This window comes from Pristis pectinata, chromosome 15 (assembly GCF_009764475.1).
Source record: "Pristis pectinata isolate sPriPec2 chromosome 15, sPriPec2.1.pri, whole genome shotgun sequence".
NCBI classification, from domain to species: Eukaryota; Metazoa; Chordata; class Chondrichthyes; order Rhinopristiformes; family Pristidae; genus Pristis; species Pristis pectinata.
In genome coordinates this window covers 17,583,060-17,721,385 of record NC_067419.1, presented here as the reverse complement: position 1 = coordinate 17,721,385, position 138,326 = coordinate 17,583,060, and the positions used below count along the sequence as shown (strand labels likewise).

At 39.1% G+C, this 138,326-nt stretch overlaps 3 protein-coding genes across 5 annotated transcripts; 2 read left to right on the top strand and 1 right to left on the bottom strand.

The window, feature by feature from the left end:
• The first annotated feature begins 2,564 nt into the window (after positions 1-2,564).
• LOC127578615 (protein FAM118A-like) lies at positions 2,565-51,505 on the top strand. 3 transcript variants are annotated; one of them, XM_052030788.1, is made up of 11 exons: positions 2,572-2,895; positions 4,300-4,358; positions 7,721-7,770; positions 19,170-19,422; positions 22,992-23,213; positions 24,055-24,183; positions 26,180-26,465; positions 39,921-39,956; positions 44,998-45,078; positions 48,037-48,101; positions 48,230-51,504. In XM_052030788.1, the coding sequence occupies exons 3-10, from the start codon at positions 7,727-7,729 to the stop codon at positions 48,063-48,065; spliced, it is 1,080 nt and encodes a 359-aa protein (XP_051886748.1). In that variant the 5' UTR covers positions 2,572-2,895; positions 4,300-4,358; positions 7,721-7,726; the 3' UTR covers positions 48,066-48,101; positions 48,230-51,504. The 3 variants fall into 3 exon arrangements, with proteins under 3 accessions (XP_051886746.1, XP_051886748.1, XP_051886747.1); XM_052030786.1 differs by lacking the exon at positions 4,300-4,358 and having other exon boundaries at positions 2,565-2,895; positions 48,230-51,505; XM_052030787.1 differs by lacking the exons at positions 4,300-4,358; positions 48,037-48,101 and having other exon boundaries at positions 48,230-51,503.
• A 5,592-nt stretch (positions 51,506-57,097) lies between these two features.
• LOC127578540 (structural maintenance of chromosomes protein 1B-like) lies at positions 57,098-123,743 on the bottom strand. The gene is made up of 25 exons (XM_052030690.1): positions 123,596-123,743; positions 121,063-121,251; positions 120,510-120,622; positions 116,352-116,555; positions 110,433-110,671; positions 102,613-102,871; positions 101,187-101,327; positions 98,344-98,426; positions 97,447-97,654; positions 95,137-95,322; positions 93,485-93,664; positions 92,967-93,113; positions 92,690-92,827; positions 92,019-92,135; positions 91,055-91,161; positions 90,338-90,479; positions 85,212-85,357; positions 82,474-82,621; positions 78,528-78,626; positions 75,378-75,534; positions 72,569-72,723; positions 63,141-63,292; positions 60,033-60,102; positions 58,995-59,105; positions 57,098-57,199 (listed from the first exon to the last, which is right to left on the bottom strand). The coding sequence occupies exons 1-25, from the start codon at positions 123,702-123,704 to the stop codon at positions 57,098-57,100; spliced, it is 3,702 nt and encodes a 1,233-aa protein (XP_051886650.1). The 5' UTR covers positions 123,705-123,743.
• A 184-nt stretch (positions 123,744-123,927) lies between these two features.
• Positions 123,928-137,948, top strand: LOC127578498 (RIB43A-like with coiled-coils protein 2). The gene is made up of 8 exons (XM_052030619.1): positions 123,928-124,017; positions 124,136-124,287; positions 124,823-124,904; positions 126,029-126,373; positions 128,013-128,131; positions 131,276-131,503; positions 136,089-136,255; positions 137,842-137,948. Exons 2-8 carry the CDS (start codon positions 124,171-124,173, stop codon positions 137,921-137,923), a joined length of 1,140 nt encoding a protein of 379 aa, XP_051886579.1. The 5' UTR covers positions 123,928-124,017; positions 124,136-124,170; the 3' UTR covers positions 137,924-137,948.
• The last annotated feature ends 378 nt before the right edge of the window (positions 137,949-138,326 follow it).

Genomic DNA, 138,326 nt, shown 5'->3' with positions numbered 1-138,326 from the left:
AGCTGCCCTCACATTTTGTTCATCTTAACTAAATATGGAATTATTACATTGGACAGGTTTACTTCATGCAGATTCTGAGATATATTTCAGAAATCAAAATAACAATCTGCACCTATAGAATGTTTCTAACATAGAAAACCTCACATTCAGTCTCAAATGAACTCCTTGACGAAGTAATTTGTTTGCGTATGTGGACTTTCAAAAGAGATTTAATAAAGTACAACATACTAAACCTGTCTATTGGAATTAAATGGACAGTGACAGCAAAGAATATTGGTGAATGATTCTTTTTCAGACCAGAATGATGTATACAGTATATAATTTCAAAGTTTGCATTTTGGTGGCAAACTGGCTCCATAAAGCTAAGAGGATAATAAGGGTTAATTGGCCATGAAAAATAAAGCACTTAGATTCATTCCTAGAGAGATGGAATTGAAAGCATTTCTCTCAAACTTGTATAGAGCCTTCATTAGTTCACACTTGGGATACCGTGAACTGTTCCCATTTCCATTTGATGAAAATGACTTTGAAGTACAGAAGCTGCAAAAAGATGTACCAGAATCCAGAGGTTATACCTATCAAAGATTGAACAGGCCACATCTTTCCTCTTGAAAACAGAAAACGATGAGTGACATGATGGAGGTCTTTAAAATTGTGAGAAGTTTCGGTGGGGTAGACCTAGAGTTCTTTCACCTTGTAGGCAGACAAGAATAGAGCCATAAAGATATCACAGTCATTGATAATTCTAATACAGCTTTTGAGGAAAAAACCCTTGATCCAGAAAGTTATTGTAATGTGGAAATCATTATCACAAGTAGTAGTTGGATGTATTTAAAAGGTACTTAGATAAATAGATGGTGAATAGAAGGATATGTTGTTCATAAAAACATTCAACAGGTTAGGTGGCATCTGTGGTAAGAGAAATAAAGTTCACAGTTTCGGTCAAAGACTCTTTGTCAGAACTATATTGCCTTGTTCTGACAAAGGGTCTTTTGCCAGAAAATGTTCACTGTTTCTCTTTCCACACTTGCCAAGTGTCTCCAATATTTTCTGGTTTTATTTTGCATTTCAATTTCCTTATATTTTCATTTACAGAAGGTCATGTTGATTGGGTTAAATAAAAAGTGGGAGGAGGCTTGTGTGGAACATAAACATGACAGAAACCTGTTGGGTGGAATCTGCTGTCTTTGTTCTGTAACTACTGTAACACTGTGATGTGAAACTGAGAAATGTAACAAACCAAGGCATAAATAATTGTAGACAAAGCAGTGTAAACAGGTGAAATAGGTGTGGTGGAATTTAATACAGACTAGTGGGAGGTAATTGAACTTGGCCACAGGAATAGGAAGAGGCAATATTAACAATTTTCACAGTTTTAAAGGGGGTGTAGGAAGAGCAAGACCTAGAAATGTACACAGATCTTTGAAGGTGCAAGGTCAAGTTATAAAGCCACAAGAGAACCTTGGCTTTATCATTAGAGGAATAAAGTAAGGAGGTTATCCTTTATAAAACATGAATTCTCTGTTCACTTCAGGGCACAAGAATTCAGACAGACCCTCTTTCGAGAGAGTCATGAGGAGATTTTCTAGTTTACCTGGGATGAGGAACTAAAGCTACATGTACTTAGAAAAGGATAAGACACAATGAAATAGAAGTGGTCAAATTCAGTAATGATTTTAATCAATAAAGTAAAATTATTTCAAATAACAAAAGGGTTAGCCAGTGAACACAGAAGTAAGTCCATTGGCAAAAGAACGAAATATCGAGCACACCGTCAATAGACTGATTAGTGTTACTTCTTGCAAAGGTAAACAATAGGAGCAGAGCTTTTAACCTTTATTGAAGTTGGTAGTAAACTCCCAACTCATGGCAGTGTTTAAGAAAGGAGAAATGCTGTATGGCAGCTGTGGACATGTTGATCGAAACCAAGGCGATGTTAACGTCAGATATGAAAACGAATGGATATGGGAACAATGGATTCCAGAGTTCACTGAAGATTTATGTAAAATAATAGAAGACCAATCAGAACTGGTTGGACTTTACAGTTAGTAGTTTCTATGCAATTATAGTTAGCGAAGCGTGGTGTGATTCCAAGACATCGCATTGCTTTCTTTGTAATACCCTGCAAAGGGTTTGGTTTTCGACTATTAAACTTTTCATTTCACCCAAAAATATCCCAACCCGGATAAAAATACTCAAAGCTAATGGTGAATTCAGTCCGATTTTGCACAAGGAACAAAGGAGCTAACTGTGAGTTGACAAAGAGGGTAAGGTGCAGGTTGGAGCGGCTGACAGGAGGCGGGGGCAGGAGGAACCGTGCAAAACGCAGCAGCCTCCCTCCCACGGAGAGGGACACTGGTTATCTCCCCTCTGTCTTTCAGTCCAGATGAAGGGTCTTGATCTGAAAAGTCGACCGTCTATTTCCCTCCACGGATGCTACCCGACCCGCCGGGTTCCTCCAGTGTGTTGCAACCTGTCCCTTGCCGGGTAGGGGCAGCTGTGGGAACCTTTGTTCGCTGCTTCCTTTGCCTTTGCGTCGAGCGAGGGGATTGGCGGCGGACGGTTTTAGGGGGTGCACTGGCTGGGTCTGTGCGGCGATTGATGTGGAAGGAACCGGGAGTGATTTGAAAGGGACCCGCGCGGCCGCTCCGGCGACGCTCGCGCACGGCCGGCGGTAACGGCCGGCGCTCGAGCCGGGCCACAGGGCGCGGGAAGGCGGCGGCGCGGTACCCGGCGCTCCCCATTCACACCGCCGAACAAAACGCACACCTCTCCCCGCCCCCGGGGGTTCCTCTTGTGGAGAGAGGGCAGGGCTTTCGCAGTTGTTTCCTCAACTTCCACCCATCGAGTTCGCAGTGAGAATTCGCTGGGGGATGGTGCGGGAAACAGATGAAGGTGAGAAGTATTTCTTTTTGACAAGTGCCTTGGTTGAATTTCCTGAAACTCCGGTGTCGTTTTATTAACTACTGATTGAGCAAATGTGTGATTCTGGTGTGCAACTTGCAAAGTAATTTTGGATACAGTGCTGATCAAAATTGTCAGTTTAAATGTTGTAGAGTGATTGGCTTAAACAAAGTCCTTTCAGTTGAGTTTCATTTGGTATGAACTTTCATCCCTTCAAGTTGTTATTGCTGTTTTCAGTGGCTGATGCATCTGTCTTTAGAAATTTGCTGTTCCATCCATTTGTACATTTTGACTGGTTTCCTGTATTGGTTAGGGTGCTTGGCTTCCTCTGATATGGTTGTCTGAAACAGTTCAGTCTGGATTGTTTTGTGCCTTTAACTGCTAAATTTCTTTTGGAGTTAACTGAGTTGCTGGTGTCTGCAGTTGAGATGGTAATAGGATTGAAAGAATGTGTGCCATATTACACAGTAAAACTTCATTAATCTGTCATACTTGGGACTTTGCTGGACTATTGGATGTTATTTTTAATGTCCCACTATTTAGATGTTGTATAGTAGACTAATACATTTTCCAGTAAACCTGGTAAGTTTCAGGGGAGCATAGGAAACAGAAAACAAGTTAGTTTCAAAGGAGCAGGGATACTGGGCCCCGGTGAGTGGAAGAGAGTGCAGAAATCTGCACCCTGTGAACAAGATTTGAACCTTTGGTATTTTTGAATAATCAGAGGATTATTGGAGTTTTACTGTATAGCACTAAATGCATAAATTGGGAAGATTAGGATCTAGGAATGTTTGAAATAGATCACTGATCAACAGTATTTTGTTTCCTAAATTCCTTACTCTGCTCAAACCCAAATACTTGATTGTTTCCTAGCATTCACAAGGAAGACACAAACAATATCCCATTCCTAACAAAGATGGACCAAGAAAAAAAACAGAAGTTCTTTGTTGGAAATCTTAAACAGGCTAAACGGATGTAAAGCATGTACCCAAAAATATATAAAACTTTACCCGGAGCCTAAAAGGAATTTGGGTTTCATTGAAAATCCTGTGAAACATTGAATATAAGTTGGAAGGGTTCTGCCTGAATGAGCTAATGCATGTGGCATCTTGAGGCTGAACAGTGCCGTATCACTAGTTTCTAATTAAAGCAAATGAGCTGCATTTGAAAAATTAGTAACAGCTTCAAAGGACACTTATAGGAGTAATTAGGAATTTTTTTAAAATACATCTTAATGTGGATAAACTTCTGTGGAGTGGTGGTGGCAAATATATTGCAATCATTTGTCAAATTGTTGATTACTACACAAGTGAAGTGGGGATCATTTTAGATATTTGAATCAAAGTGGGCCAAATGACCACCTTCATTTTGAATTATCTTGTGAACTTCACACAGGAAGGCAAGAACATTGATCTTGAGACGAGCAGAAAGCAAGTGACGTATACAAAGGCAAAGTGAGTTTTAAATTACGATCAATTTTATTTATTTGTGGGTAGCATGTGAACATGGGCTTGCATAATTTTTCTTCAGTATTTTGCTTTGGAGTTTCAGGATTTTGCTTTATATGTGTATCCTTGGGTTAAACAATATGGAGATTTGAGTACAGTCAGGTATGTTCACTGTAGCTCAGAACATAAGTAGGAGCAGGAGTAGGCCATCTGGCCCATCAAGCCTACTCTGCCTTTCAATAAGATCATGGCTGAGATGGCCGCAGACTCAGCTCCACCCACCTGCCTTTTCCTCCTAACCCTTAATTCCCCTACGATGCAAAAATCTAACTAACTGTGTCTTAAATGTATTTAATGAGGTAGCCTCTACTGCTTCCTTGGGCAGAGAATTCCACAGGTTTGCTACTCTCTGGGAAAAGCAGTTCCTCCTCATCTCTGTCCTAAATCTACTCCCTTGAATCTTGAGGCTATGTCCCCTAGTTCTACTCTCACCTACCAGTGGAAACAACTTTTTTGCCTCTATCTTATTTATCCCTTTCATAATCTTATATGTTTCGATAAGATCCCCTCTCATTCTTCTAAATTCCAGCAAGTCTAGTCCCAGGTGACTCAATCTCTCCTCAAAGGCTAACCCCTTCATCTCCAAAATCAACCTGGTGAACCTCCTCTGCACCACCTCCAAAGCCAGTATATTTTTCCTCTAGTAAGGAGACCAGAACTGCGCACAGTACTCTGTTCAGTTGCAGCATTCCCTGCTCTTAAGTTCAATCCCTGTAGCAATGAGGGCCAACATTCCATTTGCCTTCTTGATAACCTGTTGCACCTGCAAACCAACCTTTTGCGATTCATGCACAAGCACTCCCAAGTCCATCTGCACAACAGCATGCTGCAATCTTTCACCATTTAAATAATAATTTGATCTATTTTTCCTTCCAAAGTGGATGACCTAACATTTTCCAACATTGTGCTCCATCTGCCAGACCCTTGCCCACTCACTTAACCTATCTATATCTCTCTGCAGACTCTCTGCATCCTCTGCACAATTTCTTTTTCCACTCAATTTAGTGTCAACTTGGATATGCTACACTCAGTCCCCTCTTCCAAATCGTTAATGTATATTGTGAACAGTTGCAGGCCCAGCACCAACCCCTGCGGCACCCCACTTTACCACTGATTGCCAACCAGAGAAACACACTTATCTCAACTGTCTTCTTTTGGTGAACCAATCCTCTCTCCATGCCAATACATTACCCCCAACTCCATGCATCCTTATCTTATTGATATGTCCTTTATGTGGCACCTTATCAAATGCTTTCTGGAAATCTAAGTTATACAATATCCACCTGTTCCCCTCTATCCACTGTGCTCATTACATCCTCAAAGAACTCTAGTAAATTTGTCAAACAGGACCTGCTCTTCCTGAATCCATGCTGTGTCTGCCTGATGGAACCATTTCTATCCAGATGTCTCGCTATTTCTTCCTTAATGATAGCTTCAAGCATTTTCCTGACTACAGACGTTAAGCTAACTGGCCCGTAGTTATCTGCCTTTCACCAACATCCATTTTTAAACAATGGCATGATACTCACTGTCTCCCAATCCACCGGGACCTGCCCAAAATCCGGAGTATTATGGTAAATTATCTTAATACCTCTAGTATAACTTCCACCATTTCTTTCAGTACCCTGGGATGCATTCCATCAGGACCAGGGGACTTATCTACTTTTAGTCCCACTAGTTTGCTCAGCACTACCTCTTCAGTAATAGTGATTGTATTGAGGTCCTCACCTCCCATTGCATCCATAAAATCTCTCTTTAGCATGTTAGACATGCCCTCCATCGTGAAGACTGATACAAAATAGTTGTTCAAAGCCTCTGCCATTTCTGCATTACCCAATATTAATTCCCCCTTGTCTTCGAAGGGACTGACATTCACTTTAGCCATCCTTTTTTGCTTAATATAATTATAAAAACTTCTACTCTCCACTGTTATATTTCGTGCTAGTTTACTTTCATAATCTATCTTCCCTTTCTTTATTGCTTGCTTAATGGTTCCATAGAACACTACAGTACAGAAAACAGGCCATTCAGCCCTTCTAGTCTGTGCCAAAACTTTATTCCGCTAGTCCCATTGACCTGCACCCTGTCCATAACCCTCAGACCTCTCCCATCCATGTATCTATCCAATTTATTCTTGTGCATTTACCACATCAGATGGCAGCTCGTTCCACACTCCCACCACTCTCTGAGTGAAGAAGTTCCCTCTAAATCTTTCCCTTTTCACCCCAAAGCCATGTCCTCTTGTACTTATATCTCCTAATCTAGGTTCTTTGTTGCTTTTTGAAGTTTTCCCAATTTTCCAGTTTCCCACTAACTAACTTTTCAGAACTAACTTTTAATTGACTAGATGACTAATCAAGTAAAATTTAAATTGGGAATCCTTGAGTAACAAAATACATATTTCTCCTCCTGGCTTTTTTTAAACATTGTGCGCAATTTCTGATATGGGAGCTATTTCAGAGAAATAGTTTTGATAGCTTCAATTGTGGAAATGTATTGTTACAGAGTATATATCATCTGGAAGAATTATTGCTTAAAAGTAATTTCATCACAGCAGGAATTACAAGAAAATAAATTATATACATCTTAAAGAATCCAAAATCTCTTTTGCCTCTGTGAGGTATATACTGTGTGTGTGTGTAATATATATAAAATATACAAGTTGTTGTTGGATGGAATTTGCTTTTTCCACAGGATGGAATTAAATCATTATGTAATTGGCACTGTTCTCTTCTGATATGAATATACCAAGAAGTACATAGCCAAACCAAGTTTGGGAGAAGTCTGCTCTCAACGTTAGTTTTGTTGTCACATAATATAAGAGTACAGATTAGTTACCATTTGTAGAATTCTTGGAGAAGCTTAACTAATTTCTAACCATGATACAGGTTTCCACTATCTTATTCTGAAAGTTATGAAGAACTTGTGTTGCCTTTCTATTTACATTGTTTTAGGAAAGCAAATGGCTGCAGATGTTGAAGATCTGAAATAAAACTGGAAATACTCAGGTCAGGCAGCATCACAGGAGAGTGAAACAGAGTTAGCATTTCAGGTCAATGACTTGAAGAAAAATCATTAATTTTAAATGTAAACCCTGTTCCTTTTGCCCCTGGTATTACTCTGATCTATTTCCTGCTTCTTTTGTTTTTATTTCACTTTTTTTTACACTTCTGACTATCTGTAATGCTCCTGGTTCTGTTGCCGTTGTGGATCATTATATCTGCACGTTGGTTTTGAAACATTATTTAACTTGGTTGGAAATTGAAATGTTTGAGTATTGAGTAATATTTGATATAATTTTTTTTCAGGTACACATGGATTTAGTTAATCCTTCTCGAAGCATTGAGCAGAAGTCCAGGTAAATAAATATTTATTTTTATTTTTATTTTATTTACAACGTGGTAACAGGCCCTTCTGGCCCAAGAAGTCCGCGCTGCCCATTTTAAACCCAAATTAACCTACCCGTATGTCTTTGCAACGTGGGAGGAAACCGGAGCGCCCGGAGGAAACCCATGCAGACACGGGAGAACGTACAAACTCCTTACAGACAGTGACGGGAATCGAACCCCGATCGCTGGCGCTGTAATAGCGTCACGCTAACCACTACGCTACCATGCCGCCCCTATGCCACACAATGTAAGAATTGGTGTGGCTGGTCCAACAGGTAGTTTGTAAAACAGGTGCTCTTGGATCAAATTCGAGGCCTTCATTTACTGCTGTTTAAAGCAACAAAAGGAAAAGAGTACTTAATGATTAGATGGAGCCAAAACTTAGATTTTCAAAACCTGTAAGAAATGAATTTCCTTGTTTTAGGTCCTGCAAGTAATGAGGTAGATTAGGAAACAGCAAAATGTAAATTTCAATGAGTTTCTGCATTCTATTCTCAAAAAAGGCAGTTTGCAAAGAAAATCACGGCAAGAGTGCAGCATGTAGCACTATATTGACTGAAATTAGTATATTGTTTGACTCTACAATAAAGTTGTAACTGACAGTTGGAGATCTAGGTGTTCAAAACTTGGATGGTATTCAAGTGTCAGACCTAAGTTTTTTTTTGTGGTAATTTTTTTAGCATTGAAAAGTGATAATAAATTTCTTCCAGCATCAGACATGGAGGGATTTGTGAAAGTTATTCATTTTTGCATCATTTGATCATAGTAAGTTTTCCCATGTTTGTTATAAATGGCACACAGTGAAAATTTGAAATTTTGCCTCTTGGTGAATTAAGGTGGATTTGATTTTTTTTTATTCCTGATTTATATACCACAATGTCGCATAGGAGAGCTGGGGGAGGGAGGGGGGAAATAATTGGAATGATAGACAAAGATTACTGAGGGATTTTGGAGACTATTCTGTATTTTATTTGTCTTGAGTACAAGAAAAAGGGAAGACAACTTTTATATGGGTATTGCTCAGATCTCCCCACCACTGTCAATAGCATGTTTTAGGAATGTGGTTATATGGTGGTTAGTTTCTCCCATTATTCATAGAATATAGAAAAACTACAGCACAATTCAGGCCCTTCGGCCCACAAAGCTGTGCCGAACATGTCCCTACCCTAGAAATTACTAGGCTTACCCATAGCCCTCTATTTTACTCAGCTCCATGTACCTATCTAACAGTCTCTTGAAAGACCCTATCGTATCCGCCTCCACCACAGTTTCCGGCAGCCCATTCCACGCACTCACCACTCTCTGAGTAAAAAAAAACTTGCCCCTGACATCTCTATATCTACTCCCCAGCACCTTAAACCTATGTCCTCTTGTGGCCACCAATTCAGCCCTGGGGAAAAGCCTCTGACTATCTACCCTATCGATACCTCTCATCATCTTATACACCTCTATTAGGTCCCCCCTCATCCTCCGTCTCTCCAAGGAGAAAAGGCCGAGTTCCCTCAACCTGCTTTCATAAGGCATGCTCCGCATTCCAGGCAGCATCCTTGTAAATCTCCTCTGCACCCTCTCTATGGCTTCCACATCTTTCCTGTCATGAGGCGACCAGAACTGAGCACAATACTCCAAGTGGGGTCTGACCAGGGACCTATATAGCTGCAACAATACCTCACGGCTCCTAAATTCAATTCCCCGATTGATGAAGGACAATACACCATATGCCTTCTTAACCACAGAGTCAACCTGCGCAGCCGCTTTGAGCGTCCTCTGGACTTGGACCCCAAGATCCCTTTGATCCTCCACACTGCCAAGAGTCCTTTAATACTATATTCCGCCAACATATTTGACCTACCAAAATGAACCACTTCACACTTATCTGGGTTGAACTGCATCTGACACTTCTCAGCCCAACTTTGCATCCTATCTATGTCCCTCTGTAACCTCGGACAGCCCTCCAAACTATCCACAACACCCCCAACCTTCGTGTCATCTGCAAACTTACTAACCCACCCCTCCACTTCCTCATCCAGGTCGTTTATAAAAATCACAAAGAGTAGGGGTCCCAGTACAGATCCCTGAGGTACACCACTGGTCACCGACCTCCACTCAGAATACGACCCTTCAGTTAAATGAGAGAAATTTTCAGAATTGTTGAATTCTGTTTGAGGAGAGCACATTCTTTTTTACCTTTTTGTTTCTCTCATTAGTTTTGGGGATGTTGCCATTAATTCTGTTGTGTGGGTTATAAATCTATTTCTTATTATTTTAAGGTTAACCTGCTAAAATGTACCTCACAAAAATAGTCATTTAGTTTAAGTAACATAACCAACAAAGAAAAGGAGGGCTTATATGAAATTTGATCATTGATTGCTGGGTTTGCTTTTGCATTTTGGTTTATTAACCATGGATGTTTGAGACATCTTATGAAGAGTGCTTAAATTGACAGTGGTCCCGGTATTACCAATTCAGCAGAAAACTGACAATCATATATTTGCATTGGCTGTGGCACATGATTTCTGTATGACATTTTGGAGTTTTAAAAATGTTTAATTATTTATACAACTTAATAGTTTTCAAATGTCTTTGGATGTCTCTTTCAAAACTATGAGAGTTTTGATAGTTGTCAAAGCTGGGAATGTGCTGTGTGTGAAAGGCTTCTAGAGAAGCTTCATGGGTGTGATTTCTTCTGACTGACCCATGCCACTCTGTCATTTGAGGCTTTGCAGCCACTTGGACTAAGGGGATATTGAGAGAACAGGGACCAAGGGTGATTTTAATAGAATCCAAGCCAAAATTTCTTCTGCGAGTAGGATCTTTTCCTTTAACTACTCTTACTATATCTCTGTGGTCCCGCATCTGAAGTATTCAGTTAGCTTGCCCTTCTTCCCTATAGTCCCAGCAATCTTTTCATGTCCATGCAGGCAGAAGCACCTTGCATTGTTCAAGGTCAAAGGCTGAAGCTATGATATCACAGCATCCGAGGTCACATCCTTCTATCCCTGCTCATGGCCTAAATCCAGGCTATACCTTGTGTGGCTGCCTCTTGGATCAAACTAACCAGTAACTCTTCCCCTAATGCAAGATTAGGCCTATACGTAGCTCAAATTTGGCTCAACAATTCTGAGCTAAAGTTCGTTAAGGTGAAGACACTTATTCCAGGCATAGTTGCTGGGGATTTCACTGATGTTGCTGCTACATGTAGAAGTTGGTGGGTAACATGCGACCAGTTCTGGCTCCATTATCACATCTTGTTTTGTATATTCTTTTGGTTGAAGTTCCAATTACCTGAAATTTATGTTGTTTTTTTAAAATAAGTTTATCTACTAAAAGCTAATGGATCATTTACTTTTTTTTGGTCTGTTGTGGAAGAAATACACACTCACTTGCAATTAAAACTAGACAAAATTTAAACATGTCTTGCTTGAAGCTTAATTGAACTCCTGCACCTGTTTGAGATGCAAAGCAATACTTCCATCCCTATGACATTCCTGACTTTAGCACCCTGTTAAAGTTATATTCTGTTCAAGTTCAGTTGAGGTTTATCAATGAGTAATGTAGTTTTGTTCTGAAATGGTACATCTATGTACACAAGTCCTTTCAAAAGAACTGAAAGTAAGACTGGTCCTTTGGCTGTTCTTAAAATTGGTGTTCAATGGCATCAGGTTTTTTTCAATATTAAAAGAGATGTTGGACCAGGATTCAATATAAGTTAGTGAGCACTGGATACAGCTGAGTGGGATGTAATGCGGGATTGTTGAGAGAAAAGAAATTTGGATGAACAGAAATTTATGGGGATAGTTGAGTCCAAAAATGACACAGGCATGAATGAGAAGTTCAGCAGCTGCTGAGCAGTTGTGGGTTATGAGGTAGAACTTTCCGTATTTTTAAGGTTGTGCTAGATAAAAACTTGATAAACAAGGTTATCACTTAGATGGGAAATGTGGAGTTGAGTTTACAATCAAATCAGCCATGTTCTTGTCAAATGATGCTTAAGGGATGGAGTGGCTTACCTCTGCTCCATTTTGTAAGTTTGTATGTTTCTATGACTGTAATGAAAATGTTGTGAGGCAAAGGTTAGTTCAGTGTTCAATTGATGCTGAAGTTGCAAACAGTATTGGTGAAAATTACTTTAGAAAGTGGATAGAATGATTGCAAGGGCAAAGTGAAATGACATTGGATTTCTGATTCATCTGGTGAAAATTGTAGATTTTTTCACAATTCCTCAATGTCCCTGATTAAGACTTCTGATCACTTTGATCTTGAGTTTGGTTCATCCCTCTTGCTATAACTTCCACCCCAACAATATTGCCACAGAATTCTGTGTGCCTGGACCCAGCTAACTGTCTGGTCTTGTGGTCCACCACCCTCGCCTGCCTGGACTACTTTTCCTGGACCTTGAATTGGTAAATGAACTGACCCTATGCTCTCAACAGGGGTCCCACAAGGTGGAATCTTCTGTGAGCAGCGAATGTGCATTGGGTGTTGAGTCTTGAGGCTCCACCCCCTGAACATCCTGATAGTCTTTGACAATTTGCTGGCTGCCAAAACTGTCTTTAAACAACTCTGACAGAGACATTTTAAGGATCATTCATATAGATCTAACTAATTCAAAATATTCTATTAAAACTTTAAATTATTTTTGTATTTTAACTACACTTCTTTAATAAACATTAAAATGAATCAAGCTTATCTGTATTTGATTAGTGATTCCATTCAAATGGGCTATCCTGGCACTCCCTGTTGGATTGAAACAGGATCCTTGGCTGCACATAATTGCTCCACTCCTGGACTCTGGTTGAAAGGCAGAATTTCTGGCTATTAGCTACATAATTTAGCCTGTATATGTCCTACTGTAGCATCCTGTGCATTCCCCCATCCACTTGCTCCACATTGACAGTTCTGCCTTCAATCTTAACGCTGAAATTCCTTTCCTAAACCTCAGTTGTAAAACCTTCTTAAAAACCTATCTCATTGACTGAGGCATCCATTTTAACCTTCCTTACCCACAGAAACAAGAATCTTGAGTTATTTATCAATTTAAATGCAGGATTGGACAGGATACAAAAATGATAGCTGAAGTGGCAGTTCCTCAATCCTGCATGGCAGGAATAATTGAAATTGGCTCTTAACTATTTTGTTACCTCTTCTGACACACACCTTTGTTCAGGTTCTGTTTCTACCTGATTTGTGCCTGTGTAGTGCACCTTGGGACTTTTTTTTAATGTTAAAACTGTGATGTAACTACAGGTGGTTGTACTTTGCAGTTAAGTCCATGGTGCTTCCAGTAAACATGGAGGAAAAAATACACTTGCACAAAAATGAGTATTGATTCAGTGCTAAGACCACAAACTTAGTTCTTTTGTTTTGTATTTCTGTTCCATGACTTGTGTTTCATTAGCCATTTCAGACTGCTTTTTGTAGCCTGTATGAATTTCCTGTCCCACAGTTTCATGTTGAGAATCTGCTAAATTGCTGTGTATTCCCACCATCATGCTCCAACTGATTCCTGCCAACTGTGATATCCTGAGTTAAGAACAAAAGAAATCAGAGCAAAACAAGGCCATAGGGCCACACAGACCTTTTTTAGTCAGTAAGATTATGGCTAATCTTTTATCTCTGTGCCACTTTCCTACCCAAACACTTGATTCTCATAACATGCAAAAACCTATCACTCTTTATTTTGAATATACTCACTGACTGAGGGTAGCCCTCTTGGGTAGAGCATTCACCAGTGGAAGAGAAGACTTAACAGGATGTTGCCTGGATTGGAGGACTTCAGTTACTGGGAAAGATTGAATAGGGTGGGCTTGTTTTCCCTGGAGCAAAGGAGGCTGAGGAGTGACCTGAGAAGTATTATGGGAGATGAGCATGAGATAGTTAGTCAAAATCTTTTTCCTGTGGTAGGGTTAGCAAAAACAAGACAAGATAGATTTACGGTCAGAGAAAGAAAATTTAAAGGGGATCTGAGTGGGGGTAACATTCTTTTACACAGAGTGGTTGATATCTGGAACCTGCTACCAGGGGTGGTGTTGGAATCAGATACAATTACTACACTTAAGAGACATTTAGAAAGATGGTCCTAATGTGGGCCAAAGGGATTGTTGTAGTTGGGCAAAATGGTTGGCATGGATGTAGTAGGCTGAAGGGCCTGTTTCTGTCCAAAGATTTGCTGTCCTCTGGGTGAAGAGCTTTCTTCTGTCTTGAATGGCTGACTGCATTTTTTTTGGGGTTGTGATACTTGGTTCCAGATATCCAAATGAGGAAAATATCAATTCCATATCTACTCTGAAAAGGTGTGGTACATTTCAATGGGATTACTTTTCATTTTTTTTAAAATTCAAGATAATGTAGGCCAGTCTGCTTAATTTCTCCTCATGCAACAAACTTGCCATCCCAGGAATCAATCTAGTGAAACTTCTCTGCACTCCCTCCATTGCAAATATATTCTTATGTAGGGAATCCAAACCCGTACATACATATTCTAAATGCAGTCTTATGGGAGCTCTATGTAATTGAAGCAAGATGTCTCTACCCTTGTATTGAAATCCACTTGCAACATATCATTGGCCTTCATGTACAAGGACACTCAAGTTCCTTTGAACACTAACATCTTTTAATCACTCACCATTTAAAATACATTTACCTTTCTACTTCTATTAGAGTGGGTAACCTTTTTACATAATTCTATCTGCCATGTCTTTGCTCATTGACAACCTCTCTATCGTCTCCTGATGCCCCTCTACATCCTTCTCACAGCCCACACCAAATCTGGATATTGCACTTCAACCAAATCATTGATTATAGATTGTGAAGAGCTTGGATCCCACCCTAGAAGTGATCCATTTATTTATATTCTCTTTTCTGTCCATTAGCCAGTCTTCAATTTCACGCTAGTATATTATCCTCAGTACAGTGCACTCTAATTTTGTTTAATGATTTCTTGTGTGACACATTATTGGATTCCTTCTAAAAGTACAAATTTGCAGCATCAATTAGTTCATCCTTTTCTATTCTGCTAGTTTCAACCTCGCACTATAACAAATTTGTCAAACGTGATTTCCTTTTTGTAAGTTGACATTTACTCTGTCCAGTTTATTATTATTTACTAAGTTTCCCACTACCACTTGTTTAATGATGAGCTCTGGCATTTCCCTGACATGATGTATGCTAATTAGTCTATATTTTTTTTCTTTCACCCTCCCTTTCTTAAATACTGGGATTCAATCTGTGGGATCCATATTAGAATCTGTGGAATTTTGGAAGATGGCAGCCAGTGTATTGACTATCTCCATTGCCACCACCTTTAAAACCCTAGGATGCAGGTTTTCAGATCATAAGGATTTATCATCTTTCAGCCCCATTAAATTCTCCAATACCAAATTTTTTACACATTCACCTCGCACTATTTCTGGGAAGTTATCTGTGTCTTCTGTGAAGATGGAATTAAATATTTGTTTAGATTTCCTGCCATCTCCTGTTTCCCAATATAATTTCTCAGGTTCCTAATCTTAAGCTTTGCTGACTTTTGGCAATGTTACATACATTTTACTTGGATCTAATGTTACCTTTAATTAGTTTTGACAGCCACAGTTGAATCACTTTCCCTGTTGGTACTTCTTTTGTCCTAAAGAGATGCATATTACTTGTAAACTATGTATTAATTCCTTGATGGTTACCCTGCACTTGTTTACTCCCAAACCCTTCTAAAGTAGTCTTCTAATCTATCATACATGCTTCAAGCCTTGTGGTGTAGTAGTTTCCTTTATTTACATTTAAGACCCCAGTTTCAGATCGAAATGTCATTTTCGATATTTATAATTGAATGGTTGCAGCTCCCTAATCATATAATCCATAACTCTTATTACACAATACTAGACCTCTAGTGGTGTGTTCGCTCATTTAGTTCTTCTACACTGATCTAGACTTCTTTACTCTCTATGGATTCATCCTGCTTACCATAACTGTACCTTTTGGTTTACTCAGTATGCATGTAGATTGAAGACTCCCATTATTATTGTATTACCCTTGTTATGCCTTGCATAACCACAGCTTTTTTTTAAATCCCACTCAAATTGGTTCTACCTGATTTTTCTGACCTTGGATCCTTCCACTCTTTTATCTTTATCCCATTCTTGAATATCAGGATTACCCTGCATCCTTTTCCATTTTGATCAAAGTTAACTTTTCTGGAATATTACATTTCCTGGAATATTTAATTTCCATCAATCTCTGTAATAGCTATTGCATTGTAGCCATTGATTTCTATTTGTGCTATTAATTCCTCTATCCTAATGTGTTGTGCATGCATTCAAATAAGGAACTTTTAATTGCTGTTTTTACCATTTTCCCCTTGATTTCACTCTAGTCCAAAATTCTCTTTCTCAAGTCTTGAATTATACTTAATTATTTAATGTTCACAGGTCTCTGGGGTCAAAAAATACCAAGGAATCATGACTGTGAGAGAAGTTGTTCCTTCTCATCAGTCATATGTGATCATTCTCTTCTTCATTGCAAAGCCCACAAGTTAGTGGTAGCTTGCATTGACCATCAGCATGCCACTCTGACTAATTTTTTTATATTCCAATTTGTATGGATGGAACCTGGCTGGTAGCCAAAGGCTGAAGAGTGCCTGGCAATGTGGGCAAATGTGTGGGTGGTCAGAGGGTTAGGTGTGCAGCCAGAAGCCAGGGACTGGAGCATGGCTGGAATTGGTAGATGGGGACTGGAGTGTGGTTGAGAAGGAGGAGAGAGTGTGTGGGCAATTGGGGAGGGTGGGGGAGGGGAAAAAGAAGGGGCCGGTGGGATAAGGAAAAACAAAGCGGGGGACAGAGGGGAGTGGTTACCAGAAATTGGAGAAATCGATGTTCGTGCCTGGATGCAGTCTCTCTTGAGTCGTACATTTTTCAAGATGATGGTAGTAGTAGTAATAGTAATTGTTTCATGGTATCATTAATGGATACAATATATATTCCATTAGTTTAATTATGGGTAGTGTTATTCAATGAAATGAAAGAATTATAGCAAGTGCATAGAGAGCGATATATGGGTAGCTATGGTATGGATATTTCTGACAAATGAAGAAATCCGCTTACAAACGGTTCTTGGGAATGAACCCTTGCATAACTTTGTCTGTATTGGAAAGGTAAAGACAGAAAATGCTGGAGGGTCAGGTAGCTTCTAAGTAAAGGAAAACAGTTAACCTATCAGTTGAAGACATTTTCATCAGAACCAGAATTTATGGTCAATGGTAAACCCTCCGTGCTCATTACTTGCCTATGAGAAAGAATAGATGAACACACACATCAGGACAGGAATAAACCACTTAGCCCCTCAAATCTTCTCTGTCATTTAATATGATCACAGCTGGTCTCATTGTAACCTTAATTCAGCATTTCTGTTGACCCTGGTAGCTTTCAGCTTTTAGTATCTGTCTATCTCTGCCTTAAAACTATTCAGAGATTCGACTTCTACCTGCCCTTTGAGAAAGGGAGTATCACAAAATTAATTTTTGCCTCATCTCGCTCTTAAATGGATGTCCCTTGATTATTAAACAGTGATCCCTCATTCTAGATTTTCTTGCAAGAAAAAATATCCTCTCCACATTCTTCCTCTCAAGACCCTTCAAGATCTTCTGTATTTCAGCTGAGTTCCTTCTCACTTTTCTAAACTCAGAAGTTGAGTCTAGCCTATCCAACCTTTCCTCAAAAGACAATGTGAATTCCAGATATCCTTCTAGTAAACCTCTGAATTGCTTCCAATGTTTTAACATCCTTCCTTAAATAAAGAGGCCAATACTGTACTCAATACCAGAGATGTGGTCTCATCAGGGTCCAATGTAATTGAAGCACAACCTCCCTATTTTTGTAATCAATTCACCTTGCAATAAATGATAATCTTGTTAGCTTTCCCAATTACTTGCTATACTTGGCAGATGAGCCTTTTGGGAATGACATATGAGGGCACTAATATCTTGCAGCTCTTCAATTTCCCAAAATTAGTCAATGTGCATCTTATTTTTCCTACCAAAATGATCAATTTTGTACTTCCCTACATTATATTCTATTTGCCAGATTTTTGCCTACTCATCTAATCTTTCTCTCTCCCTTTGTTGCTTCCTTATGATCTCTTCACATATTACTTTCCCATTGTTATTAGTAAATTCAGCAACTGTACTTTCTATTCCTTCATTCAAGTTATTTATGTAAATTGTAAATTGTTGAGGCCTCAGCACTGATCCTTGAGGCACAGCACTCATTACATATTGCCAACTTGAAAAAGACCCATTTATGCACACCCTGTTTTTTTTGTTGTCCAACCAATCTACAGATCATATCAAAATGTTACCTCCAAGACCATGAACTTTTATTTCCACAATAACCTTTGAAATAGTACACTATCAGATACCTTCTGCAAATCCAAGTGTAGCATATCCGTTGGTTGCCCTTTTATCCAGAGTACATGCTACTTCTTTCAAGGTTTACCAATAAATTTAGCAAATATGATTTCCATTTAACAAAACTGTGTTGACTTTGTCTGATCACCTTTAATTTCCTAAGTGTCCTGTTTCAACATCTTCAGTAAATACTTTAACATTTTCCCTATGATTATTTGTGCAGTTCCCCAAAAGGAAGTTGCTGCAAAGTACCAGCACTAACCAGTGGCAAGGCTCACTGTTCATAAATGCTGTCCTGTGTGACAAGCAGAACCATTTCCACCCAAAAAATTGCAGAAAAAAGCTGACATTCAAAAACATTCTATCAAAAAATAAGCTACCAAAACATTGAAAAATGAATAAATGTATAGCAGTAATAAACACAAGTATATAACTGCAGTTAAAACAACTTAATTAAAAAATCTAAAGATTTTTACACAACACAATCCCTTGCAGAGGTTCTTCTCCATTGAAATTGAGAATCCTTGAGTGGGTTCCCAAGGGTAAGAATAAATGCTAGAGAATTGCCACTTCATTCTCTGGTTCTGGACTGCAGAGGAGGAAATCCAGTGTCTGAATGCAGCTGGGAAATTACTATTTGTCAGCGAGGTTGGGACTTTGGCATTTATCCATGCATGCACAGAAATCCCAAATTTGCTGGCAGTTACTTTGAAAATCTGGGCTTTAATTTTGAGTACTTTTTCCAGTTGCTCTAAAACTCAAGTTATGGGGAGAAGTATAGAGGGAAGAAAGAGAGAAGACGGGTTTCTTTATCTTGCCTACCTATTGAAGCTGAAGTGGTCAGAATGAGGTGGTTATTTTCAGCAGGTAAATAGCTCCAATGTTTTGTGGTGTGTCGCTCTGTATGTTTGAGAATAAGGACAACATTGGTCATTGTTTTAAGTCCAATTTTTTGTTTTAATGTACATTCTGAAGGAAATTCCTGAAGAGTTTGACTCGCAAAGAACCTTCTGAATTGCTGTTGGTGATTGGAACTGGAGTGAGTGCTGCTGTTGCTCCACATATACCTGCACTTTGTTCATGGCGAAGCTGTATTGAAGCAGTAATTAATGCAGCTGAGGATCTGGAAGTGCTCCATCCATATGATATTGTGGAGTTCCGTCACAAAGTAATGGAAGATCGGGACCTACTTGTGCTTGCCCATGATTTAATACGGAAAATGTCACCAGTAAGTTGTAATTGAGCTTTGAAATGTAGAGGAAAATATGAAGATGTTAGAGAAATGCCTGTAAGCTTGGTTACACAGTTTTATTGGTGTAGTTGATGTTTGAACACAATTATAAACCATATAATTCTAATTTCAGATATTGTAAAATAGAGTTAATACTTGTTTCAATAGGGATTTCATTTACAAAAGACTTCTAAGAAAGTAAATAATGTTCTCTTAATTGTTAAACTCATTTAAATTTAGATCCCATCTTTGTTAAAATTTTACTCAAACGTAAGGGTAAGAGGTTAAAATTGTTCAGATAGTTTTGTTACCCAGTACTGTCATGATGTACTTCTCAACCAAAATACTACACTTTCCAAACAACTTATTTAGTTGACCCCTCAATCTTTCTCTCCTCCCTGCAAGGCTATCAAGCCAATGATGCCACTAAAACCCAGGACTTGTATCTCTCAAGTTTCTCTCCTCTCTGTCAAAACCCTTTGAAATCAGCTTATTTATGAGATCCACTATCTGGTCCCTCCTTGGTCCCCAGGTTAGCTGATGCATCACTTATTGACTCTTCCCTTATAATGGCACATTTTAATGTACTTTTAAAACTAAGAGAATGACTCAGTTGAATAAAAATGCTGTACCCAGCCAGGGTGTAGGTGGGAATAAATGTATATAATTTTATGCACACAATTTGTATTCAATTATCCTTCACTCACTGCTTCCTCTGCTCTTCATGCAGTTTCTGGTTTCTAAGTAAGTACATTTTGCTGAATTGTTGTGGGTCATATGCTTTGCCATCCACCCCATTCTAACCCCTGACCTTGGTCTCCTCTGTTCCTGTAAAATATTGCTCTAATTCTGTTGTGGTTGAAGAGCCACTCAGAGTCTGGGTCGATGACTGACTGCATTGGTGCTACTTCCTCTTTCACCCTGCTGCCCTGCACCCCCCCCCGAGACAAACTATCCACCAAAATCTACTTTAAACCAATGGACTCCTACAGCTACCTCAACTACACATCCTCCCACCCCTGTCTTCTTTAAGGACTCCATCCCCTTCTCTAAGTTTCTCTGCCTTCATTGCAACTGCACTCAAGATGAGGCTTTCTATTCCAGGACTTCTGAAATGTCCTCCTCTTTCAGGAAACATGTCCACACTTATTTCCTCCCTTTTTCTGTCAGTCTGCTTTAACCCCTCCCATTCCAACCCCCTTGCAAGACTGACAGAGACTGAGTTCCCCTGGCCCTCACCATTCACCCCACTAGGCTTTGCATCCAGCACATCATCCTTTGCTACTTCTGTCAATTCCAATGGGATCCCACCACTGAGACCACTCTCCGTAGCTTCCTGGTCTTCTCATCCCTTCCCATCCACTCCTCCCTGTCTCCTGGCACTTTCCACTGCAACACCTGTCCCTGCATCACCTCTTTCACCACTTTCCAGGGATCTAAACAGCCCTTCCAGGTGAGGCAGAGATTCACGTGTACCCGCTTCAATCTGGTTTATTGCATTCAGTGTTCGCAATGTGGCCTCCTCTACATGGCGTAAACTAGGCAATCACTTTGCAGAGCATCTGTGCTCTGTCCGCAGTGACTATCTTGAGCTTCAAGTTGCATGTCATTTCAACTCCCCTTCCGGTTGTTACACTGACTTGTCTGTCCTCTGCTTTCTCCACTGCCACAGTGAGGCCAAACGCAAGCTAGAAGAATAGCACCTCCTATGTCTGCTTTTCATCTGTCAACGCCCCCTGCCCCCCCATTGTTAGCTAAACTCATCACCTCCCCGATCTGGTTGCATCTGCCCATCACCCACATACTTATCTACCTTATTTTCTTGATCAAAAAAAAAACGTTGCTATAGGGACTTAGTGGGTCGAACCGCATCTGTGGGGGGGGGGGGGGGGGGGGGGGTGTGGAATTGCTAATGTTTCGGGACCCTGCATCAGGACTGAGAATAGAGAGAGATGAGGTTTGATTTTTGTTTGTTGCTCCAAATTCCAGCAACTGCAGTCTCTTGTGTCTACCTGGGTTTCTTCTCACTTGTTTCACCTTTCCTATCCCCTCCTCACCTGATTTTCATCTGCCCATCATCCTTCCCTTATTGGGTTACACTTAATCACAACGCAGAACAGGATCCTTTTAGTCCATTGTATCTGTGTCAGCTCATTATTCTGCTGCCACCTTGGGCATTTCTTGGCTTCAAACATTTAGCCAATCTGCCGTGGGTAGGAATTGATTTCTGTTTCAGCCATTCCTTGTGACAGAGCTGTCAAAACATCTCATAACAGGATTCCAAACTTTTATCATTGAGCAGGCAAAACCATTCATTATACTCTAACTGACCTTAACAATGTTATGCTATACAAGCACTGTAAGGAAATTGTTAATTTTTACCTTTGTCTCTTTTTGTATTGACATCCTTTATAATTGTTTCATGGAGGGGATGAGAATAAGCAAAGGTAAATGCCAGAGGCAAAGTGCATGAGGGACAGGGTGTGCTTGCTTGCTTGCTTGCCCCCCACTTTCTATACCTTAATCCCTTGCATATCTGCTGTTCAGCCTCCACCACTCTGAATTTAGACTTGGGCACAGAAAACAAAATCTAGACATTTGCGAAAGACACAAAGGAAAAACTCAATTTCAAAAGACCTAAGGTAATATTTTAACAAGGGTAGATGTGGGGCAATACATTTTGGAAAGAATAGAATGGGTAAAGATATTCAATGGTATGGTAGATTGGATAAATATTTGAAATTGTGGGAGTCCTGAGGAGAAGGTGAGATTAAATTTTGATTGTTTCAGTGAAGAGTTGATGCAGCTACAATATACTAAATGAACTTATTCTCTGTTGTGAACTTGAATATTTCAATGGGTGATGACAACATAAAAACAATCTCCTGCATAGAGAAATACAAGAACTAATTGTTCTGTTTTGATTCTGACATCATGTTTTGGCATCATTCTTATTTGCTCATTGGAGATCAGAATAGCTCACTACCCAAACAGAAAGGAACAGCAGTGGGCTGCAGCTTGACAAATGTGGTGCAGGCTGATAGACTTTGAACAGAGTCCTAAAATCCCATGAAGCAGCAAGTCTAGAGATCATGAAGAGGTGGTGTGAGTTGTGTGCATATTTCTTGTTATTTTGTCTTGTGACCTGCCAAAGGAGCCAACATAATGAATTAATAGTAAAAAGGAAAATAAATATGTTCTTGACCCACAGAGGAGGAGAGATACCAATTGGTGAAATGATTTTTGAAGGTTTTGATAGGACCCAAATGTGGGAACAATCCAAGAAGGTTAACTTTTTTTAATATACTCAATGTACGTGTATTTCACATTGAGAGATGAATGCTTTTCAAATGTTTACATTTTTGTTCACTGACTTGCTGTGTCTATTGATTCATATTTGCACAATTGTGTAATATTACATATTAATAGATGGCCATGTTCCAGTATCTTTAAATCCCGTAAATAATTGAATAAGTTTCATGCTCTTCTTCCAACAGTTACTCTTAATTTGCAAGAATTTAAACATGACTGCATATTCTGCAATTTTTTTTTTATTTTATTTGCAGAGAACTGGAGATACAAAGCCAAATTTCTTCCAAGATTGTTTGATGGAGGTGTTTGATAACCTTCACTGTCAAATTCAAAATCCCATGCTCTTGGATTCTATTCTCCAACTTATGGATCGGGGAACGATGGTTCTCACCACAAACTATGATAACCTGCTTGAGATTTTTGGTCAACAGCAAGGCAAACCAATGGAATCTGTAGATCTTAAGTGCAAAGAAAAGGTTTGTATATAGATATATATTTTAAAAAGATGAGAACCCTGCAAGTCACAGAATCATCTCTTCATATCTTGCAGAGGAAGCTGCAGGAGTGACTTAAAATGTGAGCCAAGAATGAAAGGATTTTTGAAGATAAGAATGAATGTAACAATATGGAATCAGAATCAGGTTTTATTATCACTGACATATGTCGTGAAATTTGTTTTTTTTTTGCAGCAGTACAGTGCAAGTCAAAAAGATGTAAAAAATTACTAAGTTACAAAAATAATTAAATAGTGCAAAAGAGGAATAACAAGGTAGTATTCATGGGTTCAAGGACCATTCAGAAATCTGATGGCGAAGGGGAAGAAGCTGTTTGTGAAATGTTGAGTGTGGGTTTTCAGGCTCCTGTACTACATCCCCGATAGTAATAACATGGAGAGGGTATGTCCTGGGTGGTGAGGGTCCTTAGTGATGGATGCTACCTTGAGGCACTGCCTCTTGAAGATGTCCTCAATCGTGGGGAGGGTTGCGCCCATGATGGAGCTGTCTGCATCTACAACCCTCTGCAGCCTTTTTCGATCCTGCACATTGGAGCCTCCATACCAGGCTGTGATGCAATCAGTCAGAGTGCTCTCCACCATACATCTGTAGATATTTGCAAGAGTCTTTCGAGACATATCAAATCTCCTCAAATTCCTAATGAAGTAGAGCTGCAGGTGTGCCTTCTTTGTGATTGTGTTGGGCCCAAGATAGATCCTCTGAGATTTTAGGAAAATGATTTTCAGGACAACCCTGAAAATTTAGTCTTTATCTTGCATTGTCTGTTCATTGATTTAATTTTTATATTCTTTGTGTATTATAGGTAGTTCAATGGGCAAGAGGTCTACAAAAATACAGTGTTCTTCATATACATGGACTTTTTACAGATCCCTGTGGTCTGGTGTTAGACCCATCAGGATATAAGGATGTAATGCATGATCAAGACTTAATGGTAGGCATTGATTTATCCTATTTTTAAAACCAATATTTAACTTACAAATTTCTCAGAGGAATATAAGATTAAGAAATGAAAGAATAATTCAATGAAAAGGTGTTAATGGTGCTAACTATGATGAGGCTTAAACTGAAGTGTTGATATAGTGAGACTTGGCTTCAGCAATGAGGAAGAAATATGGAGATATCTTGGCAGATTACTTCTGCACATTACCATAATAGCTGAAAAGCATATGAACACAATGTTCCTCATGCGGAAGCTACTTAAAATATTATACATTAGATTTTACTGCCAATTTTTTTAACTGATAATTTTAATACCACCATACGAATGGAAGCCAGTACCATTTTAAAATAAAACCTTTTCATGTTTGGATTAGCAAACTGCAAAGCCAATAACTGGTCCCAATAGTAATTATATATTATTTGTCAGAATATGTAGGAGACTAGATTATTAGAAGTATTTAAGGTGGGGGTCGATACATTTTTGAAAGATCAGGGAATTGAGGGTTATGGGAAATTGACATAGAAAAAGAGTTGAGGCCAGCAGAGATCAGCCATGATCATGTTGAATGGTGGCCAACCTTGACTGCTCAGGTGGTCTACTCCTGTGTTCTTGGATATCCAATATATTTCTCACCTGTCTGGATAAAGGATAATTTTGGATCATCTGCAGCTAAATATTTGTTCCAGATTTATTTGCAAATAGAATGGTGCATGTAAATAAAACAAGTGGATAAAATACATAAGCCATTCTTGTGAATTTTTTTAAACGCATACGTCCTTTTCATAGGGATAAATTTAGACTACTCTTGCTTGGTGCCTAACCTACAATTAACACTGCACTTTCCTTGGTGTATAGACTACATTATTATAAGATATTTATTGCATATGTAAACTTCCAGTATTGACCCTCAATGCAAGGTGTATCCTTGCATTGCTCCTGCAGAGGATGAAATCTCCAAGTAACATTTAAATAAGGGAATCTGGCAGCTTCCATGTTTTTTTGGAAATGATCGATACAAATGAGTGATGTGCTTTTATGGTCTTGGCTCAGATTGAATTTAGTTTAACTGATAGTTATTGAAGCTTTTCAGGGTATTGATGGATATTTGGTAGGCAGCCTTCTCCTCACAAAATACTCTGAAATCTTAATTGGCTTATGTAGTGGCTAGTTCCTGAGCCAATATATTTTTTAGTTTCTGCATGGAAATTCGGCTGCCCTTATGGGAGCACCTATTGATTTCTTAGCCAATTTGGTCTATATCTTAAAATTGACCTGATTCTCTCTCTTGCTTCTGTGTATCTTTTAATGCTATTTATACTTTTAATCACACGGTTTTATCGATACAATTTTGTTTACATGGCATGAATTGCGATTTTAGCTTCTGATAGTATTGCTTGAATTTGTTCATAAGGGATTAAATGTTAACCATTGTCAGGGAGACATAGCAACGTGCCCTTTGATACAATAGAAATATCACAGTTACTTGCACAGATTGCTATCACTGTGAACAGTGAATGATTGCAGAAATCAGTTAAACTTAAATGGCTGCATTGTTTGGTTAAAATCTTAAATCATTGATAAAGTTTCCTCCATTGTATATTGGTGAAATAGCCAATTTTGTATTCATAAGATTGTCTATACATTTCTAAGGTCAGTCATGTATATTTCTCTTTCTTTCATTCCTTCACTCACTGACTCGCTGTTCTCTCCATCTGGTCCCCAACCAGTCATGGCAGTGGCTTATGAATTCACCAGGAAGTTGTTCTTGAAAATTTTGATCCATCAGAATTAATGCTACCCTTTATTGAACTTTACAGCAATGTATTTGATAAAAATTACATAATGCAGATCTGAATGATCAAGTCTCCTGTTGCCATCCACTGTTATGTTTTCATGGTTGTATATCTTTTGCACACTTGAGATGAACTTCCTATGAAGGAATCCCTGATGCAATGATTAATTTCTTTTGGATTTTTTTTTCTGGCAGGAAGAATTTCAAGAACTGTATCGTACCAAGTCCTTTGTATTTTTGGGCTGTGGAGAAACTCTGCGGGATCAGATCTTCCAAGCATTGTTTCTGTATTCTGTCCAGGACAAAGTAGATTTGGAACACTTCATGCTGGTTCGAAAGGATAGCCATGATCATTTCTTTAAATTGCAAGCAGAGATGCTGTTGCATGGCATTAAAATAGTGTCTTATGGTGACCGATTTGAATATATGCCTCAGTATTTTCGTGATTTGGTTGCACAGATATGCAGGCACAGAAGCCCAGGTATGTCACCAAAACTATGGTCGAATGATAATTATTTTATTTGATGAATAACGCTTTAATGAAACTACTGAGACTATTGATGCATTTTTTTTAGTGTTTATAAAATGTTTACAAATTGATCTGGGGATATCGAAGACAGCAAGGCAGGCAGACATCATGTGATGGAACTCCTTATCATTTCGTTTGTATCTTAGACAATGATACAACAAGAAATTGTGAGAACACAAATTCAATGGCACTTCTTGTCCCATTGGCAATCTGCTTCCAAATTGATCCTTTGGTAATACATTGGCAACGGGACCAGGGGGATGATGATTTGTCTTGTTGGTTTAAAAAATTGGGTGTTGATGATTTAGTATTACTGATTTTAATGTACGAGTTCTACTTTTTTCTCAATCTCATTCATAATAAATATCTCTAAATAAGCTGTAGTGGCACCAAAAGCCCTAGGTTTAATTTTGAAAGCTCTTTGAGAAATTTGAGTGGGGGAAGGGAGAATGCCAACTGAAGATTAAAACATAATTGTTTCTGAGGAGTTCTCCGAGAGTTGTCACTTTCACGCTCCAGTGACACCTGTGGAGAAGAGCTGCATTTGTGGACTGAAAACTAACTCACCGTGCTTTGTCATGATTTTGTTTGGAGAATGAGGTATTTTGCAGAAAAATTGTTTGTCTTTGGGGGTGGGAGGGAGGGAGAGGGAAGGAGCCTTATCATCTTAGTTGTACCTAAATCAACCCTAGCTTAATTTGTGAAATCTATCTAAATATAGTGCAATCTGCAACAATCAATGGTTGACTATTTTGCACTGCTTCATGTACCAGTGTGTGATCTTTTACTCATTTCAGGAAATAGGCGTACCTAGAGTCATGGAGCTGTAGAACATAGAAACAGGCTCTCTGGCCCAATTCGTCCTTGTGGACGATGATGCCTCTCCACACTAATATCATTTGCCTGCATTAGACCTATATCCCCCCCACTTCTTTCTTTTATCCAAGCACCTGTCCAAATACCTTTTTAAATATTGTAATTGGATCAGCCTCATCCGCTTCCTCTGGTAGCTCATTCCATATAACCACCACCCTCTGTGTGTGTGTGTGTGTGTGTGTGTGTGTGTGTGTGTGTGTGTGGCAGGGGGCGGGGAGACTTGCCCCTCAGATCCCTTTTAAATTTCTTCCCTCTCATCTTAAACCTATGCCCTCTGGTCTTAGACTTCACTACCCTCAGTAAAAGACTATCTACCCTGTCTATGCCTCCCATAGTTTTATAAATCTCTAAGGTCATTCCTTAGCCTCCTACATTCCAGTGAGACTAAACCCAGCCTTTCTAATCTCCTTTTGTAATTAAAGCCTCCATTCCAGGCAACATCCTGGTGAATCACTTCTGCACTTTCTTTCATGCTACCACATCCTTCCTGTAGTGTGGTGACCAGAACTGTACACAATACTTCAGGTGTAGCCTGAGCAATGTTTTGTACAGCTGCAACATGGCATCTCAACTCTTTATACTCAGTGCCTCAACTATGAAGGCCAGCATGCTGAATGCCATTCTTCACTACTGTATCCACCCATTTTACCATTTTTGGGGAACCATAAACTTGCAGCCCAAGGTCCCTCTGTACATCAACTCCCATGAGGTCTCTGCCGTTTACTGTATATATCCTGTATAGCATTTGATGTCCCAAAATGCATTACCTCACACTTGTCTGGATTAAATTTCATCTGCTACCACTCCGTCCAACTGATGTACATCCCTTTGTATCCTTTCTTAACCTTCAATACCTATCACTCCACCAATTTTTGTGTCGCCAGCAAACCAATCAATCAGTCCACCAACATTCTCATCCAAGTCATTTATACAAACAACTATGGTCCCAGCACCGATCCCTATGGTACACCACTGGTTATAGACTTCCAATCAGAAAATCACCCCTCAACCACCAGCCTCTGCTTCTTACCACCAAACTAATTTTGGATCCAGTTTGCCAATACACTTGAGAAACCATATGTTCTAACTTTCTGGACCAGCCTACTGTCTGCGACTTTGTCAAAAGCCTTGCTGAAGTCCATGTTAACCATGTCTGGTGCACTGTCTTCATTAATTTTCTTAGTTTCCCTCTTCAAAAAAACTATCAGTTTTGTGAGACAAGATTTCACGTGCACAAAACCATGTTGACCTCTCCTAAGTAGCCCCTGCCTTGTTGGTAAGTAGCTGAGCAGAAACAGAAGTTTTGCATCTCAAAGTGTTTTTCTGTCCCAATTTTTGATGTCATCTGTACATGGAACAATAGATTTACATTTATCCAATGAGTTAAAAGATTTTAACTTTCAGGGCTTTTATACATATTCATAAATTAACATTCATGTTTACCATTAATATTTGGCTTTCTGAAAGTCTCTTGGGGTAAACCAGATGAAGTAATCTTTTTCCATAAGTTGTCAACTGCCCAAGTAAGTTTGGTTAACAAATGTATCAAAATGACATGAATAACCTTAACTAAAATGTCTGTCATGTTCAATGGCTAAAATGTGGGCATACAGAGCGTATACCTTTATAAAAGACTTCAAATATATTATCAAATTTTCCAAGGTATTGCTCCTAGAGTTGGAAGACATGCTGTGTAACATTAGATATTATTCCCACAGAAGTACAGGTTTACGATGCTGTATAAGTTAAATTCTGATTTCATTACTTGATATTCAGTATTATTTTGTTTTAACTAATGCTTTTTGGGATCAAATTCCACTATTCATCTCATTATAGTGTGAAAACCACAAGCTTGTGGCTTTTATATAAACTCCTTTACCTTTTTGCTTTCAATTTTTACTCCTTACTGTTTTAAAGCTGAGGATCTGCAACAAGATGGTATGCAAGATACACCAGTTGGTGGTAGGTATCTGATATTTAGCACTCTTGAGTGGACTTCACTTGCACGGTGAATATCCTGGGATTTAGGAGAACAGAATTTTTTTTTATCTTATGATGTTGACTGGTTCTCATGATGTTGGATCACTGATATTTATATCAGCGTTTATTGCTGATTTCTGGTTGCTTGGAGAAGGTGGTGTTAAGCTGACTTCCATTTGATAGTATTCCTAAAATTATTGTAGAATTTAATTTTGACTTGGATGATATTCCTTGCATTGCATTGCTTTTGATTAACTTCACAATGTTATGACAGCAGCCATGGTGGTTGGTGACTCCTTTGTACAGGGGAAGGAGGGCAACTGTTGTTGAGAACAGCAGAAAACAGCAGTGGCAACAAGCAGGAGAGTTCTTCCTCTGCCCTTGCTGCAGCTGTTGAGGTGATGGTAAATATATCTGGTGTGGTTTCCTTTCAGGCTACTGAAGGTGACTTTAGAAACATTTTCAACCCATTGTTCTGTTGTGGTGGTAATTGAGGATCTCTGCAGTAGAGGAACCATTAAATTAAAATGGAGAATGACATAGGATTCACCTGAGTGGCAGTTAATCCACAGGTTCCAAAGAGCTTTAAAACACAATCACTATGCCTTATGTTTTATTAACAACCATTTCTACTCCTTCAACCTGATAGTTTGGGACTACTAGCAACTCTTCAGGTTCAGTCTCTGGCTGCCTTTTGGTTCCAGATTTGTTTGGTTCTAATAGCTTTGGTCATCCAGTAACATGGCTTGCTACTCCTTTCAAGAGCCAGGGCTTAGCTGTAGAACTATGTAGAATGTACCATCAGAAACTAATCAAACAAATGATTGGTTTGTTCAAAGCAAAATTTCCACTGTTGAACCTATATTGAGGAGTTTGTATCATAATCTTGAGTGGGCATACAGTAATTATGCACAGGTATATCACCCCATGTTGCTACCTGGGCAGTGACTTGGTGGTGGTAGTGGTAGGAATGTTGGTATTGGTTCTTTTGTTTACATTTGTGCCAACTTGTTAATGATGACAGGAGATGAATGATACTTCCTTATTCCCGAATGCCTTTCCTGAGCCAACAAGGAATATTACAGTGTGATACAATATTCTCTATTTGTCTGGATGAACGCAGCTCTAACATAATTCAAGAATCACAACAACACGAGATCCATGACACAGAAAAATATCCAGTCCGTCATCCTTGCCACCAATAAAAAAAACAATTTGGCCTAATCTCACTTTGCAGCTATTGGCCCAGATCTTTAAACATTACAGCCTTTCAAGTTTGTATCCGTGTAATTATTCTGCAACAAAGGCTTCTGTATTTGTCACCCTCAAGTTGTATAATCACAGTACCACTGTAGGGAAAAAACCCACCTCTGCTTCCTCCTACCAGTTACTTCTATCAATATCTTTTGGTTATTGACCTCTCTGAAAATTAAATAGCTTCTTTGTATCCCTTCTATCTAGGGCCCTCATAATTTTGTGTCTCAGTAAAATCTCCTTTAGCATCCTTGGTTCTGAAAAGAATCCCTGCCTAACCAATTTTCCTCATTGTTAAAGTTCTCCAGTCTGATAACGTGATCCCTTGTGCCCTCTCTGGTGCAATCACATTCTTCCTGAAATCTTGGAAGGATCTCAAAATCATCCATGACAAAATTGCCTGCTCAGTTGTAACTATCCGCCATCCTGCCACTTAGAAAGGCAAAGGCAGCCAACAGATTGAAATCCTAGCATGTCTAAGTTCTCCCCAAATTGCACATGACCCTAGATTGGAAGCACCTCCATTCTGTCATTGTTGCTGGGTTAAAATCCCATGAATTTAATAAATGACTGCTGAAAGATTAGTTGATCATTTTTGCCCTGATGCCTTTGAGCATTCTCCATTACTCGTTAACTAATAAAATTGTCACTCCTTGATTCTGCCCTTTCCCCCTCTTGAAATCCTTCCAATCCATGAGACAAGTACTTGACTGTTAAAAATATGGGAAAAGAACTTGAACTGTATAATGAAAACAGACAACTAGAAACACACAGCAGGCTAGGCAGTGCCTGTGGATAAAGAATAAGAGTTAATGATGCAAGTCTATGTCCTTTCATCAGAATCTGAAACTTTACATCACCTTGTCTCTCAGCAAATGCTGGCTGACCAGCTGAGTACTTCCAGCATTTTTGTTTTTATTTCAAAATTTCAACATCTGTAGTTATTTGTTTTTGAAAACGTGCACCATAATTTCAAGAACCCTTGGTTGGCATCTTTAGTGAGCACCAATATATTTTAAAGTTTATGTTTCTGTCTAAGTTGAGAAATATTTGCGATGTAATGCATCAGAAAATTAGAGAAAGTAGTAGTGAAACAAGAATACAGCTTGTAATTATGCAGCATAGACAAATGTTAAATAAAGTCTATTAAATGGAAAGGGTTGGAATGTTGCCACTCTAAATTTGGAAACCACAGACCCTCAACCAGGAAGATGAATGCAGAACTAACATTTCAGCTTATTAATGTTATCATCAACTTCTTAGGCAGTCCCACAAGGTCAAAGATGACCTGCTTCCCCTTCAGTTCTGAACTAGCTGATGACGCCAATGTGCAACCTTAAGATGGGGCAAGTGAGTTTGACAGCGTGGGCAAATGAGTTGTTCAGATGGTTGTGACCTTTTTTCAATGTTTGCAAATGACCTTTCTGTGCTTCCTTTATAGAGATGAGGTCCTTAGTGTCTTCCCAAATGCTTTTCCACCATTTTTGATAAGACAAATCAGGGTATTGGTATTGGTTTATTATTGTCACATACAGAGGTACAGTGAAAAACTTGTCTTGCATCCTGTTCATACAGATCAATTCATTACACAGTGTATTGAGGTAGTACAGGGTTAAAAATAATAGAATACAGAGTAAAGTGTCACAGCTACAGAGGAAGTGCAGTGCAGGTAGACAATAAAGTGCAAAGTTATAACAAGGGTAGATTGTGAGGTCAAGAGTCTATCTCATCGTATCAGGGAACCATTCAATAGTCTTATCACCGTGGGATAGAAGCTGCCCTCGGGCTCCTGTATCTTCTGCCTGATGGGAGAGGGGAGAAGAGAGAATGACCCAGGTGGGTGGGGTCTTTGATTATGCTGGCTGTTTCACCAAGGCAGTGAGAGGTATAGACAGAGTCCATGGAGGGGAGGCTGGTTTCCATGATGTGCTGGGTTGTGGCCACAACTCTCTGCAGTCTCTTGCAGTCTCGGGCAGAGCAATTGCCATACCAAGCCATGCAGATAGGATGCTTTCTATGGTGCATCAATAAAAGTTGGTGAGTGTCAAAGGTGGCATGCTAAATTTCTTTAGCCTCCTGAGGAAGTAGAGGTGCTGGTGAACTTTCTTGGCCATGGCGTCTTTGGTTAGACCAGGACAGGCTATTGGTGATGTTCACTTGAAGCTCTCAACCTCGGCATCATTGATGTAGACGGGTGCATGTACACCGACCGCATCCTTTCCTGAAGTCGATGACCAGCTGTTTTGTTTTGCTGACATTGAGGGAAAGGTTGTTGTTATAACACCATGTCACTAAGTTCTCTATCTCCTTCCTGTACTCTGACTCGTTGTTATTTGAGATACAGCCCACTACGGTGGTATCATCTGCAAACTTGTAGATGGAGTTGGAGCAGAATCTGTCCACGCATTCATAAGTATATAGGGAGTAGAGGGTTGAGGATGCAGCCTTGTGGGGCACCAGTGTGGAGAATAATCATGCTGGAGGTATTGCTGCCTATCCTCATTGATTGCAGTCTGTTGGTCTGAAAGTCAAGGATCCAGTTGCAGAGGGGGGTGTTGAGTCCCTGGTCTCTGAGTTTGGTGATGAGTTTGCTTGGAATTATAGTATTTAAGGTGGAGCTATAGTCAATAAACAATAGTCTAACGTAGGTATCTTTACTCTTCAGATGCTCCAGAGCTGAGCGTAGGGCCAGGGAGATGGCATCCACTGTAAACCTGTTTCGGCAGTGGATTCCCATAAGTTGGGGATAGAGCTATTAAAGCTGCTGCCTAGGAGCTCCAGTGACCTGGCTTCAATCCTGTTCTTTGGTGCTGTCTGTGTGAAGTTTACATGTTCTCTGGATGACCATGTGGGTTTCCTCCTGGCTGCTCTAGTTTTCTCCCTCATTTTAAAGATGGTTCCTGGATCAGATACACCTGACATTGTAACCTAAACCTAAACTGAGCAGGTGAGCATCTCAATTGAATCTCCTGGTATCCAACTCTGCAATGTGAGCATGGATCAGGTCAAATATCAGCAATGGTGATCAGAAAACACTGCTTCAATAAATTCTGTCCCAGCATGCACACACTGGGCTGAAATGGCACCTCATTCATTGTTTTCTACTTCTTGATGTTTCTCTAGCTATTGTAATTCTTGCACATTAACCTCCATCTTCATGCAAGTTCCTTCATCTCCACTTTAAAACAGTGGTAGACTTATCTTGCTTTGCTACAGCTACATACATCGTCTCTGACTGACCTCCTGATTACCTTCTAATGTGCAGTCCCAAATTGTATATTCTATTTCCTAACCTTCACCCTGGAAGGAACTGCCTGCAGTTTCTACCTCCTTCCAACCTCCCACTGCCCTCTCTTCTGCCCCCCACCCCCACCCCCACCCCAATCAAACCTATCCCTAAGATGGCTATACACATTATTCATCATGCGTGCTCCAAATGAAAAGCATTTTTGTTGATTCTGCAAATAATTCACTATCAGCCACAATGTCAGTGGAATTCATTTTAATTCTAATCAATTGAAATTAGAAAGAGCAAGAGAGAAAAAAGATAAACATCAGACCTTGTATTTTCACTTCTATTATGGATATGCTTCTGGGTATCTCTTATTTAGAATTTTGAAGAGGATATCTATCATTACAAGTGAGTGTAAGAGCTACTTAAGGGTTTTGTTTTCATTATTGCATGATTTTTAATTAGTTTCTATCGGATACCTGCAAATTCAATCACTATCTCAACTTGTTGGAATTCACTATTGACTAGAAACTCAACTGCATCAGCCACATAACAATTGTGGTTATAAGAGCAGATTAGAGGCTAGGTATGACTTGCCACCTGACACCTCAAAACCTTTCCACCATTGACATGGCACCAGTCAAGAGTGTGATGCAACATTCTCCATTTGCCTGGATGATTGTAGCTCCAACAGCTTGACACCATCCAGGACAAACTGGCCCACTGGACTGGTACCCCATCAACTACCCCGCACATTCATTCCTTCCACTACCAGTGCTGGGAGTACTGTATACAAAATGCATGAAAATTACTTCTACTAGTGTCATTTGTCTACTTTTGCAGCATCTTCCAAATGTGTGGCCTCTACAACTAAGGAAGATGAGGGCAGCAGTCACATGGAAACATCACATGCAGGTTTCCCCTCCAAATTACACAACAGCCTGATTTGGAAGTAGATTGCAGGTCCTTGATTATCTCTAGGTCTAAGTCTTGGAACTTCCCATCGCCTTCTCTGGAAAGGCTGCAGCAATTTGAAATGGCTGCTCACCACCACTTTTACAAGGATAGTTAGGGATGGCAATAAATGCTGGCCATTACTGGTGCTGTCAAGATCTTGGAAAATCAATTGCAAAAAAAAAACAATAAATGATTACATCATGTGAACTCTTGGACTCTTACAGTTCTATCAATTTTGTACAATCCTTTGGAAGTCCTATCCTAAATTTTCACCATTTGTCTGCATTCGTACAGTTTAAGATATAGTCTTGCAGTACCTGTTTGAGAAGACTGTAGACAGGGTCTCACTGGCCAAAAGTTGTTGGGGTTGGTGATGTACAGTTGTAATGGCCCTGCTTCAAAAAGGCTTTGTCAATCATCCACAGCAAAAAAAAGACAAGATGCTGGAGGAACTCAGTCGGTCTCATCTGTGGAGGAATGTGGACAGTCGATGTTTCGGGTGGAGATCTTTCATTTGGACTGAAACATAGAGGGGAGATGGCCAGTATATATAAAAAAAAGTGAAGGGATGGGGTGGAGGAAGAGCTAGCAAGCAATAGGTAGATCTAGGTGGGGAGGGGTGATAGGCAGGTGGAGGATGGGAGAGTGGAAATAGTGACTGACTCTGGGAGGTGATAAAGGGCCGAAGAGAGAGTCTGACAGGAGAGGAAGGTGGAGCATGGAATCAAGTGAGGGAGGTGTGGAGGGCAGAGGGGAACCAATGGGAGGAGTGTGTGGGTGATGGGTGGAGTAAGGGAAAGAAATAGGGTGGTGGGGGGAATAGGTTGAGTGTAGGAAGAATTCTGTAGATCGGAAGGAAAGGAAAGTGACAGAGAGGGAGCAGTTTACCTGAAACTGGAGAATTCAATGTTCATGCCATCAGGCTGTAGACCACCCAGGTGGAATATGAATCACTGTTCCTCTAGTTTGCGTTTAACCTCGCCCTGGCAGTGGAAGAGGCAGAGGACAGACATGTCGGTGTGGGAATGGGGAAGAGAATTAAAATGGCTTGCAACTGGGAGCTCCAGTCGGCCGTGGCGGTAAAGCAGTCGCCTAGTTTGCGCCTGGTCTCACCGGAGGCCATGTCAGGAGCACCAAATGCAATAAATAAGGCTGCAGGAATTGCATGAGACTGTCTACCTCACTTGGAAGGGCTGTTTAGGGCCCTGGATGGTGGGGAGGGAAGGGGTGTATTACATCTCCTAATGGTTACAGGGGAAGTGCCTTCGGAGGGATGAATGGACAAGGGAATCACAGAGAGTGATCACTGCAGAAAGGGTTGGGGAGTAGAAGGTGCAGCTGGTGGTGGAATGGGGATAGAGTACCCCTGGTCCTCACCATTGCCCACTAGTCTATGCATCGAGCACATCATTCTTTGCAACTTCTATCAGCTAAATATATTTACAGTTTAATTAAAACGTACGCCAAATTTCACAAATCTGAAGAATATCCAAGCACTGACAATAAAAGTAAAATCAGGCTATAAAGCATCAAACTACAATCTCAAAGAAACATTTCTTGCAGAGAGCAATAAATAATTTTTCAATAAAACCATAAACCATCAGCTACATCATTCCCTCCCCAGCGGGCTGAGCAGTGTCTGTTGCAGAGTCTCTACCTGAAATGTTGACTATTTCCTTCCCTCCTTGGATGCTGCTCAACCCTCAGTTCTTCCAGCAGTTTGTTTTTTTGCTCCAGATCATAGCATCTTGTGTCTCCTAGAAGATTTGTTACCTATGTTCGAAGGGGGCCCAGTCTGCACTGATGATTTCTCTACTTCAGTGGTTTTCAACCTTTTTCATGCTGCAGCCCCCCAGAACACGTCCTTGTTAGATGGCGGACCCCCAAAGCCCACAAAATCAAACAATCGATAATTCATGCGTACAACACTTAAATTACTGCACATAGGCCCTATTGAAATAGTGACTATTTCAATCACTGATAATTACCAGCGGTGTCTTTCAGTGTTCAGTTCAATGTGAAGGTTGTGCCTGTTTTGCACTGCAGAGTTTGTCCAAAAGTGGTGGTATGTGCGACAAACATACGCGTATGTCATCCTCAATATTCAGTCTCGATCTGTATTTGGTTTTCATGGCAGTGACTGCAGAAAATGCTATTTCGCACAAGTAAGTGGTTGCAAATGGTAACAGAACATTGACAGCTTTGCCGGACAGCAGTGGATACTCCTGGGAACATGCAATCCAGAACGACAACAGTGACATTCGGTTGAACTGCAAGCGCAAAGTCCTGTCAGATGACAGTTCAGCCAATTCTTCTTGTTCACGTCCAGTTAGATCAGTAAGCATGCATTCAAATGGATTTCGAATCCAATCAAACATGCTCGTGTCATTGTCGGCTGAAATACTCATGGAAATAATGTGACAGCGGTTGAATATGGTTCAAAACGGTGCTCACAATGGCCTCTGTCTTAGTCTCGTTCACTGTCAGAAAGTCAGCCAGCAATGGTAACATATCATAGATGCCTTGCTCGCATCTTCCCTTCCAGATACGGAGTTTTTTCTGGAAGGCATTGATTTTGTCATGCGTTTTCAGAACATTTGAACCAGGTCATTGCAATGATAGATTTAAGCTGTTCAAAATGTTGAAAATATCTGCAAGATGAGCTAATCTGGCAACCCACGTCTCATCTGTCAAGAACTGTGCCAATGATCCGTTATGCTCATTTAGAAAAATGAGCAGTTCATCTCGCAATTCATATACACACTGCACAACGCAGCCTCGTGACAGCCATCTGACTTCTGTATGTAGCAACAAAAGCTTATGCTCGGCTTCCATTTCACGGCATATGTTTTCAAACGATGATTGAGCGGCTTGGCTTTGATAAAGTTAACGATTTTAATGCACGTGGAAAACACATCTGCAAGATTTTCATCCATATCCTTTGCAGCCAAAGCCTCACGGTGAATCATGCAGTGGGTTGCTGCTGCATATGGAGCTACTTCTTTCACTCGTGCGACTAGACCCGACTTCCGTCCCGTCATCGCAGCAGCACCATCCGTGCATACTCCAATACACTGTGTCCATTGCCAATGACGATCGTACAAAACAAGTGTCAAGCACATGGAAAAGTTCTTCACCGGTTGTACGCCCTGGGAGCACCTTGCAAAACAAAAAGTCTTCCAAAGCCTCTCCTTCCCAGCAATATCAAACATAAACCAACAACTGCGCAGCACTGGCAACATCAGTACTTTCATCGAGCTGAATCGCAAATCTGACTTGCTGAAGATGTGCTATCGGCTGGCTCTGTATATCTTCTGCCATATCGCCAATTCTTCTGCTTACTGTGTTATCAGACAGTGGAATGGCTTTCAGTTTTTGACTGGATTCTTTTCCCAGTACAACTTCGCACATATCTACTGCTGCAGGCAGTATAAGCTCTTCTCCAATCGTGTGAGGCTTTCTGGAACGTGCTATTCGTAATGCTACCAAATATGATGCATGAAAAGCCTTCTCATTTACAGTGGCGCAGGCTGTCATTTTGCCTTTCTGCTTGAGGTACAGCTCCTTTTGCCGCTCAAAATATTCCTTCGGCTTACTGGCAATATCTGGATGCACTGTTGTTAAATGGCGCTTCAATTTCACTGGTTTCATTGCATCGTTGGACAGTGTTTGCAAACACAACACAGAGAGGTTGGTTCGCATTTGTCCCCACTGCGATGAAGCCATATGAAATGTATTGTGGATCGTACTTGTGTTGTTTTCTCTTTCGGTCACCCTTATCCCCTTTGTCATCAGAATCTTCTGGTTTCTGGTCAGCTTTTCTCTTCAGAAATTTCTCCATACTCAGCAATACACGCTGGACAGTTTAATTACTATTACTGACAAACAAAATTATCAGAACTAATCTAAAATTTACACGCTTGCGCACTTTTCGTTTAACAGTGACGTCACTGTCACAAGTAAGCAATGTTATTAAGGCACACCAACAACGTCACTCAGTCTCACTAACACTACAGTGCACGACAGAATAGTAGTGAGTAGTGAACACTACTGACTACTCTGACTACACAAATCAAATATTAAGCGGCAGCTTACCAGAAGGGAACACCGTCTAAGTCTCTAAGATTATCACCTATAACAGATAGGATATGGCCAATTTTCTGAATAGTGGAAAACTAGAGCAAGCAAGCAAGCTACGTCTTTGTAACAGGTCGCTTTTCCATTTTTTTTCTTGGCTTGCTCACAGACCCCCTGGCAACCCGCCACGGACCCCCAGGGGTCCGCGGACCACAGGTTGAAAACCTCTGCTCTACTTCCTTCCCTACTGAGTTGTATGGTTTCAGGAACTTTGTTACATTTCAGGTTTCCTGCATTTGCTTTTTGTTATTTAAAAAGTAAGCTATTAGTTTATTTAATGTAGTTACAGGTAGAATTCTTCCTTAAATACAAATGTTATTATGTTTATAGTCAAAATTGAAACTTTAGTTTTGGTCTTCCACAAATTTCTTAATGAAAACTGATGAAATGAAAGTGCGTCATGTTTTTGTTTTGTAATATTATGAGTACTGATAAAAAACTGATGCTACAAATACTGATTCAAGATTGGACAGCTAGTGCTTCACAGCTCCAGAGATCTAGGTTCAATCCTGACTTTGAATGCTGTCTGTGTGGAGTTTGCACAGTCTCTTTGCAACCACATGGGCTTCCTCTGGGTGTTCTGGTTTTCTCCCACATCCTAAAGGTGTGTAGGTTAATTGGCCACTGTAAATTGCACTTGATATCTAGGTGAGTGGTTGAATCAGGGGGGAGTTAATTAGAATATGGGGAGAATGAAATATGAGATTAGTGTTGGATTAGTATAAATGAGTGGTTGATGATTTGTGCGCTCTCGGTGGGCCAATGGTCCTGTTTCCATGCTGTATGTAGAACTTTTTCAGCATGTGGTATATCAGTTTCCTAAGTGAATTGTCTGAGGTCTTACTCTGGTAATTAAAACAAACTTTAAAATATTTCCTTTAGTCTCAGGTTTACTTTAATGTTGTCCAGATTACTTCATAAGGTTGCAGCAAAAACTTTTAATCATTAACTAATACTTGTTTTTTTTTCAGATAGTTCTTCTGCGGATAGTACAAATCTATCGCTAGGTAAGAAAATGTAAAATACCAGTCCCTCTCCCCCAACCACTGCACAACTCAAAAGAAAATTCTGTTATATTAAGGAACAAAAACATGGTTAATATATTGAGATAATTGCATATCATAAATTCAAATGTAATTGAAATGGTATCCTTGCAATGAAAAATAACTCTCAGCACCGGCCACTTCACTCAAGGACATGAGGAATCTGGATGGGTGGAATTATAAATCCTGAAACGTACATTAATTGCAGGTGGAGTATTGGTATTGGTTTATTATTGTCACTTGTACTGAGGTACAGTGAAAAGCTTGTCTTGCATACTGATCGTACAGGTCAATTCATTACACAGTGCAGTTACATTGAGTTAGTACAGAGTGCATTGATGTAGTACAGGTAAAAACAATAACAGTACAGAGTAAAGTGTCACAGCTACAGAAAAAGTGCAGTGCAATAAGGTGCAAGGTCATAACAAGGTAGATCGCGAAGTCATAGTCCATCTCATTGTATAAGGGAACCGTTCAATAGTCTTATCACAGTGGGGTAGAAGCTGTCCTTAAGTCTGGTGGTATGTGCCCTCAGGCTCCTGTATCTTTTACCCGATGGAAGAGGAGAGAAGAGAGAATGTCCTGGGTGGGTGGGGTCTTTGATTATGCTGGCTGCTTCGCCAAGACAACGAGAGGTAAAGACAGAGTCCAAGGAGGGGAGACTGGTGTCCGTGATGTGCTGGGCTGTGTCCACAACTCTCTGCAGTTTCTTGCGGTCCTGGGCAGAGCAGTTGCCATACCAAGCCGTGATGCATCCAGATAGGATGCTTTCTATGGTGCATCAGTAAAAGTTGGTGAGAGTCAAAGGGGACAAACCAAATTTCTTTAGCCTCCTGAGGAAGTAGAGGCGCTGGTGAGCTTTCTTGGCCGTGGCATGTATGTGATTTGACCAGGACAGGCTGTTGGTGACGTTCACTCCCAGGAACTTGAAGCTCTCAACCCTCTCGGCCTCAGCACCATTGATGTAGACAGGTGCATGTACACTGTCCCCTTTCCTGAAGTCAATGACCAGCTCTTTTGTTGACATTGAGGGAAAAGTTGTTGTCGTGACACCATTCCACTAAGCTCTCTATCTCCTTCCTGTACTCTGACTCATTGCCGTTTGAGATACGGCCTACAATGGTGGTATCATCTGCAAACTTGTAGATGGAGTTAGAGCAGAATCTGGCCACAGTCATGAGTGTATAGGGAGTAGAGTGCTGAGGACGCAGCCTTGTGGGGCACCAGTGTTGAGAATAATCGTGCTGGAGGTATTGCTGCCTATCCTCACTGATTACGGTCTGTTTGTTAGAAAGTCAAGGATCCAGTTACATAGGGAGGTGTTGAGTCCTAGGTCTTGGAGTTTGGTGACAAGCTTGCTTGGGATTATTGTATTGAAGGCAGAGCTGTAGTCAATAAACAAAAGTCTAACGTAGGTGTCTTTACTGTCCAGACGTATAATTTGTATTTGATTGCATATTCATGTAGTCAAGGCTGAAGTTTTTTTTATTCAAATCATTACCTCTGGGGAGAGTTTTTTTCCCTTCCTGTCAATGTAAACAGGAGAATTTTAATCTACAATTATTTATTTTGACTACATGCTATTCTTTAAAATTGAAAACCAAAAGTAAGGTCTATGTGATTGGATTCTATGAAGATTTAAAAAAAGATAAATGGATAGGTAATGATCAAAAGACTATTCTTCCATATTTGTTTTAAATAACCAAATTGTAAAATAAATGGAGAGGTATGAAGTTTTCAGTATTAAGATTTTGGTGAAGAATGAAGATTATAGTGTAATAATTTATGATTTCAACAATGGGAATGTGGGGAGTTGGGTTCAATCAAGAACTTTTAGTTTAGAAAGAACAATGAAGTTTAGCAGAGCAAAGCCTGTGGTGATAGATTTAAATAAAGACAAGAAATGTTAAATTCTTTTTGGTGCAACAAATTTGCAGAATGTGGGTGAGATAAAAGGTGGTGATGGGTTGCCGAAAATGGACATAATTAGGATTCAGGATGTTGTCTGAAATGTACATTTGCAGGGTGACTTATTTTCTTTATAGCTCTGGATAAATGCTGTGGAATTCTTTTGTTGTTCTAATAGAAAATTTATATTGTGGATATATTGCATTTTATTTTGTTCACCCACCTTACTGCACCTGCCAAAGAAAGAACCCGAATAGACAAGATGTTACGTTTGTGACAGAATCAAAGGCGAAGTCATTGCTAGACCTAGACTTGCCCAGGGCACTTGCCCACCTGGAATTGCTTTTGTGGATGTGGAGGCCTGGATAAGTTGATCTTCTGCACCTAAAAGGTGTGAGCAGGGATTTGGCCTTGGGTGATATACTGCCAAAGCACCCTGACAACACTTGACAGCTCTCCCTTGTCAAATGCTCTTCAACTGTTTTTAAAATATCTCTGATAATCCAAGACATTTGAACGCAATCCAAATAAATTTAAACAATAAAAAAAATACATACTCAAAATATAAAATAAATGAAGCACTTACCTGAATATTTTTCCGCAGGTTTGGCAACCATTGTCTAATTTAGGGTCTCAGTATGTACGTCAACCATTGTTGGTGTAAATCAGAGCTATTGGCAGTGACCTGTCAGATTACATTATTAATTGCTCAATGATGCCAATACTTAGCCACTGGGCTCAGTGCTATGTTCAGCAGCAGTGCAGGGCATCAGACGTGCTAGAATCTAATCTGCAGTTAATGTTGGTATTGTTTGTTTGGCCAAGCGCGCATGGAAATGCAAGATGTGCTGAGGCCTAAATGGCTCCAAGGCACCATGACTCAGCCTCATGACTTTGTATTTTCAGTCTTTTAAACATGAGCGAAAATGGAAGCTGGGTTAACTGACTCCGGATAAAGGCTCTAAGATTAGTTGTCTTTGGACCAGAATAGGATTGATTGATCTGGAAGCAGGTGCTTTGTTTTAATTCTGATTAGTTTTACACCATCAAGGAGGCAGGTAATTTAAAACTAGTTTTCATTTAACATGGATAATTGACCAGTGTAGTTGTGGGACTGGATAAATACTGTGGAATTCTTCTATTGCTCTAATAGGAAATTTAAATTGTGCATATATTGCATTTTACTTTGTTCACCTAGCTTATTGCATCTGCCAAAGAAAGAAACTAGTTGGGCTGGATTGTGTTCAATCCAGACTGCTGCCCCAGATATGTTTCCTCACAGTTACTGTGTGGCTCTATGATATCTTGAGGTGTTGCTGTTGTGGATATTCCACGAGGCAGGCACACCCGAGAGTGGTGAATAGGCCTCTAGCAGTGGATGTCTTTTAACTTTTTATGTCTTTGAAAACAGTTCAAATAGATTTACATGATTTTAAAAAAAACAAAAAAACTTAACTACCATAAACTGCTAGTTCAAAACATAATGTAAAACTACATAGACCATCTGCACTCACTTTTAAATCAAGATTGCAGTTGAGCAATTTAAGCCAGGCTTCCTGGGTGTAAAGCTGAAAGGCTGAATGGGAAATATAGCCAGCCCATCAGTTTGGTGGGTTTCTGCTCTGCTGCTGAATTCTCTGGCAAGTCCAGTGCTGGGTTGGGCTGTCAGATTACCCTGTTTAAATGCACTAGCATGGAGGTTGTAGAATATGTGGCCCTTGAAGGTGAAATTGCTCATGGTTCTCTGTAGAATGACCAGCCAGAGGTAAGTACATTTTGGTTTATTGTTTTATTGAAAAATTCTGCAGGAAATGTTTTATTTTGAGATTGTAGTTTGGTCCTTTGTAGCCTGTTTTCACTTTCATTGCCCTTGCTTGGATATTCTTCAGATTTGAGAATTTTGGCTTGTGTGTTAATTAGACTGTAAATATATTTTACAATAATTTTAGATAGTGACATTTTTTTGCTGTATGCATAATAACTGGGAATCAGCAAAAACAGTGGTATACTGTGTGATTTACAGTTATAACAGACTACTTTTAGAGAAATTATTATTTGTTGGTGGACCAAGCATATTCTGTCTTCTACAATGATTGAATATCTTAGTGACATTTGTAACTTATCAATAGTTGCCTTTGTCATCCACTTCTTATAGGCTGCACATCTTCAGAAATACACATAGATTTTGATGATTTTAAAGTTAACTAAAAATGATGTTGATTTATGGATGACATTTAATCAGATAACATTGGCAATGCTATAGAATAGGAAAAATTACTGTGTAGAAAGAAATATCCTTCCTAAAGACTGTAGCTTGACCTATCTCAAACTACTTACCTCTCCAAAATGAAACAACAAACAATCTTCTGGAGGAACTCAGTGGGTTAAGCAGCATCTTTGGTGGAGGAAGGAATTGTAGACATTTTGGGTTGAAACTCTGCATCAGGAATCATATTGGGACTTGGACCTGATGCAGGTTTTCAACCTGAAATGTTGACAATTCCTTTCCCCCCACAGATGCTACTCAATCTGCTGAGTTCCTCCAGCAGAATGTTTGTTGCTCCAGATTCCAGCATCTGCAATCTCTTGTGACTACCTCTCCAAAATGTATTTTTCTTCCTGGTACCTCGAAGGTTTTTCACAAAGCATTGGCCCAATTTCATCTGTGGCAGCAAGATGTGCTATTTGCCTATCTTAGAAGAACCGGATAATTACGATGATAAAAAGGATAGGATCTGATAATTAAGTACCTCTTCCTTCCCCCCCCCCCCCAAAGTTTAGGGAAGTTTAGATGTGTATATATTGTTGTCTCACATCGAGGAAGTGGTGAAGCTTGACTTCAAAAAGTTTCATATATTCTTCACTGATTCATAATTCTATAAAAAAATGCTGCAGATGCTGTAAATCTGAAATAAAACATCGCAGGGAATAATATTCAGGAAACGTAACATCTGTGCAGAGAGAAAGTGAGGTCATGTTTCAGGCCAATGACTTTTCATCACATTATTATTCTATTTATATCAATGATTTATAATTCATTTGTATTTTTTTTATTTGGTGGCAATAATTCCTAATTATTTATGCCTTGATATTGCAGGAACATCATGTTCAGACTGTGCAAAGCGGAAGCAAGAAGAAAACGGTGATATAACTCAAAAAAGGATCAGGAAAGGAAACGGTACGTTTTCAACAAATATACAAAAGATTCTAAAATGTTGTCTTTACTTCATCTCCGCCCTTCTGCCAATCATCTTTCATTGGGCTTACTTTCTATGGATCTTGCATGAAACTAGGCACAAAGGAAATACGCAAATATAGTATTCTAAAATGCATGTAAAAGTTGTATGTTCCTTATGAGTTTTATATTATCCCCATTCATATCTCTTCCAGCTCACATGCCAACTAAAATCATGCCACTGCACTAAAATCACAACCTATTTATCTATTAAATTTACCCTTCATCAGAATTTCAACATTGCTTGTTTTTGCACAATTTTTAATTTTATCAAATTTTTAACATCGTTACCTCAAAAGTCAACAATGTAAATAAAGAAAATATGGGGAGTGCATGGGGAAACAGCCATGACTGACAGGGTATTGACTTTAGTGTATGTGTAGTTATAGAACATATTGAAAAGTACAGCACAGGAACCAGCCCTTTGGCCCACAATGTCTGCGCCAAACACAATACCGAATTAAACTAATTCACTTCTGTCTGCACATGATCCATATTCCTCCATTCCCTACATATTCATGTGTCTATCCAACGGCCTCTTAAACACCACTATCGTATCTGCCTTCACTATTCCTCCCAGCAGCCCATTCCAGGCACCTATCACTCTCTGTATAAAATAAAAATTGCTCCACGCATCTCCTTTAAACTTTCCCCCTCTCACCTTGAATACATGTTCTCTTGTACTTGACATTTCTACCCTGGGAAAAAGTTTCTGACTGACTACTCCATCTATGCCCCTCATAATTTTATAAACTTCTATCAAGGCTCCCCTCAGCCTACGCTCCAGAGAAAACAACTCAAGTTTGTTCAACCTCTCTATATAGCTCATACCCACTAATCCGAGCAACATCCTGGTAAACCTCTTCTGTGCCCTTTCCAAAGCATCCTGCAATGGAGCAACCAGAATTGACACAATAATTTATGATTGGTTTGTCATATTCAATTGTGTATTGAATATATCTGTGATTTACTTGGTACTATTCTATCATATTATAAGTTAAAGTACTTGGCCTCCAGCCACACTGATACCTATTTTTCCAAAAAAAGACTATTCAGAAAATTCACAGTGATACAATACAGCATTCTTGGCTGTCATTCTCTACCTAACATGTTATTATGCTAGCTTACAATATTTTCATTATGTCAACATGGCATTCATTTTTCAATCCCAAACACTCCATCAGCGATGTTTGAAACATTATTACACAGGTTACCACTCCTCAGTATCCAGTGGTGGGATGACCCTACAAACTTGGCCTTTTCCCAATAGAGCCTCTGTGGTGGCTATATCAAGCTACAGTGCATTCACCAGTGCATAGTTCTGCACATAAGAATGTGCCTGCCTACTGCATTCAGTTTGGACTAAAATGTCTCCTTCACCAAGCTGATGATCTTTTCATAAGTCGACACTTGTCTCCATATGAGTCCTTGGGAACAGTTTGTAATGCACAGAGTCCTGTGCTACCGAGCTGCATGGGATAAACCTTGACATAGGCCATTGCATCCTTTTCCAGACTTTCTTGGTAAATAGACATTTCAGAAGATGGTTGTTAGTCTCATCCTCACTGCAGGCACCTTGAATGGCAATATGTGGTGGCATTGAGACTCCATCTCTGCATTAAGGATCCAATGGAGAGATCAAGCAACGTCTTGGTGCTTGAAAGTATTACAAAGGATGGGCCTGGTCATGTTGCTGTGGAATGTTCCCATTTGATTGATCTGTGCCTTGCTACCCATTCCTCATGAAAAAATGTGCGGGAAAACACCTTTGACCACAAGTCTATCAGACAGTAGTCAACACAATGTCCTTAATCCCCTGTGGGGGATCTTATTAGATGATTCCCCAAACTGTCAAAATTATATGGCAAAATGCCTCATCGCCAGAAGTAACCACAGTGATGCACTCTTGCTCCAGGTACTGGGAGTACTGTACTTATAATGATGCGAGTCTCAACCACAACATAACTAGTCTGCAAGAACACTATTTTGATAAAATGCATAACTTGTTTTAACAAATATGTTTGATTTCTCCTAAACCAATTTGTTATAACAAGGCTACAATGTAACTTAGTCAGTCCTGAAATAATAAACTGTGGTGTGAATTTCTAAGAATCATTTTATTGATTGTGTTACCTTAGTTGCATAATGATCGTGTAACTGGCAAAACCAATGTTAATATGGAGGAGTATGTGGTGTTGACATTTTGACAAGAGGTCATTTACCTCTTGTATTATAGATCTAAATAGGATAGTGGAGTAATGCAAACTTGAGGTGTAGATTCACTGATCATAAATTACCAATGTGTAAATTAGACTGTTTTGGGGAAAAAAGGCAAACAGTACAGGAGTTCATTTCTAGAGAAATGGTATTGAAAATCAGAAGTTATATGAAACCTTAGACATAGGTTGGAACCAGACTTGAATTACTGAGTACTGTTCTGGTGTTCAGTTTTTTAAAAAAATAAAAATAGAGGCATTGAAAGTACTTAAAAGGATTTGTAAGGATACCAAAACTGGGAAGATTAACTTGCAGAAATGCCACTAAAGTCTCCCATAACAGACTGTTAGCTTGAGTTGAAGCCCATGGAGTTGCAGATAAATTATTGACTGAGTAAGGTTTAGGCTGAGCAATGCTGTACCGTAGAACTCTGATATTCTGCTGTCCAACCACTTGGAAATCCCAGTGATTCAACATCTGGCTCACTCACTGGGTATAATTTTGCCATATTCCCTATCCACTCACCAGAAGCCTGGTTCCTGTGCTTCCTTTAATCTTGGTTCACTAAAATGGTGCTGTGTAACATCATTAAACGTATATAACATTACAAGTGTGTTTGCTAGCAGATTATCAGACTTGTCAAGGATCTAATCTGGAGCCCTTTTATTTTGAACTACTTATTAGCAAAACAGCTTGTGGGTTTCATCCATTGAGACCAAGAACCACAAAGGAATCAATGTTAAAATGGGGTAAGCACATGAAAGAAAACCGAACAAGAATAATAGAAAAATTATAATTATTTGCAAGGAAGAAAATTGTGTTTTTAAAAAGATTCAGGATGGCAGGAATAAATTTTTTAAATTAAATCTCATTACAGATACAGATTTTGGAGGATCATAAATTGCTATAAAGCACCTTCACCGAAGTGCCAAATCCTATTCCATGATGTTGTATGCATCAAAAAGTGTCCGGAAACCTTTATTCGGATCAGCATAAGTTGACTGGTAACATTTTCTGTAGAATGAGAACAGTACTTTGTAACTGTTGAGCAGTTGTTACAATCATTAAATATAAATCACTGGACCTTTTGCCTTTGTGAACTTAACTATTTATTGTGATGCCTCGGGGTATGAAGTCTGGATATTGTAATTATCTTACCACATGGAAAACATCTGGTTATTGGATATGTTTGTTTTGATTTTTGTTTTTATTAAATTGAAGATGTATGAACATTGTATGCTTTGTCTTTGAAATATCATCTGTTTAATGTGACCTCAACTAATCGGAAAAAAATCAGAATTTTGATACTGGGTCTGCGGTTACAAACAAGATGAAAGATGGCTTGCCCAATTTGGATTGTGAATCTCTCATTGCTAAATAGAAATGGATATAGTGAAGAAATTTAAAATCTTGTCCCGTCCTGCTTGTAAATGGGAAACTTATAACATGGGCAGTGGCTTTATAGATTGTGCATAATAATACTGAAAAATACCAGATCTTTAGTATGGTCTTGCTTATTCTTTGAATATTATATATTCATTAAATGCAAATAAGTGACTATTAAATGTGTTTTAATGAGGGTGGGAGATGGCAGGTGGAAATCACTAGATACGGCCTGCCTTCATGGTTAGGCCTTAAACTGAAGGTTTGCATCTGTAGCATTGGCCTTGTATTACTTCCCTTAAGCTAGGAAACAAATAAAGACTTGCATTTATAAAAAGCATTTCACAACTTCAGAACATCCCTGAGTGTTTTACAAATAACCACTTTTGAAGCACAATCATTGTAATGTAGCAATGGCCTTGTTAAATTATATAAGACTCTGTATTTAATCTAAACCTTAAAACTATTCAGAGGTTGAAGATGCAAGTGGTTAGATTTAGAATAATAAGTTTTAAAGCATAATACTCATGTTTCTTTCAAATAATAGGAATGCAGTTTTTGTGGCCTGATAATTCATAAAGGTACATTTCTTATTTCTCATCTTGGTAAGATATTTACAATTTCCAAATCGAAAGTGCGTTTGAATTGATTAGTTGTATGTAAGAAACAAAATGTTTTAACAAGTATTAACAAAATTGGACTCAAAATGACATGAATGGACTTAGAATGTATGCAGAGAGAAATAAGGGATTACTTTGCAAGGATGTACCATTTTCATACCTCAGAACAGCTGTTGTAATGTTCTTTACAGTTAAGAAATGTGCAGAAAGAAGTATAAAGTGCTAATGTTGGATGTGAATTGCCTTTCAACAAGGAGAATATCCCCATTTTATCAGTGTCGATGTAATATCATAGAACTTGCTGTTTACTTGGCCTTTTTGCTCAAATTGGTAGATGCAGCTTTGCTTCAGAGAGCAATATAATGTTGACTGAAGTATTGATCACGAAAATAATTATGTAGAATCAAGGCAGGAGTCTTTGTTGTGCCGTGGATTGCTTGTATATGAATCTTTGAATGCAACTCTGCCTCCTGAATGAACCAACTGGGTTTTTTTTTTACTTTGGTGTCAGAATTAGCATAAAAATTTACATTGACTTGGTCTTCTTAAACAAAAACACTGTAAAACCAACACTGAAAAATGCAGCTAATGTGGCAGTTGGAGCGTGAATAACATTGACTTGGAAACCATAACAAATCTGAAACCAGACATTAAAGATCGTCTAAGTAAGCACTCTGCACGAGTTTTGTACAAGGCCCTTGGGCATGAGTTCCATGACATTATCTACAACTTCTGCATAGTTATTGGAGGAAATGTGTTTGGATGGATCAGAAGTGAGGGAGACTTGAATTGTGGGGAGAAGGGGATAATCCCACTGTGGAGACTTTCCTGATGAGGGAAGGGGTGTTTAGCTGAGATGCCAAATAGGATGGTATATTCAACTACGATTGGGATAAGTGTGTTGATGATTGGGTGTTAGGGAGCAGTTACTTGGAGAAATTGGGGGAGAGGTAATGATTGGAGCAGAGGGGAAAACTGGGTGAATTTAGTAGAAGGTCAGGAAGTTAAGTGGACTGAAGAGGGAGGTCAGAGCAGGGAATTGATCAGCTGGAGAGAAAATCCGAGGGCACTGGAATCAAAGGTGTATGGGGTGTGAAGTGATGTTGGGGTGTGATGTTTGGGTGTGATCAGTAACGGAGAGAAAGTCACTTACTGGGAAATGATGGATTCCTTGGACAGTCCAAGTAAGGTTAGGCCTTAAACTGAAGTTTTGCATCTGTAGCATTGACCTTGTATGGGCAGTACAGTTTTGCACAAGTGATAATCAAAATGAGCATGCACACTATTTGCTGTCATTGTTCATACCCCACAATCTCTATGTATTTGTATCTTGCATTCATTGGACCTGGATCTAGTTTCAAGAAGTGCATTATTAGTGCACAAAATAAATTCCATCACATGAGCATGTAAAACCTTTATGTTACGTGATATTATTTCTAATCAGATATGTTTTGATGCATTTGTTGAAAAAACTTGATATTACAATGATACTTCCCCAAATCTTCACTTTACTGAGGCAATCTGAATGTGGTTGTGATACAGCTGCTTTGTATTTTTAAGGGGCCAACAAGACTGAAGATTGTAAACAAATAGCTTGTATTTCTTTCCCTTTTTAGTAGTGCGAGATGAGTTCTATAATAGTGGCAGTGGATTCGACTTGGCTTCTAAAATTTGTTTCTATTGACTTTAAAGCTCCAAATTTTCAGAACCTGGAGCTGCTTCCATACTAGCCAAAAATTCCTCTCTGACTAGCTCTGCCTACATTAGAATTGAATGTTGGTGCACTGCACAGCCAAAATGATCTTGATGGATGGTGCCAACTGGTTATAGTTATTACCTTTAAAACCATTAGGTTTCTACCCATTGGAGAAGATCCAAAAGCACAGCCTCAGAATAAAGGGCTGTCCCTTTAAAACTGAGATGAGGAGGAATTTCTTCAGCCGAAGGGTGGCCAATCTGTGGAATTCATTGCTGCAGAGGGCTGTGGAGGCCAAGTCATTAGATGTATTTAAGGCAAAGATTGATGGGTTCTTAATAAGGGAATTGAGGGTTATGGGGAGAAGGCAGGAGAATGGGGTTTAAAAAAAAAATCAGTCAGTTGAATGGTGGAGCAGACTCGATGGGCTGAATGGCCTAATTCTGCTCCTGTATCTTATGGTCCAAGGCGTTTCTTATTTGAAAAAAAAAACATATTAAGTACCTTTTTAAAATTATTGGTTAGTTAAAAACCTGGTGATTTTTTTTCCTGCAAGTTTCATCTTTCATATTAAACCAGGAAGAAAATGGAGTCTAAAATAGTAGAAGAAATAAATTGTACGTCTGATCCTCGCCAAAATATACAAATAAAAGTGGCTTGGTGAAGACCAGCTCAATGACTGCTCACAATTGTTTAAAATAGCTACCATTCTTATGGGTTTTGAGAACACTTCCAAAATTTGTGCTTCTGTGATCATAAATTATTGTAAGGTATTTTGGGAGTAAAATAAATTGGTACTTGAGCATGTACTGTACATTATGGTGGTTGCTAAAATTCAGGTACTACTTAGCCATCATTTCATGAAACACAAATGTCATAGTCTTTTAAAAATGAATTCAGTACTCTACTCTGACTACCCTGCCTTGTATTAAACTTTGAATTGATTTTGGTCTTAAAGCAGCAGTTTTTTAAATGTGGGCTATAGAAAGTTGTTTGCTTGATCCAGACGAAGTGAGCTGATGCACATTTGAATTTAAACCCTGAGATGACTGGGGTAAAAATGTTCAAACTCAAGTTTCAGATATCCTAAACTTTGTCAGCTAATATTATCTTATGCAACCTGGCTAATTATGCCATTAATATAATGTAAACATTTGTGGAAAGACATCTCAAATGCTTGTATTGATTTCCCTATGTTAAAATCTGTGCTTGTTCCAGATGCAGCATAGTCTGGTAATTCTGTTGAGGATAGCTTTCAGACTTGCCTCATTCAACTGTATGAACTTCAAATAAATCCATAAAAGGTACAAGCTTCTAACTGTTGCTAATGGAAGATGTACTTCATGTATGTATGGAAGATTTGGAATAACAATCATTAAGTTGGCAAGTATCATGAAACTTCAAGATGTTGACCTCTGGTATATGTCCAAGGTAAATAGTAAATTGTATTCTTTTTGTTTAGAAAAAAGCTAGAATCCCAAACACCATGAGAACAAAATAGAACATTTATCTTTGTTAATAACTGTAATTATTTTAATTAGCTAGATCTTCCGAGGACTTATTGGTGCTTATGACTGTTATGGCCAGAACCTGTAGCTTTATTTTATCAGAAGTCAGGCAAGCAGATGATGGTGCCTATTTTGCCTCGTATTATTTCAGCAAGGGCTTTGCTGCAACAGTGGGCTCTCCATAAAGCAAAGTATTCCAACAGAATCTCCCAGCCCTTTGCACAGGTGAAAGGATCTAACTCTGCACTAGGACTGCTGGAGCTATGTATTGATTTATCAATGCTTACTTTGGATCCTGAGGTGTTTTTATATGGCTTTTACCAACCTTCCTGAGATTGAAAATTAAGTGGTTATTTTTCTGATCTTTTTAGAGAGAGGGCCTGGGTAGTGCAGGGGAAGCGCAGCATTACTTACAAATCCTGCCAATAACAGAATCTGATTGTGGCCAGTCATCCTGAGAGCAGATGGTTGTGTATTGTTCAGGGGAAGGGTTGGCCATCGATGATCAAAAAACAATGCATTGAATGCTTGTCAGTTGCTGGGGTCCATACTCCCTTTGAGAGATTGTGTCCAGGAGTATGCTGGAAGAAACTAAATACTGTTCATGGACTTGGGCAGCTCACTGGTCATTGGAAGATTCCCCCAATGAGTTTATAACTGATTTATCTGTAAAATTAATGGTTAATTATGCTGTTAAAAGGAGATTGTGTATTAAATGTGTTGCACTGAATTTTCTGCAGTTACTTTTAAGTTTGACACTTTTAATCCATACGTGTGATTAATAGGGGCAAATGATGTGCAGGAGGTAATTAATTTCCATCGATGCAATTGAAATCTATATAAACTAGTTGAAGTCATAACATCACCAACGTGTAACTTGGAGCATTAAGGTACTGGTATCTGGTTATTGAAGCTCTCATGGCTGTTTCGTAAAACTTATTATTCTAGTGATGTATTTTAGATGGGGATATATGTTTTCCCATGAAAATAACCCAATTATGCGATATGTAATCGCACAAATAATTAATTTTAAATCGAAACACTTAAGATTCCATATTTTTTCTGCAGTTTTGTTATCTGCCTGAATTTTTGTAAATTCCTCTACTTGATTCAGAATTAGTATTAAAATTATTTTAATCTTGTCTATTGCTCCACCATTAGTTGGATGAAAATTATTGGAAAGATCAAAATTGTCCTCTGTCTGCACAAATTCCTTGGGGATCAAGTGGCTATTTTAATGGCCCCTCCTGTGTTATTATGATTCTATGCATTAAGTCTGTGTCAGGACCTAATAGAGTAATCCTGTTAGTAATCCTCTGTTCTTTCCTGTAGCCCGGTAAAATTATTCTCTCTCAAGTATGTGATATATGACTTATGGTTCTTCCAGAGTAGTCACAAGATTTGGTACAGTGCAGGTTATGTATAAATGTATTGTCATTATACATTTAACCAATTACAGTTCTTGCCCATTTTGAGTCTTGAAGTTCTGATCTTTTTGACTGTGAGAGTAACTTGATTTTACAAATTTTCCTGTTGTTTTCTTCATTACAAGGCTAATATTATTTCTGAATTTGAATTGAGTGGGCTGATTTAAAAAAAAATTGTGATCAGTGCAATTACTTCAGGTTAATATTATGGTGAATATAGCACTTACCACTGTTTCAGGAAGAGCTGCTTCTGTGTTGAATGCACTGCCTGCTGCTGTGGAAACCATTGTTAATAATGCACAGATTAACATGACTAAAAATATTGCTCCAGGTTTTGTCTTTTCAGTTTGTAACCAGATCAGTGGTGCTTACCACTATGATTTTGATACAAATTCATTTACAGCATGGAACATAAAAGTAGAATCCCTTTGTTCCCTTTCCAATTTGCATGTAAAATAATTGCAAATGTACAATTATACAGTTTTGTAAATTAGAACTCCAAAATGCCCAATGGGATACAAAATTCACTGTATGCAAGCCTCCATACTTACTAACTTACTTCCGTCACCCCTTCTTATCCCCTGAAGACGGCAAGTACATGGACATTTTTAAAATCAAACTACCGGATCTGCTTGGGGAATAACGTAATGCATTTTTCCACTGCAGCATATCCAAATTACAAAAAAAATTTATTGACTATTTGTACAGTATAGATTTAACCAGAATAAATTGTGAAGGGGAATCTATGTATTTCACTGTGCTGCATTATGCCTGATTTTAAAAAAAATTTCTTAAAAAAAAAGGCTTTCATGTTTGTTTACAATGTTTGTAGCCTTGTCAAAATTAGGAAATGGTGCATTTAAAAAAAACGTGCATTTTCAATAAAGGTTGTGACTGCAATAACTCTGCATAAAACATTGTGTATTGGCTTGATAATACACAGCTTCTCCAAAGGAATAAGAAAGAATCATGAATTCTTCATTAGAAATCTGGAAAAGTTTGCACGATTTTCCTTTTGCTACAGTCTTTTAACAACAGTAGGGGTCTCTTTTGATAAGTGTGGAAATAGTTTTACTGAATGATTTGTCAATTACCATCTTTATTTGCACTCTGACATCAACTACACTGAGGTGAAGTGAAAGCTGGAAAATCAGCTGAATGGAGAACAGAGTATTAGAGCATTAGAAATGGATAGAAGAGTAGGCGATCTGGCTCTTTCAGCCAATGCCACTTTTATACAAGTTCTTGCCAATATTCAGCTTTTGGTCACGTACAACATCAAGGCATGGGTTTTAATTAATATCTGTGGTGTTCATATTGACAGTTTTCAGTTTCTCTAGTTTAAATCCTATGAATAAATGAAAAACTCAACTTTTATTTTGAGAAAATGTGTCAAACACATGCTTAAGAAAAATAACATCTTCCAACTTAATATACATACTACATAAGCAAAACCAACTAAATCATTAGTTAAAACTCAACATTTCTGACCATTATCTTTTAGAACCAGGTATATCTTAATGCATCATTCCACAATCTGCAACTTGTTTCTGCTGCCTTGCCTGCTACTGGTCTTTTTCGGTTGTCTTTTCTCATGAACAATATGTCAATGAACATCCCTTGTTTGCCCTCACTTTCTCAGCCCTTTAATGTACTGGCAACAATTCTGTTAGTATTCTTTCAACATCTATTTCTCTCTTTTGCCTTTGGCCTCCTATTAGTTTTCATACCTAATGTTCCTACCCATTTACTCAAATGCCCACAAGCCTTCTGTTCATTTTTAAAATTATGCCTCTCCCTCTACTTTTTGACATCTTTATCTCCTCTGGGGCTTTCTTCCTGGATTACCTATACTTGCAATTATTCTGGCTTTCTGGCATTTAGTGTTAAGCAAATTGAGACCTCTGCTTTTCAGACTATTTTAAATAATGTCAACTTCAGCTCCAAAATACAAAACAAAAAGGCCTGAAGAAAAAAGACCCTGAGTATTGAACTGGCATTTAAAATCCAAATAAAATGTATATGTAAAACATGAGCAGAAAAGTAACAAACTTTCAGAAACAAAAATCAGATGAAATTGAAAAAGATGACAAAATGTTTCCAGTTCAATGGTTTCTGCAAGATGCAAAGCATTACAGACATATTGGTCCTTGATGCATGGATTCATTGTTTTGGGTCTGCTGTCATACCATTGTTATAATTCAGGGATCCATTGTGTTCAAGGTGCTGACTTAAAGGTTAAAAAATAAGCTGTTGAATTTTAATATGTACATGGGCCATATTCAATCTGAACCCCGTTGTAGAAGTTTGTATGAATTTGTAGCTGGCATCGTGGCAACTAAACCAGGTTCATGCAAGGGGAAGACAAAATGGCAATCTTTGTAAGGGAGCAAGTATCAACAGTAAACCTGGTAAGAATGTGATTTTTATACATTAAGAGAGTTCTTCATGCATCACTTTATCCTTTTTTTTTCCTAATGCTGAAATACTACCATATTATTAACAACTCATTGCAGTAATTTTATCTATCTTCAAAACATTTTGCATAACTCCCATTATTATTGCATTTCATTTTATGGCAACTCGGGATAAATGTGATCATTGGATTCCCTGTACTAAGCACAATATTGTTCTCCTACACAATGTCATATTCTGACTTGAACTGGCAGTTGGCCAACAGAAATTTTCTTTATTCTCAAAGTAACTGCAAAATGTTATTTTGCCTAAAACTGCCTGATCTGGTTTACCTAAAAGATTTGAAATCATTTTCTGAAATTGATTAACAATCTGCATTATGTATCGTTTATTCAACTGACCCGTTTTTGAGGAGGGTGGGGGTTTGCTGGAGGAACTGAACCTTATCTGATAGTCAAGTAGCAACTATGGGCTAGTTGTAAAGTCAAACTTACATCAATTAAATGGCTTCTTATTTCTTTTGTCCTTAAATTTTTAGAGCAACCAAAACATGCAAAATATTTGAATGGGAGTACAACAATAATTCCTTATTCAACAGAGTTGCAAACCATAACCACAGTGTTTAAAGGTAACATGTAAAATGCAACTGTTTAGCTCAACTCATTGTTTTTATAGTAAACCAAAGTATATACTATGTTACTCTTCCTGCCTTGGCTGTTGCTCGTCTTCCAATTTGGTATTTTCTGGATAAAGGGTAAGGTCGAAGGTCAAAAGTCGACTGGACATGCATTCCCCTTGCTGCAACAGAAACTAAACGTCAACATTTTTCAATGTTTCACTATTTTAGTATGTTTCATTTATCTACTGTACAACTTCAGAGTAGGCTGTGAGTGAGGAAATACAAATATAAACCTCTGAACGGGTACTTGATGTTAGCATGGACTGGGGTTAAAGGGTCTATTTCCAAGCTACACCTCTCTGATTTCAACCTTGGATGAAATAGTGGAGGAAATATTATGGCCCATTAGTATGTGTCAACAGGGGCTGCTAGATGGATGCCAAAGAATCCTAATTTGTGCATCAAGAAGAACTTGCCACCTTGGGGAAATGTTAAGATCTAATATTGTTAATTATTGTTTTGGGAAGGTTGCTGGCAAATCCACCATTTACTGCCTGTCCCTACTTAACCTTGATGAGTCACCTTCATGAATCGCTGTAGCTCATCTAGTGAAGATACTCTTCCAATGCCATTATGTCATAGAATCATACAGCACAGAAACCCTTCAGCCCACTGAGTCTCTGCCAATCATCCCCTTCGCCAATCTTATTTTATTCTTCACATTCCCATAAACTACTCTCTCCCCAACCCCCACCCCAGATTCTACCACTAACCTACACACAAACCTACATACAGTACAATGATTAATTAACCTACCAACCCACACATTGGGATGTGGGAGGAAACTGGAGGACACAGACAAAACCCATGCAATTATGGGGAGGAAATGTAAACTTCATGGCACCAGAGATGAGGGTTGAACCCAGGTCACTGGAGCCATGAGGCAGCAGTTCTATCTCCAAGAAGCAGAAGCATTAAAAAGTTTCCCTCTTGATATCCTTTGACTTCAGTGTTACCCAGGCTCATTGATGCTACACTCAGTCAAATACTGCCAATGTCAAGAACCGTCACTCTCATCTCACCTCTGTCATTCAGCTCCTTTGGTTTGTGTTTGGATCAAGGAAGTAATGAGGTCTAAAGCTGAGTGGTCCTGGCAATCTAAATTTAGTACTTATCAGCAAGTTGTGGGAAATCAAGTGCTGCTTGATGTCATCATTGATTACACCATCCATTTGTTCTGCTTTCTATGAACAGGACATTCTGGACAAGTTTTGATACTAACAGGTGGATGGCAGTGTTGGCTGCAGTGGAACAGCTTGACCAGAGGAGCAGCTAGCTCTGAAGCACAAGTCTTCAGTACCGCAGCAAGGATCTTATCTGGTCCCCTATTCTATGCTGTAGTGCTCTTAGCCATTTCTTGATAACACATGGAGTGAGTGAAAACTGGCTTCTGTGATGGTGCAAATCTTGGAAAGAATGGATCATCTACTTAGTACTTTTGGTTGAATTGTTCTGTCTCACATTCTGGGCCCGCCCATTATTGAGGATGGGGATGTTCATAGAGTTGCTTCTCTCATTAGCTATTTGATGACTAGATGTGGCAGGACTTACGTTTTTGATATGATCCGATGGTTGTGAGATCTGTTTAGCATGCATCAAGTCCTGTGCTGTAGCTTCACCAGGTTGGTGCCTCATTTTCAGGTATACCTGATGCCATGCTGTATGCCCTACTGCCTCCTCATAGAATAAGGGTGGATCCCCTGGCTTGGTTGTAATGATTGAAAGGGATAAGCTGGGCCAAGAGCTTACAAATTTGTTTTTTTCTGCTGTTGATAGTCCACAGTTGCTTATGGAGACCCAGTTTGAACTGCCAGATCTGATCTGAATCAGTCCCATATAGCAAATCAATAAATTTACACAAAACAGTACCTCAAAAATTATTTAAATATATAAACTTCCTGATCAGAACTGTACCTCTGGATATACTCCAATTAATGCATCAGCTTTTGAATAGAATTCTTCTTTTAGTGAGATCACAATCACTTGAAAATCCTTCTTGGATTGTTCTCGGATATAATTTGTAACCTGAGCATAAGAACAGAAGTTGTCTTTAAAAATGACAGGTGAGACTGTACAGCTCCTACGTGGTCAGCTGATCCTGGAAATGGTGCAATTTTTAACATTTTCCCACCCAAACAATGATAATACTAATTCCTTGCATGGGCAAAGTTAAGAAAAATCTGGCACATACTAGGTGGTTATGGATTCATTATTACCCAAAGTTATTCTTCACTAACATTTCTCTCCACCCACCACATCCACTTTCCTTAGGAACTTCTCAATCACAAAAAACCTGCTCCAAGCATGAAGTATCTCTGCTTCTGACTGTAATCTATTTTTTTTTGCATAATCCTACTTTACTATCTGTTTCAAAGAACTAAATTTGGTACATCTGGTTTTTTCATAAGGTTAAAATGCTCTAAGCAGTTCAGTCTTTTGATCTTAATGTACTCTATTGCAATTATAATTTATTGCTCGAGGTTATTCCTTTAAATGAGAGATGGAAGTATAAGCCCTTGTTCTCAGCAATATTTAAGCGGAAAACTGAAGTATGTTGCTCCTCCCTTTTGCAAACTTTAACTTTAGTAAAAACATCATCTTTCATGGATTTAAAATGCGTTTAGATTTTTCCCCTTATAAGCTGTAGGTCAATAATTGCTGGATTTACAAAGATTCAGCATTCACGCATCAAAGATGTGCAATGTTGCTTCAAGCTGCAGCATTCTATATGGCTGTGTTAAACAGTGCAAAGGGTCATGAATCCCTTGCATTTAGTTGCTGGAATATTCTGGTAATAGATGTAATTCTATGTAGTCCTAAATTTTACAGTCTCAAAATTTTCAATTGCTACAAAGATATTATTCACTTTGCCAAATTGGAATATTGAGAATTCTTTGTCAAATTAATTATAGTGATTGCTAGAAAACCCACTTTACAGCACACAAGACTTACTTTTCCAATGTTTGTGTTGTCCAAAGCAGCATCAACTTCATCAAGCACAAAAAAAGGGGCTGGCCGATAACTGAAACAGATAAAGAGCTGTTTAAATGTTTTTTTCTTAAAAATTGTTTTCCTTTCTTTCATGAACATAGGAATGGAAGTAGATTATTTTAATCCATCAACTAATTCACTGAGATCACAGTGGGGCTGATCTGACCTAATGCCATATAAACTTTTCCCACACAGGCCTTGATTATTAAAAACCTTAGGTTTAAAATTTACCAATCATGGCTCTAATTTTTAAGACCACACTCCCTAGGACTAGACACCCTAACAGGAAATAGTTTTCTGTTCACCCCATCAGATTCTCTTGAAAACTTTGATTTAAAGAGCTAAATCTTTTAAATTTCAGGAATACAGCCCTCATTTCTGGAATGTTGTCGTAATCTCTAGAATCTAGGTATCATTCCAGTAAATCTATGCAACATTTCCTTCAAGGTAGGTTGCCGAAGTTTTTCAACAAAAAAGTGGGTGGGGGGGGGGGTGGGTGGGTAAATCAGAAAAAAGCACGTAGCCTTGTGTTGTGAAGTCATTGTCATTTTTTTTTAGGTATTCTTAGTGCTGCTCTCAGCATACCCTCTAATGTTCATTGAATCAGGGCAAATTCCCTCACTTTATAGTAACTGTAAAGTGATGAATAAGTTGAGCCATGAGTCTGCAGAATGTGTTGGATACATTCCTGCTGATAGTAAAGTCCACACCACCTTCATGGATTTTTAGTTTTGAGTTGTTGGATCTGTTCAAAGCCTTTCCCAATTTAGCATGATTCTAGTGCTACAAAGTATGATGGAGGGTATCCTCTGTTTGAAAATGAGACTTTGCCTCCACCAGGACTGCGCACATAGACATAGGTGAGTGAGGTCAAGTGGGTTTATCCCTCATGTTGGACAACTCACCACCTGCTGAAGGCCCCGTATGACACCCATATCTTTTCGAACTTGGTTAGTGATAGTACTACCTAAGCTACTCTTGGTGGGGTACTTCAATGTCTATTACCAAAAATCTATTCTGTGCACTTGGCATTTTGTGCTGCTTCCAAATGGTCAACATAGTGGAGCACTGATTCAACAGCACTCTGCTGAGGCAACTTATACTGCATTCCATCATTCCACAAGCAGCCAGTTACATAGAAATGGCTCTGACAGCCAGAGGCCTGCTCCTCTGAAGCTACCTGGCTGTCAAAACCGTCAATATATTTTAATTTTTGTGAACATCTTTAGTGCACACAAATATTCAACATGTGACCAATTAAAGACAAATTTAATTTTAAAAAGCTTTGCTTACCTTTCTCCCAATAACTGATTTGTTCCATTCATTTGAATGGGACCTCTGTGCATACACCAACATTTACCTGGTGCTGGTTCAACAGGTAGAAAAGCTTGCTTACGTTTGCACTGCCCATTGGACTCCATGAGAAGTCCATCTGTGTAGTACTAGCATTGGCCCAACCAGTGCAGGAAACCAGGACCTCTGGGAGACACAGAAGATGTTTCCAATGCCACCGGCAAACTTAGATGATGGAAGAGAAAGCCATAAATCCAAGTCATTTATCAATATGGTGAACAAATCCAACTTGGAACCCACTAGTCACAACCTGCCAATTTGAGTATTTGCCCATTATTCCCACACTATTTCGTGCTGCTAAGCCAGTTTTCCAGCCAGATCAATAAACTGCAATCAATTCCACTCACTTCAGCTGAAGATGGGAAAAGGGGAAGCCCAATATATGGGAGGGAAAAGCAGAGCAGTGACAGGTGATTTCCCTCCACACACCCTCTCCCCCCCCCCACCCCTTGTCCACCTATCACTGCTCTGCTTTTCCTATCTTCAGTCCTGAAGAAGGGTCCTGACCCAAAACGTTGACCGCCTGCTTTTCTCACGGATGCTGCCTGGCCTGCTGAGTTCCTCGAGCATCATAGCTTTTTGGAAGTCTACTTAACTGACAGACACAACCTACTTTCTACAAATTAATGCTGGCTCTCAGTTCAACTGAAAATTGCTCTATATCCTTAGATATAAACCCTAGTATCTTCCCTACAATAAATATTTGGCATACCAGTCTACAATTCTATTTTCCTCTTACCATTCTTAAATAGCACAGTGGCATGCATAATTTTCTGATTTAAAGAAGTTCTTGAATCAAGATAACTTTTAAAAGTATTGTAAGAGCAAATATAGCAAATCCTTCTGCCCAATTCAATATTAGTTCTTTTGAATGTCTATGCTGGTACATATTTCACTGTAAATACTGATGTAAATGAAAATGTTAAATTACTTTTTATTATCCATTTTTAAATTTATCTAGCTTCTGACTATATTTTTTCTTTGTAAAAATGTTTTGTGCATTTGATATCGCACAAGGTACTTTCCATACAGCCAGTTTGTCACTCCAACTGTTTTAACACTTATTATTGGCATAACACCATTTGCTGGGATATGCAATAGTTTTTTTCCTGTTTGTCAAATTTATATATTTATGAATTTTCCCACTTAACAGCTGATGTATTCAATTCTCCATAGTCACACAGATTCAGCCAAGGAACAGGACCTTCAGTCCACCACGTCTGTGTCGGCCATCACCCATTTACACTAATCCTACTTCAATTCCATGTTTTTATTTTTCCCCACATTCTCAGCAACTTGGCCCAAGTTCTTCTACTCATCTACATACTGGAGGCAACTAACAGTGACCAATTAATCTTAATTTTTTTTTCCTATCTCCTAATACTACCCAAAGTCTACACATCTCACTGATGATGGGATTCTATTAATCACCAAGACTACACCAACTCCTTTAAACAACCTGCTATTTCCTCTAAACCTGCTTGATCTATTTAATTTTGTGTTCTTACTGGTAACAGACCAAGTAATGGCCATCCCATCGTACCCATTGTTGAATTTGTAGATGCAACTCGTCTCAATATTGTTAAAGTGGTTGGAATGTTGAACTCACCACTGTGAAATCAGCTGAGGCAAACTGAATTCAAGGGGAAGCAAGAAAAATGGATACAAGGAAAAATTGTTCTGAATTACAAGTAAATTAGCAAATTATCAGTCTACCTGTGAATGGCAAAAAGCAGTGCCAATGCTGCCACAGACTTTTCTCCTCCCGACAAGTTATCCATAGGCATGAATCGTTTCCCTGGAGCCACACAGTTGTAACCAATACCATCCAAGTAAGGCTCTTCAGAGTTCTCAGGACTGAGGAATGCCTAGGAAGGGATGGGATGTCTTTTAAATTTCATTAAGTTAGATACTTAAAGGGGAATTTTCCTGATTAGAACGGAGGAATAATGAACATATAGGAGTGATCACAGCCTTGTACAATAGTGACAGCAAAAATTATATCATTCACATAATGTGAAACGAAGAATCAGTTTCAAGTCTTCTGTTTGATATACATCTAAACATTTGTTTAAAATTATTCCCATATGGTAATTTTTATCTGAAGTTAAACTGTAATCTTCAGGTATATATGGAAAAAAACTAACATAACTAATCAGTCTTAAATTTTCTGGTTCTGATTGTATTTAAGTTTTGACATTTTCTTTCTTTTTCATTATTTCTAATCCCTCCTCCTCCTCCTCCTCCATCCCCCAGTTTTTTTTTTACATTAAGTACCAGCAAGAATATTAGCAAAACTCAAACAAGAAGTTCTTACATTTGTTGTCCTTATCTGAGACACTGCATCAATCAAGTGTGAACAATGAATATCATATGGTTAGATGCATCTTATGAATATTTCCTCAATTACTTAAAAGGAAAAACAGCATAATGTTTCTGTCGAATAAGAGAGCTGCTCCTTACTTGAATCACAGCCTTGAAATTGGGTCTGCAATAGCACATTCCCAATTTCACTCATGATCTGCAAATACTCATTTTTAATACAATTCATATTACTGAGTGAAAGTATATAAATTATGCACACACTGGAGTATTTAGGTAGATTGTGTCATCTATTGTCATGCAATATTCATTGATATCAATTCCAAACTGGGCTGGGATGATCCAACTAGGCCAAGCATTAAGAAACTGCAGGGATTTTTGTTCAATTTTCATTGTAAGATTGTTGGAGTTTCAGACATCGTAATGAAATGCTGATGATCAACTTGGGGTTTTGAGTTTACTGTAGTTCTGTAGCGATGGGGGCTATAGTGAACACACTCATAGGCTCTTTGAGATTACCCAGCAAGCACACTTACCTGCCAGATAAGAACTAGGACTCTGACCAGCAGGCTTTATCAATGAGCTTTCTGGAAACACACATCCCTCATTAACATGACAGAACAGCAATGTTTGTGAACCTCAAAAAGTGTGAAGAAGATTTGCCAAATGCTACTCCCAGAACCGCAGCCACTCAGATTGGCTGGAACTACCTTACCAGTAGCAGTCAAAGTAACAGGGGCCAGGCTACTATTGGGAGACATGTTCCAGCTTACAATTTGCTGTGTACCACTGCTTTAAGGCAGATGTTTTCTTATGAAGGAAAGAGGAGTTTATTTCCTCCTCCTTGGGCTGATATCAACTGGCAGAGTGCACTTGAAGTTTCCAGAATGTGATTTCTATGGTAAAGGGCGTGATTGGTTGTACCCACGTGTCATTGAACACTCTACACCAGAACCCAGAGATGATCTGGGACTTAAAGGGATATCACACCCATTATGTCCAACTCACTTGCAATCATAATCAGAAGATAATGAGCCAAAACATATTTACCTCTATCCATCTGTTCAGGCGAGATTTGCTGGCAATATCCTCCTCGTAGGTCAGCTTGTCTCTCACTTTGAATAGAGGTCAGAGACAAGCTGGTGATCGGATGCCAGCATTTGATGTCCCATGTTTCTCCTGGGCTGGCCATTAAGTTCAGCAGCAAAGTACAAAATTGAACAAAGTTTTAAAGGCCTTCAGTAGTGTTGAACTGGCAAAAGCCCGGGATAAGCCTCCGGCTCTGCAGTTCAGTTTACTTTGTTTGCGGCATGCACTGCCTCATAGGATGGCTGTAGCAACAATTGTTTCCACAGTTACTATATAGCTGTGGGAAAAGCTTAATCTAGTCTATTGATGGTTTTAGCCCTGGAATTGGGGAAAAAGTCATGATTACTTCTTGAATGAAGTCCGCTGTGCCTTCTCATTTATAGCCGTTGTATTATTCAAGGAAAGTTTACTTGGGGGAGAAGTGGTAGCCACTCCATATTCCTCACATACAGCCATAGCCTTGGTATACCAACAGAATGACAAATAATAATGAGACCCATCTGCCATGTGACTGAGCAGACAAATGACACCACTACGTGAACCGCTTAGAATGTGCCATGTACTAATAACCCTGTGCAAGTATCCCTGCCATCTGCTGCAACTTTCACAACCTAGCAATCATACAGGCTCTGTTCTAGCCAGCAACTGAGAAAGAGGGAAGAGGAAGCAATATCTGCCATTCCTTTCTAGCTACATCAACTTCATGAAACTTGCAACAACCAAAAGCTCAAATGGAATTCTATCCCTCAGGGAATGAGCCAGTCAGTGCTCATCATCTGCAAGACCTGGGCAACATTCAGAAATGGGCACATTTTCTCTGTGCAAATGGGGAGCAACAACCATCTCTTAACAATAAAGTTTAATCACTTCCTCTTGACATTGAACAGAATGACCTTCATTGCATCTCCCATCCAATATTCTGGTGGACACCTTTAAGCAGAAACTTAACTAATACAGGTACCTAACTTCGATGGCTGTAAGAGCAGGTCAGAGCCTGAGTATATTGTATAAAGTGACACAATTAATTCACAAATTTTTCCATTGTGTACTAAGCATATCATAAGAACAATGGGATACTCTCCAAATGCCTGGGTAATATGTTAATACCTCCCAGAACAAAGCAGAGTTTTTGAATGGCAAGTATACAAAATCTCCACCCTCAAAGGCAAGTACACTATGCTTTCAGTATGTGCCATCTACAAAATGAAATGTTGACATAATGACAATTATTATGACATAGGTGATTATTAGGCACATCATCCATCCCAGCTCCCAGCAGAATAATCCCATTCCCTTTTCAACTGCAACCTTTTCTCTCACATGCCCATCAACACTACTTTAGTTCTTCTACCACTTACCTACACTAAGGGGCAATTTACAGGAGCTAATTTACATACCAGCACATTTTTGGCATGTATGAGGAAACCAATCCTGCAGGGAGAACATGCAAATTCCCACATCAACAGCAACCAAGGGCAGGCTCAAACCCAAGACCCTGGAGCCGAGGCATCGGCACTTACTGCTGCAACTCAACAAAGTTTCTTCAATGGCTCTTACCAAACCAGTGACCTCCACCATGAAGTACAAGGTGATCAAACACTTAGGTAAAACTGTATCCCCCTCCTGATCACACAGCATCCTTACTTGGAAATATATGTAACTTCTTCCATTTCCATTGGGTCCGTATTGAGGAACTCCCTACCAAATAGTATTACAAGGACAGTAAAGGCTCTAGAAAGTGATGGTTACCTACCACCTTCTCAAGTACAATAAGACATAGCCATTAAAGGATAGTCAAGACAGCACCAACCTTACATTGTGTGCCTAAATGCATTTTCAAAAATCACTCTATGGTTTCTATTTCTCTCCTGTTGCTAATTACTGTATACCTAATGCAATTGGTGAATTCAAGACCAAACCAAGTAATCTTATAAAACCACATTCACATATTCCATTGTAACAAGACAAAACTAGTATCAATTTATCTTTGAAAATAAAAAAGCTGCAGATGTTGGAAATCTGAAATAAAAACAGAAAATGCTGGAAACAGCAAGACAAGCTGCATATGTGGGAAGAAAAACAGTAACGTTTCAGGTCAAAAACCCTTTGTCAGAACTGGGAAGACGACAAAAGGAGCTTGTTAAGCTGCAGGAAGGGTGGGGACATCGGATGTCTCTCATAGGGTAAGACTGGAGTGACTATGGGGATAAGCTGTAAACAAGGTTATCTAGTAAATAGGAGTATTTACAGAGTTGTGAACTGCAGAGAGGAAAAAAAGGATTTAAAAAAAACATCAAACAAGCTGAGCCAATGTCACGGAGAGAAATTAAGCTACCTATATCAATAGAATTTAATGAGAAGCTCAGTGTTGCCCCTGTGGATTGATTGCAGGTGTTCCACAAAGTGATCACCCGATATGTTAAGCAGGATAAATTTTGGTCACACCTATTGCCAGGCCTTTCCGTTTCGGCATGGTGAATTGATAAACATGAACTTGAGCCCTTCAGTCTGCTATTGTTGCCAATTTATGCCACCTTTCTTGGAAAGATGTGTGTGAGCTAAGGTTTTGTGGAAGTGTAGATGATGTGCTTTTCACAGTGGAAAAATTGGCAGTGTGTGTAGGTTTTAATATGCAACTGTGAACTTTTAGTAATGTAAGTTTGTGAAGAAGTTTTTTTAATAAAAGTTTGTAATCCTGATTGCCAAATATAGTCTTAAGGCAAGTGATGTATAAATCTGTATGTGAGGCTGTTTTGATTGTTGAGAAATGGAATCTGACGATCACCTTGACCACGTGAGGTCATTAAACCTCACGTGGAATTTCATCGTATCCTTATGAATTCACTCCTGGCACACTCCAAATGAAAATCCCTTCATTGTTGCTCAACTATTGCCCATGCTCTGCCATTGTTTCCTCTAAGCAACAAAAACTTCATCACTGGTTGCAGGCAACAGGGCACTCCTCTTGAATAGGTACATACTTGGCTTCAGTCAGTGCTAGCTTTGTTGAACTGATACTAACAAATCTGAGCTTGCGGATATGCACTAAGGCAAATACACTGGATATACACTGAAATGAAAATAAGATGAGGGCGTGAATTCTGTGTGCATCTTGAACCAGGTCACATAGGCATGGATAAAACTCATACAGCAATCCCAGCATTCCTTTTTCAGGATTATTCAATTTCAATGTTCAATAATTAATATAGCAATGACTTGCATTTTTTTCAATGACATCAAATGGCTGAAACTATGTAGAATGTTTCACAAAACAAAGCAATTGATGAGGTAAGCTCACCTAGCAAAGCAGTGCAGAGAAATGAATGTGAAGATACAGAATTTATTCCCTAGTAACATGAGAATTCTCAGTAAAATTTGCAAAAATGAATATAACCAATTGCCTTAAGTGTCATTTCCTTGAGCACAGTGAAAATAGATAAAAATGCCCTCGCCAAACATACCTTATCATTTCACATCAGCTAATCTTTGGTATCAGGATGTTTACCCTTGACAACCCTTAATTACACAGAATTGAAACAACAGGTTGGTCATTGTTCAAAACAAAATTTCCTTTCTTTTTCATAAATATTAATACTCATATATCAGATGTTAAATAGAACAGCACAATACGGTCCCTTCAGCCCATGATGTTGTGCCAACCTATATAAACCTTATCCCCATTCAATCTATCCCCCTCTCTACTTCACCTCACATAGCTCTCTAGTTTTCTTTCATCCATGTACCTATTTAATAGTCTCTTAAATAACCCTATCGTATTGGCCCCTACCACCAACCCTGGTAGTGTATTCCAGGCTTCCACCACTCTGTGTAAAAAAAAACCTACCTCCGACATCTCCCCTGAACTTTCCTCCACACACCTTAAACAAGTGACTTCTAGTATTGACCATTACCACCCTGGGGAAAAGATGCAGGCTGTCCACTTTGTCTATGCCTCTCATAATCTTATATACCTCTATCAAGTCTCCTCTTATCCTCTGTCACTCCAAAGAGAAAAGCCATAACTCGCTCAACCTCTCCTTATATGACATTCTTTCCAACACTGGTTGCATCCATGTAAATCTCTGCACCCACTCCAAAGCTTCCACATCCTTCCTATAATGCGGTGACCAGAACTGAACACAATATTCCAAATGTAGAGCTGCAGCATTACCTCTCGACTCTTGAACTCAATCCCCTGGCTAATTAAAGCCAGCATACCATATGCCTTCTTAACCGCACTATCCAACTGATAACTTTGAGGGATCTATGTACTTGGATCCCTCTCTGCTCCTCCACACTGCTAAGAATCCTGCCATTAACCATGTACTCTGCCTTCAAGTTCGGTTTTTCTAAAGTGCATCACTTCACACTTCTCCAGATTGAACTTCATCTGCCACTTCTCCGCCCAGCTCTGCATCCTGTCCAAATCCCGTTGCAACCTACGACAACCTTCTTCACTATCTACTACGTCACCAACCTTCATGTCATTTGCAAACTTACCAACCCATCCTTCCACTTCTTCATCCAAGTCATTTATAAAAATCACAAAGAGCAGGGGTCCTAGAACAGATCCCTGCGGAACACCACTAGTCACCGACCTCCAGGTCCAATACTCCCCTTCTACAACCACCCCCTGCTTCTGCGGGTAAGCCAACTTCAAATCCACACAGCCAGTTTTCCATGGATCCCATACCTCATGACTTTCTAAATGTGCCTACCATGGGGAACCTTGTCAAACGCCTTGCTAAAATCCATATATACCACATCCACCGCACTACCTTTCATCAATTTGTCTTGTCACTTCCTCAAAAAACTCTATTAGGCTCGTGAGGCACGAGCTGCCCTTCACAGAGCCATGCTGACTATCCCTAAAAAGACTATGCTTCTCCAAATGCTCATAAATCCTGTCCTAAGAATCCTCTCCAATAGTTTGCCTACCACTGAAGTAATACTCACTGGTCTATAATTCCCAGGATTATCCCTTTTACCTTTCTTGAACACTGGAACGTTTGCCATCCTCCAATCCTCTGGTACCACTCTTGTGGCCAGGGAGGACTCAAAGATCGCTAACACACCAGCAATCTCTTCTCTCTACCTAGGGTATATCCTGTCCAACCTCAGGGATTTATCTATCCTAATGCTTTTTAGCAGCTCCAACACTGCTTCTTTCTTAACCTCAACATGCTCCGACACATTTGCCTGTTCTATGCTAACTTCACATTCGTCCAAGTCCCTCTTCCTGGTGAACACGGAAGCAAAATATTCATTTAGGACCTCCCCTAACTCCTTCACCTCCAGACATATTCCCCCCCCCCCCTCTTATCCCTGAGCGGTCCTACTCCCACCCTAATCATCCTCTTGTTCCTCACATACGTGTAGAATGCCTTAGGGTTTTCCTTAACTCTACTTGCCAAGGCCTCCTCATGTCCCCTTCTAACTCTCCTAAATCCCTTCTTATGCTCCTTAAATTATTTAAATCTATTCATAATTGTAAAATTAAAAAAATTGAGGTAATCAGTTTTAATTGCTCTGTTAACAAAGGATTTCATTACTTTTTGAGTCCAACAAAAATACTTTTCTAATCTCTAATAATACAAATGAAAATTCTCATCCTTTTCAAATCTAGTAATCAGCCAATCCTATCTCTTATTACTACTTCCAGTCGCACAACAGTCACACCTCTCATTTCTTTATACCAGCACTGATGACTGTGGCTCATCATTAAATGTTCATGAGAATGAGATATTTTGGATTAGATACTGTAAAGGGAAAGGAATGAGGAGAGAAGGAACAGGAATCAGATTGGTGGGTCTCGATCTGTCTGGTCCAGACTCTCTATCTGTTACAGGTTTTTCTCATGCTACATAGGAGGCCATTCTGCCCACCGAGTCTATGCTGGCTCTCAGTAGATTCCCATCAGTCCCAATCCCATTCCCACTTCCCTCTAACCTACTCTATCTCATACCCCATCAACTCGTCCTGATTTTCCTGCTACCCATTTACAGTAGGATTAATTTACAGTAGCCAATTAACCTACCACGACATCTTTGGCAGATGCAGGGAAACCAAAGCAACTGGGGGAAACCCATATTGGTCAAAGGGAGAATGTGCAAACTCCATACAGATTGCACCTGAGGTCAGGATTGAACATGGGTCACCAGAGCTGTGAGGTAAACTGCTGCCTAAATGTGACCGGGCCTGAATGAGAAGTTTCAAAGGAATGTGGACATGGGTCAACAGTATGCTGGATCCTGATCCAGATAGAGCTGCAGACCTGGAGAGACAGCAAAGTAGAAGGGAACCAGAATGGTAATTGAGGAGAAATAGAGAACAAGACAGGAGAGAGAGCAGGGAACAGAAGAGAGTGCGAGACAGCTTTATGACAGCTGGTTTCATAAGAGGTGGGGTAACAATCATCTAAAAGACTGACATTTAACTGCTGTGTCTTGTTGAGGGAAGAGAGGGAAGGTGGATTGTGGGAGGAAGTAACGTCAGTTGCCAACCATTCCATATTGAAAGAGTGTACTGTACTTAAATGAGAAATTGGCTGGCCCACATGATATCAGTATGAAAACACATTATTTTACTAAATGTTGCTCACAACAAAAAAAAACATCCTGGAACAGAATTAGGAATAGAATTAAAAACAGAAAATTTGAAACCCATGTTTATATTGCTTTATTAGCAAATTCCAGCAAAGTCTCTAAGATGAAGTGAATTATTGTCTTGTCTCTGGAACCCATCTACTCAAGAAAAAATAAATTAACATTCCCTGTTTATAAAAATAACTCACTGCTGATAATAAAAGCTATGTGGCAGTGTGATAGAGGGGAGGATGCAAGGAGACTTCAACAGATATAAAGAATCTGACTGAGTTAGCAACAACGTGGCAGATGAAATATGTGGAAAAATGTGAAGCCATCCATTTTGGTGCACAAAATAAATAGCGTATCTTTTTTTAAATGGTGAGAGATTGGATAATGTTGATGCTCAAAGAGACCTTGGTGTCCTGATAAACTGAAAGCCAATATGCAGGTGATTAGGAAGACAAATGGTATGTTGGCCTCTATTACAAGAGAACTTAAATACAGGAATGAAGATGCAATTATATAGGGCCTTGGTGGGAAGGCACTTGGAGCATTATGTACTGTTTTGGTCTCCCTACCTAAAAAAAGCAAATACTTGCCAAAGAGGAAATATTCACAAGATGATTTTAAGTGTGGCGACTTTGCCATATAAGGAGAGATTGAGTAGACTATGCCTGTATTCTCTGGAGTTTAGAAGAACAAGAGGATATATCATCAAAATTTACAAAGCTTTTATAGGACTTGACAGGCTAGATACAGGGATGACAGTTTCCCTGGCTGAGGAGTCTAACATCAGAGTGTGCAGTCTCAGAAATAAGGGGTAGGCCATTTGGAGCCAAGATGAGGAGAAATTTATTAATGAAGGTGGGGAATATTTGGAAATCACTATGCAAGAGGATGTGGAGGCTTGGTGAACTTCATTCAAAACAGAGAACTACGCATTTCTGGCTATAAGAGCAATATTTATAGAGCAGGAAAATGGCATTGAGGTAAAAGATCAGTTATGATCGTGATGAATGGCAGAGTAGGCTTGAAGGGCCGAATGGCCTTCTCCTGTTCCTACGAAACAAAGTATTTTTTCAAATGTTTGATTTTGTTAGACAAGGATCATGATTAAAAACCTCAGTTTTAGAAAATACTGCTTACCTGAGCACTGCTATTCTGGCACATCATCTTGTAGATTTGATCAATTTTCTCTGAGACATGCTCAAAGCAGTGGTTAAACAAATCGTATCTCCTTCTTTTGATGTGTTCAAAATCCTGTCTGCAGATCCTAGCTTTCTTTCTGCTTAAATCAAATGCTAGCAAAAGAAGATATCAGGATGGGAAAATAACCAATATACTGCAGTAACTATAAACTATCTGATGATTTCTGTTACACTTATTAATAACTATTTCAAATCAGAATCAATGCATATTAAAACAGCAAATGAAAATCAAAAAAACTAGAAGCTGGAAATCTGAAATAGAAAATGCTAGAAACACTATTGAGAAACTTCATTAAAAGGTATGAAAGTAAACAAGCAATGGCTAGCCTTTAAAGAATATGTAGTTTACACCTCATACCTTGGGAGCCAGCTCATTTTCTGTCTTGGAACCTTGCAGCCTAATGGCATGAATATTGAATTCTCCCACTTTAGGTAATCCCCACTCCCCTTCCCCATAAAAACCACCCACTATGCTTCTTCTCTTCTTCCCTTTCCTAGCCTTTTTTCCTCTCTCTTCTTACTTTTTACCCATCCCCTAGTGGATCTGTTCTCCCCTCCTCCCCCACACCTGCCTATCACTATCTCTTACCTGCATCTACCTATCACCTCCCTGTGTCCACACCGCCTCCCCTCTTTTGTCCACTTATCACTGCTCTGTTTTTCCCTCCTACATATTGGGCTTCCCCTTTTCCTATCTTCAGTCCTGAAGAAGAGGCCTGACCCGAAACATTGACTGTCTGCTTTTCTCCACAGATGCTGCCCGGCCTGCTGAGTTCCTCCAGCATCATCGTGTTTTTCATCAGTGAATTATCATCGATGTTTGCCTTCACTAAGTGGTGGCTCCCAAGGTATGAGAAGTGGTCCATGATTTCCAGAGTTCTGCCGTGGACGTCTATTGTTGGAAGGTGGCGTTGTGGGAACACATCGCCAGAGGACCTCACTGAGTTTGAGGCTCATATGCTTCAGTGAACAAAATGATGGTGGCTTGGAGCTCCTCCTCCATATGTATGAAAACATGAACATCATTTGCATACTGCAATTTGACTGCTGGGGTTCAAGTGACCTTGGTTCTAGAGCGTAGTCACTGTAGGCTGCAGTTCTCCATTAGTTCTTAAGATTAGCTCCACTACTATGAGAAGTTTTGTTTTGAAGGCCAGGTGTATCAAAGCCGTGAGAAAGATTGAACAAAGTGTCAGGGCACCAATGCAACCTTGTCTTTACTAAGATTAGCTCTGTTGCAGACCTCTTGACTAGCATCATGACGTGCCTACTATCTTAAAAGTACATGCAAGATAGAAATGAGATTCTGTTGATACCCAAATTTCTGGAGAGTCCTTATCAGTGGAGTGAAACGCTTTAGTGAAGTTAAAAAAGACCGTGAACTGGTTGGCACTGCTACCTACATTTCTCAGACATATCACATGGTGAAGCACACTTCTATGCTTCTTGATGGACCAGTTCTCACAATGTGATTCAGGGAGCAGCTCTTCAGCCATTAGAAGGCAATTGAGAAGAGAGTTGCTGTGGCCTCTGTGCTATTCCACACATCATCAGTGGTTTAGGCCATTGTTTTTTTTCTTGGACCTCTTTCTATGGGTGCCTCTTTTCCCTTGATGAATGCCAGCATTTCTAATCCAGGAGTACCTAAAGCTTATGATTAACTCCTGAATCTCCTGGTCATTCTCATCTACCAGTCCTGGTTGTCCTTGGTAGAGAAGTCAAGAGTCTCTTTACTGTTGTCAATTATGGTGGATTTCAAGGCATCCCATGAGCTCCTGTTGGCTGGGAGCCACAATGGTCTATGAGGTGCTGTCTGAGAAGTACTGCTATGAGGTCCTTGGGAACTTCAGCATTTATCTTCTTGTGGCAACATTTATGTTGATGCTGATGTTTTGGAGCCAGGCTGATGGGAATAACAGAGTGGGTTAGGTGGTGATCGGTCCAGCAGATGTCATGTAGCTCCTCATTCAGACAATGATATAGTCTATCAAGTGCCAGTGTTTGGATCTGGGAGTATATATGCATAATTTGTTGTAAGTGCTGAGAAAGTTTAAGAAATTGGTTAAAAAAGCACAAAAGATCCTGATATCTTATCTCTTTATAAGCAGAAGCACAGTGTACAAAGAACCTTAGTGGTCACAATTTAATTTGCCACACTTTAGGAAAGATGTAAAGACTTTAGAGACAGTGGAAGAGATTTACAAAAATGATTCCAGATGGGGGTTGTTCTCTTTTGAATAGAAAAGAATGGAAGCAGATCTGATGGAGCTATTTAAAGCTGTGAAAGGTTTGGACAGAGTAGATAGAAATTGTTCCCACTGGCAGAGGGGTCAGAAGCTAAGGGTCAAACAATGAAGATGACTGGCAAAATAACCAAGAGTAACAGGAGTTTTTGTTTGTTTACACAGGGAGTCTGGAATGCAATGTCAGAAGTAATAACAATGGCAGATTCAACTGTAGTGTTCAAATGGGAGCTGGGTAAATATCTGAAGGGAAAGAATTTGCAGGAACTAGCTGGCTTGCTGTTAATGTGGAGCCGGTGCAGACTCAGCAGTCTGAACAGCCTCCTTCCATGTTGCGAGTCTATGAAAAATCCAATTTTATTTATTCAATCCCTACGCATCAGAAGCTCTGTCATAAAGTGTGTCCACCAAGTTACCAATGTTTCCGTTGAAAAAGGTCAACAAAGTCACTTTTTTTGCAAATCAAAATATTGGTTCACTGCTCTACCATGGACATGAACCTACCATGGACTGATTCTTGAAACTTATCCCACACGTGTTGCAGCTTTTCAACTGCTCTCAGATTTGGTGCAGTTGTTCTGTGTAAAATCTTCTCCTTCTCTTCCAATAACTTATTCAGTCTATCCTCCTGTACCTCAATTTCTTTAAGGGATACAAGGCCCTGGAAAAAAGTCATGACAAGTTACTTAATGATGCTTAACAATATAAAACTTACAATGCAGTTGACATCCAATTATAAGGATTAAGTAGCAATTAGAAATATTGGAAAAATTCCACAAATTGTTTATCATCAGTATCGGTTTTAATATTATGGACACCTTTACCAATACTTGCAAAACAGAATTGGGTGCCTTCACCTTCATTAGAGGATGAATAATTAGAAATTAGTAAAGGCACTTAAATGGTTATTAATGAAACAACAAGCAGATTAAATCTAAATACCTCAAGTCTGCAAAATCAACAGATTATCACTGTCAGCTCTGTCATTGCGAGTACACAATATGACCCACGTTCATGCCATATATATGCAAGGGTTGAAAATGATTTATGCACAAGATATGTAATACCGGTAACTGTTTTACAATCCAATGTATTTTACTTAATAGGTCTATTAAATAATAGTGGTGCAATTATGAATCTAATGTTGGACTTTTTTTTGGCTTTTATTTAACAGTACCATTTATATTGAACTTTTCATCAAAGGTAACCCTTTCTCTAGAGGGGAGTCACACTGGACTGCAAGGTTTGCCATTAACTTTGTCATCTAGTATATTGTTGTACAAAATCACTGAATGTCTGAGGCAACCGTAACACATGGAGTAGAGGGTATTTCTAAACAAAATTTCTCAAACAATTGTATTATGGACAAAAAAATTGTGGAGCTTGATTGGAATACTGCAATATCTGAATTTGAGTTGTCTTTCGCTGCAGGTGCTGATGTTAAGAATTTTCTGTTTCTGCTGCTCTAGAGATAGTTTGAATGGTGTTCTTAGGGTTCATTCAAGTTTCTGTCGTATTTTGTAACAAAAATGATTACACAGAGTGGAAGCATATCAGCAGGATACTGAAACAAATGTTTCTTGGGCATGGGAGTATCCTGTTCTAAAGGTAGTATTTCACCTGGCAATACCAGTATTGATCATGCTGTGATAGATAATTTTTTTGGCTACCTAGTGGAAAGATCCTCATGTCAAAGCCGGTCTAATTTTGGTGGATTTCTGACACAAGTCTCTGAATTCACTGTCTTTTCCCCAGCTGTACTAGATCATGGAGAGGTCTGATAGATTTGGTTTGATTTTTCAGCAAGTGCAGTTCTCTGTGTGACTGACTGTAAGGGCTAAACAGACATCAAATTCACTGTCTACTTCTGAGACTCCTTAAGGACCCACAAATAGCAAATACTGAAGTTGGATTATGAGATATGTTCTGATCACTATGTTAATCCATAGATTTTGTTGAAAGGCCAGACAATTACACCTGGGTTCAGGCAGCTATGTTCAGTCGGGGATCAAGTCCAAAGAAAAAAAAGATGAAGTGTGAATCACCAAGGAAGAGGAGTTTATGACACCGTTGTCAGGGAAGGATAGTGATTAGTAAATGCAACATTCACATAAATGCAACACAACTTGAAGTGGCTATTATACCTATATCATTCTATGTGAGATTGTTTCAGAAAGTGGTCAAGTCTGGACCACTTTCTGACACAATTATACATAGTGTTGGAGTATACCTTGTACGAGCTCAAGTCAATTAATTCCTTCTCTGAGGCATTGGGGTCACTTATACCCAAGTCCTAGCACTGACCTGGATGATTTTCTTCCAAGTAATTCCCATAAGCCAAAGAACAAATTTTCATTTATCTTCTTCATGGAGTATTTACATTAACACCTCTGATCCTCACTCAGACCTATCTACAGGTTCTTCCACAAATGGTGTGTTCCACTAACTCCTTGCATCATCCTTTACTTTCACCGAGATGAAGGGAGTCAATCTAAGTAATTTTTCATTGAACTTCATTCATCATTCATTTAAAGGGATGACATCGCTGAACTCACACAGCTATGCCTATCTTTTTGTGCATCATAATGAACATCTCTTGGTTTAATCCTAAGCACATCTTTATTGATGGCTGTAGCTTTGTTGTTTCCAGTGACATCTTTCGTAAACCAATAAATATTAGTTTGTATTGCTCCCATGCCATTTCCTAAATTGAATCTATTTGCTTCTTCCAGATTCTCCACTCCCAGTACACCTATTCTGCTGATATCATCTTCTATGACAGTTTCAAAAAGTATTTCTTTTCCTTGGCCTGGATTCCTCTCTGCTATGGTAAACAGAAGCAGCAAGTAAGTTTATCTCATTTTCAGTGCTTTTGACCACCTGCAATGTTTAATCTTTTTGTTTCCACAATATTCAAAATACCTAAACATGGTACAGAAGAATTTTTCAAAGAAATATGTTCCTTAGTATCACACTCTCAGTTTGTGACAGTCAGGGGAAGGAAAGGAAGTAGGTGTTAGAGAATGGCAATGCCAATATCAAGTACTCCTAAATCAAATATAGAACCACTAGATTTGGGGTGATGTTCCTTCCAAGTGTGTTTCAACCTTAAAATTTATTTTAGGAGAATAACCCGTAGGACAAAAACCTTTTGCTACCTGAGTCTGCCAGTTGAAAAATCAGGAAGTCTTAGAAAAGGATTGAAAGGGCACTTTTACAACCAGTAGAAAAGTGAGACTAGGCTAGTTTTGGTTCAAAATCTATTTACTGGGACTGTGGGAAAACTTTAAAAAAGTATAAATTGAATGAGCTAATCATAGTACTTAACAACATAAAGGTTATCCATAGAATTCCTCATAAAAACATCAGCATGATAAATATTTAACAACAGAAGTGTACTTTTAGTGCTGAGAAGCAAATTTATTTTTTTGAACGAAACATATTAGTAACTGATAGATTTTGTGTTTAAGGTAGGTCATTGTCCAACTCAGCCATGACAACATCCACCAAGGCTTCTGCTGTCATATCCTCATCCCTTATCTAATCAGCCTCAATGGAAAAATATTTCTCTCTCATTTTCGATTGAAAATTGTGTATGACTGTAGAAGATTCTTATTCTAAGATCTTAAATAGCTGGATATACAATTTCCTTACTTTCAGATCTGTTGGTAAGCTGCTATAGTCTATTTCAAAACCAGCTTCCAATTCAAAGATATCTACTGTTGCTTGTGTGCTCTCAACTTCTGTTCCAACCTGTAAAAAAAATCCAATTTAATTACTAAGCAAACATTTCCAGAGCAATTATGCATTATTTCTACTGTTACGCAGTCCTTTGGGGTCGATGACGACTTTGGTCATAACTGAATCAATTCTGTCTTTTTCTCTCATAGTCATAGATTAGGACATGATAAAAGGGCCATCAGGTGGGATCGACTGATGAAAGAAAGGTTGTTTTTCGTGTTTCTAAACACTGCTGAGTTATCAATATCAGAAACTTTCATCGATAGGACAGTTAAAGATCAGTGGTCTCGTATTTACAGTAATAGATTGGTGAACTTTTCCACCTGCCTGTAGCACAACACTGAAATATGCAGAGCAAGGCACATTCAGACATGATGTGAAGAACTTCAAACCCCCGTGATAGGCCTTTTTAAGCAGGATCTAATAGTGGATTGAATCAGAGTAGTTCATTTCTGAAAGAAAAATACAAAATGCTGCAAGCACTCAGAAGGTCAGGAAGCATCAATGAAGAGACAATGTTTCAGATCAATAACCTTTCCATATTAACCTTGAAGAGTTCCTATTTACTTATTCCAAGGAGGATAGTCATTAGATAATTAACATGTACAGAATAAGGTAGCCCGGTGGTCATGTTGGTAAATCTTAAATTAACTACTCCCATGTCAAAATTGGAAACTGAATTTGCTAAATCACCAGGGCCTAGAACAGAGGTCAGCAACCTGCGGTTCTAGAGCTACATGTTGCACTTTAAGGACCTTTATGCAGATCTTGATCCTGATCAATTGAAATCCCTTTAGTCACTAACCCAAAGATAATTCAAGATCTTTGAGCAGTTACTACTATCCAGAACTGTGGTGTACAACATGTGGCCCGTAGACCACACAGCTTCATCTGGCCCCACACTCACGAGTCCTGCTTCTGTCCTGTCTAGCCACTCACCACACGAGATGCCCGTCATGCTAGTTGCCCCAGCCTTAATACAGTTCCCAGGGATCCCCAAGATAGTCCCACCTTCTTAAAAGATGCATCTCGTCATCAAAAGGCAGATTGTGTGGGGACTAAGAGGAGTGTTGTGGAGGCCGTGGCTGCAGAATCACAGCTGTTTTCCCACCAATGCCTGAGTGGGACAAGAGATGAGATGCCCAGACACCAGAGGTATAGGAACCATATAAGCCTAATTGAATCTTCCTGAGTCAAGGTCCATATCCAGTTCTAGGCACAATTATTCTGTGCTAGTGAGCTCACGCCTGTCATTGCATGACCAAACTCCAGTAATTGTGGGTACAGGTATGCCACTATACAACAATGACATACTCTGCGAGTAGGAACAAGTCTCATTGGTTCTAACTTCAATTTTAAAGAGTTCTTTAGAAGAGCTGGTACAGGGACAATGAGCAGTAAAATTCTTTTAATTACCATCCCTGCCAATGACATTTCTTCTGGATTTAACTCTAGTTACAGATGGGAACTTGAAGGTTTTCAAGATAAAACTGACACAGCAAGGTATTGTGGTTATTGAGCCTGGTTGGGAATCAGATGTGTCCAGCTTCTTAATACAGGGGAGTAGGAAATATTTGCCCTCTGAAAGGAAGGAGAGACTTTGGGGCCCCACAGAATACTAGTGGTTTTGGCTTCTAATTGGACTATTCCATTATAAACACTTTCTCTTTATTTATCAGATGAAGGTTCAAGTGCTTTTAAAAAGAGATGTTGAAAAGCAAAATACTGTAGATCGACAATCTGAAATAAGGCAGAAAATGTCAGAAATCTAATGCTCCTTAAAATCATGGACTAAAATATTATTGTGCAGGGGCCCTGTATCTGTTTTACAGGTGCTGTCGGAGGACAATTTTCTCCAGTAAATCTTTGCAAGCATATGTACACCCTCGATTTTCCTGTCACTCCTCATTTAATGCTCAGGACCCAAGCAATATCATGTACTTGTGAAACTTGTGTGCAGTGATATCTAATAATGTGGGCCCAAGCTCTAAAAGAGAGAGCTGACAGTTTAGTCACACTAATGTGGAAATCTTTGCACAGCACAGTTTTTTATCCCGGACTTCAAGTTCAAGATTATCTTGGGCATACATACCCAGGGTATAACTGCCATGAAAACTAGCTTTGTGTAGCAGCAGCACAGTACATTACAAACATAAATCATATAGATGTAAATTAACATAAATTATACATAACTTACAGGATAAAGTAAACAAAAATAAACATAATGACATTCATACAAGTTGAGGGAAATATAGTTCAAGGTAGAATTAGGGTTTTTCAGGTCGGTTCAAGAACCTGATGGCAGTGGGGAAGAAGTTGTTGGTCAACCTTGAGGTGAGAGTCTTCAGTCTCCTATATCTCCTGCCTGAAGGCAGCAAAAAGAGTTCAACGCCAGATGGTGAGGGTCCTTAATGATGGACATTGCCTTCCTGAGACATGACCCGTTGTAGATGCCTTCGATGGTAGGGAGAGCTGTACACGTGATGGAACTGATTCCACCACTCTCTGTAGCCTCCCTTGTTCCTGTGCATTGGACTTCCCATACCAGGCAATTATGCAGCTGTCAGAATACTTTCCACTGTACGCCTACAGAGGTTTGTCAGAGTCTTCAATGACATGCTGAATCTCCTCAAACTTCCAAGAAAATAGTGACACTAGCACACCTTCTTCTTGGCTGCATCAATGTGCTGGGCCCAGAATAGATCCTCCAAGATATTGACACCCAGGAACCTTGGGAATGGTTGAGAGAGATTTATCATAGGCTAGAGAGTGTGCCCCCAGATTCAACAACATCAACATCCTGGTTAATAAACTGGTGAATTAAAACTGGGTTCCAGAAGATTTTCTCATAGTGAATCAGAATGCCCATGGAAAGTGGATGCAAAAGAGATTAACAACAACTAAGTACCATGGCCTCGGTCCTTGTGCTGATGATGGTTTATAATAATCCAACTCATCTGATCATCCACAAATCCCATCTGACAACAGGTGTGACTTCCACTTGATGTAGATTGTCATTTTGAACACTGTTGCCTTGTCACACTAACTTGCCATATGAAATTTAAAACCCATGTATTTAACAAGATCCAGCTGCACTGATTAGGAAGCTTTGGGCTATGGGGCAAACACTGACAGTGCTTTTCTCCATTGTTGCTATTAAGTTCCTTCCCTTTTTCCGGGTGCTGGTTTGATACAGAGGGCTTGCAAATTTCCAGCATGGTGCCCTTGTGATTCCTGAAGGTGGTCCAAATTCATATGGGAAGGCAGTCCAGTTCTCCCTGAACTTCCAGTAAGTCAGCAATCTTGGAAAATCTGGGTGCTTGTGGCTGCTAGCCTGTACTCATGCAGATGATGTCCTCTCTTCTTAAGTAGAGACCATTAGTGAGGTCCTTCCTGCAACTGCTTGCTAAAAACTGTGGGACATGACACAGAACAACCACCACCAGCTGTAGGCTAAGAGGTACAGGATCACAGGGACCTTCACCTTTGCAGGCAAATCAGTATAGGAATTGGTGTGTGATCAGGGCTGTGTCTGAAGGTCATAGGTCTCTGCCATCACTGACTTAGAAGATGTTAGCCCTTGGACACCCCTCCCTAATGCAGGTGTGGTCTTCAGAATGATGGATGGACCTATACTCTACAATTTATAACAGAACTACACACCATACTTACCAACTGTGTAATCAAGTATTTAACAAATGGTTCTGATTTTATTTCCCCTAAAAAGTACTCCATGACAATTAGATGGAAGCCACAGTTCTCCTCTCTAATTATTTACCTCTTTAGATGAAACAACTTGTATATACCTATTCACAGGCACTCTGGAAAGATGACAAGAAAATAAATTTCCAATATCTACCTCACCAATGTCTTCCAGTTTGCCTTGAAGTAATTCAATCTGTATATCTTGGACTTTGCAGGCTATCAGAAGATTGTGTCGCTGCAACCTTTTTTGTTCTATAGAAGTTTCCACAGAAACGTATTCCTTCTGTAACTTTGTTAACTCCCTAAAAATAAAAAGCATGAAGTGATGTTTCTGTTTACTTCTTTAGTTTCCAGTCTTGCTTTGGCAATTAAGCCTGAATACAATTCCACATCCATCTTCTCTCTCAAACCCTGTAAGAACTGTGTACACTTCAATGAGATAACCTCTCACTCTTCTAACTTAGCCCAGTCTCTCCTCATACCACAAACCAGGCATTCCAGGAATCAGTCTGGTAACTCTTTGTTGCACTTCCCCCATCACGTATATACTCCCTTAAGTGGGGACACCAGACTGGTATGTAATATTCCAGATATCGTCTCGCCTATATAATTCTTGTACTCAATCCTTAGAGGCCATTTTTTAATTATTCATTTTTTGGGATTTTGACATCACTAATAAACCCAGATTTATTGCCCATCCCTCACTGCCCCTAAAAAGTGTGGTTTGTTAGGCCATTTCAGAGGACACTTTAGGAGTTATTCACAGTGCTGTGGATTTGAAATCACACCTAGGCCAGACTGGACAAGGATGACAGATTTCCTCTCTTGAACCAGATGCCAATTTGATGGACATTATCAACATTAGCTGCTTTAGTTTTAATTCCAGTTCTTTTAACTGAATTTAAATTCCAGCTACCTTGATCTCTGGACTGTTAATCCAGGCCTTTGGGTTACTAGTCTAGTAACCACTGTGTCGTCATTATACTCTACCATTTGCCCACATACTATTTTCCTTCCTAACGGTTTGCTGTGCTTACATATTAAGTGATTCATGTAAAAGAACTTTACTATCTTTCAACTTTTCAGCAGTTTTATAAATTTTCTACCAAAACGTATGGCCTCACATTTTTCCACACTGCAATCCATCTGCCACGTCTATATTCCCTCACATTCAACACTGCCACCCAGTTTGTAACATAAATAAACTTGAATATATTATATACTTCCCTTCATTCATATCATTGAAATAGATTATGAAATGGTGGGGCCTCAGCAATGCACTAGTCATAACCTTCCACCCTTAAGATGAACTATTTATTCCTAATTTCTTTTCTGTCCATTAACCAATCCCAAATCCATGCTGGCGTATTACGCAATACCATGGTTTCTAATTTTGTTTAATAATCTGTGTGGCACCTTTTTGAATGCCTTCTGAAAGGTCATTTAAAAAATATTCTGCTTTTATGTTCTTCCTACCAAAATGCACATTCCCCACATTATATTCCATGTGCCAATTTTATCCCCCCACACTCACTTACCTATATCCCCTTTGCAGACTCTGTCTTCCTCACAAAAAGCTTTCCCACTTATCGTTAGATTATTATCAAATAAAGCTACAATATACTTGGCTACTTTTTCCAAGACACTGATGTCTATTGTAAACATTTAAGGCCCCAGTAATGATCCTTGAGGCATCCTACTAGCTACAGCTTCCCAACTTAGATATGATCAATTTATCCAGACTCTGTTTTCTGCTGGTAACCAATCCTCTATCCACGCTAATATACAACACACAACTCCATGAGTTCATAACACAAAATAACTTTTTACTTGGCATCTCAGAAAATGTCTTGTGGATATCTAAAACACTACATTTAACAGTTTCCCTTTATCCATTCTGCTATTTATATATTATACTCTAATAAATTTGTCAAAGATTATTTCCCCTTTACAAAACCTGCACACCCTGGTGAATTGCATTGACTTGTAAATTCTCTAGCTACTATTTCCTTGGTAACAAAATTTAGTATTTTTCCTAACAAAAAGATGTTACTTAGACTAACTAGCCCACACTTTCCTGCTTTGTCTTCTTTCTTATTTAATTAAGGCTGTTGTATTTGCAGTCTTCCAATCCCTGGGAGATTTCCAGAATCTAGGGAACTTTGGAAGATTACAACCAAAGTATCCCCTAATTTTGCAGCTGTCTTTTAAGACCGAGTTTTCAGTTCATCAGATCCAAGGGACCTGTCAGTGTTTAGTCCTCTAAGCTTACTTAGTACATTTTCACAAGTGATAGTAATTGATTTAAGTTATCTCCATGAAAATTATAAGTTTTATTTGAGGAAAAAAAAACTTTCAATGGCACAAGGATCGTTAATTAAACAATAGAGATTTAAGGTAATTGCCAAAAAGAGAGACGATACAAGGATAAAAAAAAATAAATGTCCTTTTTATCTAATATGCTGCCTGCAAGAATGATGGAAGGAGTTTCAATGCCATGTTTCAACAGGGAATTACATAAATACCTGAAACGGTAAACTGGCAAGGCAATGGGGGAAGGGCAGGTGAGTGGGAAAAATGAGATAATTCTTTCAAAATGCTGCTCATGTTTGATGTGACAGATAAACTCCCTCTGTAGGTCTCCTTCCATTATTTTATGTTAAAATTTTTCACTTGAAAACAGGTTTTTTTGTATTGAATGATTTTAAAAAATGATTTGACCAAGCTTATCATGACTACTCTGATAAGTAGATGCAATGTGCTACATTTATTAAATTGAAAGCATTTGCAAACAAAAAAGGAGAAATTGTGTCCCAACTGTAAATTACATTGATATAGCAGTATTCAAAACAAAATGTTCATTGCTGCTGTGATAACTTGCATAAAATGTACCTGTCAGCATTTGATAATTTCTTTCTGGCTTCATCAAGTTCTCTTTGCATATCCTGGGTTTGTGTCTTTTTAATTAAAAGCTTGTTAGTGAGATCTTGCTGCATTGCCATGATTTCATCTACAACACCCATTAACTGCAACTCCTCCTGTAAATTACAATAGAAAAACACCAGTTTGCATCCGCTGGGAAGTTTCCATTCACATTGCACATTAATGAATGGAGGAATAAGGATAATAATGCAAGTCTCATCTGGAAACAAAGTGCATATTAAAGGCCATAAATCCAGAATGAATAAATGTAGGTTTTAACTCTACATTTGTTGATTTCAACCAAGGTGATCTAGGTAAAGGTGTAAAGCTGGGAACCTCCAGAACCGTTAAGTGAGTGCTTCTCTTGATGACAGATGAGTACAGAAAGAATAATAAGATCTTCAACTATTTGTAAATTTGAAAATACAGTATGGCACTGAACATTATATATTAAAACTGTAAGTGCATCACAATATTTAAATGCAAAATATTTAAAAACTATCCATTACATTTGCCCAATGAATAAGCCCATTATAACTACTCGTGGGTTTCTTTCCCACACTCTATCCTGCCCTGGCCTAGCCAATTACCTCTACTGAAATATTGCATCAATTGACCTTTCATATTTGATGATTCTGAGGGAGCTTTCTAACCTCTTTCCCCTGATCTCAACCCTCACCTTCACAGTAGGTTTCTTAATTTCCAACCCTTTCCCTGCCCTTTTCTGCAATTTGCTCTCTCTTCATATCCTTCCTTCCCTTCGCCCATGTTAATATTATTCCCTTTCTTTAAATCTGACTGATCTACAGGCACTTCTGGGTCTTGGCAATCTGTGTGTACTTACAAAGTAATTTTATATTTTGACTGATCTAGTAGGCAAAGCAATCCTAAACTATGTTATGAAGGGTTAAAGGAACGGCTTAAATACTCCAATCATTTCCAGTATTTTCTGTTTTTCTTTTCCAATCTAACTAGGGAGTTTGAGTGCTGATGAAAACAATTAAGGGCACACTACTAATCATGATGGGCAATAAATGACTGAGATGCTCAGTACTGAATGAGGGATGTGACTCAAAATCAGGGATATCCAGACTGATAGTCAAAGGCCTTCGATATGCAATGTTGCACAGCGACAAAGATGATATCCAGTAGAATATTGTATATTAGGGCCTTGTTCTGCAATTTCCCAATGGTGTAGCACTCACACAGGGAAAGAATTGGCAAGAAAATCCCTGAGGGAGGTGGTGGACAGCTGGTGCAGGAAGCTGAATAATTGCTTCTGAAGGATTGAAGAGCAGGGCAGGTGAGCGGGCTAGGGTATGGCTGAGCAGAGAACATAGAGGATGGTTAAAATGATGCCAAAGGAGTCAGGAAGATAATGGGACAGGTGAGTTGCTGAGGAGATTGGTAGCAAGGGGGCAGGTTGAGGGGTGGCACAATTTATAATGACGGAAAGTTAAAAGGCACCTCCTTAGTGGTAGGTGCACACCTTGGACACCCGAGTACTGGTCCAGGTAGGGTGGAATCCTTTAACTTCATGAAAGAAGGCCTCAACCCTCCTGCAACAATGATCTTACATGCACAAGATGCATTGTTGAGTTCTTCACAAGTGGTATCATATTAACACTGTACACTGTTTAATGTTACTGTGCCTGGCAACAGCTGCCATGCATTAGTGCACCCCACACAATGAAGTGTTGGTGACGACTTCTGCTTCAATCTGGAGATGGCCCTCAGACATTCCTGCTCTAAATTAATTTTTTTTTAATGTTTTTTCCTGAAACACCTCATTGAATTATCTGACTACCATATTTCATGAACTTTATTTTTAAAACTTACTTTATCGATTATATATTTTTCATAATAGATGTAAAAAACACATTTAAACAAAATTAATTGAACATTATATTTTTACAATATTATTAAATCGCTCTATACTGTAATGGCTTTGGTTAGTTTTAATGCCTTCTTTAAAAAGTACATATGTGCTTGAGTTAGTATAGTTATCAGCAGGCTGGTGTGTGGTTTTCAGCCGCAGTTCCAGAAAGAACCATTGGCTAGCAGCAGTCCACTCAGCAGCATTGCTGCAAGCTGGAAGTGCCAGCACATCTGACCACTTGCTCCACTGCTGGACTCAGCAATGATTCCAGGACTTCAGTGCAAACATCCTGAGAGGCTGGATGCCCATCACAGGGATCATTGCCACATGTAGCGTGACCCCATTCATATATATTTTCAGATACAGGAGAAGTAAAAGAGAAGAGTGGATATTGGACCACTGGAAAATGACACTGGAGAAGTAGTAATGGGGAACAAAGAAATGGTGGATGAACTGAGTAAGTATTTTACGTCAGTCTTTACCGTGGAAGACACCAGCAACATACCAGAAATTCGAGACAGTCGGGGGCAGAAGTGAGTGTAATCGCTATTACTTAGGAGAAGGTGCCCAGGAAGCTGAAAGGTCTGAAGGTGGCTAAGTCAACTGGACCAGATGGACTACACCCCAGGGTTCTTAAAGAGGTGGCTGGAGAGACTGCGGAGGCATTAGTAGTGATCTTTCAAGAATTACTCAACTCACAAATGTCACTCCACTCTTTAAGAAGGGAGGGAAGCAAAAGACGGGAAATTATAGGCCAGTTAGCCTGATCTCAGTGGTTTGTAAGATTTTAGATTCTATTATTAAGGATGAGGTTTCAGGGTACTTGGGAGCACATGACAAAATGGGCCAAAGTCAGCATGGCTTCCTCAAGGGGAGATCTTGCCTGACAAATCTGTCGGAATTCTTTGAGGAAGTAATAGGTACGATAGACAAAGGAGTCTCAATGGATGTTGTTTACTTGGATTTTCAGAAGGTCTTTGACAAGATGCCACACATGATGTTGCTAAACAAGATAGGAGCCCATGGTATTGCACTAGCATGGATAAAAGATTGGCTGACTGGCAGAAGGCAAAGAGTGGGAACAAAGGGGGCCTTTTCTGGTTGGCTGCTGGTGACTCGTGCTGTTCCGCAGGGGTTGGTGTTAGGTCTGCTACTTTTCACATTACATGTTAATGGTCTGGATGACGGAATTAGTGACTTTGTGCCCAAGTTTGCGGATGATACAAAGATAGGTGGAGGGGCAGGTAGTGTTGAGGAAGCGTGGAGTCTACAGAAGGACTTGGACAGGTTGGGAGAATGGGCAAAGAAGTGGCAGATGGAATACAGCGTAGGGAAATGTCTGGTCATAAACTTTGGCAGACTGTTTTCTAAACGGAGAGCGAATTCAGAAATTGGAGGTGCAAAGGGACTTGAGAGTCCTAATGCAGGATTCCCTAAAGGTTAACTTGCAGGTTAAGTCGGTGGTAAGGAAGACAAATGCAACGTTAGCATCTGTTTCGACAGCACTAGAATATAAAAGCAAGGATGTAATGCTGAGGCTTTATAAGGCATTGGTAAGACCACATTTGGAGTATTGAGAGCAGTTTTGGGCCCCATATCTAAGGAAGGATGTGCTGGCATTGGGGAGAGTCCAGAGGTTTACAAACAAGATCCCAGGAATGAAAGGATTAATGTACAAGAGCATTTGATGGCTCTGGGCCTGTACTCACTGGAGTTTAGAAGGATGGGGGGGGGTGGGGAAGGGGAGGAAGAGGATCTCATTGAAACCTATCGAATATTGAAAGATCTGGATATAGTGGATGTGGAGAGGATGTTTCCAGTAGTGGGAGAGTCTAGGACCAGAGGGCAGAATAGAAGGATGTCCCTTTAGAACAGAGATGAGGAGGAATTTCTTTAGCCAGAGGGTGGTGAATCAGTGGAATTCAATGCCACAGAACCCTGTGGAGACCAAGTCATTGGATATATTTAAAACGGAGCTTGTTAGGTTCTTGATTAGTAAGGGCAACAAAGGTTAGGGGAGAAGGCAGAAGAATGGAATTGAGAGGGAAAAATAAATCAGCCATGATCGAATGGCAGAGCAGTCTCAATGAGCTGAATGGCTTAATTCTGCTTCTACGTCTTATAGTCTTCAGCTACTGTGTCGGAGTCATCAGAGGCAGCCACAGAGACCATGTGAGAGAAAGTACAGAAGGGTTCATCATCTCAGACCTTGTCCACTCAATTTACAAGAACCCCCCTCTTCTCTAATCCCCACGCAGATTATGGTTTGATAAAACAGCTTTCACTTGGATCTATGACTTATTATTCCAAATACAAGCTCATACAGTTGAAGTGGTCACAATCATGGTCACTTTCATTCTCAGCTTTTAAGCTTCAGGATAATTCCAGGCTCTTCTGCCAATTTCTGCCTCATCTCACAGCTTGTTGCATTAGTGAGGTCACCCAAGCTCTATTCTCTTCATCAACTTCTCCTTCAGTCCAAAGGGGTTGACAGAACAGGCATGGGAATTTGCTATTGTAGCAGGCTTCCCAAAGTGAAGAAGTTCATAAACTGAACTCATGTAGAATTACTCATTCCAGAGACCTCCCTGGCAAAACTCTACCAAGAGGACCTGGTTATAGCCTTGGAGAGCTCCCCTACAGGTAATACTCTCCAGCAGCACTCTCTCTCGGAGGCCCTGGAAGCACTCCCTGGTATCTCCCATCACTGCAGCTGCTACTTTTGAAAAACACCTCTTCAAATGAATATTGTGGGTATCCCTCCTAAAAGACTGGCTCCTGAAGTTGTAGCTGCAAGGTTATCTTGCAATAAATCAAGAGAATAGCACCAAAACTACAGAGCATGGTCACACAAAGGAATCATATTGGCACTTTTTCCAAACAGTGCTAACATACTACACATTGCTGATTTAATGAAAGTAAAAATAGAAACTAAATTTCTAGCCTATAATTGACCACATAGCAAAATAAAAATGTGTCCCAATGCTTTGTGTAAACAACTGAGGATGAAGTGAAATTGTGTCTCAGTTAATAGAAAAACAATTAAAATTTCAGCTGGTCTACATAAAATATTGTGGGATTACAATGAATTTCTTTCTGATAGAAAATGCAATGCTTCTTCAAAACAGTATTTTTAAATCTCGGGTAATCATCAAATGGCCATTGAAAGCTCATGTAATTTCACACTAGTTTCCAAATAAATTTAACTGCTCAGTACCTTCTTCAACTTCACAATTTCTTCTTCACCTTTTTCAATAGCTTCCTTCCACTTATGAATTTTTTTGACATCCTCTTGAATCTGATCATACGAGTATTCTAGCTGGATTGCCAACCGTGTTTTTTGGTTCTCAAACTCTGACCTGCAACGCAGTTGGTGATATTTTCAATATAGTTTATAAACTAAAACATTAATCTGCTTCATGTAATATTATTGGTTTCCAGAAGAAAATAGAGACTGATCGTCAGTATTGTAAAATGTAGGTAAATATGGAAACTATATGATAGATCAAATGGTTGCTCTCACTGCCTCGATGGTAATCTGGTGGGGCAAGTTATTAAACCAGTCTAGAAGATGCTCAGTTTTAACTCCATTAAATTTATTGGACTGAAATCTTGCAGGTTTTCTGATGGGCAGTCTGTTACACCAGATCACATCTTACAGGCGCATATGATAATTTGTTCAATTTGCTATGCCATTAAGGTAGAAACATTATTAATTCTTTTGTGTTCTAAATCTGATTTATTTTTTGGTAGAAACACCCAATATATTTATTAAGTGCAATTTAGCAGACAGAATTTTAAAACTAATTTACAGATAGTGTACACTACAGAATTTTCTCATAAACTAACAATAAATGCACATTGTTGAGGAGACTTTGGAGATGCAAAGTTCACCTCTACAGATACAGATTTTATAGAAGCAAATTACTCAGACCTTTTCTTAGCTATTTCTTCTAACTGCTTCACATGTTCATCCTCATATTCACGGATATTTGCTACACCTATCTTGATGCAGAAATTTTCAAATATTCTATCTTCCACCTGTGTAATATAGAATAGTTATTTATCTGTCTGAAAATGTTTTTCTAGTCAATGTTACCCTAAGGACATGCACCAAGAGTGAAAAAAAATCCCTTTTTGGTGCAAAAGACAATCTAGTTGTAGTAGACGCTGCATATTCCGTACCTTTCCAAATCTTCACATCAATATCTTCAATGGAACTGAAAATCTGGTGGGGTCAGCTGGTTTATCACCACGTCTCTCTTATGCTTGTAATTCTTGTCAGCCATGGTTCTAATATTACTAGATAGTATCTCTTCCATATGCCAGATCCTTATATAGGAGCAGACACTGAGAATCTCAGTAGAATATTCAGTAAAATAGGGTACCACAAATTGTTTTTTTTTTAATGTCCTTGCAGACATTTGTACTATGAAGCCCAAAAGACATCAATTAGTAATGGGAAACATGGCTTGATTGTCCAAGGCAAAAATAAAAAAAAATGAAGATGCTGGATATTTAAACAAAACAGAAACAATACTTAGTTTGTCAAACAGTATCTACAGAGGTCAGAAGAGATGATATAGGTGGTTTATCAGAAGCATATAAAGGGATAAGTTGTTGATTTATTTATTTTATCTTTAAAATTTATATTTATCATACTTCTTTTACACTGGCAAATTAAACTGAATGACAATTTAACCATATGCATTTATACCCTTATTTGTTTTCTTATAGCATTGCTTAGTCTTCCCACAATCCCTCATACTTAACATATGTTCATGCTTTAGTTTACACTTCGGAATTTTTTCCGCACTTTAAGTTTCCTCTATTGGCTCCTAGCACATGAAACACATTATAAAATAAACTAGATAATCTAGTAGCACCTGTGTACTTACTTCGTTCATTTGAGACTGAATCTCTTGCATTTTCAACTCTCGGTCCTCCATACTTAATCTCACCATAGCCAACAGGGACTTCAAATTGGCCAATGTACTTTCTAGTTTTGACCTTTCCTAAAAAAATTGCATATATTTGGATATTTAGGTATATGTTGCACTAAATAGTCGATATCTTGACATGAAAATTCAGTAAGATGGTATTTCAGAGTTTTTTATGGCTAAGTAGTTTAAATCCACAAAATGCCTGAAAATAGCCTTAGTCAATCTTCATGGACAAATAAGGGCCTGACAGCATGTTTATAGTCCATACTGCAAAACTATTTTGCACTGAAGCATTTTGTGCCAGTTCTGGCTGTACACATTGAAAACAAATCTTGAGATTGCTTGAGAACTACAAATAAGTTATGAAGACTGTTTTCAGTTAAATTGCAAGAATACTAGAGTACACATGCTCCAATTAGTAAAAGATAATTTTAGTCCATGAATGAATTTTACTTTGCACAAAGGGATCAATGTGTGGTATATACCCAGATGTTATAGCAAGAAAAACTCTAGAATCATTTCAAAAATAACTGAATGGCATGAAGGGAGGAGATTGGTGCATTAGGATCTTCCTGTTTAGGAAAGCTTTCCCCATCAATAATTGTGTAATTTTAATCTGTTCTTACCATGTGATGACAAGCCAATTGCTTTTTCTTGGTTTGTTCCACATCACTCAAGGAATATCTCATCCTGGTCTCTATACCCTTGATTTGAGCCTGCAACTGCCTTAATTCAGCTTCTTTCCTGTTTACTTTTATTAAGTCCTGCAAGTTAAGAGTTACAAAAACTATTACATCAACTTTCTGAACCACTGTCTTTGTCATTAATGATCATAGTGAAAGAGGTTAAAGTGAATCGCTCATACAAAAATTTAAAAGCAGCTTTAATAACTATATAACTCACCCGGAGCTCATTTTTCAGCTTATCCTTGATTTCTTTCAGCTGACTGATCCCTTTCTCATCCCAGCACCTAGCTTTAAACTTCAGATCACTGGAGCCCCCGGAGATAACACCAGACTTTAGGAAGAGTGTTCCATCCAATGCCACTGTCTTATGTTATAGAAAGAGTGAATATAGACTTACTTTGAAATAACAGCTAAACTCACACGTATGAAAATCTTGTCAGACTAACTACTTAACATACTGTGTTTATGTTGCCAGTTCCACTCTCTACCTCGGTAGAATTTCTCCACTGTAAGTAACCACATCACTCCACACAAATCTAAACAATATATTTCTAACGTGATCTTTAACATAAGTATGCAAACATCAAACACATTTTGATCAAGTGTATAAACTACCAATGTTTACAACAGAGAAAAAAAAAGAATGATATACTTCACAATGCAAAGATATGATACTTATGATTTGAGTATAACTAATCCACAGCATATAAAATTTGATAAACATAATTTTCTTACCTTAAGTCTTTCTGGTCCTTCAAATGCAATCTGTCTGGCTTCTTTCAGGTTTTCACATACTAGTCCATTGCCACAAACAAACTGTACCACTTTCTTCAGCTGTGGTGATACACACTGAACCACATCAATCATCATTTTGGCTCCTTTAATTTCACGCAATTGTTCATTGATTGGTTTTACCTGCAATGATTGTTTTTAAGAAGTTCAGTTGACTGCTTCTATTCGTCTACCTTTCCTCTACAAGAAAATTTATTCCACATTGCAACTACCTACATCAATGTTGTAACAATCTAGCATAAGTTGTAAAGCAAGTTGTAAAGGGGGTGATTTCCACCCTTAGTATCTGTTGAACAGCCACTGGGCAAAGCGAATGCAAGGCCTGCCTGATATCACCAGTGAGAGAGCCAGTTCATTTTAAATCAGACCTCAGCATCGAAGAAGTGATCTGCAGTCTATTGTTTGGTATTGGTTTATTATTGTCACTTGTACCGAGGTACAGTGAAAAATTTGTCTAGCATACTGATCGTACAGGTCAATTCATTACACAGTGCAGTTACATTGGGTTAGTACAGAGTGCATTGATCTAGTACAGGTAAAAGCAATAACAGTACAAAGTGTCACAGCTACAGAGAAAGTGCAGTGCAGTAAGGTGCAAGGTCACAACAAGGTAGATCGTGAGGTCAGAGTCCATCTCATTGTTTAAGGGAACCGTTCAATAGTCTTATCACAGTGGGGTAGAAGCTGTCCTTAAGTCTGGTGGTACATGCCCTGAGGCTCCTGTATCTTCTACCTAGTGGAAGTGGGGGCAAATGATCCACTTGACTGTCCATGGACTATATGCTGCAGGAAGAGCTGATATGAGGTGGGAACGTGGAAAGAAAATTGACAGCAAATATTAGTAAGGGCAAAGGGTAGGCCGCAAAGTGCAGAAAGATCAAATTATATGCTTATCAAGCTGTCCAATATTTTGTTAATTCCAGAGCTGTATCTAGAGATACTCATAAGGAACACTAATTGTTTATTATGCTGTATAATGAATGGACTTAGTGCCTGACTGAACCAAGATAGTAACTGGAGTCATAATGGTATCACATCTGTATTTTAATCTGCACTGAATAATCATGTTCTCACTTGTTTACAGCTGATGTGATGACTACTTGAATCAATGTAGTTACCAATGAAAATCCAAAAAAAGGCAGATTTTGGAAATCTGTAAAAACAGAAAATGCTCAGCAGGTCGGGCCACATCTGTGAGAAGAGGAATAGGCTTTGAGTTTCAGGTAGAAGACCCTTCATCAGAACTGGGAAGGAGAGAAAAGAAGATGAGTAAGCTGAAAGGAAGAGGAGGGGGGGAATGATGTCTCTGACAAGATAAGACCAGGATGACCACGGTGAAAAGCTAGAAATGAGATCTGTTTAATATGTAAATGGGAGATTTAGATAACAAAAGAATGTTGGAGTTGCAAAATTCTGGGCATATGTTCCTGTTCTGCATTTTGCTTTTTCTGCTTTTATTAAAGTAGCTACCAAGCTTTGAATTAGAAAATGACAGCAGTTATTTTGATCTCAATACTGCTGTAGTACTTACTGAAATAAAAACAGGGTAGTAGCAAAATCAGGAATCATTATATTAGTTATGTTTTTAAACTTACTTCAAGGTAATCTAGAGCCAAGAAAGTCTCTGGCTCAGCTCGTTCCTCTTTCAAATACCGAATACAATCCCTGGCTGTTTTCTCAGTAGCAACCACAATGGCATTAATGTATCTTCCAAACACTTTTGTGACAGCCAGCTGGTACTTCTTGTGGATAGGATGGCAGAGATCCAAGAGCCTTCCATACTATGGAACAAAGAATCAAAATAAATTGTTACTCTCCCCCAGCCAAAAAATATGAAATCACAAGCATAATCTGATATATTTTGAGGTTCTAAAGGTACAATATTAACATACTTAAATAACTTAGTCAGAGAGGCTTTGGTTGGTTTAATGGCTAAGGGCCATTGGTTTGTTGACATCTCTCTCAAATATTTTGGATGACACCCAAATAGCTCTGGTCTAGATTTTTCAGTCTATCTGTAGTCTACAAACCTCTGATTTGGCCTATGAAAATTAAGATGCCACTTATCATGCTTAAATAATTCCACTGCTTCAGATTTTCTCTCAAAAATGAGGAAAAGCAACTGTCTATTCATTATGCAATTTAATTTCAATGAAAAATCACTCAGAAAATAAATCACTGATTTTCCTTCTCGGTCCTATATAAGTTGATTTCTAATGATATGTAATGCATGCCACAAATGGCATGGATGACTCCTGTAAAATCAGGGCATCATAACACCAGTGAGGCCTACTTCAGCATTACGTAAAGACCACCTATTCAGTCAGATCTTAACTGGAGGGCATTAGTCCTTTTACATACTTAGTCAGCTCTGTTTGCATCCACCACCATTACAATCTGTGTCAAAACCTTGTGCTCTCCCCTCTGAAGCACAAATCCACCACTTGCACCTCAAGTACTATCTCCAACCACAGATCTGCCAAGCAACCTCCCACTGCAGATACTCTTCCACCACCCACTCACCATATAGGACATGAACTGCACTGGCTGTGATTTATCCAAGTTAGTTTGAGTCATCAAAATCATTAGGTATCTACTTTTTTAAAAATTAAGATTTTACCATTTGTTGGGAAATATTTCTTTAATTTATCCTGCATTTTCAGTCTTTTCAGGTCAATTAAAATCCAATAGAATAAGGCAGATATCAGGATAGGGGTTACAAATCTGTATGCCTGATGAGGACACTCAATACTTTAGGGGGTACATTAGAACTTTAGTTACAGACACCAAGTTACATCTGTCGGGACTTTCACAGACTAAATTACTGGCGTTAATCGTTGTCACACAAAGCTCCATGCCATTTAACAGTTTTGTAAAATTTACTCTTACTGGTTACTTGCAGAAGTCTTTCTAAATCTGTTGAAAACACAAAACTGAAACAATGAATGCCACTTCTCAAAAGCAGATCCAGTGAAAGTGGCATATACCTTTTATTTTCTTTACATTTCAGTTAGATACCAGAGATAAAATTTATTCCAAAATGTAATTTACTCAGTAAGTCTGAAATTCCAAGACCTAATCATCGTTGATCTCTAATCAAGAGGATGAAAATTCAGTAGAACTAGACTGTCACACTACTGGTTTTTTTTTAAAAGGACCATTTTCCTGTGTGAGAGCGATGGCCTGTGCTTCTGATTGCCTCTGAGCAGGAGAGCAAAGTGGAATCAGTTAAAAGACCTTTCAGTGGGAATCCATACATCTAAAAATCCTAAAAATAAATGCCGAGGTAACTGATCTTCCTAAATCTGGAGCCAAAATATCTGACATGCAGCCTCAGAAAATTAATTTTAGTTTTCAGCTCAGAACAGATTCAGGCCCCTTCGGCAGAATACTTTGGGCTGTTCCATATTGCAAGGCCAAATCAGATCTGGTACCAAAAGGCCATAGGACAGAAAGGTTCCTATGACTGTGCAAATGACTGAAAGCAAAATTTGTGATGGAGTAAATGACATTATATATTCACAGATAAGAGTTTCAAAACCCCATTCTTATCAATGAAATGGTCCCACCAAATTTCAGGCCTAACGTAATGAATATATAATTTAAATCATTTTGCAATATTTTAGAGGAAATCATTTGTTTGCAATGATTTTGTGTGCTTTTTAAGGCACAACAGTCTGAACTTGAATTTTTGTATTGGCCACTCCAAGTTTCAAGTTAAGAATACAACTTTTTTTCCACTGGTTGATCCAGATACAGAACCAATTTTACTAATTCTGTTTTAATAGAACAGGGGAAAAAGCTCACTTATAATCATATTTGAAATTATCTATGTGATATAATATTCCATCTACACTCTTAGCTGTAAAAATGCAATTATTCTGTTTGTATAAACTGGTACTTACCACAGAATCTGGGTACAAACGCTTTAAACTCTCAAGTATCTCAGCTTTCCTCTGCTGGCGATGCCCTTCACGGTGATCAATTCCTGCATTCTGCAGCTCACCAGCCACCTCATTTAGTTTTTCACTGACTTCACTGATACGTTGCTTAGCATTCTTTATTTCATTAGTCAAGTCTTCTTCTCGTTGTTTCTGCTCAGTCAGAGAAACCCTAGTTTTGAAAGCATTTATATTTGGATGCTGGCATAAAACCTGACCCTGGTGGAGTACTTAAAGTGCAAAAATATACCATGTAATTCTCTTCTACTATAGAAACTGCAAATAGAGAAGAATCACCTCCTTGAAAACAGACTCACAAATACACTAAAAGAGGAATATAATTGCAACTGTGACAACTTCGTCTGCACCTTATCACAGTCATTTCTTCTGGTCTCTCAATTTCCACCCTCCCTGCAACTTTAAACATGTTTGTTTGCTCACTTTTCCCATTCTAATGAAGGGTCCGTGACCTGATACTTCAATCCTGTTTCTCTCCCAGCTGATGCTGCTTGACCCACCTAATACCCAAGTCATTTCCATTTCCTGTTTGCTTTCACATTGTGTGTTCATTTTAAGTCAAATTATCAAATAATTCCCACACTGCTATTTATTCTGTTTATTTCAGTGAAATGGATACCTTTCTTTTTCAGCCAAAAAGGTCTTTGAAAGAATAAGGGAATGCAATAATTTAAGATCAAGGGAATGCAATAATTTAAGATCAAGGGAATGCAATAACTTACATAACATAAATCTGTCTTAGAATTTCCAGGTTATGCAACTCTTTGAGCTAATCTCAGCACTAAATCTTGTAAAAGATCTATAACTCTTTCCCCATATATGTATTTCTTAAAGTTGACTTACTTGCAGGTATTAATATATTCTTCCAGCTTTTCTGTTCTTTTCATATAATTTTCTATTTCCAATTCTGTTTGTCTGATTCGAATCTGAAAATGAAATGTGTCTATATATTAATATTCTTATGAATAGCTGAAATTGTATTGATGAAAATGGTTCACTGAAATGAAATCAATCTTGCAGAGTAAAACTTCTAAGGCCAATTCTCAATTTCATCACCTTTCTCAACTCTACCATTCAGTCTCTTGATTAACATCTTATTTCAAACCATAGTATGCACTTCCAAAAGATTTTTACACCAAAGCAAACAAGATGTTAAAATAGAATTTACGCACTGCATGATGATTTTTTAATTCAATCTTAGACACTGAATTAATAACATTTCTACTTTCTGTGAAAATTGTATTCAGTGTTATTTCTTGCATAGGATTGCACAGGATATCTGGCACAGAAACAGGCCGTTTGACTGAAACAGTACATGCCAGAATCGAATCTCCTCCCTTCTTTTGTCACCTAAACCTATCAGCATAATCCTCTATTCTCTTCTCCCTCATGTGATTATTCAGCCTCTCTCTAAATGCATGTACACTTTTTCACTTCCAACATTTCCTGATAGTGAGTTGTACATTCTTATCACTCTTTCTGAATTCCCTATTGGAGTTCTTCAAATTAGAAATGAATTAAAGCACTTTAAAGCCATAAGTACTTTTGAAGAGTCACCCCTGTAAAACTGTAAACCAAATTGCAGAGAGCAAAATCTTACAAACAATACTGAAATAAATTACCAGGTAATCTATTTTAGGTACAAAATATTTTTATCTATTTTGGGCATTGGTTGAGGGATAAATGTTAGCCAGAACATCTAAAATTCTTTGAATAGTGCCAGGAGTGTGAAAGGAAATATGCTGTCTGGATTTAGCATTTCAATGAAGAGACTATACTTCTAACAGCAGACCTCCCTTAATACTGCATTGAGATTCCTGCCTGGACTATTTGCTCAAATCTATGGGGTAAAATTGAACCTAGGCAGAGGCACCACACAAAGCCAGGGATGGCAAATCCACACAGAAACATTCAGCTTTGCATAGCAAACTATTTCATCCATCATGCCTGTGCCACCTATTTAAACTATACTCCACTTCCACCACTTTTATCTTTTTGTTGCAACTATTTACTGTTTTCCCTTAAAATATGCCGTATTACTTCAACCTCTCTCAGCAGCAAAGGACTCCACGGTCTAATAACCACTGTGAAGAAATCTGCATAATCTCTCACCCAATTCTCTTACTGCATACCAAAACTAGGTTAAAGTCTGCAGAAATCTTTACCTACTCTTACTAGAGGCATTCATGAAGGATTTCCTGACATGATACTCCAACCAGATAATGTCAGATCACATGCCAATTGTAAATGTTCCTACAATGACCTTGTTTTTGCACCAATTGGTTTGCAATAATATTTTATAACCATGGGCAAACAAGGAAAGGAACTCAGCCAGTGAGTTGTGGTGATGGGGAGTAGTTGGTGGTTTGGGATAAACTGCTTGAGGGGGATGGGGGAGGGGCTGGAGAGAATCCAGTGGAGAGATACACTTTGATTGCAGATGAAGTAGCAATACACTGAAATTACACAAGTAATCAATGCTAACACTCAATTTCCCACATAGTCAACAATGGTCTAATTTTGTATCAGGAACCACTTTTGATGAAACATCCACTGGCCCAAAAGCTCCAAGTCAAATGTAGGGCTTTTCATTTATTAAAGTGGGCACAGAAATTTAGGGTTGGGAGAAGTTTCTTCAGAGGTAATAAAGAAGGTGTATTTCCTTTAAATACATGACTCGACATTTCAGACACGTGGCATTTTTTTTCCCTCAGTATAATATGCATGAAATTCAATTTCCTTTTGTAAAATGGAAGAATGGAACACAATTACAATCATTTTCAGGCATAGGATTGGAAATTCAACTGGGCATTTCTGGTCACACAATGCACTTGAAGATACTTACTACGTCAGATAAGCACCTCATCTGTCATGCAACGCTCCTTTACAGCAATGCCCAAGAAAAATAGACCATGTGGTTCTGAGGCACGTGTCATTGGATTACCAGGTTTTAAATCACTGCTATCTCTGCAGCAGCACCACTTAGAAGAGGCCTCCTTGAGGAAAGTCTGATTTGGGTAGATTCTAACTATCTTACCATTCTTTGGGCTTCTTCCATGAACCCATCTCACCACCTGAAACTTCATCCCATCAAACTCAATGACCCTTAGCCAAAAACCATACCCATCCAACTCTCCAGCTCCAATTCATAACCTAGGGTTCCAATTCATGACCACAGGTCCCACTGACCCTCTGGCCTCTATCCACAACCCTGATGGTGTCACTCAGGCCCTAATCCAATGACCTGACCCCCAATTACTCAGCATCTTTCACCTGTGATTTAGACATGGTCCCACTCCAAGATATAGCTCTCATTTTCTCTTGCAAGCTCCACAGTGGCTCAGTGCACCATTGCCTAAAGTGGAAATATCAGGTATCTTTGACCTTGATTGTTAATTAATTTTCAAACAATGGGCTCACCATTAAAATAGTCATTGGAGCACTCAGTGACAATGGATTAGTGCACTAATTAGTGTATTCATGTGTATTTTTGAAGGAAATTATAGAGTGAAACACAACTTTGAATTAAATAAAGAGATTTATAGATTTAGTCATACAGGTATTGACAAATTAACATTAATCCTAAAGAATAGTCAAAACTATCCTCTTGAAATTAGTTTGCACTGATTACTTTCTGAAGTAATAAAACAAGATGCATCTCTTATGTTCATATTTCATCTAATTACTTCCAAATATTTATAGTTCCTTTGTTCCAGTTCCAGTTTGTCTTGATCAGCCTTCTGTTCCCATCGCAACTTCTCTAGCTCATGGGCCACTGCAAACACTTGTTTTCTCACCAGTTCCTTCAGCTCTTTATACTCTTCCATCTATAATACCAAATAAAATATGTTAATAGATAAACAACATAACTACAGCAATATATGTGATCTGTTTTTAAACCCACAAAATTCAAAGTTACCAGGAGGTGATTATTACTGCTTTCAAAGGATTGGATCCTCCACTGGTTGGCAAACCTGCCTTCGTAGACCATCCTTAACAAGTAGGTCCTTGGCACATGGGAATTTTCCAATCAAAGCTGACATTCACAAACAGTCAAAAACTTAAAAATTACTGGATACTTTTATAAATTCTTGGAAAATTAAAAAAAAACTTGAAACACTGGGAAACAATTAGAACTTGATACATTTAGATGAACTCAATGAGATAAAAAAGAATCAGCTTGCTATTGGCCATCTTCCTCCATCCAATCCTCTCCAATAAAATCACCAGGCCGTGGCAGCTTAGCCTCGTGCAGGTCCAATAAGTAGATTCTACCCGCCCCCCCCAAGTGCTGTCACAAATTAAAGGGATGTTTGATGGGATCCCTCAGGAAAATTGCAACGGAAGGGTAATTTGATCCATTTACATATAGGCTGCAAGTCTTGGTCCAAAAATGTAAACCAATTCTTATCTATTCTGTGCACTTCAATACACTCTGATGGGTGTATCAACAAAGGGCTAGAAAACATAAATTTGAAAATTCCACCCCTCCACTGCAAAGTAAGGGCCATCAAACCAAAGACGCCAATTATAAGACTTCTCATGCTCCAGACCTCTTAATTAGCAGGTGAAAAATGAGCATAGTTACAAAATGCAAATTTTGGAACCCTTCTTTCCCCCTTCCCCTCTCACAAACCCACCCCTCAACAAGTGAAAACTTGCAGATGCTGGAAATCTGATGAAAGGTGACTGGCCTGAAGTGTTAACTGTTTATCTCTGGAGATGCTGCCTGAGCAGCTGAATATTTCCAGCATTTTCTGCTTTTATGATGGTCTGGACTCCCAGAGAAATAGAAAAGGCTGTTTTTCTCTCCATTGATGTGTCACTCTTTTGTAAAGGGTGTCACTGGGGTGCAGCCAGGCCCCAGACCATCCCCGCTCACTCCATCTCAGTTTACAATACAATCCAGCAGATTTTTCAGTATCCTCGAGCAATACAACCTCACCTTGACCCCAGAAAGGCTGGACAGCAAAACAGGCTGTTAGCAAATGCAATCTCATTATAATTCCTGGCCCTCAGAACATTAGAGCTAATCTGCTTGAAGGAAGAAATTAAGGAGTCAGTGGCGTAGAGAACATAAAATGTAAATGAGAACAGGCAAGAAACACTTACTTGGCTCTCTTCCAGTTCCATGCTGTGACCTCTAACACCGAGTTCTGCTTGTGCCTTTTCCTCATATTCTGTCCATAGTTTATTCACACCTTCAAGTTCTGATTCCAATTCCTTCACCTCTTGCTGGTGGATGTTGTGTTGTTTTTCACTGTTTTTCATAGATTTTTTAGCCATCTCAACCTTCTTCATGTGGTGCCTTGTGTTCTCCTTGGCTTTTATGTAGCTGGGCCGCTTCTCATTCAATTTAGATTCATGAGCTCTGGTGATGGAATATAAATTTAATTCATTTAGTAACTTTGTGCAAAACAACAAGAATTTTACTTGGTGTCCTCACATCATAATCCCTAAGCAATGAAAAGACTTAGAAATGCACCAATCCCAGCCTGACCCTGCTGTAAGGAACTCTGCAACATACAGTAAATTAATCTTTAACCAGACATATAAAATTTCAACAACTGCCGATTTTCACTGAATAACTCCATGCTGTAAAACAAAATGTGACAACCCCCCTACCTGCTGGGACTGCCCCATGTTGTTTACTCTCGCTGACCCTAATGCCCTCCTGAAAGTTCTCATGTTAACCTTTTCCACTGAGCGAGAAGGAAGGACCCACCAAAAGACAGCAGAGCCCTTCTTTAAACATTCAGATCAAGCTCTGATATCTTAAGGATCCAATTTCATTTTTAGCCAGTGGCCTATATGGACTGGGTATCATGACTTTACCTCCAAACAAGTCTATCAAAATAAACTAGGATGAATGATGATTAGAGAAGGAATTCAGAGAAGAAATCGTATCCTTATAGTAATGTCCCCTGAACCTAATTATCAGTGGGAGACTGAGCTGGATATTCGCATACACAGCCCAGATGTTAAAATCAATTTTATTTTCTCCTGCAGGCCATTTAGTCTCCCACACTTGCTCAACTCTCAAAATCAAGTTAACATTGGAATAATGACGTGTTTTGTTTTAGCAAGTAATAAAGCAATTAATTGGAAAAGTAAAACTGCTGGAAATTTAAATGAAAATCTGAACCAGGTAAGAAGTGGAGTGCTGGGTTTTCTTCTGTTAGATAAGCTTATTAGATGAGTAAATATAGCGAAACATGTGGAAATGCTCAAGAATCCATTTCACATTCCAGAGAAGTCTTCAGGGTATTGGCAATCTCTGGAATATGCAATTCTAATCTATAACACAAGATTGTTGCATTTTACTTTCTGATTCTCAGGTATCACCTCCAAAGGATATTAGTGTGAATTAAGCATCTAGCATTCCTAGAAAATCAGATGTGAATAACAACTGATTTGACTTGCAATATTTTGATAATTTTAAGTGTTTCTTGATTTTTTTTCCAGTTGGAATTCAGGTTTCCAAAACCCAGAATTTGTTATTTTCTTTTGTAATGTGAAGCATATAATTCTCTGATGTGTTTGGAAGATAAGGAGTTTCTTTAGTTAGATGGTACACAAGAATTGCTCAGTCCCTGCACAGTCACATTCGATGTAATGAGTAAGCACATCTTGCTTTGAGTGACAGGTATTACTCACTGGTTTCATTATTAAGCATGCATGTAGTCCCGTGTGGCAGCTTTGCTAAGTTGGTACCTAATTTTTTGCGTGCTCTTAGCTTGCCCTTCTACACTCAGTGAACAAGGTTGCCCTTAGCTTTATAATAATGGTAAAATGGAGAATGTGATGAGTTACAAATTGTGGTAAAATATGATTCTGTCCTGCTGCTGGCTCACATCACCTCATGAATGTCCTGTTTTAATCTGCTAGATCAATGGTAGTGCTATGTAATATGATAGTGTGTGCCCTTGGTGGGAAGACAGGATCTCCACAAGATCTATACCCTGAACCCTCTACCAATACTGTCATGCATAGATGCCTATGCAACAGGTAATTTGGTGAGGATTAGGTAACCTAGGTCGATCACATACATTTATTCTTCTACCACATGCTAACACTCAGTCTGGCAGCTACATCCTTCCAGCTTGGTACATAGTGGTCCTTAGCCACTCGTGTGCCACCACCTCTGGTAGATCCATCCTTCTAGTAGGACAGGACAAAGTTGGGATTGTGAAGGAGTAGTCCAGAAAACTGTTCAAATGTAAAACACTTTGAGTCAGCATTTTTATAAAGAGAATATAAAGAGGGATATAGGTCAACTGAATCGGCAAAGATCTGACAAATGGTGTATCATGTGGGAAAATCTGAAATTGTCCATTTTGGCAACCATAGAACCATACAGCACAAAACAGGCCCTTCGGCCCACCATGTTGTGCTGTCCATCAAACCACCCTCACACTACCTAACCCTTTCCTCCCGCATATCCCTCTATCTCACATTCCTCCATATGCCTATCCAACAAGCTCTTGAACCTGTCCAATGTATCTGCCTCCACCACCACCCCAGGCAGTGCATTCCATGCACCAACCACTCTCTGGGTGAAAAATCTCCCCCTGACATCTCCCCTGAACCTCCCACCCATAACCTTAAAGCCATGCCCTCTCGTCTTGAGCATTGGTGCCCTGGGAAGGAGGCGCTGACTGTCTACTCTATCTATTCCTCTCAATATTTTATATACCTCTATCATGTCTCCTCTCATCCTCCTCCTTTCCAGTGAATAAAGCCCTTGCACCTTAAGCCTCTCCTCATATTCAATACACTCTAATCCAGGCAGCATCCTGGTAAATCTCCTCTGCACCCTCTCCAACGCCTCCACATCCTTCCTATAATGAGGCGACCAGAACTGAACACAGTACTCCAAGTGTGGCCTAACTAGAGTTTTGTAAAGCTGAATCATCACTTCGCAGCTCTTAAACTCAATCCCACAATTTATGAAAGCTAACATCCCATAGGCCTTCTTAACTGCTCTATCCACCTGTGAGGCAACTTTCAATGAACTGTGAATATGAACCCCCAGATCCCTCTGCTCCTCCACACTGCCAAATACCTTGCCGTTTACCATGTACTCTGCCCTGGAGTTTGTCCTTCCAAAGTGTACCACCTCTTTCTCCGGATTGAACGCCATCTGCCACTTGTCAGCCCAAATCTCCATCCTATCAATATCCCTCTGTAAGCTCCAACAGCCCTCCACCCTATCCACAACACCAGCGATCTTAGTGTTGTCCGCAAACTTACTAACCCAGCCCTCCACCCCCTCATCTAAGTCCTCTATAAATATCACAAAAAGTAGAGGTCCCAGAACCAATCCCTGCGGGACACCACTAGTCACTGCCCTCCAATCTGAGGGCACTCCTTCCACCACAACCCTCTGCTTTCTACATGCAAGCCAATTCCTAATCCACACAGCCAAGCTTCCCTGGATCCCTTGGCCTCTGACCTTCTGAAGAAGCCTACCATGAGGAACCTTATCAAACACCTTACTAAAATCCATGTAGACCACATCCACCGCACTACCCTCATCAATCTTCCTAGTCACCTCCTCAAAGAACTGTATCAGGCTTGTGAGGCAAGATCTTCCCTTCACAAAGCCATGCTGGCTGTCCCTAATCAGTCCATGATTCTCTAGGTGTTCATAAATCCTATCCCTTAGAATCCTTTCTAACAGCTTACCCACCACAGACGTGAGACTCACCGGTCTATAATTCCCTGGACTATCCCTATTACCTTTTTTGAACAAGGGGACAACATTCACAACCCTCCAATCCTCTGGCACCATCCCCGTGGACAACGAGGACTCAAAGATCCTTACCAGCGGTTCAACAATCTCCTCCCTAGCCACAGAAAGCAGCCTGGGGAAAATCCCATCAGATCAGCAAGAGAAGTGAAAAGAATTTTCTAAATGGTAAAAGCTTGCAAAGCTCTAAGATGTACTGATCTGGGTGTCTTGCTGCATAATTTGCAAAAGATTAGTATGCAGGTACAGCAAGTAATTAGGAAAACTAACAGAATGTTGTTGTTACTCTTAAGGAATTGAATTTTAAAGTAGTGTTTTTCCTGTTCATTTTCAGGATCTGGGAGTCACCAACAAGACTAGCATTTCTTGCCCATCCCTAATTGGCCATCAGCCACCTCCTTGAACTACTGAAGTCCTTCTGGTAAAGGCACTGCATTTCGGTATGGAGTTCCAGAATTTAGACCCCAGATGAAGAAGGATTGGTGATATATTACTAAATCAGTATAGGAACAGAATCTGCTGCTGGTAGCAATCCCATAGACCTGCTGTCCTTGCCCTTCTTAGTGGCAAAATTCACTGGACTGGGAGGTGTTGTCAGAGTAGTTTGGGTGAATAATGCAGAGCATTTTGTGGATGGTACACTGTGCAACTACTGCCAAAAGTGGAAGGAATGAATGTTTAATGTGGTTGATGAGGTGCCTATCAAGCAGGCTACTTTGTCTTGGATGATGTTGAACTTCTTGAGAATTGTTGGCACTGCAATCATCCAGGCAAGAATATTCCACCACTGATTTGTGCTTTGTAGATGGTATAATAAACTTGCACCTTGGGCTTCAGAATTCCCTCCATAAATCTGTCTGCCTCTCAATTTCTCTTGCCTTCTCTGAGGAACTCATTAAAACCTCCCTCTGACCAAGCTTTTGGTCATCTGTCCTAATATATTCTTACATGGATCAACATCAGCTTTTTGTTTGCTGACTTTCATGTGAAGCAACTTGGTGTTTTTGCCATGTTGATGGTCCTATAAAATTGGCATTGACTTTTACATAAGTAATGAAGACAATGAAACTATTGGTTTATCATAAAACAATTAATTTTGTTTAGGTAATAAAATCTGCTATCCTTATCTGGTCTGGCCAATGTGTCTCTTAACACAACGTAATATGGCTAGCTCTGAACTAATCTCTGAAATTGTCTAGCATGCCAATTAGCTATGACAAAACATAAAATTAAGTCAAAGCCAGAAGACTGCTCAGCATCAATCTAAACAGAAGATTCAGAGATGAATCTTTTGATTCACAACTGCCTTTGCCATTTCTCTGCATGAGCACATGGAAACCATTTCAATGATGAGCCAAGCAACAGTCCAACGAAGTATTCACTGAATAATTCCATTCATTCAACGTCCAATACCCCTTCATCACCATCCCTGGTACATCCTGTTCCATTGGAAGTGGTGGCACTGTGCCACAGTCAAGAGGAATCACCTTTGGGACTCCTGAACATTCACTTCAGATCCATTACTTCTTAAGGCATTATGTCAAACACAAGCTCAGAAAACCTCTTGTTAGTTGTAACAACCAATGTACTCTTTTGTACTGAACATCATATGAAATCTTTATACTGAAAGCTCCCTCTACCTTGTCATAATTAAGAAGATAGATTCCAAACAGAACCCACAACATTCCTTGAAAGCATCTTCAACCAGAAGAACAAATTGTGTGATCTACCTCACTCTAGTCCCAAGGCTCACATCAACACAGAAACCAGTTTTCAGCCAAATTGATTCCACATGGAATCAAGAAAAATGAGGATACCAGACATAGCAAAGGTTTTGGGACAAATTAACATCCTGACTGTAGCAAAGATTTGTGCTCCAGAACCTGCCCAGCCTTTAGTCTGGTTGTTATGGTACTTTTATACAATAACATGTACCCTCTAAGTGAAGAAACACCCAGTCACGACTGTGCACATAAAGCAAGAAAAATTCCATCTGGTCAATTATCTCCCGACCTATCTATTGTCTTTAATCAGCAACAGGACGAAAAATGACAAAGACAATCCATGGTCCATCTTTTTTTGCAGCTACCATCGGACAGGAGGTTCAGAAGCCTGCAGTCCCACACCACCAGATTTAAGAAAGAACTGCTACTTTCCTTCAACCATTCAGACTTGAATCAAGCAGCAAAATCCTAATCACTACACTTTAGCACCACTATGACCACTTTGATTGCTTTGCACAAAAATGGACTTTTTTTTGTTCTAATTGGGTTCTTTCTTGTAAAAATGTTGTATAATTTATGTTTTTCTTGTGAAATGCTGCTATGCACCTGTGATGGTGCTGCAGTTAAGTTTTTCATTGCACCTGTGCATACATGCACTTATGCATATGACAATAAACTCGACTTTGACTTTGAAAGTAAAATAAGGCAGCAGTTTTTTTTCCTAACAACTCAGTGATGCTCAGATTGATTTCCTCTAGAACCATACTGCTTCACGACTTAACAGTCTTAGACAAAAAAGCTGAATTCCACAGGAGAGATGACAGTGAGGTCAAGGGTAGTCAATGCAACACTGACTACATCAAGGAGTCTAGGTAAAATTTAAGTTCATAGGAGTCAAGGAAAAAGTACCAAGTTATAGTTAGAGGTTTGTCATCTCAGCTACAGGATATAGCTGCAGTTGTTCCTCAGGGCAGTGATCTAGGTCCCGTAACTTGAATTCCTTCATTTATGACCTTTCCATCATAATGAAGAGTTCACTGTTGTTCAGAAATTAACCCGATCAGCTATATAAAAACTGTGGCTACAAGAAGAAGAAAGAGACTGGGTATTTTATAGCAAACAATTTCCATCCTGACTCCCCAAAGCCATTAACACCATTTATAAAGCATGTCAGGAAGGACAATAATGCAATAATCTGTACAATTGGATTACTGCAGTTCCAACAACTCTCAAGTAGCTTGACAATTGGGAATATTTGAATTGTACCCCACCCACCATCACAATTTTTATCCCCACTACCAATGCACCAAGGCTGCAGTAAACCTACAAATGCCAGGACAAGAGCAGGATATCTGTGCAAACACTAGCACCTGCAGGTTCCCTTCAAATTAAAGACCAGCCTGACCTCATCTTCAACTGCTCAAAATCCAAGAGTTCTGTATTGAACACACTGTGCATATGCCATCACTTTAAGGAATGCAAGAATGTAAGATGGTGGCTCACCATTATCTCGACAGCATTTAAGGATGGGTAGTAGTAAGAGCTGGCATTGTCAACAATGCCCAAATCCTACAAAATAAAGAAGGCAGGATCTGCCCTTGACAAAGTCATGATGACTATTCCTAATCATACTATACCTCTCCAAATGTTCATAAATCCTGCCTCTCAGGATCTTCTCCATCAGCTTACCAACCACTGAAGTAAGACTCACTGGTCTATAATTTCCTGGGCTTTCTCTACTCCCTTTCTTGAATAAGGGAACAACGTCCACAACCCGGTGGTGGAGGCGGATACGATAGGGTCTTTTAAGAGACTTTTGGATAGGTACATGTAGCTGAGAAAAATAGAGGGCTATGGGTAAGCCTAGTAATTTCTAAGGTAGGGACATGTTCGGCACAGCTTTGTGGGCCAAATGGCCTGAATTGTGCTGTAGGTTTTCTATGTTTCTATGATATTTAGTGAATTGAGAAACTTAATGAACAATAAATGAAGGGAAACACATCATGTTGGCCTGGATCCAGAATTAGAGATGATTCCAAATGAAACTGTTTAATAAAAAAAATACAGAGATTAACAGCAAATCCTATAATATTGGGATGATCTGGTTTACTGTACATGCAATGACCATTTTGAAAATATAAACACATGATCTAAATTAGGGATCCTCTAATTTAGCTTAACTCTGTACAAATTTAGCAGTGTAAGATTACAAGCTTAAGGTATTCTACTACAAATTTTTCAAAATGGCCTAATGCACTAATTTTCCTTTATCAAGCATTACTACAAGAAAAAACATTTGTGAATTTCTAAAAGTTACTTTTCTTACTCCGGATTTTAAATACAAAAAATAGATATACCATTTCAGAATCATCTTCCATTGCAATTTCTAAGTAGGTATGATTAGTAGTCTGATGTTCGAATGTCTATTTTAACTGCATTAAGGAACAACGACTCACTTTATCTCCTTCTCCATTTGTTGCAGTTCTCGGTTCAATTTACCCAACTCTTTCTTCAAAATTTTCACTTCTTCCTCTGCTGTGGACTGCCTTATTTTCTGACTATTTATAGCTTCACTTTTTGCTTGCAGATCATTGCATAAATTTTCTATAAACTTCTCATTATAATACAAAAGGAAGAGTTGCAACTGAATCCTGCTTTCTTTCAGTTCTTCAATTAATACTTGGTAATGATCTGCCTAAGCATTTAACCACCAGAAAAATATAATAGTGTAATTATTCATTATTAAAATGTCAAAATTGTAATCACAAATAAGCATATTAAACCAAAACATTTTTATGCAATAGAGTATGCAATAACCTAGATAGCAAACAACTATAGCCAGGGATAGACTGACCAACCAGAGAGTGCCAGCTACCTACCCAATGATACACAGAGGCCATGTCTGCTTTGAGAGGTGGGACTCACCAACATGCAAAGCAGACCATGATGCCAAACAAGTGTCATTTGCTGGTACTGGACCAACCTAGTAGTGTAACGGATCTCAGTGGGGAGAAAGGTCCAGGATTGGGGAAGAAGCTTCTGAAATTTTTGACTAAGTGATAGAATATTTGCAGGAAGCTAAAATTACTGACAGCAGAGCACCTGTACAAAGCATTCGTTCATTTCATTTAGAACTATGTTGGATTTTTTCTTTTAAACTAATATATAAATAAAGCATTTTTATATTATTGACCCAACAATGCCCGAAAAATGTCTGATCCAAAAACATTCCTGGCTGCCATGTACAGCAGACGTTAGGTACTCTATATATGTAACTGAGAACCCTATTTCAGGGTTCCTTAGAAAAAATATTCTTTGATGAGAGGAACAGACATGGCCCTGCCTCATTTGATTCTTCAGCAGCTTCAAATAAACTAAATTTAAAAAAACTTCAAAGCCCTTGATTTAAGGTTCTCAATGCTCATCCCAACTCCACAACATTAACAATAGCCACTTCAGCTGCAACTTTATCCTTCCACTCTCTTGGCTTCTTTTCCCTTGATAGCCAGCGAGGTAGTCTGAAAGTAGTTGCTGCCAAAAGATGTATACCATCAGTTTACTCAGGTGAGCCACCTTACCAAGTTTCCATCTGCTATTGAGTGCTAATAAATTTCCATCTAATAAAGAGCCAACAAGTCTGCATCTATGTTTTTGTTCCACACAGCCTCCTTACTTCAACTCACCATACATATATTTTATCTTCATCAGGTACTTATCTGGCTTCCCTTTAAATATATTTATGTAATTCACCCTAATGGAGCCTTTGCAACTACTGATGGAACGAGCTGCACATGTTCAATGGAGGAGGCATCCTACTTCACAGATATCAACCTCTAAGTTATTAGTGGAAGAGCTGGAGACCTGGAGGAATTGGGTTGGGGGCAGGGGAATACAGGTGAAATCCTGCAATGCTACGTAAGCCCAGGTAGCCATAATGGTAGAAATGAACCACAGGCTGGAGGGGTTAAAAGCTATCAAAACCTTCAATCTTAATCTCAGTACAGGTGCTATCAGGATGAGTAGAAAGGAGAATAAATCCCATCAGCCAGAACACGAATTACTGCATTCAAACACTCACCATTACTCCAAATACATTCTCACACTTTACACACACATACCACTATTTAAGCTCTACACTCATACATACCAGAACACATGCACTAACACTCCTCCATCTCTTTAAAAGTAGAATGCAACCACAAATAGCAATAGCAGACTGGAAGGGGTCTGTATTATGCCCACAGATTCAGAGGGAGAAGCAATAAAATATTTTACTGCATTTGTCACTTGCTTCCACGAACTCAGCTACAGTAGAGGATAATTTAAAGATGGAATTTGCACTTGGCGATTCACCAAGTCCAAAATAGATAGCTCACGTACCAACTCCCCAAGAGCAAAGTCACCAGTAGTTTTCTCTCAGAGAATTCAAGATGATGATTATTATGGGATAAACTATTTGGGGCATCATTGAGCCTATTTGCAAGAATTGGAAAGAGGACTTGGAACATGGGCTAGTTCAGCTCCAATCCTGCACACAGCTCTGCATTAAGTCTATGGTACAGACTTCCTGACACACAAAGGTACCGCTGGAAAATCCTCCTCTTCTCAGATGTGGGTGATGAAGCTGTGGATTTGTAACCGAAATTCCACACTGCCAAGTTTTACAATTTCAGCAGGATCACTGTCTGCTCGAGCCCTTGTTATTTTTTTTTTAGCTAGGATATGGCCTTCTTGGCTACAAGTTGGTCAGGAGCTGTGGCAAGGCTAGCCCAGACAGGCTGCTGTGCGATGGAGTCAAATGCACTCACATCAAGGACAGACTTGCAGTTCAAGAAGTTTTCAAAGTATTCCCTCCAGTGAGCCTTAACTTCCTTCCACCCCACAACCCCACCTTTCCTGGCTTTCAGTGGGCAGGGGCCCGGATGCTGAGGCATGGATGGCTTTAACAGTGGTAAAGAGCCCATGCACATCATGGCTGTTGGCGAGTTGCTGAGCCTCCTACCTACTCTCCACTCACCATCTATTCTTTATAGTCCTGGGTTTTCTACTATATACCTACCTTCAGGTCTCTGTAAGGTTTTTTTTCCCCTTGAGGAAAAGTGGAGCTTCTAGTCCAGGAACGTCTTGCACTTGCAGTTAATTAGCTCCTTGATCTTTTAGTCATCCTCAATCAGTACTGATTGGTAACATCTCCTCCACACTGACCATCAACACAGTGTACCTCAAGACTGTGTGCTTCTCTGCATGCCTCTGCTCTTCTCTCTTTACACCATGACTGCATGGCTGAGCACAGCTGCAATACTATCTACAAATTCACCAACAACAGCACTGTTGGTGGCTGGATCACAGGTGGTGGTGACTCAGCATACAGGAGCAAGATGGAACACTTGGTTGAGTGACAGCACAATAACCTCACGCTCAACGTCAACAAAACCAAGGAACTAATCATTGACTTCAGAAAGGAGAAGTCAGGAGACCCGTGTGCCAGTTCTCATTGGTGGGTCAGAAGTGGAGCTAGTTAGCTGCTTCAAATTCCTGGGCGTTAACATCTCAGGTGACCTGTCTTGGGCGCAGCACATAGTTGCAATTGCAAAGAAGGTGTGCCAGCACTTCTACTTTCTTAGAAACTTAAGGAGATTCGGTACGTCTGTTGAAAGCATCCTAACTGGTTGCATCATGGCCTAGTAGGGCAATTCCAATGCACAGGATCGCAAGTGGCTGCAGAGAGTAGTGGACACAGAACGGACCATCATGGGCACAGCCCTCCCTCCCCATTGAAAGCATCTACAGGAGGTGCTGCTTCTAGGAGGCAGCATCAACATCAAGGATGCCCACCATCCTGGTCACGTCCTCTTCTCGCTGCTACTATCGGGCAGGAGGTACAGAAGCCTGAAGTCCACACCACCAGGTTCAGGAACAGCTTCTTTCCTAAGCCATCAGGTTCTTGAACCGACCTGCACCATCCTAACCCTACCTGAGCAATGGAACACTATGGACCACCTCTTGCACTACATTGTGGGCCGAAGAGCCTGTTCCTGTGCTGTACTCTTCTATGGACCTGTCTCTGATTGTTTTTCTTTGCAATAATGTCTTATTTTGCAGTTTTTTTATCTTGTATAACTTACGTAATAATTTATGTTGTGTATTTGTGAATCTACGTGCCTTTATTGCTGCTGCGAGCAACTTTTCCATTATACCTGTACCTCACCATACTTGTGCACATGACAATAAACTTGACTAGACTAGTCCTGGTTCTTGCTAGAGAAACTAAGATTTTCCTCACAGATCCCATTTATGGTAGACTTCAGGGTAGCTCATAAGCTGTGGACACTTTGCATCTCCTGTAGGCTAAATATTTTTAGGTTGTTTGTGAGATGCTGTCCAAGAAGAGCCAGCTTTATGGGGTCCGTTAGCTTCAACATTGATCTTCTTATGGCAGATTTTTTTGCTGATGCTTATGATTTGAGGTCGCAATGATGGAGAAAACTGGGAGGATTAGGCAGTGAGGAGTCCAGCTCTGACTGTCATGGCATGAGAGATGTGGACATTTTTGCAATCCCTCACTCAGATGATTATATAATCAATCAAATGCCAGTAATTGGACCAGGGTTGTTGCCTAATATCTGGTACTTATCTCTCTGCTGAGACATAGAGGTTACACTGTAAGCATTTTGTCAAGAGAAGGACCCATTACAATTTGCCCTCCCTATTCCTCCTTGCTAATCACACCTTGCCAGAGGATTGTGATCTTTCCCACCCTAGTGTTGACCTTGCCCAGGAGGATCAGTTTGTCTTCCTTTGGGATATAGATCAGGATTTTTTTCAAGATCAGAAAAGAAGTCCTTGGCTTCATGCAAAGCTTCTAGAGTTAGAACTATGCATTGATTGTTCCTTATTAAAATTATCCAGTCATAAGACATTCACTAATTCTGCATGAGTCACTGAAACACCAGACAAGCTCATTCTTAATGACAAAGCTCATTCCACGACAGAGCATTCCTCTCCAGGTTAATTCCTCCAGAAGATGTACCTACCACCTTTTTTTTTTAAGTTAATCATCCGCTACCCATTATGTTGGTGTCAAGCATCCAAGTTCCCAAGCTACGATAGCAGGGGTGTATTGTTTTGAGATTGTCCATAAGAGTCCTTATATTCCAAACTTCACATTATGAAATGGAAGTTGCCAGTGCTTGGTTTGAGTAACAAAAGGCCTCTTTATTGCTCCAAACAAAATACACCATCTCACATTTAGCAACTTTGAAAATCACGTGCCATTAGCATGTCTATTCTGCAAGTTTGACAACATCTTCGTCACAGTTTTCCGCAGAATTAACTACTTCTGTAATCTAGGGACCACTTGCAAGGTTTGACATCGTTATTCCAATTCAGAAGTCCAAATTAATTTGTACATAAATCTTGAATAATAGTTTTAATAGAAATAGCAATCCAGTAGCTGACAATAAATAATTATTTCAGCACAGAGAGGGACCTCAACTGCCAGTGCATCATGTTCAGCTGTTCATGTCCTCTCTCATGTAAAACAAAATTATGACAGAGTTCAAAAAACGGCAGAGCGATTCACCTGGTGTCCTGGACATTTATCCTAACAGCACTGAAACACAGAATATATTGTTGCTAATTTATTGCTGGAATCTTGCTGATGCACATTGGTTGCCATATTTGCTTACAAGTGACCTAAAAGTAATTAGCTAGAATCATTTTGCAATACCTTATGAATGGAAGTATGGCATATACAGTAATCCAATAATCCACTATCCAACCATTCAGATATCCCGATGGTTCGGCATTGGGTTCACTAGGTAATATTTGCCACACACATTTTCCACTACTCAGGGCTCCAGTTCTTGAACTCCCTCAAACACTCACCCGAACTTTGGTTTCCACACTTCCTTTCCACGCATATGGTTCACAGGAAAATTTATTATCATACTACATAATATCTAAAAAAAGGTGAATTAAAAATGTGTTGAGGCATTATTAGAAATAATATGCAATAGCCCGGAAAAATCTGACAATCCAGTAATACCAAAGTACTGAGTGTGCCAGATTATCAGTGGTTAATTTTCTAAATTATTAGTCAGATCTCAGTAGCCATTATTAAAGATAATCCGATTATGCATAACGCCATAGCTGCAGCCTATCCCTTCCCTGGTTTATTCTAACTGGTCAACAGTGTGCTTATTTAGATTGCTTTAGTCAACTAGTCTGTACAAAGAGCCAATTTTTGGCAAATTAGGAACTGAACCTGGATGTTCCTGATTTGCATTCAATGCAAGTTCAACCAAATGAAGTTACTATTCCCACATATGACCATTTCTGTGAATTTTTAAAATAATAGGCAACTCTCAATCTACCTCTTCTTTCTCAATCTTTGCATGTTTGCGCTCAACAGCTGCATTTTTCTTTTTATTGTAGTTGAATCGAGCTTCTTCTTCTGCATTTATCATTTCTTTCTTCTTCATGTCATATTCATTGGACAATTCCCCTGAATTGCTGATTTGTTCAAACAATTGCGTTCTCTCTTTGGGTTTCTTCATAGCAATATTCTCCACAGCTCCCTGCAACATAAAGCTGGTATGTAAAGACTCAATTGTCAACAATTAGTGAATTATATAAATATATTAAGAAAATAACACTTGTGTTAAGTTAAATGTTTTCCTATGTTCCTTATTACCAAATCATATTCCATTTTACACACTAGGTTTGCCTTTAACTATTTCATCTGTCTGAATTAAGAACATTGAAATGGAAGCAATAGTAGATCATTCAGCTCCAAAGGCCTGTTCCACCGTTCCATAAGATCATGAGTGATGTGTTACCTCACTGCCACTTTCACATGTTAACCCTGCATCTCCAGATTCCCTTAATAGCTAAAAATCTATTTTTTTTAAAATTCATTTTCAGGATCTGGGCATCACTGGCAAGGCCAGCACTAATTGCCCATCCTTGATTGCCTCTGAGAAACCGATGGTGAGCCTTCATTCCTGAACCACTGCAGTCCTCCTAGTGAAGGAACTCCCAAAGTGCTGTTGCAGATAGAGTTCCTGATTTTTGACCTCGTGACAATTAAGGACCGCTTATGTAGTTCCAAATGGGCACAGTGTGTGACTGGGAGAATCTGATGCCCTTGCCCATCTTGGAGATAGAAGTCATGAGTTTGAGTCACGGAATATTTTGTAGATAGTACACACTGCAGCTACTGTAAGCCAGAGCTGGAGGAAATGGAAGTGGTTGATTGGGTGTCCATCAAATGAACTGCTTTTTCTTGGATGGTGTCGGGCTTCTTGAGAATCGTTTGTACTATACTCTGAAGAAAGTGGAGAGTGTTGCATCATGTTCATGAGTTGAGCCTTGTAGATGGAGGAAAGGACTTGGGATATGAAGAGACATTTGCCACAGGATGCCTAGCCTTTTACCTGCTCTTATAGCCACGGTGTTAAATGGGTGATCCTATTGCGTTTCTGCCGGTGGTGGTGGTGGTCCTCGTCCTCCTCCTCATCCCCCCCCCCAGGATAATTATGGTAGGTGACTCAGCAATCACAATGTCATTGAAAGTCAAAGTAGGTGGTTAGAGTCTCTTGCTGGAGGTTGTCATTATCCAGAAATTGTGTCATACATGTTACTTGCTACATATCAGACCATTTCTGGCCTTTTGATGGAAGTAACAGAACATGGTCAGAACGTGCACCTGTCTACACCAATGGTGCTGAGGTAGAGAGGGTTGAGAGCTTCAAGTTCCTGGGAGTGAACATCACCAATAGCCTGTCCTGGTCAAATCACGTAGATGCCATGGCCAAGAAAGCTCATCAGCACCTCTACTTCCTCAGGAGGCTAAAGAAATTTGGTTTGTCCCCTTTGACACTCACCAACTTTTATCAATGCACCATAGAAAGCATCCTATCTGGATGCATCACAGCTTGGTACGGCAACTGCTCTGCGCAGGACCGCAGGAAACTGCAGAGAGTTGTGGATGCAGCCCAGCGCGTCATGCAAACTAGCCTCTCCTGCTTGGACTCTGTCTTTACCTCTTGCTGCCTTGGCAAAGCAGCCAGCATAATCAAAGACCCCACCCACCCCGGTCATTCTCTCTTCTCTCCTCTTCCATCCGGTAGAAGATACAGGAACCTGAGGGCACATACCACCAGACTTGAGGACAGCTTCTACCCCACTGTGATAAGACTATTGGACAGTTCCCTTATACAATGAGATGGACTCTGACCTCATGATCTACCTTGTTGTGACTTTGCACCTTATTGCACTACACCTTCTCTGTAGCTGTGACACTTTACTCTGTACTGTTATTGTTCTTACCTGTATTACATCGATGTACTCTGTACTAACTCAATGTAACTGCACTGTGTAATGAACTGACCTGTACGATCCGTATGCAAGACAAGATTCTCACTGTACCTCAGTACAAGTGACAATAATAAACCAATACCAATAATATCCTAGGGCAGAGGCCTTCAACAAACATAATCATCTTTCTATGCGCAAGGCATGACTCCACCTATTTAAGTGTTTTCCCTTTCACTTCAATTTTACCAGGACATCTTAATGCCACACTAAGTCAAATGCATACTTGATGTCAAGGATAGTCACTCTCACCCCACTGGAATTCAGCTTCCTTAATCTCTGCTTGTACCAAAGCTGTGAAAAGGTCTGGAGCCAAGTGGTCCTAATGAAACCCAAACTGGGCATTGGTGAGTAGGTTCTTGGTGAGTGAGTGGCTCTTGACATCACTGTCAACAACAGCTCCTGTCATTTTGGTGATGATCTTGAGCAGATTGACTGGTAGTAATTTGCCAAATCAGATTTGACCTGCTTTTTTGTGAACAGGGCGTATGTGAGCAATCTTCTACATTCTCAGTTACTGGAGTAGCTTTCCTTAAGGCACAGTTAGTTCTGGAGTGTGGATCTTCAGTACTACAGATGGGATGTTGTCCAGTAGCATTTGAAGTATCCTGTGGCATTTGCCATACTCAGCCATTTCTTGATATCACATGAAGGTGATCAAATTGGTTGGAGACTGGCTTCTTCTGTGATGGTGTGGATCATGGGAAGAAGCACTTCTGGCTGAACATGTTATCAAATGCCTCAGCCTTTTCTTCAGCATTCACCTGCCAGATAGTGCCATCAGTGAAGATGGAGATGCTGTCTGTAGATTCCCTCTCACATTAGATGTCAAATTGTCCACAAGCAGATGTGACAGGACTCCAAAGTGTCAACCAAACTGTCAGTTGTGAGATCAATTAACTGTCTATTGCATGTTGTTTAGCATATTGTCCTGCATTACAGCTTCACCCAGCAGGTACTTCATCATTTTAGACGTGCCTGATACTGCACCAGCATGCCCTTCTGCACTCCCTATTGAACCAGAGTTGATCCCTTAGCTTGATAGCAATCGAAGAATGGCTGGGTCATGAGTTTGCAGATTGTTCTCAGTTGCATTCAGCTTGTTTGCAGTGCAGCACAGCATGATGGACTGTGTCCTTGATGTGAAGACAGGACTTCTGTCTCCATAAGAACCATGTGGTGATCACTTCAGGTTTCAGACTCAGCAGCTCAGCCTGTGGTGGCACTCTTGGTGAGGAACTGAAGTTCTCCATTCATAGTATGTGCCCTTGCTTTCAGTGTGTTTTCATGCATCTCAATTCACTGTGACTCAGCCTCCATATCTTCTTTGGTTATGAATTCCAAAGATTTACCACTCTGGGTGAAGAAATTTCTTTTCACCTGTGTCCTGAATGGCTAGCCCCTATTTTGAGACTGTGACCCTTAGTCCTAGACACCCAAGTGAAACATCAACTCCGTGTCAATCACATCGCCTTTAAGAATTTTGTGCATTTCAACAAGGCCACTCTTCATATTTCTAAATTCTTGGTGAGGGTCACTCAGAAGAAAAAAAACTATCAAACATAAAATTTTCACTAAAACCTGAAGAGGTGATGTTAGTGAGGGACACAAGAAAACATGAGCAAAATTGCTTCATTCCACATTAACATGATTTTCAACAGCACGATGTCTTTTTTGTTCTAAGTGAAATTTAAGATTAAGTTACAAGGGGGGATTGTACAAACTAGGTCTGTTCCCTGGAATTTAGGAGATTAAGGGATGATTTGATCAGTTACACATAGAAAAGAGCCTCATTCCACTGGTTGGGACATCAGGCCAGAACTATGAAGCAAAAACTACCATTGTGTAAAACTAAAATCAAGCATTTAAATACTCTAAATTTAAAGCCAGACCTTTCATAAGAAGAGAATAGAGAAAACTCTTCTGCAAATAGCAATTGATGCTAAACCAACTGTTAATAGTATATCAAAAACGGATGGATTTTTTCATGAAAGGTATTTAGAGATACGAAGATATGGTGAGGATATGGAGTTTGTTCACTGAACCACAGTAATCTCATTGGATTACAGAGCAGGGTGAAAAGGTTAAATAGCCTAGTTCTGTTCTTGCATTCGAAACATAAAACTAAAATTAGACAATCATAATTTCCTTAATACCTGAAACACCAGGCAGTTTCTACCTTTCAGTAGAATGCCAATATTTTCAAGTTCATTTGAGTATTCTGTTCGACTGATAGCTCTATCATTTAATCGAAACTCTGAAGAATTCCCTGAGAAAGACAATGAAAAAAGTTGAATTTACCATTTAGCTTCCATAAATATACTTTGCTCATGCTATTAATCAGTTGAATAAAGTATTTCAAAAGATAGTTTACAAAAGCTTCCTTGAAAGTGTCAACACTCACACTGGCATAATTCAAAACTAGTTGCATGGCACCACTTGCTTTTTTTTTTAAAAATTACGCTCTTAGGTATCAAAGAAAATGTCCACAAATTATCACTATTTAGCTGAATACTAGAAGAAACATAATGACTCAAAGAGATCAGTTCTCAAAAACACTTTAATTACAAATATTTTGTAGTTCCCGTCAGGACTGATGGCTGAAGATGAAATACTTAAATAAAAGATGCCCTGAACAGCCACTAAACTAAAACAATATAATGACAGTAATGTGATGATTTTTTAAACCAGAAAAAACCCTTCCGTTACCAATAATGGCTCTGGTAAATTTTAGCTCCTCTCCATTTTCCATCTTAAACAGCATAGTGACCCTTGCCGTAGGTGACACAGGATGTCCTATATGAGCACCATGAATCAGGTCCTTCATGTGCTTCACTCTGAGATTAGCAGTTCTCTCGCCCATCACAAAACTGATAGCATCCATTATATTGGATTTTCCTGTTGGTGAAAGTAAAGGTGAAACCATTTTGTAAATATTCATCCTGCAAGAAAGTATTACAGCACCACCAAAAATTAGGTTTATCAGTATACATATGGTTCTTTAGGGTCATACATACACCACTTTAAAACTAGATTTAATTTTGACAAGCAAATCAAAATCCACCAATTATTCATTGATGTGAAAGATTAATATTTGAAACATTTGGTAAAAAAACAATCTCAAGTTGTTCCATACGAGTTGGAGAGGTATTAATTCCTGAATCTGTTTTGTATTCAGGATTCTATTACCCAAATCTGAGAGAGTATACTTGCAGATTGTGAAAAACATTAATCTGTTTTCCAACTATGTTTACTACTACTGCATATTTAAGGACAGATCGTGATTTCTGATCTATTCTCTGATACGGAATTTACATAAACCAGGTGTGAAGGACATGATGCAAGGTATGATGTAATAGCCTTTTATTGAGAACCTGAGAGTGAAGAAGCTAAGCACTCGTTATGGAGGTCTCCCATGACTTCACATTGTTTTGTTGGCCTTATCATTTCTTTCAAAACCTGCAAGCAAAGTCAGATATAAAAAGAAACATTCTCTACTGTTTTAAGGAATACTCCCATGGATTGGTAATCATTGACATTAATGTTACTGTCAACATACCTTTGAAAACTAACACTAAACTAAAAAATGTTGCTGAGGAACACATACATGAAAAATGGAAAAACCAAGGAGGCACCATGGCAGATCAAAGGTAATGATGCAGAAGACACTGCAAGAAATGTACTCGTTGTGATGGACTGGCAGCTATGAAAGTTGGGTCCACAAGAAAGACTCTTGAGTCCTTGAACTGAGTTCCTCCAGTATTTTGTACATTGCAATGAAAGTGTGGGTAATTTGGAGATGATCAAAAGATACACAAGAAAACAGGAACAAGTATAGTGATCTATGCCATCTATAGCTGATCTATGCCAGCCTCAACTCCTCTTTAGTGCCAGTTTCCCATAACCCTCATGTCCTCAATTTTTCAAATATTTATCTATGTCTGCCTGAAATATATCTAATGATCTGGCCTCTACTACACTTGGTGGCAGGGCCGAGAGAATTTGAGATTCGTTACCGTATTAGAGAACTCTACGCACTTCGGTTTTAAATGATTGGCCCCTTATTTTGCAATTTTGTCCTCCTATTTGTGAATCTCCCACTAGTGAAAACATGTCAACATCTACCTTTCAATCCCCCTTAGGATCTTGGATTTTTGAAGAAAGGTCACCCCTCAACCTTCTAAACTCTCAGAAATACGGATCCAAACCATATAGCCCCTCTTGATTGGACAACCCTCTCATCCCATGAATTAGCCTGGTGAATCTTTGGACTGCTTCCAATGCTACTATATCCATTTGTAGGTAAAGGGACCAAACTGTGCACAGTATTCCAGGTGAGATCTCACCAACACCCTGTACAACTGTAACAAAACCTTCCTACCCTTACATTCCAATGATCAATGATACAAAAAGCATCTAAGGCTTGTGGGTGGAGTAAAGAGCAGGGAAAACCAAAAGGCAGAGATACAACAATGTCATAATCACAATCTCCTCTAAAACATTAGTTGCTTTCAGGATGATTGTGATGACTTGGGCTAGGCAACTATCATATTTGAAATAGGTGATGGCAGTCCTGTAGCTTTGTATCCTGGGGACTATTGTTTTATATTGTTATATTTTGTTTAGTTAAAGGGAGTACAGTTCAAAAGGTTGGAGATGACCTGGTTAGTAACAAACGTACAGACATCGACTGATCAAATGGGCAACCTACATGATAATTTTAATTTGTTTAAACATGAAGTGCTGCACTGGGGGTGGGGAGATAACATAGGCCTGCTAGGTAATATAAAAAGGCGCTATACTGAAAAGGGGGCTGTGGAAAGTGAGACGAGGACAGTGGGATCTGAGGTACATAGTCACATCTCTTTTTAAAATGACAGAACAAGTTACTGTGGTAGTTAAGAAAGTATCTTTTGTTCTTGGCTTTGAAGCAACACTGTGCAAAAACAAGGTAGTCTTCCTAAACTTTAACAGATCCTCAGTCTACAAAAAAATGCCGTCAAATACATCCTATCACTAGTGAAAAACCTGCGGTTCCTCTCATTCTGTTCTTCGGCCCGAGCTTGTGGCGTTGTTATCCACAGATTTTACCCTAGTCCCGCTCGGAGGATTTGCTCCTTCTCCCCGGGTGGGGATGGGCGGGACCCGGGACGGCGCTGGAGGCCACGCCGGGGGGCGAGGACAGTCGGCCCGTAGCCTCATCGCGCTGCCCTCAGCCTCAGCCGCGGCCGCCGCTCATTACCTGATCCATTCGGGCCGATGATACAGTTGAAGCGCATGAAGGGCCCAATCAACTGTCGGCCTTTCCACGACTTGAAGTTTTCTATTTCGATTAACTTCAAGGACGCCATTCTAGAGCCGCTTTCTATTGCGACCGCGACTGTTTAGTGGATGACATACTCAGAGAGTGAAGCACCTTCCCCACCACCCACCCGACCGACCGACCGACCGACAGATACCACAGTCCTTCAAATGGCGCCACACCACCAACAGCACGGCACAATAAGGCGGGAAGCGACATCGCGAGAACTGGCGAAGGCTGCCAAAGAATATCGCGAGAATATCCAAGATCTCGCGTCCTGTCTCAGGTTGCCTAGCAACTGTTTTAGTTGTACACAGGTTGTGTGTGCGCTTTAAACTTGGGGATGCAAAAGGAAGAAATAGGTAATTGTGCATTGACCAGTACTGGTGCAGGCAATATATTATCTGTCGCTGGTAAGTTTGCTTTTAAAGATTATTTCTTCCTGAATTACATACATATAAATGGTGTTTTGCTTATTAGGCTTATAAATAAAACCGACTCAAACTCCAAAAAAGATGCACAAACTAGATAGTCCAGTGGATTTGAAAGAGGCGTCTATAGTTGCGCGAAGAAGAGATGTGGAAGTTCAGAGGCAGAACAGAATTTTTAATACCAGACTCAGGACAATTGGGGTAAGTGTGGAAAATTACGCATTATCCTTTCAATTATCATTATCGGGGATTATAAAGAGCAGTTTAATAGGATATGCAATTTGTTACAAGAATTCTGAAAGTAAGACAAATAATTTCCAGAGGGTTAGAAAAGTTTCAAAAAAACAATATGTTTATCTTGTCAGCATTAGTTAATGTTTGAACTTTTTTTAAAAATCTGCTTCCATTTCAAAATATTTGATGTATTGTCTGGGTTCAGCACATTATTGAGAACAAGAAATGTTCTCAACAAATGTATAAATTGAACAATATTTTATGATTGCATATCAGGTGATTTGAAAAAAAAGAAACGGGATAAAATGTAAAAAGTACTTTGTATTATATAATGTTAAAAACTTGTACCTTTTAATATTACTTATTAATATGACAAATGAATTTGACTTTGACACTGCTTGAATTTTGCCACCACCAAATCACAATTACATTATAATTAACATTATTTCAGTTATGCAGAAGGGATTTGTACAATTATTTCTAAATATATGTTTTTTTTAAGATTGATCAGCAGGCATTGGATGCTCAAATCCAAGATAAGAAAATTCAGGAAGAGGCAGAGGCTAGAAAACACACCGCCTATGGTAAGTTTAAAAATAAACTTCTGATGTACAACATAATAATTCAAGATTGGATTCAAATGATTAGATGCTACTTTTTCCTTCTCCTAGCAATTCTCCATTTAAATGTTTGCACATGTCTGGCCATAATAAATAAGTTGTCCTTGCCTTGATTGCTGACAACCAATGTAAAACAGAAAACAGCTTTGAAACTCATTTTTTATAGGAGATATGGTGTCAGATACATGCAAACCTACATTCTTCAAAACTTTAAACTTTTATTAGGATCTGGCAGAATATTGCACACCTTCCTCCATCTTATGGGTGTTTTGCAAACTCACTTTTAGCTCATTTCCATGTGGGTGCTGTTGAAAAATGGGTAAAGAAATTAGTCTGCATTCCTACCCAATTCAGAATTTATGTCTGGTGAAAAGGGAAGTACAGTCTGCTGGGAATGGGTTCTTACTCAATTTATACACAGATAACACATATAATCCTCTCTCTTTATTTTCACCATCAACCTCCCCCCCCCCCCCCCCCCGGCCCCAACCCAACCCACCTGATAGTTCATCCCAATAATGCTAGAAATTCTGAGGAAAATTGAAGGCTAAATATTTGAATATATATAAAACTACTGGAGGATTGGAACAAAGCAGTGACCTTGAGCAGCATTTCACTGGCGTGAACATTTTTCTAATTATTCATCCAATACCTATAACTTTGAGTCTGGAAAACAAGACTTAATGACTACTCAATCTGCGGATCAGCATAATCAATTTCTTTTTAACTTCTGCTGATTTGTCACTGGACAGTAACCAGGCAGGGAGAACTTCCCTAGGTCAAGGGTTCAGAGATTAATTGTAGAATCTAAACACTAACTGTAACTTGTCTATTTGGATCCATACCCACAACTGCATTTGCAATTTGGTCAAACAGTACAACCACGTCAGTGCCAAAAGAAAACTAATTGGATTACTTCAGAAGTCCAAATATCAAATCATTAAATTTTAAAGTGTTTTAAATGAAACATATGTTTTATAATATATTCACAGAAGACATCTTTTGAGTCTTCTGTTGCTATTCTCCTACAGTCAAAAAACAAAAATAAGTATGTAATGTTACATTATTTCTCTTGTGTTTCGCTGCAGCAAAAGATTTGATCCGACATGACCAAACAATGTGCCTCCTTGATGATCGAAACAAACGTGATATGATTAACTTAAACAAGGCTATTTCTGAATTCCGTCTGTGCCATCAGAAGCCTGAAACACGCCGTGAGTTTGATCTGAATGATCCGCAGGCCTTAAAAAAAGATGTCCCTGCCCGAATTTCAGACACTGATCCTCGTTGCACTGTGTCCAGCATTCAGAAGTTTACTGGGGAAGATTTAAGTCGGCAAGAAAGGATTAGATGTCAACAGGAACAAATCAGGGAATGGTCACTTCAACAGCAGAAAGAACTAAAGAATGCTTTGGAAGACCAGAAGTTTGCAAGTTAGTAGAATTAAAAATTAAAATTCAACTTTGTGATATCAATGACTTTTGTTATACAACAATTGTCAAAAGGCTTTTGCACGTATTTTCTTTGAAGGAGCTACTGAACAGATGAAAGAGGCACAACAGATGTGCTTCTTTCATCTGTTCAGTGGCTCCCTCAAAGAATATACAGAGCAGTTCTATTCCAGTATACTGTAGCATTAATATATCATATTTTTTTCAATCATTTACTTCTCACTCTTTTGTATTTAAATATTGTTTCTTCCTTCGATGCATTTTTGGACCTCAATCCCGTATTGTTTCAGTTGAAAAGTATGCAGGGAATGGTTCCCAAACAATTGCAGCGTCTGATGAATTCCACCATGTTCCAATCCACTTCCTGGTTTGGAATGGAAATTTGGAAAGCACTAAGTCTTGCTATGAAGTCACCCAAGTATATTAGTAAATATAAATATTTCAAAACATTTTAAGATAATTCACTTCCTCGGCCTACCAATAGTTTTTTTAAGATGTGCTGATTTTTTGGGTACAATGTATACCTAATTCAATGCATGGTAAGTTCTTCCTTGGATTCAACAGTTCTGAAATTGTTCTGTTTCATTATATCTTGCAACTCAGATGAAAAAAAAATACTGCTTGAAGACCAGGTGGATTAGAACCTCTTCTTTTCCACCAGGACCTGGTTTAAATCTGGTCCAGACCAATGAAACTTTCTGCCTTTATAAACCATCTTTCATTGGTTTGTAATTTGGGCATATGAAATTAAAATCATTGAAAAATATTATGATATAAAATATACTTGCAACTTTGCATACAGAGGTAATGAAATTACAATCTCCTGCAGAGATAGCTGAAGGAGTGGTGCTTTGAAAGAACAGAAAAATAGACAATGTATATTGATGCAGCAGTGTCCAGATTACCCCAAGATGTACTAAGGGAGTTCATGTATAATGAACTACTTTTCTTATGTAACGACAATCTAGTGCAGCAGAAAGATCCCACAGAAAACAATGAGATGGCCAGTAAATATTCTTTTGTTCTTGACTATGGGAGAATTGTTGGTCAGGATTCTTGATTATTGTCTGCACAGTTTAAAGAATCACCAATTAACTATGCAGCATATTCTGTTCATTTCATCTCTTTGATTAGATATTGTCACAAGCCTGCCCATAATTTCTCAATGTGTATGGCCATCAGATGAACCTTCCTCCTTGTTTCTTTCTTTCTTTTTCAATCTTTTTATTAATTTTCAAATTTGTACAAATTAATTCATATAACATTAATAATTATACATATGGTGCACCTTGTTTCATACAAAGCAAACACCTTGCTGCATAACTTGAACACTGATTTGAATAAGGAGAAATAGATTTGATTTTATGTCTCATCAAAGAATGCAAATTAGTATGATAAAGTAAACACAACTTGAATATTTCCTGTGTAGTAATTTATGCAAGGTACATTTTCTAGGGAGTGAAATGGTTCAGTCTGTGGCTTTATTAATTACCTTCTATCACATTAGAAAAATATAATTTTTATTCGTTGCTATCCTGTTCTTTAAAAAAACATATAGCAAAATCTGGTTCAAAGGATAAGCTGTTTATTTTTTGTTTATTTTATTCTGTTCTTTTTCTAGATAAACTCTATGATGAGAATAGGATAGCTTTGGACCAAAGAGCTTGTGAACTGCAACAAATGGAAGAAGAAACCAGGAGAGCTGTTACTGTAGCAACAAAAGATTTCAATAGGGCACAGGTTTCACCTTTATATTTTATATTTGTATTAAAGAGTAGATCACTATTCTCAGTAAACAGTGAATGTGAACAAAATTCTAAAGTGGTGGATAGAAGGTCTAATAAAATAGATCAAAGATGCAGCATAGGACAGAATTATATTTGTTGCCAAATATTTTGAGGATAATGAGTTGAATATCAATGGAACCAAAGTGATCATCAGAACAGAGAATAAAATAAGCATTAAGCTACACATGATTTGCTTGGTGTCCCTATTGGCATATTAATCAGACTGCAAATGTCATGTCAACATATTGTTTATGGGTCCTGTGTCTGATAAGTTCAGCACATGAGGCCCAAAGTGAAATGGTCAAAGGAAATCCATTAAGTTTGGTGTGAGGGGACAGAAAGACTTGGGGATTGTGGAGTGAGAGGATCAGGGATCAGGACTGATTTATTGGTGAAGGGGACTATCTTTGTTTACCCTGAAGGTTGTGGAAGGAGTGGAAATCACTAGTTAAGGGTGCAATGGATATTGCATTTGGGGGGTGATAAGATGAGTGGTTGGGGAGATGGGGTAGCTTTGTTTTTCATTGAGAATAGGATTGGTAACTGGATTTTAGAATCAATTGGGAATGTAGCCAGAGAGAGACACAGACAGACAGACAGAGACAGAGAAAGTGAGAGAGAGAGACAGACAACTATAATTTTACATTTGTATTTTTCCTTATTTATTAATTTTTATGAGATGAAGGCATCACTGACCGGACAAGCCCATCCATAACTATCCTTCTTGAACTGCTGCAGTCCTTCTGGTGAATGTATTAGGTTTGCTTTGGGGACTGTGATTTCACAGGCTCTTCAGGAGAAGTGTCTGTATATCATGGAATCCCTTGTATGTGTGTCCCTTGCTTGTCTCCTCCAGTCAACTGGGAGACAGGGCTGCAGGTATTGAGCAGGGATGTCTTCCCCTCAGTTGCTGTCATCTTGCTCCTGCTGATCTTCAATGTCTCAGGGTTGAAGGCTTTGGATAGGCATGCAACACTGACTGGTGTGTGTATATTTAAAAGATCAATAGCATTTTCTGGTACTTGCTTAGCTCTTGTATCTGCACACTGTTGCGTGTTTGCAGAGTGCAGTTGTGTAATGAGCCAGGGAAGGATTCGGCACTGAAAAGAAGAAGGTCTGAAGCATTGACTATGTCAGCAACTAAAAGATATAGAAAATGATCCCTATTAGTTTCAGCACGTGTAGCTGCAGTGATGTCCCCTGTTATCAGCAGAGTGCACCTTTAACTGGCAACGGTAGCGACAAATTAGTGCAGTATGCTCCTACTTGTATTGAGTGATCCACAAAGATCATAGATTCTATCTTAGAGCTCCGATTTGTATCAGTAAGAGAAGAAATGGACATTGTATGAATCATGATGTCATCAGGTGCAGACCTGATGCTGAGTAAATGTCAGACAAGCTAACATGAGCAGCACAGTGATCACTTGTGCAACCTGCTCTGGGTTTCCATCAATTTAGGGGTGATTTGCACATAATTAATGGTTTATAATTGATACAGTTTTGTGGTTAAATTGTTTAACAGGCAGTTGAGTTCTTAAATTTCTACCTTGCTAATCATATTGTGATCAAAAGTTAAAATTACCTCCCATAGTTTCTCAAATTTTAATGCCAAATCTTAATTTTACCAGGTGCTTCCACTGCTGGTTCTTGAGCAGATTGGCGGGAGGTAGGATAGCTGGGAAATTCATCTTGTTGCTAAAATCTGCAAAAACTGGACTGCTTGTCTTGGTACTGCACCAGAAGTTAGAGTCCCAATATCTTTTTGAGGGGAAGTCCAAAGCCCTACAGAGAACTGAAGATGTCCTGATGCAGTTTGCTAGTCAAAGCTTTCTCAAACTCTGTTCCCATGGTTCCACATTGAGTTTAAAAACAAAACAAAATTTTTGTTCAATGACTTATAATGGTACTTTTAAGGGTCCTGCTAGAAAGCTAGTGGTTCAACTGGAAAAATAGCAGAGCATCTACATCATATTCTACAAGTTTCTTCTGAAATTGAACAACAATAGACCCCAAATTAGTGCTTTCAGGTAGCATAGACTCTGTTTTTTGCAGGCATTACAGGAAACCAGAGGTTAATTTGGTAGCAGAAGCACTACTGGGGGAAACTGGACACACAGGATTGTGGCCAGGATTTGGTGCCCTCAACATGATTTTTTTTTACTGGAAAAGTTGTCGATGAAGGCAACTTTTTCCCCAACCTTTCTGAGGTTGTGTCAAAGAATTATACAGCACAGAAACAGGCTCTTTGGCCCGAGTTGTCCCTGCTGACTAAGTTGTCTACCTGAGCTAGGTACTATTCACCCGTGTTTGGCCTATATCCCTCTGAACCTTTCCTTCCATATACCTGTCTAAACGGCTTTTAAATGTTGTAATTGTACCCACCTCCAGAGCTTCGTCTGGCATCTCATTTCCATATTCCACTACCCTATCTGTGAAAAAACTGCCCCTCAGGTCCTTTTTAAATCTGTTTCCTCTTTCCTTAAATATGTGTCCTCCAGTTTTGGGCTCCCCTACCCTGGGAAAAAGAATGTGACCATTCACCTCATCTATGCCCCTCATGATTTTATATAGCTCTATAAGGTCCCGCTTCAGGGAAAAAAGTTCCAGCCTCTCCTTATAACTCAAGCCCTCCAGTCCCGGTAACATCCTGATGAATCTTTTCTGCACCCTTTCTAGCTTAATGACATCCTTCCTATAATTAAATGACCAGAACTGCACACAATACTCCAAGTGCAATCTCACAAGTCTCCATTTTCCAAGCAGCCTTTAAGAATCTTCAAGAGAAGTTCTTTTGTGGCAGAGAATTTAAATAAAATGAGTAACATTAATGTTGCGTAGAGGTGTACAATCAGATAGATTTAATTGGCTGCACAGCATATGCCCCATTTTTCTTTCTATTGACTTCAATGGAAAGGAAAATCAGGCTAATTCAGGGCTAATCTGACAATGCCCATTTCCTAATATCAGCCAAGATTAATACTAGCTCCAGTAAGTGGAATGGGGAGGTCAGTCATTCTTTAAGAGTCTACCGTGTTTCATGTTGAGGAAATGAAAAGTCCTTGAAATGTAACCATTTTTACTTCATTGTGGTTTAGGCGACTGAAAGGGCTACAAGACAAAAGCTGGAAAAACAATATGAGCAAGAAGATAATTTAGTCGAAATTGGAAACCATCTTCACAGTGATTTGCTAACAGAAAATCCAAAACAGGCAGTAAGTGCTTTTGGACCAAATCGTGTTATTGTGGATCGCTGGAAAGGAATGACACAAGATCAAGTGGATGATATAATTCGAAGACAGAAGCAGCAAGTCCAGGAGAGAAAGGTATTAGTGACTGCCAATTGAGAGATATTAGTGGTTGCCAATTCTGTCCATTAATTGTAAATTGCCTTAATTTTGTTCACCTTGACTAGCCATGGAGACTTCCAATGCCTTGATCATTCCTTGTGTATGATACTGGATAATGAATGGCAGCTGGATACTTAATTCTGAAGCCTGTTTTGCCTTTTCATTCCTGATAGATACACAACATCGTTACAGCAATAGTCACTAAATGTGATTAAGGAACTCCGATTATTTTTACCATCCTTTGTAACTCAAGGTCATAGGGGCCAAACCTCATGTTTCCACATGGTCTTGGGTGTCATCACTGTCTTCGAGAACAGAGAAAGAATCAACATTTAATATCTATTATATATACTCCTAAAGTAGTAAACATCAAATGAATTAACTCTACGTTCACTGAACACAGTACATCATATTGTTATATAATTCTGATCTTTCCAAAACGTGCAGAAAATGTATAACCATCATATCAAACTATTTATGAATATCTGGTATCAGCAGGGACCATTGCCTATTGGCACAGAAGCTTTCCATATAGAGAAATTAGATCTTTTCCAAAAGGTTGATACCTTGACTAGTTTTCAGTAGTGATCCTTTTAACTTGGATCAGGTGACTATGATGAGAAATTATACATGAGACTAACCTTTCATGGAATGCTCTGCCAGCTTGCATTTATGCGGTAGAATGAGAAGAGTAGTTCACGTAACAACAAAATATAAGAAACTAGTGCCACCATGCTGAGTTATTAGCTATGTTTCCTTTTGTGTGAGATTGATGGAAAGGAAGATCAAAGTCTTTCAATTATATGATAGCATCAGTAGAGTTCAAAAATATCAGAGCCATCAAATTCTGCAAAGCAACCAGTGCACATTTAGGTCATAGCTAAGCTCTTGATTAGTATATGATGGGACAATTTCAAACACTGTCCCATCAAACAATTTCAATCATATGTAAGTGATTGATAACTTTGTGATCAAAGCTAATTCTGTCACTGGAAAGGCACATGATTTTTTCAAATAGACTTTAAAACAACATTTCAGATATTGAAATCATTAAAAATGATTTAATCTGTATAATCTGAGGATTCCTATTTAAAGAAAACATTCTTTTATTTCTTTATATAAACATAATATTCTACTTTGAATACTTTGACCAACAATATGTCCACAATTATTTATGATTTTGTTCTGCACCCTCTTTCCTTTGCTTCAATAACTTGTATTAAATCTGTACATGAATTTTTGTCCTTAACAAAGAAAAGACATATATAGTGGAGAAAAAGTTCAATTCTGATAAGATCCTTATGTACACAGTAATTTATTGACATGCTTGCCATGTATGAGAAAGGACAAGAATTTCAAATTAAATATGACAGGATGTTAAATTATGATTTAAAATCTTTATGCAATAAACTTATTTTAGCCACAGTATTTTGTGTTACATTAAAAGGAAATAGTCTGGTTTGGTAAGGTTGGAGGAACTTTCTGCAGATTTAACTAGACTAAAGATTATGTCTGTTGTTTCTTTCTACTTCAATGTTTTTGTGTTATGGGGCACACTTTGTGTGCAGGACCCACTGAAGCTTGCAAACAATGGAAATACTGTACCTTTTCACATGCAAAACTGGGATTTCACCCCTTATCACAACATTTGTTAATATCTGCATTCCCATGTGATACATGTTGGTACTCATTGGAAACTAAAGGATAAAGTACATTTATGTTTGGTTGCTAGCATCAAACACACACGTATTGGACCCTAGCTGCATTCTTCTCCACACATTCTTTTCTGTATACTTCAGTGAATCTAAATATGTGAACATAAGATACAGAAGCATGTGTATGCCAGTAGGGCCCTTGAACCTGCTACAACATTCAATAAGAATCTGGACACGAGACTGCAGATGCTGGAATCTGGAGCAACACACAAGATGCTGGAGGAACTCAGCGGGTCAGACAGCATCAAATGGACAGTCGATATTTTGGGTTGAGACCCTTCATCTGGATTGATAAAGTCCAGATTTAATCCAGTCCAGATGAATGGTTTTGACCTGAAATGTCAACTGTCCATTTTCCTCCATTGATACTGCCTGACCCGCTGAGTTCCTCCACCATCTCAGGTGTTGCTCAGTAAGAATCTGGCTGACTCTGTGTCTTTAAGGTAGAGAATTACAAAGGATCAGTACCCTCTGAGAAAGGAAATCTCTCCTTATCTCTGCCTGAAATAGGCTACCCCTTATACCCTCTAGTTTCACGTATCTCCATTTAGAGAAAAATCCCCTTCAGAAATTTGTATGTTGCAATAAGATCACTTCATTTATACAATAGACTATAGGCCCACCTTCTTAATCCTTGGTACACCAACCCTTTCATCTCAGAAATAAACATAGTGAACCTTCTCTGCACTGCCTGCAAAACAACCACAATTTTCCTAAAATATGGAGATAGAAACTATATGCAGTACACCAGATCTAGTCTCACCAGCATCCTGTGGAGTTGCATAAAAGTTTTTTACTTTTATATTCTATATCCCTTTCAATAAAGTCCAGAATTCCTTTAGCCTTCCTAATTACATGCTACACCTGCATACTAACTTTTACTGTTTTATGTACCTGGATCAGCAGGTCCCACTGAACAGCAACATTTTGTAGTGTCCATGCCAATATGTTACTCCCAACCTATGCACTCTTATATGTTGTCTTATTAAATGCCTTCTGGAAAACCAAGTACACTGTGCCTGTTATCCACCTTGACTGTTACATCCTCAAAGAACTCTTGTCAACTTTATTTCCCTTTCATAAAACTATATTAACTCTGCCTGATTGTCTTATGATTTTCTAAATGTCCTGTTACTACCTCCGCCACATCAGCATTTAATATTCCTACAGATATTTAGCTCAGGAAATGAAAGATAAATTTCACCTCCAATCACTCTCTTATCCAATAAACTGCTAGGACCAATAGAAGCCCAAGTGGTTACTTTGGTTTTATCAAACCAGTTGTAGGCTTAATTAAGCCAATTTGATGTGATTCCAGTCTTGATTTTTTTAAAATAAAAGACATAAATGATGAAACAAAAACACAGCAGCACACACAAATTCCCCTCCGCCCCCCGCCCCCCACCTTGCCAGAGTGTCAGAGTGAGAATATTCCTTCAATGACTCTCCACCCATGAGTCAAAGAGAAGGACTTGGACCCAGAGTTCACCTGGACCCCAATGCCTCATTAAATTTTGTAAGTTACCAGAGACTGTGGGTTGAATCCAAAGAATTTCCAAGTATGTCATCTACAATACAGAACCCAGATCTAGTTTTCACACATAGTCCGAGACATCTCGGCTTACAAAAAGTTCAAAGAAGGTCCATTGAATTAGTGCATTATCTTAAAATCAGTTGTCCATTACGATGGACTTGGAAGCTGGCTACTTCTACTCTTTTAAAAAAATATCTAGATATTTTAAATGATTAAATGAATGGATTATGCCTCTGCCAGCAGATTGTTTGAATTGGCTTTTACAGATAATGAGGGAGGTATTGTACAAAGTACATAAGTAAAGAGCTGGATATATATTAGGTTGTTTTTCAGGACCAAGAAAGTCATTGGTCTTTGGAATATTTGACTGCTCATGTAGTAAATATAACTTTTGCTGTAAATGTACAAAAGCGAGAAAACTTTCCACAAGATCTTGTCTGATATTGCTGTGAATAAATTTCAAGATCCCACCATATTTTTAATCCCTTCATTATAATCCATCAGAACTTGTTTTGATTGCCTTTAGACAATTCCTGAATTGATCAGCTATTACTTTTTGTCCTTTGTCAAAAGAATCATTTAAGTGGATGAATTGAATTGGAGGTCATGTCATAAAGTTGTAACCTGAATGGGACAAGATGGACTGACTAGTTTTGCTTTTGTCTTTAAAGTCATAAGTCAAAGTCAACATTGAGTTTATTGTAATATGCACAAGTACGTGTATGCACAGGTGCAAGGGAAAAACTTACTTGCAGCAGCATCACAGGCACATAACATCATATAAGCAGCATTCACAATAAAGACATAAATTAAACACAATTTTTACAAGAAAGAACACAATTAGACCAAATAAAAACAGTCTATTTTAGTGCAACCTGATCAAAGTGGTCATAGTGTTGCTAAACTGTAGTCATTATGGACATTCTGATGTTAAATCCTGTATCGTAGCTCTTTAAGCCTGTAACTTTGCAGAGACAGATTATAGAAAAGTTGCTTCCAGGGTGTCTGTGATACTTTTATGCTGATGTATTAGATGACTACTGTACTATGAGATTCAACAGGTCTGCAGTCTCTAAAAGCAGGCGCCAATATTTTTGTGCTGATGAAATAATGCTGCCCATTTTTTTACGTATTTATAGTAACCATATGATTGCTGGGCAGCAGAAAATAAAATGCAGGTGAATGCAGAAAATCCAATCACTTTTTTCTATTTGATAACTATTGATATCAAAAATAATAATCACATTTACACAACTGCACTGAGAAAGAACAATGTAAGTTACAGAAAAGATGTTATGTTGTTTATACATAGAGACTGGAGGAAGAAGAACGCCAGCGTAGTGCAGAATGGGACAGGCTACGGGTCAATGATGCCCGAGCAGCTGTGCTTCTTGAACGACAGCAACAGCGCGTACAGCGGCAGCTCCGGAAAGCAATGGATTGTCAAAACATGCTGCTATGTAAGAACCATAAGGAACGGTAAGTGGCTTAAGTCTGCTTCTAAAGTTCTGAGAATACAAAGATTGACCACTTTCTTCTTGCATTTATAGGGAAGCAAACAGAAACAATATTAGATTTTAAATTATAGAGTCATGGATTCAAACAGTATGGAAACAGTTGGGCCCACCGACTCCACCTCAAACATCAAGCTAATCCTACACTAATCCCATTTTATTTTTCCCCCATCAACTCCCCCCTGATTCTACCTCTTACCTACACTCTATGTGTAATTTACAGTGACCACTTAACCTACCAATCTGCATGGCTTTGGGAGGAAACCAAAGTACCCAGGGGACACCCACACAGTCATGGGGACAACATGCTATCTTCAAACAGACAACATCGGAGCTGAGGATTGAACCCAGACTGCTGGAGCTGTGAAGCAGCAGCTCTAATAGCTGTACTACTGTGCCACTCCTTAAGACAGTAGGAGGCTGTTTAGTTCATCAAGATGATGCGGGCTCCCTGAGCAATCCTATACCCCCATTTCCCTGTAGCCTATTCTCTCACACATGCCTATTAACACCCTCCTGATTCTTCTGCCAGCTATCTACACTAGGGCAATTTACAATAATCTAATTAACCCAACAACCAGCATGTTTTTAGGATGTGGGAGGAAATTGGAGCATTCAGGAGAGAATGTGCAAACTCCACACCAGCAACACTGGAGTTTAGAATTAAGCCTGATTGCTGGAGCTGTGCGATGGCTATACCATATGCGGCACCATTGTGCCATACTAATATGTTGGGAGTGCAAAGGTTAACCAGATTAATTTCTACAATTTGATATAATTCCTTTAGCTATCTTACCAAAAACATTGAGGAGGTTCTGTTGTCGTTCAAGGGTTTTCCAAAAAAGACCAAGGGAAGAATAATTTTATTGGTAAATATCTGGGCCCATTGGCACAGCTTTGTGTATTAATGTCACCATGCTGAGGAATTTCCTGATTGTGTACATCATTATAAGTAACCCATTCTGTGCAGTAAAGACTTAATAGTTCTGTACTGGTTAATCTTGTACGTCAAGACAAGTAAGAAGACTACCCCACAGGCTATGACACAGGCATCACACACGCTTGCATATGGGTATATTTCCAGTCTGCAGGAGAAGATTCATAACATAGGTGGAAAAGAAATAAAATTTTTTTTTAAATGTATAAAAGTAAGTAAAAAAATTAAACCTATGTAAGTTTACCCATTGGAAAGGAAGTGACATTGCAAAGCTGTGGACAGTTTCTGCTATTTCATCTAGATATGAAAAGAAGCAAAAATTACGGTGCCTATTTTCCCCACCATTATCTTAAACATGCCTGTTGCCAACCAATTAAAAGGTGGTTGCTAGCTAGCTCTACTTGTACAATATTGTCACTTAAGACTATTCTACATTGCCTCCAGAATTCATTCCATTAACACCAATGTAATAAACTTCTGAGGCAGAATATAATGTCTTGGAAAGACTATATGGTGTGCATAGTGTTTCCAAGTGGGAATGAATTTCAAAGCATGCGTATAATAGACAAATGGCACACAGAGAAATTACATGATTAATACATTTTTGTTTTCAGGGAGAGATTTCTGAAAAATGAGGTCTACGTGAATGTTCCAACTGCCAAATACTTTGATCAGTTCAACACAACCAGCCGCTAAAGTGGATGATAAGGTTGACTTTTGCTACACCCCTATATATTTAAAGGAACTATTTAGATTTTTTCTCATAAATCATACTTGCCTTTGGAAAAAGGCAAGAAAACCAAGAGTGTTTTGTCAAATAGTTAATAACTGAAAAAGAATTAAAAAAGCAAAAGGATAGCAAATTTTACCTTTGAATGGTTTGTCATATTAACCAGAGATAACTGGGAAAAATATGAAGGGCTACTAACATTTTGTTCTTTTCCATGTGATGTTTGGAAACTTTTAATACTGCAAATAAAAACCTTTTAATTTAACTTTTAGAAATCAGATCTTCTACGGTATAAGAACAATACTTATCTGGTCTGTAACTTGGCAGTCAGATGATGCTATACAGCTGCCTCCATTCAACTGTCTCATG

Excerpts from the sequence above, each read along its gene's own strand:
- LOC127578498 (XM_052030619.1), top strand. The coding sequence starts at position 124,171 with ATGCACAAACTAGATAGTCCAGTGGATTTGAAAGAGGCGTCTATAGTT. Across the intron at positions 128,132-131,275 it reads AAGATTTCAATAGGGCACAG|GCGACTGAAAGGGCTACAAG; the intron begins GTTTCACCTTTA and ends ATTGTGGTTTAG. Across the intron at positions 136,256-137,841 it reads TGTAAGAACCATAAGGAACG|GGAGAGATTTCTGAAAAATG; the intron begins GTAAGTGGCTTA and ends TTTTGTTTTCAG.
- LOC127578540 (XM_052030690.1), bottom strand. The coding sequence starts at position 123,704 with ATGGCGTCCTTGAAGTTAATCGAAATAGAAAACTTCAAGTCGTGGAAA. Across the intron at positions 93,665-95,136 it reads TGGCTCTAGATTACCTTGAA|GTAAAACCAATCAATGAACA; the intron begins GTAAGTTTAAAA and ends CAATCATTGCAG. Across the intron at positions 91,162-92,018 it reads TTCAGTCTCAAATGAACGAA|GTGGAAGATAGAATATTTGA; the intron begins GTAAGTACACAG and ends TATATTACACAG.
- LOC127578615 (XM_052030786.1), top strand. Across the intron at positions 23,214-24,054 it reads ATCTTAAGTGCAAAGAAAAG|GTAGTTCAATGGGCAAGAGG; the intron begins GTTTGTATATAG and ends TGTGTATTATAG. Across the intron at positions 24,184-26,179 it reads TGCATGATCAAGACTTAATG|GAAGAATTTCAAGAACTGTA; the intron begins GTAGGCATTGAT and ends TTTTTCTGGCAG.